At 32.0% G+C, this 144,179-nt stretch overlaps 1 protein-coding gene and 1 long non-coding RNA gene across 2 annotated transcripts; both read right to left on the bottom strand.

The window, feature by feature from the left end:
• Window positions 1-51,568: 51,568 nt before the first annotated feature.
• LOC127698612 (uncharacterized) lies at window positions 51,569-137,125 on the bottom strand. The gene is made up of 12 exons (XM_052202158.1): window positions 137,064-137,125; window positions 135,070-135,899; window positions 134,584-134,604; window positions 126,868-126,888; window positions 126,346-126,366; window positions 125,812-125,832; window positions 124,938-124,958; window positions 124,591-124,611; window positions 124,049-124,069; window positions 107,986-108,006; window positions 107,044-107,064; window positions 51,569-51,718 (listed from the first exon to the last, which is right to left on the bottom strand). The coding sequence occupies exons 2-12, from the start codon at window positions 135,889-135,891 to the stop codon at window positions 51,707-51,709; spliced, it is 1,023 nt and encodes a 340-aa protein (XP_052058118.1). The 5' UTR covers window positions 135,892-135,899; window positions 137,064-137,125; the 3' UTR covers window positions 51,569-51,706.
• On the bottom strand, window positions 85,786-88,216 carry LOC127698627 (uncharacterized). The gene is made up of 4 exons (XR_007980910.1): window positions 88,148-88,216; window positions 86,623-86,954; window positions 86,259-86,279; window positions 85,786-85,934 (listed from the first exon to the last, which is right to left on the bottom strand). It is a non-coding gene; the product is annotated as an uncharacterized LOC127698627 (long non-coding RNA).
• Window positions 137,126-144,179: the final 7,054 nt, after the last annotated feature.

The following is a 144,179-nucleotide window of genomic DNA, read 5'->3' as shown; positions in this document are numbered from 1 at the left end:
AGAAATCAATAGCTCCGTTTCATTAGTTAGTTTAATTTCCTGCTGAAGTTAAAAAGATCTATTAAATTATATTTACAGAGTGGAATAAAAACGTTCAACTTGATATGTTAAATTTACAGACATTAAAACAAAGAACAGAAGGAAGAGATCTTATTCAGACACAGGAATTCGATCAGTCATATGCCATTCCTATCATGCTAGACTATTGAGTTTCTTGGAACTAAAAGTTTGGTACATGTAAAGGAATAAGTAAAAAAATAAACGTGCATTTACCCGTGCTGCTACATTTTTGCAAAACTAGACGTATTTTACTCCCTTTGAAATAATTATATACAATGTAGTGATTTTCCAGAATTACCCAAATCGGGACATGGATAGGGGAAAAGGTGGAGGTTAAAACAACAAAATAGAAAAAAAATGGAGAAGAAAACAAGGCGTAGAAATAACAAGTCAAAGAAGACAGAAATATCATAACGAAAAGAATAACAGAGACGAAAAGATAAACAACAGTCCACAAAAGCCGGGCACATTGATTTAAAAATGAGGATGACGAATACCGCTAAAAACTCGGACTCTCAATGACACAAAGGTTGTTGCTTATAAATGTAAATGTCTGACAATGAGTCGTGTGAACAAGAAGATTGGGATTGCGACTTACACAAATGCGGTTGACTCTTTTAGTTGAGTTTAAAGATATTTGTTTAAATCAACGAAATGAATCAGCCATAAGTATATTGCACACGTATTCGTATATAAATCCCTTATCTAAACATATCATCTTATATAAATTATGAAAGGAGGAAAACAAGATCCGTGCAAAAATAACAGAAAAATTCAATCGTTCGAACATTTGGCTTACTCTATTGAAAAATGATTATGAGGATATAGCATATATATATATATATATATATATATATATATATATATATATCTACCTAGTGCGGAAATGACCTTCGTGATTTCATTATTGACATATTTGACCAAAAATGACCATTTTACCTGTAGTTTTTTGGTGAAATTTGATATAAGCAACAATCTTACCCCAAAAAGTTATTTCACTAACATAAAAATCTCAAAATGAAGCACTTTTAACAGTTTGTCGGTTGTCCTTAAGTGCACAAGGTTTGAAGGCAAAGAGTAAATAGGTTAGACAAATTTCAAGGATATGATTACTGAAATCTGGCAGAATAATATCATGAGAACATCTGAGGGAGGATAATTGATTTATTTAAAATAATTGGTCATTTTCAAATTCAAGGAGCAAAAGATGGACTTATCGAGCAGTTTCCTCCCGTACATTTATAAGATCTTACTGTTATTTTCGGATTTTGATTTCAGCACATTCAGCTTTCCTATCCGCTTCTGAAATAAATATTCACCTTTAAAATGCGCGCTCTAATTTTCAAATGCACTCCTCCATTAATTGTCAATTTCCTATGTTTAAGGAAGATAGTAAGATCAAGGTTATGTTGTAGGAAATAGTATTTTCAAAATTCATGAATGAATAATTTGACATGACCTGGTGACTCAATCGGAAATGTTGGCGGCTTTGACACTTCAACTTCACTAAAAAACAGACATCTCGTAACAATTAGAGATTATTAATATTGAATAGTTTTCTAAGGAAACAATGTTCCAGATTTGCATCGTTAGATAAATTTTGGAAAATTTGAGAATATCCGGGAAAAGATCAATCGGAAATCTGAAGAACAATAGAAAAACAATAGTCCGTACATGTATCTAAATGACACAAATTCTATGTTTTAGTGTTTCTTTTGGTCCTTTTATATCCAATGAAATTGTCGCATTTTTCTCTTTAACCGACTTATTAATATGTTAATATGTCATATTTCTTAAATGTCCCAGAAAAATGATCACCGCGGATTTGTATAGAAGAATAAAAGTGCAAATACTTCATTCAACTTGATGTTTTTATTTTGAAGGGTTATTACAGATGTTTCAATTGATTAATAACAAAGCCTCCCTATTCCAATTTTTGCAATTACTTAACCTACCTTTACATAAGCCTTCTAACTAAGATGCTGTTTTTATTTAAATGTGATGGATAGAGCTAATCGGAGATATTTTTGACATATGAAACTGGTTATGTATATATGATGTCTTTTTCAGGGACGCAATACACTTTGAATTGAAAGATGATTAAATGACTCTTTATAAGCTCATAACTTTAAAATACCGAACTACTGCTAGAACGCTTTACACATGGTCACATCCCGTTTCTTTTCTTTACAGTGATTTGTTTTCTGAACAATACATTAAATTTACTAATCATTTTAAGCAATATTTTTCTCTTTTATTCGTCAGCGTTGCACCTGATGGCACCTGTAAGGTTTTTCAGCATTTGTCTATAACAACCAAATATGACAAAGCCTGTATTATCTCCTTTCTAAAGAGGTTGGAATCTAGTCCTACAGAAAGTGTTAAATTAGTTCATTTAAGTAGGGTTAGTCCTAATGAAATTTAATTAAGATTTTATATTCAGTAAATTGCTAAATAAACACGAATTAATATTTTGATAAAGAAATGTATCCTTCCATTGAAATTTCTTAAAAGAGATTCCATGATTTTTGTAAAGCCGCAAGATCGATCACATTTTTTTCCTCTGTAGATCGGAAGCGTTGCTCTTGGACAGCTTTTAGTTTTATTATATTAGTGGTAAATACTGAATGATGCACGGCGTCAGGCTATGCATTCAGTTTAAAGGAATGATTGAAGTACAATTGATTCTTATTTGTAGTCTTTCTTTTAATGTCATTCATTTTTTTGTTAGCCATCCCAAACAATTAAGATTTCTTCTGTTACAAAAGTAAATCATCAATACATTGTTCAAATGTTTTAGATTCTCTTTTTTTTCTTCTTCTTTCCAATATGTGACGAATGATTTTTTTTAAATATTCATTTAAGCAATTTCTTAGGACAAACAATCTTGAAGTCATTTTTTATAACCCCTTCCCACCACCAATTTAAAATTGCGCAATTAAAATTCGATTCAAGTAACACATTATACAGTAAAATAGGGGTGTTGGTTGGGAAATCGTGTTAAAGCTCGATACAGTTTGACTATATGTAGGTTTCCTCTGCCTTCGGAATAGATATTCAAATACCGGACGGGGACCAGATTAAATGTGTCCTAAAATAAACAGTTATAGAATTGACTTAAATATGTGTGCATTTCTCAAACTGAACATAAATGATCCAATTATCTCTCTTTATTTGTAGGTTTTGTTTGCTTATTCTCTTTAATCACTTTTTTCAATAGATTTATGAAGAATGTTTTATTGAGTCTTTAGGTATTTATCTTAGAAAAAAATTGTAAGGTGCATAAAATGTCCGAAAAAACACATAAAGCATAAAATTTTATTTTATTAAATTTGTGCTCCCCCCGAAAAGATATATTTACGGTAACCTTATATCTAATATATATGGGTATGAATGTATTTCTAGGGATGTATTTCATATTGGGAGGACATGCCTTACAAGCCATGGCTAACGTCCGGTTAACGAAAGCCTCTAAGATAAGATATGTCATAAACTTTTGGTAAGTGTAGCTGCACAAGTTTGTTAAGATGGTTACATAGTACAGTCCTAAAATATTAGATGTCATAAGTTGGCATAAACACAGAGTATATGTATAAGATGACGAATATAAAAAAATGCCGAAATAGAGTGTTTATGGGGCAGAGTTAATCTAGTAGATTATTTGACGATGCTGATATTATACGTAGTTAGACTTTCTAGACAAATGTGATTTTAAACTAAGGTTAAATCGTTTATACAAATCTATTTCATCCCAATTGCTACCTCTAATATCTTCTCTATAGTTTCAGTTTATTATATAAAATCATTTTTGTTATTTGTTAATATCATCAAGAGTAATCTTTTATAATATTGTTATTCTTGTAACAGTTTATTTATTTATTTGTTAGAATAGAAATAATCCGATATCCCCTTTTAACACGTATACTTAAAACTTTTTTTTTTTAAATTTCGTATATTAATATACTAGCATATTTTGGTAGACCATCCTGAATAATGTCTTATATGTATCCTAAGATACTTTCAATAACACTGCCCTTGCTCTTTTTTTTTTAATCTATGAGCTCAGACTTTACAAACTTATCTATAATGGTTTACTTTTATAAATTTTGACTTGGATGGAGAGTTGTCTCATTGGCACTCATACCACATCTTTTTATATCTATTATCTGTTCTTTTTTTTAATTTCTACATCTTTTTTACATTTATGATTGACTTGATAATGTTTTTTTTTAAAACATGATCCCATTTCTAATCATATTGCCTTATTCTAGAAAATACTAAATGTCACTATAAATTCTAGAAAAAAAGCGACTTTTTGAAAATGTAGATCATACAATTTTCGTTTCATGCATCTCCAGATGGACATCTATAGGCCTAGTCCTCAATAAAGTAATAATGCATTTAGATTGTTTTCCCTAATATCATATATACTTTAAAACATTTCTTACTGTCTTAATTTAATAAGCGAGATATCATTAGCTTCGATTTTTAATAGCTTAAACCAATTTTTTTTAATTTATTTTTCGGACAGAGACTGTATTTTCTATCTAAACCTTAGGTCCCTGAAACTGATAAATTTATAACATTGATAATTCTACACGTATATTTCTAAACCAAGATGAAACCAGAAAATAAAACACCAAGTAAAGCAAGCAATATGTTATTTCTACCGAGAGTTTTAGAATTATTCTAATTTTCTGTCAAGGTTCTTGGCATATAATCTTTGAATAAAAACTATTGTCCTACACCATTAGTCTAAGACAAACATTAGAATTCTGTCCTAAGTACTGAAGATGTCAAGATAATAAATTGTCTTTGTCTTGTTAAACTCAGTCGATATACTCCATTATATTGTTTGTTTATCTAACTATTGGACTGATGAAGACATTGTACACTGTGTTTCTTTATAGAATCATCCGAATCTGTTTTCAAACAAGCTTAACTAACTTTGTCAACAAAAGTCACTTTTCCATTAAAGAAATCGTTAAATGCTTTCAGATATGTTTGAGAATTGCTTCGGCATATTTAGCTAAACAGTCGTAGATTACTGAAGAAAAATATTTACCATTTCTAGAAAATTGTATCTATACCGATATTGGGACTTTATAATGGACAAAGAACCAATAAATCAATTCAAGTAATTAAGCATCTTCTTAATGGTTTTTAAGTTTACGTTCGTGCAATATTTGCCGCCGCCGGTTTTTAGAATACAACTTAAAGTGCCCTTAAACGCCTACATACATTCTTTGATCTTCACTTAATTTTACAAAGTGTAATAATAGTCTACGAGGGCATCAATGTTTAAAGAAAGGGTTTATAATTTTCAAATAAAAAAAAATATAATTCGACAGTACGAAAATCTAGGAATAGTGGTTATCTGCATCTACATTTTTTGTTTTAGCCAATTAAGGTAGAGATATGTTTTACAGCGGAAAATTTGTCCATAGGAATATCATCCAAATCTCTTTTTTTCACCTCCAAATTTTTTGTATTTATATTCTAATTCGACAAGCGAAAACGAATAATATTCATTAATTAAATAAAACAACACATGTATAGGATAAGTGTGCCTAGTGTTGTAGCAGACTTTGTATATATTTTAATACAAACAATATATATTCTCAATTCACTTGACTCAGGCATGCACTGCAAATCCAGTGGCCTATTCATCGAATCAGTCTTGGAACTAGGACGCGTCAAAAGTCAATCTAAGTGCATACATTGTCCTTAGTTGGTTTATCAAACATATCGCATGTCCTAGGAATTGTCTTAAGTAAAGGACACCAATTAATGTGTCTTATTATGGACATAAAATAAGGATGTATTTTATGATGCTTAATTTGTATCCCAATTCCTCTTTTTAGTACTATTGGTTGCAACATTGGAAAGGTTACTGTGAAAAAATATTTATGCTTTCCCACTTCACCCAGGAGAGTCTGACAGCAGTTCGGCATCTGTAAAGGAAGGATTCATTCTTTTAATCATTATTATTATTACTATATGTTATATAAATATTTACCCACATAAACGATTATCAACCAAATAGGGTTGGGCGGTAGGGAAACACAATTTCGATCTGCTGCGTGTATTGGCATGCATGAAATAGTTGCCACTGTACGTTAAACAAGCACCAATCAATCAACAAGTTTTTTAAATAATACTAAATCATGCTAATCACGATTTTCATGAGCGACACATTAAGCGGGAAAATGACATCCAATCATAAATGATATAAACTCAAACACGTGTTTATAGTAAACAAACATTAGACCGATACTACATCATGTGACCAATACTATTATAAATATATTAATTTTCACTCTACTTATCCTTTATTTTTTGTTTCCGTACACAACTCCTACACTAAAGATTCACAACAAAAATTAAAAAAAACACAGATTATACGATTCAGATTTCCGTTCTTTTTCATTCTGATAACATATCGGTTGGTGACGTAAGTGTGGGTATTAGTTGGAGTGACTTTGCGTTGGCTAAATGATTCTTATATGTTTTGAATTTAAATCATATAAAAATAATGTACATTATTTCAAAATATATTTATACCACTTTTGGCAGAAAGATTTTTGAAATTTCCGAAAAAAATCAGTGAAAATTTATAACAGTCTAGTGATATTTAACTGCGTCTGAGTTTATTTTGAATAAACAGTGAAACAAAGTGTATCATTAAAGTCATTTGAAACGAGCTTCTCTTAATCAGAATGTTACGGAAATAATTGAACAAATGAATGCATGTATAAGGTAGCTAATTAAACAAGACCTCTTTTTGATAAAGATTAATTTATTTCGTCCAAAATTTAAAAAAACGCTACCATGAGTTATCGACCGTTGCGAAATATGTGTGTCAAAGATAGATGAGTTACCAGGATTACTGCACAGCCTATATTCAGATGAAAATAAACACTAGTAATGTTCTTCTTCTTTAAAGGGAAGAATCAGAGATAAGAGTGATCGATTCGAAATCAAGATGCTGTAACCAAGTTAGGATGCTGCTACTTTGATCTGGCACAAATACAATAAAATAAAGCTCAGCGTATTGTAAAATGAACGGCTCATATCATACTAACGGGTATTGTACTAATATTGAGGAATAATGTCCCTAGCAGTACATCTTTGCACGAGCTCGAGTGCAATCTGATTAACTGCCAGCAGTTCAAAAAAATATAATTGCAATAACTGGTTTATAATATAGTACCAAATATATCAGCAACAATGGTGACCCTTCGGCTAATTCCTGCAGCTTTGTTGCCTACATTAAGAATGCATTTGCCATTTCCGCCATCATGTTTATTTTTCGTCTGCTTGCGTTAAAATATCGTTTTACTCGTAACCTCCCTAGTGCGTACCAAACTGTAAGGAGAAAGTATTGTAATATCGATCAAGATGTAATATTTGACTCAACAGACGTGCTCTTCTATTTAGTTTTAAGGAAATCTGAAAATATTGTAATTTTATTTTACATAAAAATCTATACATTAAATATTATTTTGATATCATATTATAATACTTAATACTCACTCTCTGTCTGCGAAAAAATTTACGAGAAGAATAATGATACATAGTTGATACTTTGATCTATTGGCTATACGAAGTAATATTTCATGGGTTCGTTGTTTCATTTAAAACCATCCAATATCCTTTCTTTTCCAAAGGGTTTACAAGTTTACTTATCTAGCAAGAATCATGAACTACAGTTGTAAATAATGATGATGATGATGATAATTTACACACTGTCAATTTCTTCTACCAATGACATTTCTCAAACATAGACTTACACAAAACTAGGAAGAGATTTCTCACATTGTTTGCTATTATTCAGGGTTAAAGAGAATTTACATTTGTTTGATTCTAAATAATTCATACGAATGTCTTCAGTCACAAAACTGATTGAATTTGATAAAACGACACTAGCAGTTTATTTAATTAAAAAGCTTTTATACATTTTTTTTCACTGCAGCAGATTGAAAGGGTGTGCTTAATTAATCAACTAGATACCAATACATTCAGTCTTTTAAAGTGGAAAAACGTATGACATTAGATTATCTCCCTTCCAAAAAGAACTCTCTATTTAGCAAGGACCCTAGTGGTTGCAAGTACACAAGAAAACGTACTAGTTAATAATAAAAATATATAAAAAAAATAAATAAAAATGAAAACTCATACGTTGTTTTTATTTTACTCTAAGTACAATAAAGTGATTAGGTAGGTTAGAGAAGTTCAGCATACTAAAAGCGATTTTAGTTAGTACATTTTAAAGCTTACTATATGGAATAGGTTTTGCTCATAATTGAAGGCCGTAATTGTAAGTGATCACATCTTTGTCCTTTGGTATTTTGTACTGATATCCATCAAACGTTAAAGTGTTTAACATAGCTTCTAATGCATTTTTCTCGATACATATGAAAATGTGACAATGTGTTTTCGCTCATATGACGACGTCGCTTGATATATAATTAAAAAATAATGGTGTTTTCAAAACACTATTCAATCAGTAAATAGTTACTGAGGTAAACAAACTAGTGTCCTTTCTTACGATAATCGCAAGAAAAGTGGTCGAAATGCCACTGATCCAACTGTTTAGTCATTTTAAAACTTATATGTCCAGGATTTTACATTAGCACATGTCCTGTAAGGGTGTTACCATAGCAGCTGTTATGGGCAACAAAGATAAGTATGTCTTCTGTTCTGTTGGGGTTTTATTTTGGCAGTGTCATTAACGTAAATAACGAACTGGTGTGATTTTAAACCTTTGCGATAGAGATGGGGAAGATAACAAATGGATAGTCAATATAAAAAAAAGGAGATGTGGTATGATTGCCAATGAGACAACTCTCCACAAGAGACCAACTGACACAGACATTAACAACTATAGGTCACCGTACGGCCTTCAACAATAATTAAAACCCATACCGAATAGTCAGCTATAAAAGGCCCAGAAATAACAAATGTAAAACAATTCACTCGGCAAACGAGAAAACTAACGGACTGATTTATGTACAAAATAATGATGAAAAACAAATATGATATATAGCAACAACAAACGACAACCACTGAATGACAGGCTCTTGACTTGGGACAGGTTTATACCGAATGTGGCGGGGTTAAACTAGTTTGTTGACGCCAAACCCTTCCCCTAACCTGCGACAGTGGCGCAACGGCACAATACAAGAACAAACTATACAAAACAATAAACGAAAAACAAATTTGAGAAACAGCAATAAATGACAACCACTCAATTACAGGCTCCTGACTTGGGACAGGCACATATAGAATGTGGTGGGGTTAAAATAGTTTGAAGGCAACTCATAAATCGGAAACGAACTGACAATTCTATGGCAAAAACCACTTGACTCTTCAAGTTTACGGCCGCAAGATGATTTTTTCACAGTGAAAGATAAGTTACAAGATTTTGAAAATGTTAATAAATATAAAGAAAATTAATTATATATTCGCTTGCAATATTAATATTCTGAAATCATAATTTACGAAAATTGGTACCATTCAAAATACAAGAATAGTAAATTTTGTTAGTAGATTTTGTTTATGAAAATGATAGAATAAGTTTCGAGTTGAGCGTAAAGAATAATCTAAACTAATTGCCTATAGTCTTCTCCTTATGTTTAATTGTTCCTCTTGTTCCCTTACTCTGTTGCATGTTGAAATAATTTACATTAAAATGTCGAATTATCATAATTTTACAAAATCTGCAGTATGATTTTGATGTTTAGAGTCAATTTGATTTTATTGTAACGATCTCTTTGATTTCAAGAGTTGCGTGTTCTTTTCGGTAAAATAATTACGAACCCCACTCCACACAGAAAAAAAAGGAAACGAATGTTTTTGATTAAAAATCATACATAAAGTGTAAATTCTTTTTTTACCATATGAACTTTATCTTAAGTGAAGGAGACTGAATGCCATAATATTTCATTTTGCTCTGAGTAAATAGTTATTACTTGTAAAAAATGCACCATAGCTCGATAAAACAATTTAGTCTAAAGTAACCATGCTATCCTAACGCCCTATTCTAATTTATCAATTATATTGAATTTAAGAAGGTATAAAGTCAGGTTTTCACAGGTGGATGTCCAATTAAATTTGAAATTATGGCTAACAAATGGCCTATTTATTGTATTCTTCAATGACAGAATAAACTAAAGAACTCCAGGAAAAGCATTCTACCAGGAAACATTAGAGAAAAGCAAATGTCTTTTGTTGGCAAGTACCAACTATTAAGTCTGATATTAAACAGTGGAATATCTGGTTATTATGCTGTCTTAAGGTGGACAGGAAATTAAAATAGCTAATAAAATACGCTAGAAATATGGCAATCGTCAAACTAATGTGCAGTAAACAATAACGAAGATGTGCATTGACTTTCTAAAAGACTGTTTTCACATTAAATATGGCGACACGGATTTTTACGTTTCCTTAACGGAGAAGGTGACGATAAATGCAATGTTAAAAAAATAGCAATGATCTGCGTGATAGTTAAAGCAGGGTAAAAGGTATTTACTCAAATTAAAAAGTATCAGTAGAAAAACACGAATACATTTTCAAACCGCATTCTTTCGATGCATTTTAATCCAAGCAATAATTATTCTAGAGTTACTAAAACGAAAAGAAGATGCGATTGTCCAGGAAATAGGAGACTTAAAGTTAATTTAATAGCACACGAAATGTTCCAAGGACATAAGTATATCTATTTGAATAAATATATACAAGTCTAAATTGAAAACAACGTTCAAACCTATAAATAGATATACTTGTGTCATATACGACGTAAATTTTCCATCTGATAATTTGTTACCGCAAAGCAGACCCAGGATTGTTGGGTCTGAATTTGAGAAGAGGTATGTTATTTGTGGTGTTAGTCCTGTATAGCCATTGATTATCGGATGGAGAGTGTCAGTCGTAGAGTTGTCATATGTTATGACGTTTTCCTTTTCGCTCCCACTTCTTGTGAAATAGAGTCATTGAAATATTTGGTTAGCATATTAAATGAACTGGAAAAATTTAGAACACTTAGTTTCGTTTGGTTTTAGTGTTCTATTCACTTTGTGTACCGGCAATATTTGACTAATGCTTTCGCTGGTAATATTTTATTTCTCTGTCAATGTAATATATCGGGTCAACGAATTAATGCTGCGTTCACACGTAATTCGAATTCGATTCGCATTAAATAATTCGAATTAGTGTAATTCGCATTCGAATCGTTTTACGTCCAAACGTTAATTCTAATTCGAATTGCAATACGCGTCAAATTTGCTTTACTGTCCGAACGACGTTAACTTTTAATTCGTATCAACAAAAACGGATTTCTAATGCGAATTGGTTAATGCGAATTAGCCAATTCGAATCAATTCGAATTAAAAAGGAAGAGTGTGTGAACGCGATTAGCGAATTCGATTCGCATTCGATTCGAATTCAATTCGAATTAAATGTACGTGTGAACTAGGCACAAAAAGCTTAAGTATACATAAATAAAAAGTGCAGGTATTCCGTCAGGTGCAGAAAAGGGACATCGATTAGACAAGACAAGAAATGGACGTCGATTTGAAAGTGAAAGAGAACTTCAAACAAAGAACTTCATTATGACGAAATATTGGACTTCGATTTGAGAAAAAGACGTCGATCTGATTTCAACATATATATGATATTTGTGTATATGTTTTAGTGCAAATGTTTCATCAAGAGCAACACATATTGGTTGAGTAACAATTTTGTTTATGTATCATACACAGGTAATAGTTATCACAAGCAGAGTCAGATAAATCTTACAACTGTTTTATGTACTAGTAATACCTTCTAATGTATGGTACTGAAGAATATTACAATTAGACCTAGCAAATACATCTTCCTTTCTTCAAACATTACATCAAATATAACAGATCTAATGAAAGGCATTTGTAAATGAACTATGGGTTCTGTTCTTCAATTCTTGTAACGGTTTCTGATTTCTCCACCAATATTTTTCCAATTTCCATTAATAATTTCTCTTTTAATCAGAAGATTGTGTTTCTACTAATATTGTTATTTGTACAACCATTTCTAATGAATCTTATATGGTCCTTATCATCATGGAAATCTAAGATCCATTTTGTAATCAAATTAAAATGTGTAATTGTTTCCATTATTGACTCGTTTGTCAACAAATATGTTTCTTGCAATATCAGAAACGATCAGATTAAATGCTAATTTTAAAATTTAATTTACGTCTCGAGAACAGCACGCTAGAACACCACAAAATCTTTATTTCTACTCAATTGAGTTCCTGGTCATGCTTATATAAGTAGAACATATCCTCCATTCATAATTAAAATGTTTTCTTTGGGGGACGTTGTACTTTTCAACATTGTATGCCTTGTAACGATGCCCAGTACCATTTACATGTTAAGGGATTTTGACCACATTTGACAGCATTTGTCACATGCTATGATTACATGGATCCGACAGTAGATGTGTAGATTTAACATTTTCCTAGACCAAAAAATAAAAATATGGAGATGTACCAGATATTATTTTACCGGAGACCTTCACATCTGTAGGTCACTGTATTGTATTTGCCCGCTGGCATAGACCAGGTAATATTTCAAAGACTCAAGTATATCAAAATGAAAAATCCAAAAGCGACAGAAACAATATAATTTTAAGAGTCATAATAACAAATAAGGAAAAAAACTATTACAGAACGACACCGACTTTCAGAAGGCAAGCATGCTTCAATCAATTAAATTGGACTTCATTCATCAGATTGGTATAAACAAAGATATATAGAATAAACAAAGACGAGAGGTACCGACCTGAGTGTAATCACAGTTACTGAAAACTACTTCAAAGTCTAGTTGCAGCTGATACATTGTAAATTGATCATATTTTCCTAGATTAGTAGATTAATATGTACAGCTCCGAACATATTTAGTGGAAAACTAAATTATGAGTGAAAGTAAATAATGGCCTTGAGAAATGCTTAATTTTAAGCATCGACAGGATGTAGTACCACAAGTTTAGGAAAGGGACATACTGCTCGACTATCAACAATAAACAATTACATTACATGTATATTTCACGAGAATCCGTTAGTTTGATTGGCTAACAACAGTCGCGCGTCTTACATTCGTGATGACACGTGCTTCCACAAAAAAGGTGCACAGGTAAATACAAGAAAAACTTGATAAAAACTTTTTTTTTCAAAGTCTTATTAGCATAAAAATGTAATTATAAGAAATGAATGCTTCTTTTTGTAATTTTTTTGGAGGTGTAAAAGTGTTGATCGTACACACATTTTTAGAATAAAGCGCTTCTGCGCTTCATACAAAATGTGCTTCGTTCAACACTTTTACACCCCAATAAAATTATAAAAAGGAGCATTCATTTCTTAAATAAATGTCCGGCGTAGCAAGTTATAAGCTTTGTATCTTTGTTGAGTTTTACGGTATGAAACAAAGTTGTGACAGTTTACTTTGATGTCAAACGATGCCAGTTCCAGATATTGGTGGACCCCTATAATTAAAAATTGTATAGCTTTAATATTCATCTTATTCTAAACATAAAAAAAACTGTACTGTAAAATTCTATAAAATTTGCAAATAACATGTATATAGACTGGTTAAACAAATTCAAGACAATAATGATATCACGTATTCCATTATTTCATGACATTTTTGTCTATTCACTCACGAAATCTTACGATATGTATTTTACCGTGTCATATTCAATATTTTAGCAACACTGTTTTCAATAACTATGTGTAAAGACAAACAACTTTTTGATTTTATGGATACTTGTAGAATTGTAGAAAAAAAGCTATATTTTTCGGACGTTTTTTAAAAGTTCCTTTTAAATTTTGTAAACTTTGCGATTTTGATTCTTTGAAATACAATAACTACAGCAGTTTTATAGTTATACTTCTTTGCCTGTGCTGCGTTTTTATACATTTTTGAAAATTAAAAGCATCACAACCGTTGCCTTTGTTAAACGATTGAATGTTTTGTAGAAGACAAAAAATTGTAAAACGGTATGAATATTGTAAATGGTCATTTTCCCTTTACATGCATGTTTTAGTCCATTAACATTTCAGTGACATTAGGTTGTTATGATGGACCTTTTTCATATGGAGGCGAAGAATTTTTATTCATCTTTAATGTTTTTTATGCATTAGTAGAATCACAAATTAGAAAAGCAAGCAATACTATAATCATACCGCTGATATATATCGATGAACTAAAGTCTTCCGCATTTATAATGAAACAATCTTTATGTAAAAACACCCTGCAAATCTTATCGCTTGAGCATGAATTTTCACGGCAAGATGCTACTTGCATTAGCAGCAGATAAATTAGTAGATTGCATCGGTTGGCCCTTCCAGGTGAATCACATTTAGAATTTATGGTTATTGGAAATAGAAACGTTATCCTAACATAGTTTTATTACTTTATTAGAAAGTAAATTTCTTGTAATGAAATAAAGATACATACCGACAAAGATATTTAGACATCCTATATATGTAGTTTGTGAGCTTATCAAAAGTTTTCTAGAGTAAACAATAATGAAACTTACTCTTACTAAATTAACAGTTAATAGTGATCATAGTCAGGTAAAGTTGACTTTAGATGCATTAGGTTATTTTTTATGTCATTTTGATCAAAAAGCTCCTAACGTGTTTTACATATATATCCTTGGCTTTCATCTGTTAAGATTTAAGCGGTCCTGATGAAGGTTAATGCAGAAGACCGCTTCGGATGCACGCAGTGCTATTTTCATTGTCCTTTTTGAACCTTTGTATTAGAATTTATGACTTTTACAATTGTTAATTTTCCGTGCAAGTTTTTAAATATCTCACTTTAGTTCGATATGGACGTGCTTTCCAATGACGTCTAAGTCTTAAAAGAGCTCACTATAGGAGTTATTGATAAATTCTGATTTGAATGAAGGAATCTCATAAAAAAATGATCATCATCATCATCATCATCATCATCATCATCATCATCATCATCATCATCATCATCATCATCATCATCATCATCATCATCATCATCATCATCATCATCATCATCATCATCATCATCATCATCATCATCATCATCATCATCATCATCATCATCATCATCATCATCATCATCATCATCATCATCATCATCATCATCATCATCATCATCATCATCATCATCATCATCATCATCATCATCATCATCATCATCATCATCATCATTCATCATCATCATCATCATCATCATCATCATCATCTTCTTCTTCTTCTTCTTCTTCCTCTTCTTCTTCTTCTTCTTCTTCTTGTCACTTTTAGTTTGTAAATACCTTTCTACTTTTTTAAATCAGATACGGACAGTATACAAAGAATAACAGATTAACACTGCTGATTAATTAATACAATCCCAAAGATTGACTTGGGTCCAACATGCTTATTCATTAGAGCAATCCCAGCGGTTGACTATGCTATAGACATATGGTCACCTAGCACTGCAGCAAGACCCATCCATTGAGCCTGGAAGTAGGCCTGACTACAATTAAAGACCCATATTTTTTTATTATAGTTCCCTTTTATCATAGTGTATTTTTTCTTAGTTTGTTTTTTTCCTTTGCTCGTTAATTTCTAAGTTTTTATGGGTGAATAGACCAGGTGCAGAAATGTTATATTTACAGTTTTCGGAGCATCTCTTGACTTGTCCATACCAGTAGGAATGTGTATTGGCTTTATGTCATTTTGGATATATTTTTGGACTGGTACTGAACAATTCACACACCAAAGATTTTACAGAAACTGCTGGTGGGATTTTATAATGTGACAAAACGTTATAAAGAACAAATATAAAGGGGAAATCAATTGTGGTCTATGACCAGTAAGACCCGGTCATCTAGTCTAGCAGTTAGACACATGCTGAAAAGAGTTTGGGGTCGTCTGTGTGTGCAGGATGATTAAATACGTAGCTATGTCCTGTCATAACCAGAATTAAGTCATCAATGTGAGAAAAAGTCCACTTCATTGATACTATCATGCTGCTTATAAGTAAACACAGCAGTTTGGTAAAATTTCTGACCAGTTAAACAATAAGATGTAATTTGGTTAGAATTTTCAATGAACTACATATGGTGTAGAGGAACACTCATAATGAAATCACAGTGTAGTAGCTTTTATAGATAAAGAGGTAAATTTCCAATACTTGAAAAGAATACTTTTAAGTCAAATCTATTCCACGCCGTCATTTTACATGTATTTATGACGTTGAATTACGAAAGTTTCAAAGAAGTACAGTGGACAAAAACTGGATTTTATAACAGAAAAAGTAATTCAAAATATATAAAACAGAAAACAGAAAAAAAGTCAAATTACTAAAAAAGTACCAATATTTTTTTTTCCATCTCACATACTCATTTCAATATATTTCTTGTGATACTTATTAAAAACTTCTCTTATAAGTTTTTTTTTTTTTGTCAGCAAGTTTTTTTTCACCAAATCAGAAGCAGCGTAATTTAGTGGTTGTCGTTGGTTGCTGTCTGTCATATTGGTTTTTCGTTTATTGTTTTATCATAAATCAGGTTGATGGTTTTCTTGTTTGAATTGTTTCACATTTTGTTATGTCGGTGCTTTTTATAAATGACTATACGGTATGGATTTTGCTCAGTGTTAAAAGACCTATAGTTTATTACATCCGAGTCATCTGACTCTTATGGAGAGTTGGCTCATTGGCAATCATACCAAATCGTCTATTATTATACTGGTTTGAACTAGCATTCAGGAACTGCGAGTACTCTTAGATCGGAACTCTGTCACTTTTGTCTTTATGTAAGTTGTTTTTGTGCTTCGTGCCAATCTGATGAATCAAGATATTTCCAACTGAGATTTACTGTTTGTTCTTACGTTGTGCTGTTACAATACTGTCACCGGATAGGAAAGGGTTGAATGCTCACAGTCATGTTTAACCTGTATCATTCTGCATGTGTCGTATCCAAGTACCGAGCCTGTAATTCAGTGGTTGTCGTTGGTTGCTGTCTCTCATATTTGTTTATTTTTTGATAATTGTTTTGTAGTAAATCAGGCCTTTGGTTTTCTTGTTTGAATTGTTTAAAATTTTGGCATGTCTGTTCCTATTTTGTGTGATAATACGCTATATGTGTTTGCTACTTAATCATAGTGAAGGTCAAACGGTAACCTATTGTTGCATACATCCACGTCATTTGGTGGATAATTGTCTCATCGGCAATCATATCACACCTTATTCTTATAATATTAGAAAGCAAGTTTTCATAATAATGACTTAGAACTTTGAGCTTGTTTAAACAACTGCGAGCATTCCCTGATTCGGTTTTATATAGCATTGTTTTTATTTCGTTGTGTTTTATATGCTGTCATACTGAAATGATTGAATGAGGTACTACTTATGGTTTTCATTAAATGTACATACTTAATTGCATCTTGAATTCTTCTATTGATTATTTTTGTTTTTTGTCTTTTTTTTTTGCGCGAACCCCTCAGGCTGAGGGGTTCACGCTTATATATTGGCGAGTTTTGGAAGTGTCTATGAGCCACTCGATATCCTCGGAATCAAGATTTTCGGAACGTCTCGAAAATTTTCGATCATTTATACAGATATCTATTTATGTCTTTGATACGGTCCCTCTATGGATATGCTACCACGTGACATGGTATATTTCAACAATCAAAGTTCATTTGTAGATTGGAAGGTAAAACAATAAAGACTAGGTTGCAGTCAAAAAACCATTTATACGTTACAACCTATTTGCTTTTTAATAAATTGTGAATGTTTATTAAATGTCAAGTAAAATGATAACGCAATTATATAATTCATGCTTTGAGACGGCCCCTGAACGCGTTGTGTGTGTGTAGTATTTAATACAGCGTGCTGTTGTGCATCACGACAAATCTGGGAATAGTTTATTAATATATAATGACCCAGAATTAACTGATTATTTCTGAACGTTTATCATTTGATATTATGTATTTCAATCATAGCACGGGAAAATAGCGGAAAGCATGAAGAAAATTAAGAAAACGAAATTTATCTTAGGTCGGAAACACAGTGGTCGTAAAGCAGAAAGATAAGCATACAAAAGGACTTTTGTGTCAAAAATATCAAATTTCATTTATAGATACTTCAAGACTATAAGAGAATATTCATTATTAAGTTTAAACTGAGACTGAATTTATTCTTATAATAGAATAGTATATAAATAACACATAGCTGAGAGGGTGATAGAGCAGATTGTTACCCCGAGAAAACATTGTCAACTGAGGCGAAGCCAAGGTTGACAATGTCTTTTCGAGGGGTAACAATCTGCTCTATCACCCTCTAAGATATGTGTTATTTAATTTATTATACTGAATGTTCTGTTATAACTGTCGATTAAATTTCAAATTCTAAGTAATAAACTATGGCGTCTTGTACATAAAAAACCATCCGTATTTAATAAAGCGCACACTTGATCAAGCGTCTCCGTGAAGGGTAATAGAGTATTTGCCATAGGATAGAGTCGTATTTAATAAAGCGCACACTTGATCAAGCGTCTCCGTGAAGGATAATAGAGTATTTGCCATAGGTTAGAGTCGTATTTAATAAAGCGCACACTTGATCAAGCGTCTCCATGAAGGGTAATAGAGTAAATTAACACCCTCGTATTAGCCAATCAAAATCTGGCATTTTGACATGAAGTATAATAATTAAAATTGTCATATATACGTGCATTATGTCTCACAGGTTTTAACAGTCATTACATTTATGAAAATAAGCACCAATGAGCAGGGATGCGTACCCAAAATTAGCTAAGTATCTAAATTTTAAACGGTCGCGAATTAAAAAATACTTGCATGGTTTCAATTCACAAGGACATTAAATCCTTGCATGTCACAAAAACGTAATTAATATTTTTCAATAATCATGACAAAATTTAATTGCTATCATAGTGTTAATTATTTTATACTGTTTGAAAATGGATTTATAAGTCTGTTTATATTTTGTATAGCAATATATTCATGTAGTGGAATGTTAGACTTTAAAAACAGATTGATTTGATAAATAAAATGCCCATCCGTAAATACTTGACGTTTGTGTTTATTGATATTATAAAATAATATTCTAGATTTTCGGAAAAAAATTCACTAACAGGTATGTAATTCTATTTTTGTTTGTTTGTTTTAAAAGTTCAACCTTATCGCATCTAAATATGTGTACTATGGTACAAATGCGTATTCTTATCCAAAGTATCAGTGCGTATGATGTCTGTTTACTATTTCTTGCGCAAAAATACCACGTGCATGCATAAATATTAATTTCACTCGTAAATGCGAATTTTCGCTTTTCTAATCTAGAATTCAGGACACGGCAGTAAGAGCTTGACATGTGATTTTTAAGCACGGTTATCATTACTTATGGTATTCTGACCTCTAGCTGTTTCTCTTTTTTTGAGTCCCTGTCCTATTATAAACTTTGACATTTTCGAAAAGCTAAGGATTTTCTACCTAAGGAATGGATTACTTAACTTCGTACTTTATTTGTCCTTTTTAACTTTTTTTTAATTCGAGCGTCACTGTTGATTCTTTGTAGACTTAACTCGCGTCTGGCGTACAACATTGTAATCCTGGTATCTTTGTATATCTACATATCTTTTTATATAAATTGGTTCTTTTGAGAGTATGTTCAGGTATTCATAAAACTTCTGAAAATTAGATATTTTTCAAAACCAAGTTTTCCTGTAGAATATTTGGATTGATTTAAGTAAAATCAGGAAGTCCTTAGATTTTGAGATGTTTTATGAGACCAAAATAAGTCTCTATATAAGAGGTCACAATGAGCTGGTGTGTTACTCTGAAGAAAAATATACGAAACCTTCTTGTATAAGTTGCATGCCACAAGGTTTCACTTCACATTGAAATTGGACTTTAAATGTATCTATACAACATCTACCATGAGTACAGACAGCTTCAATAACGAGTTGAAAATAATAGAAGGCATCCATGCCGGAAACAAAATATGAAGATATGATAGATGAAATAAATGCATCCAGAATATTAAGCAAACTGAGTGCTTAAATCTATATTGCGATTGGTTTGTGCAATTTGAATTAGACATCCGGTTTGTAAAAACTGGGATTTCAAAAGGGTTACGAAAAAACGATGTACATTCTCAAGTAATAAATAAAATAGTCGAGCTTTAAAATGTATATTCAAATAGAAGCTGTATATATACTTTTCAATTCATAACTATCCAACATTGATTTCAACTGACTTGTGCAAGAATCTACACACAATTGCATATTTTTAATAAAGGTGTTTTAACATCATCATTATCTTATTCTATTCACAGTCAATTATTTCAATTCAAAAACAAACAAAAATTTAGCAACAATTTTTTGGTGACCAGTTAGCGGTCTTGGGTTCACGTATTGCTTTTCTTTTTTTAAAGAAAGCAACTAGTTTTAAGAGTCGAGTAAACATTGAGTACTCACAAGATTAGTTGAATTTTGCCACATGTTCATGTACTTTCAAAAATTAGGAATCTCGTAAATGTAAATGGATGAAAACCATTTCTTCATGTTTATGTTAATTAAAAACTTAGTATTGGTCTTATGTCTGGGTCGTCCTTTTCGAATTTCGTCACACCTTGTCTAGACATTTGACGGTTAGAGGTTACCATACAGCGTTGGGCTTTCTACACATATTTTTGTAGGGACTTCTAGATATCCAATGTCTGTTTTGGTTAATATGATTTTTATTGCTGTCTCGTTGACGAAATCTCCATTAATTCATAATAAATCACCCGATACAACTCAAAACTGAATAACTTACACACAGTCCCAAATCGCATTATTTTGATTGGTCAAGAAATATCTGTTTATTTTCAGACAATTGAGAGTTGTTGCAGACATGATAGGTATACTAGATTCATGATTACTTGATTTCTCTCATGGAACATATTAATACATCTTGGTATAGAATCAATAACGAATATAAAGACGTTGACATGTGTAATTATTAATCTATCACATCCTATCATACCACGTAGTCCTGAGAAATAATAACTGTCTCCAAAGCTGAAAAGACACATCGTTTCCACTATCAGTTTACTATCATAATTGAATAATTCTACCCCTTAGAGAGCGTAAAAGAATAAATCTATTAGGTTAGCAATCAAACTAAAAGCATCTTTCATAATTAATAGGGTAAGATATCAAAACAGTAATAGGAATTACGGGTTTGTCTAAAATGGGTATCCAATAATGTTTTGTTGGATTGCTTTTGTATTATAAATAATATTACTTGTTATAAACGAGGATTGTCAGACAAAATCATAAAGTACGAAGAGTAAATTAATTTTCTTATTTATAATATATAAATTGACCATCATGTTGTCATTATAATCGCACTGTTTTCACTCCGGAAGGTAGAATATTGTTTCTGAGAACAAATCAATTTCTCAATCTTTAAATTAACAGACGATAGCATATTGTTATACTATAGCATTAATTGAATTTAATAATTAAGATGGATGAACATTATGTTGTATATACATTTAACAATAAAAGTTACAGGGAATCCGATGAAATTTGAAATTATTTTTTCAAATATTAAAAGCATGGTATAGAAATCAAATATAATTCAGATATGATCATTTTGATTGGAAAGATAAGATATTAAAGTAACACTGCATTGATATAATGTAAATGAAAAATAGCAACATTTGTTAAAGGAAACTAAACTCTCATACTAAGTTTGAAACACCAATGGGTACATGTACATGTATCAAACCCAAAAGATTGACTGGGGTATAGAAATATGGTCACCCCTTGTACTTTTCCCGTTTCGGCAATAAAATCCTCTCTAAATTTCGACAACAGTGGTTTACTAATGCCAGTTATAATTTTATAAATCTATAAAGAAGATACAAATCAAGGTAGCAAACAAAAAACAGAGGGAATCGCATGGACTCTAAAAGAAGCAGGACCGGATGTGTCTGTTTGGCTATACGGGATGTATCAATACGCAGCCACGTCTGGTCGGAACGGGGGCGTTAAATCTGATGCCTCGTGTAGAAAGGGTGCCACGCTCTTTGCATGTGAAAAAACCTTGCAACTACTCAACGCGGTTTCCTTAGGTGGCCTGCTGCAAGGCAAAATTTATGTCCTTATCCAACATACCCTCATGTTCCATTTGCAGTCCCGCCAAACATAACGATCGACCCCTAACTTGCAGATCCTACCTATTGTATTCTTTGTTAATTTGTTCTCGCCCTGAACATGCATGAACTATTTGCAACTGGATGTAAAGTAAACAACAGTCAACCAATCATACATTTATTTGATTCTGTCCAGGCATTTTACTTGCGTTTCAGCGTTCAAATCAAAATTATGCAAATATGTGGAGATTATAAATATTATAACTAAATATAATTTTATACCGATGATAGCATTTTAGCAAGATTCTATTATAGTTCTCTAAATCAAACTTCAGAAGGGTTATAGTGTGAAACGAAACCTTTACGTTGTCACACAGAATTCGAACCAGTATTTAGTGAAAATATAATTTTTCAAAAATGGATATTTGTGTTATCAAAATGAATACAGATTTTAACAACAAGGAGAGGACAGCAAGGAGGCAAATAAAAACTAAATATGTCGAAAAAAACCAAATACCATGACTCCCCCAAAAAAGGAAAAAGATGAAACCTTCATGTAACAATTTACCTTCAGATGAAATACTTGAATATCATACATCATCGCTTATCTATTTTCAAAAATAACCTTCATCTCATAGACAAAATTTCGATAGGAAAGCCAATAAAATTTGAAAATAGTTCCAAATATTTGTTTTTAAAAATGACTGAACAGTAAAGTCAGAACAAATCTGGAGGAAAATGAGAAAATCTAGCATATACCATGGATATTTTAATGATAATTGACAATGAATAATAAAAAAAAAAGCCGTGTACAGCTTTGAAAAAAATCAAACTTTCGCTTGTAAAAGACCATCTCACATTCTGCATAATATAAAGCAGTGGTAAAAAATAAATTAAGTTGTTCTAAAATCTAAGAGAAAAATGAAAATTCACAATCTGTCAATGATGCTTTTTTACAATTAACTCATGAAGACGTTTTAGTATGTCATTACGTGAACCTGAATGTATGACAATTTAATACAGATAGTCATAAACGATTTTAAATAAAAATGTATTTTTGCCTTAAAGATATTAACATCCGATATGATAGAACTGAGCCATTAAGTCCACCATAGAATCAAAATCATAGCAGTGGGAGTCGTGTGGCTTCATTTATGTCTTAGATTTCCTAGCTATACCATGACAGCTTTATTAAAATCAAAGCTTTAAAATCAACAATTTAAAGGACGAAAACTGATATCTTAAAAAGTTTTAAAGGGGAACGATTTCCCACGAGATGATAAGATTGCATTTATAAAGTGTTTTAAACACTTATAGTCGCAAAATTGCACAAGACCAGCATGAGTCTTGAAAGAAATCGCTTCTAAAGTAACAAAAAGAAGCATGAGATGATAATGACATATATTGATTCTTGGACTATTATAGTTAGTATGGTCACATATTATATTCAGTCTGATTACATTACTTCTATTTAAGTTTTAGATGTATGACAGTTATACATATTAAATTAATTTACTAGGAAGTGCTAGTACTGATAAACTACATAAGGTACTCTCATTGATATACGTGTTGAGGGAAAATTGAAACATGAGGAACGAAAATATTTCTTCTCACGAACAATTCGACACATATAAAGTGTGTAGCATACGATTTTGTCATACAATAAAATGAAAATATTTCCAAAGATATCTCAACTTTCGATAATAAATATGAATGATAGTAACCAGGTTTGAGTATATAGACACGAAGATTTAAACTTTGGAGCCATCTGTTTTTAACTTTTTCATGCTCTTTGTTTTATACGCATTTATCATGGTTTGAAATTTGATATAAGAGTATGAATCGTGTGCACTAAAGTAAGTTTCGGAAAACTTGATCAATATTGAAAATCGAAGTTATGGAAATGCGACTTATAGACAGTACCGAAAATCGTTCTTACTTACAAATTGCCACAAATGAGCCGGTCCAATGTTGACAACTGTATGGCTACGGATCTGTTTTGGTTAACTTGTGTTGGTTTTCGACTATTTCATTTTTTTATGGTATTGTCTATATATTAAGATACTTTATATTGAAAAGTTTCCACCATGGCATATAATTAATTATGATAGAAGGTTAAGTTTAAATTTGACTCTTGTCTATATATAGCAATTATAATGTTGCCTTTTGACTTTCAAGAACTAATACAGTTTCGTGATTTCACATATTTTCTTAATTGAAAAATGATCCATGCGTGTTTGTTGTAGAAAGGAGATAAAATTTTAAAAAATAACAAACGTTTATGTTGTCCTTTGATTTAGGTATCCGGATAACTGTTTAAATCCATTCTGTATTCTTATAGAATATAATTCTTATAGAGTATAATTGTTGAATAAGAGGACTTAAATATAGAGTTGGTGGAAACTTTACATAACTAAATAACATTTTTCTTATCATAGTTATGAAATTATTTTACGTTCTTTCAATTTCCTCAACATCAATCATAAAGTACATTTATTGTTATATTTCGTTGCCATTCTGAGATGTTTCAGAAATTTGTGAAATCTGTTCATTAATTATACAAGTGACAATTTACTTGCAAAGATTCTGAATTGAACGGTGTTTCTAAAGATGGATATTGCCTTTACCTGGGACTAACGACATTTTAATAGCCGTGATACCAGAAAAAGGTATGGTAAACTTAATATGAATAAGTTATAAATCTTTTCCCAGGAAAACAACAAAGGAATTCTAATATCTTTTAGAAAGCTAATTAAGCACAATTTAGGGACTTGTGATATTCAAATGTTTCTTCTTAAACTGAACAGGATATTGAAATGATTAGTAAAAATCGATTTATTGACAAAACCATAGAAATTTATCATGGTTATTTTCTCTCTTCTTGTATTTCTCCGGGTACGTTTAGTGTCAATTTTATAATTGAAATATGTAACTAGACAAGAAATCTCATACTTTTTGCAGAAAGAATACAATTACAAATAAACTCTTCATAGATACCAAGCTTAAAATTTTGTACGACAGACGAGCGTTGGGAAAAGGTCCTTAACAACAATATCATTTACCGTTCAAACGAACAACTGAAATCTACAATTTTTATTACGTCTGTTTTACTCGAGATCTGTTCTCTGCATCTCAAAATCATATTCTTTCAACCTTGTTTTAAAACAATAAGCATTTCGTGGCACACTGGAATAAGCAAATGATGACCTAAACGTTTCCCAGAGTTCATTATAAAGCATATTCCGATGTTTTAATCACTGTTACTGTTATTGGACTAACTCTTTTTTCACTTGGTTTCCCTATTTGCAATCACTGTGAGCTAGCACAAAGACGGATTGCTTTCAAATAACAAGCATATTTTAACGGACCTAAATGTATAAAAACTGATTTACACTTCAAACATATTATTACACAGTCAGATACAAAGCCTACCCATCAGTACTTCAAAATGGTAAACGTTCAAAAGCATACAATTTACCTTCTTATTATAATAACCAACTCCTAACAAAACCTATTATAAAAAAAAAATGACTAGCTGATTGCAACATAACTGATGGGCAAACATATAAGTATTGCATATACTTCTCTTCTTTGAAATATTTACTGTCCCTTTCTTATCTTTCAATTATTTGTAGAAAACAACAATTTGTAGAATGAAGCGCTCATATACACAATGGTATGATTGGTAGTTAAAATAACTGTAACAAAGTATCTCTTATTTGCTTCAGTTAAAAAATATAAAATGCAGCGTACGAAATACACAAAAAACATTCAAATTTACAATTATTCTTTTTAAATACAAAAGTTGGGAATGTGACCATGAGGCAACATCCAAATAAACAACATCTTTTCCATTTAAGCAATCGAAGTTTCCCTAGTCCGTATATTAGTTTACTCGTACACTTTTAACGAGCAATTCATGAATATTTGTAAGCAGATAATCTTGACTTACGGACATTATTAGTCTTTTTGTTCGACAAACTGATGGGAAACCTTACACATCAGGTTGTCTTTTTTATTATTTTAATTTTGACACTTGTCATTAGGCCTGCTTTTAATTATACTCGTTTCTTACATAAAGTAGTCATTCATGCAAGTTTTAGTAGATTAATGGCACTTGATTGAATTCATTTCTACTGAAACACCTGTATAACATACCTTTATTATCCAACAGACACCACAAAATCCCTTTCAAAACAGTTTTATTCAATCTCTCTATGAACGAGAAAGAACATAAAGATTAATTAATTCCAGGACACGCCTATGTAATTAACAACATTAGTTCGCATGGTGAAAATCATTAGAAGATTAAGGTAACTGTTAAATTTATTATACAAACTTAGTATTTACTGTGATCAAAAATAATCCTTCACATGTAACACATTGTAAGATAAAATACGTCAATTTAAGTTTTGGTTTTTGTCTCCTGATAATCATTTCATTTCTTAAATTAGTTAATGTAAAAAACATGAAGATTTTTTTGTTGACTAAAGAAACTGACAAGTTTTGACAGAAAACGTTATATTTTTGTTCTCACATTCAAAAGATTCTAACGGCTTTTCAAATTTAAGAAATTATAAATAAAGGAAGCAAATTTAAGAAAAACAAATTAAATTTTTGGCTATTTCCTAGAGATCACATACACGTTCATGATAAGTCTACTATTATTATGTAAGTAATAATTCTATCTTGGAAGTAAACCGCGCAAGATCATACTTAATACAAAAATGCTTTTGTATTTTTTTTATATTTATTTTTAACTGGCCATTTTGGAGTTTCCTTTGATTGGTTTTGACTTCATCTTCTGACTTTGAAGCTATGAATTAAGTGTGGACAATGCTCGATCGTGAATAAACCTTTTCAAGTAGTGTTTCAGAAGTAATTTTTTGATGAAGCAATTCCATCTGTCTTGCTATTTTTTTTTATGAAATAGGTCCTCTGAAATAATACTCCATACCGTATGGTTTAGACGCATGAAATTTATATCTTGTTGTTTTCCTTTTTTTAGCATTTGCTAATATAAATGCGCAATGGGACAGAGGAGATGAAGATGAGCCTGCTTCACTCACCTAACGGTCAGTTAACGTCGTTCTGTCAGATGATATAGTCGAACGCTTGCTTTTGTCAGGTTTTGTAAGCGTCCGTCATTTTGAATTTACCTTGGAGTTATAATCTAAGTTTAGTAAATATGCATATCTGTAACAAACATAAACTTTTAGCTACCGCTTTACATGCAGAATCAAATACAATGAAAGTCCCAACTATGTATTGGCTTCCGAAGCTACACAAAACACCTTACAAATATAGATTTATTTCGTCTTCAAGCTATTGTTCCACTACTAAATTGTCTATTCTTCTTACCAGTACACTTGGTACAATCAAAAACCTGATAATAAATTGTTCAAATAAGGCCTTCGAAAATAGTGGAATTAATTACTTTTGGAGTGTCAAGAACTCGTTGGAAGTACTTGATAAATTACATGCATATATTGGTGATTTTGAATCTGTTCAAAGTTTTGATTTTTCTACCCTATATACCACATTGCCTCACATTTTCATTAAGAAAAAATTCACACACCTAATTAAATGGGCATTTAAAAAGTCAGAATGTGAATATATATGTTCAAACTCTTTTAGGTCATTTTTTAGTAGCAATAAACAAAAAAACTATGTCAATTGGACATGCTTTGATACTATATATGCCCTTGAATTTTTACTAGATAACATTTTTGTTCGCTTTGGAGATTCCGTATATCGTCAGGTTATCGGAATTCCAATGGGGACTAACTGTGCACCACTTATTGCGGACCTTTTTTTGTATTGCTATGAGTTACAATTTATGACAAAAATCAGCAAAGACCCATCGAAACAACATCTGATACACAAATTTAATAATACTTTTAGATATTTGGATGATATTTTGGCTCTCAATAATGACGACTTCAGTATGTATACTAAAGAAATTTATCCTGTTGAACTTACTTTAAATAAAGCTAATACTAACAATGACCACTGCCCTTTCCTCGATCTTGATATCTATATCATTAATGGAAAGCTTAATACTAGAATATATGATAAAAGAGATGATTTTTCATTTCCTATCGTTAATTATTCATTTTTTGATGGTGACGTTCCCTTGTCACCATCTTACGCTGTTTATATATCTCAACTTGTACGATTCGCTCGTGTATGTAACAATGTTTTAGATTTTATCGAGAGAAATTTATGTATTACTGAAAAATTATTACATCAGGGTTTTCGATATCACAAACTAGTCAAAACATTTACTAAATTTTATCATCGGTATAAGGACATCATTCGTAAATATAGCTCAACATGCAGACTTCTTATACGTTCAGGTATTTCACATCCAATTTTTTATGGAAATATTCTTTATAAAGCACAAAAATGTCAGTATTCACCTCTGAAGCTAACAAAACCTTTAAAAAGACTTATTAAGAAGGGATATAGTTACGATACTGTTGTCAGGTCATTAAAGATTGCATATTTTGGCGTTAATATTGATTCACTTATAGGGTCTTTGCATCGGCACTAAACACAATTATTTAAAAACCAGTTGTTGGCATGACACGGGTTATGTTCTTCTCATATATGTTATGATGGTATGATACTAAACCCCTAACGGGAAGGATTGTGCCTGATATTCATATGATGAAGACATAATCTTTCAATCAGTTTAATTGAAGTCTGGAGCTGGCATGTCAGTTAACTGCTAGTAGTCTGTTGTTATTTATGTATTATTGTCATTTTGTTTATTTTCTTTGGTTACATCTTCTGACATCAGACTCGGACTTCTCTTGAACTGAATTTTAATGTGCGTATTGTTATGCGTTTACTTTTCTACATTGGTTAGAGGTATAGGGGGAGGGTTGAGATCTTATAAACATGTTTAACCCCGCCGCATTTTTGCGCCTGTCCCAAGTCAGGAGCCTCTAGCCTTTGTTAGTCTTGTATTATTTTTAATTTTAGTTTCTTGTGTACAATTTGAAGTTTAGTATGGCGTTCATTATCACTGAACTAGTATATATTTGTTTAGGGGCCAGCTGAAGGACGCCTCCGGGTGCGGGAATTTCTCGCTGCATTGAAGACCTGTTGGTGACCTTCTGCTGTTGTCTGTTTTATGGTCGGGTTGTTATCTCTTTGACACATTCCCCATTTCCATTCTCAATTTTATAGACTTTTGTCCCCATATATCAGTTAAAAAGTTCTTTACTAGTTCTAATATTGCATGGTTGACAGACAGGCGTTATATAACAACTGTTGGTAACATTCATTTGGATATAATTACTCCCTTCTGTTACATATGAAATCATCCCCGATTTTTGAGGGGGAAGGGGGGTCGTGTTGATCTGTCCTTAGTTTTCTGTGTAGGGTTTTGTTGATTACTGTTTGTCTGTTCGTCTATTTTATTTTGTTTGTAGTGTTGTAAGTTATTTTTTTACTTCTAAGGGTTGTTGTTATTGTCCCCTTGTTATCTTCTCCCCTTTAGGAACAATTTTGAAAAAAAAAAAACATTTTCTAAATGTTTCCAAAAATTTTCATTTTTAAACAGTTATAAATAAAAATATTTTACTGATATGTCACAAAAGTAACGAAATTTCCATTGATGTACAAGAAAATGATTTGATATATATTTCTAAAAGCAATGTAAAACTAAATCTCCAGATTGTTCTCATATGATTGACCGATCTATCAATTTTCCATCGGTACCATAAAAAAGAAGTTTTTTTTGGATTTGGTTTGAACTCGATTTTCTATATTTTTTTTTCCAATGAGAGCAATCTAAAATGAACCTTCTACCGTTAACCATATTTGTAAATTAATTTACTGATTGTTGCTTAGAGTTTGACACGAAATGTTTACTTTAAATTTAAGATTGAAACAATTAAAAGAGAGGCGAAAGATAGCAAAAGGACATTCAAACCCATAAGTCGAAAATAAACCGACAACGCAATGGCAAAAAATAAAACCAAAAGACAAACAGCAGTACACAAAACACAACATAGAAAACTTAAGTCTGAGAAACACGAACAACACCAAGAACCTGGGGGTGATCTCAGGTGCTCCAGAAGGGTAAGCAGATAAGCAGTAAAATATATATATTTGTAAGACCTTAAAAGTTGAAGGACGGGAAGATAAGGCAATGATTTTGATTGCCTCTAAATACAAAGGCTTTTTTTGTAACATAAGAATTGCAGCCTTTCAACAAATCACCTACCGGTCCCTTCGAACGGTAGTTATATGGTCCATTTAATTGTGACATTCTTCCAATATAGGACGCACTCATTACGGACGCAACCACATATTTATGCATCTTGCACGCAAAACGGACTGCTCAAAAGTATTGGCTTTACTTCAGATCGGAAAAATTCAATTCAAGTAGCTAAATCCAAATAAGCATTGGAAATCATGGTCATAAAGGTGTAATTCTTGTCACCAAAGTAGTAGTAGCAAGGCTACTTGAATACGTCACATGGAACATTTATGCTTTATTTGCTGTCAACCTCAAGAACACGTTTATTTCAAAAATATTTCCGACAGAATTACTTTATAAAAGTTTTACACTGGGATGACCGGGTTGAAGTAAATAACCTCATTCATACAATACACCTTTTTGCAATATTTGATTTAAGTTGGTTGAAGGGTTTTCAAGAAGAGGACTGTATTTCTAGTGTGGTGCAATGTGAAATAAAGTCCAGTGGAGAAGGACAAATTGGTTGATATAGCGAGGCCATTTTCATTCGATAGATTCAATCTGTAATAATTTTTAAATAGAATGTGAATTTCCCAGAAATTTTCCCCATGTATTCCTGTTAAATGCAATGTAAAATTAATTTTTTTTCGTACTTTGGTAAATTGGTAGCCAAAATGTTAACACAGAAAACGTTAATGCCATATTTAATTGTGATAGACTAAAGGTTACAAATGAGAAGATTAAAATGTCAAAAATTGTACGAACGACACCGAGTGATAACCATAGCTGACACGACCTTTGACCACTTAAGCTGAAACTTGTAGAATACCACAAAGAAAATAGAATTACAATTTCTCAAAAATCGATAAATGTAAAGATGAAAAGTTTCAGTTTCAATGAAATTTGACATGTTTCACAATTGAAAAATATCGAAAGATCTGACTTTGAAGAAAGAGATAATATACAAAGTTCGTTTGTGCTATTATTTGGTTGAAAGTTCACCCAAGGAAAATAAACTCATCATAGAAACCAGGAATAGAACGTTGTACGCCAGACGCGCGTTTCGTCTGTAAAAGACTGTCTACCAGTGACGGTGGAATCAAAAAAGTTAAAAAGGCCAAATAAAGTACAAGGTTAAAGAGCATCGAGGAACCGAAATTCTGAAAGCTTTTGTCAAATACAGCTAAGGTAATCTATTCCTGGGGTAGAAAATCGTTAGTATTTCGAAAAATTCAAAGTTTTGTAAACAGTTAATTTATGATTATGACCATATCAATGATAATTTATGTCAAGAAGAAAGTGCTGACTACTATGCTGGTGATACACTTTGTGCTTATTAGAATGACGACTTTCTATCTAAATACTTACTATTGACAGAAAAAAAGTATTTGTGAATAACACATTAGGTATACTTGTTGCAAGAATAAATGTTTCAAAATCAACGAGTGTTTTAAACAAGAGCTGGTTATCTGAATTCTAACAGAAAGTATCGAAAAATCACTCTTTTCACTTTTATTAACATACAATCTCAAGCTAGACCTTAATATTTCATGTTAAACGCAAGAGTATAACATGCGTTTGTAAAAGAAATATATTTTAGAATTGGGGAAAACATTGTGATATTCAATAACCAAAAGCCATAGAAAAATAAAATAAGAAAGATACAGTCAAAAACCGTAAGCCGAAAAAGTACCAAACATCATTGCAAAAAACAAAATTACGAAAATACAAACATCAGTTAACAAAAAAATTACACGGAAAATTAAAGATTAAACAAACGTACCAATCAAAATTGAAACTGAACTTAGGTGCTCAGGAAGTGAAGCAATTACTGCAACAAAAGCCAGGCACCCATCGTGTTGTTCATTACAAGTTAACTGCAGTTCACACTTGGTGAAATCATAAACGAGGAAAATTGGACGGAGTTATGGCTATAACTTAATAAACATACAGTTGGGATCAGTTTTAATCTTTCTTCAGAACTGTCAGAAAATCGCACATAATAGATATAAAAAGATGTGGTATGAGTGCCAATGAGACAACTCTCCATCCAAGTCAAAATTTATAAAAGTAAACCATTATAGGTCAAAGTACGGTCTTCAACACTGTTTTAAATTTGAATAGAATAATTCTACCCTAGTAACGTTGCCGAAGAAAATTCTACAGTAGAACAGCCAGGATCATGTCTAGGGAAGAAACTCATTAAAGATACCAGATATATACTGGTAATTGTTACGTCAGCCGCGCGTTTCGTCTAATAAGACTCATCAGGGGCACTCGAATCAAAAGTTCATCATCAAACACGAAGATGAAGAGCATTGCAATTCGAAAATCCCAAGAAGAACTGTCTAAATCAGTTCTAGGATAGAACTGCAAGAATCTGTTATACTTTGTTTTTTTTTATTACAGGTAAAAAAATTGGTTTACACATTGACCATATCAATTTTTTGGGGAATGTTTTTATACCCGAGTTTACCCGATTCAACAAAATGTTTTTTTTTTTAATTCAATCTTATTTAATATTATAATATATATATATATATATGTTAGTTTGGTATTGTTATGTAAAGTTTCTTAATTTAGTTAACGCTCTTTACAATAGTTCATAAAACTACTTTGAATAGACAATTATGAATAATCCTTAAAAGTAACAACGCTATCCGTGAATAGTTTGATTGAATTAATACAAATTGAAAATCAAGAAATTAAGATGAATAAATCAATAAATCAGAATATCAATAAATAATATAAAGAAAGGAAATGAATACATAAATAAATAAATAAATAAATAAATACATAAATTGATAGAAATGTCCAAAACCGTTCTAGGGCACACAAGAGAGGAGAAGGATACCAAAGGGATATTCAAACTCATAAGTCGAAAACAAACTGACAACGCCATGGCAAAAAACGACAAATGATCAAAAGACAAACAACAGTATTCAACACACAACATAGAAAACTAAAGACTGAGCAACACGACCCCATCTGTAGTGATCTCAGGTACTCCGGAAGGGTAAGCAGTTCATGTTCCACATGTGACACCCGTTGTATTGCTCACAACTGTCAGAATCTTTAGTGTAGAAATGTCCAACACTGTTCTAGGGAAGAATACCTTCTGTCAGAAACTGTTCTAAGGGTGCTAGGAGAACAGTTCTAGAGACTGCTCTAAGTTGTCCTGACAGTTCCTGGCAGATTGTAAGACAAGTTAAGACTGATACCAACTGTATCCGTGGTCATCTGTGAAACAGATATTCCGTAATGGTCAACTAGATCATGATGACGTCTGTTAAACTTTCGACAGTTTTACCATTAAACAACTTTGGCCCTATACCTTCCGTGTAAGCAGGAACACTCTATCAAGGACACCATCATAGGAAACCTGAGCTCTGGAATATCATGTTAACTTGGAGATAAACACACATATTGAAGCTCTGCTAAATATGGAGAAAGACCTCTGCTATTGAATATCCCGAGCCTGTCATCAAAAAGATCATAATTTTCAAGTTTTGGTATCTTTCGCCTCTCTTTTTTAACTGGAGAGAATCATTTGACATTTATGATAATATTTTATTTCATTGACAAATTGTACAGGTTAAAACAAAAGTGACTACAACAATACACCTACATGATACGTCTCTAATATAGGTTCCACAATAAGCAATCGGCAGAATAATAGGTCTAAGGAAAGACAACCTTCATGTCAGACAACATTCACAATTTGTATGGAAATAATGGTGTCTATCCTAATGAGCATCGGAGGAATTCTGTTAGTGTTTATTCGACCTTTTATACTTCAAGTCATTGGATGACAATATTCTCAAAATTAAATTGTGACATAAAAATATTGCAGAAGTATAAAGTACAAACTGATAATTTCGCGTCACTCTGGAGGCACCAGTAGGGACCAATTTTCAGGATAATTATGCCCTAGACATCCTTTTATCATACACGTCTTTATGAAGTCATATTTGTTTGCATTGAAGATTCTACAAGTTTTTTTTCCTGCTTCCTGATTATACCTTGATGAAACTTTTTTTTTCTAATTAAAACTGTTTTCTGGCATTAATAAAAGATGAAGTAAATACAATCTTCACGGTGACATTTATTATACTTAATGTCTCAATATTAATAGCCAGAGAAGCAGTTTTGTTGACACAAGAATCGTTAATATAACAATTTATATTTAATCTAATTGGATCACAAATGCATGAAATCACAACTGAAAGCCGTAATGAAATTTTCAATCTCTGATAGTTTCTCAACCTTTCCTTATTGTTTACACAGAAATTCATGAATACACTTTAAGTTATTAAACTAGAGATAGTAATGGAATAGACTTAGGTTTCTGTTTGTGAAATTCTACAATTAAATTCCTTGTGCTATACCCAGGGGACTTTTCATAGAATTTATTACATTATATTATTGTGTTTTCATTTTATCATATCGTGTTGTCTTGAGTGAAGATCAGGACTGTAAGCTGTAAGGATTGTCTCCACTTTGTTCACGATTTTATAAATCCTCAAGATACGAAGGGGTAGTGAAAGTCGTACCAATATGTTAATACCGGAATAAATTGATCACAACTGAAATATTTTGAGGCCCACACATGCATTAAAATGTGTGCGTATTAAAAAAAAAAGGTAATTAAGAACAGCATGCTTTGGTTCGAGTTTCGGCAGATCAGATAGATACTGCATGGAAAAGCAATTGAAAATCAAAACTAGGACCTAGCAAAACGATGTGAGATAACTTCAGTTGAATATATGATATTTCATATGTATTTTATTTCGTGTACATGGCACGTGTTTTTGTTTGGACTAAAACAATTCCCAAAAATGAGATTACAATAATCGAAGGAGAACATCTGAACAATCAACCCTTTTAAATACCTAAACATTTGAAGCATAATAGTTTTAGTTTTTTTCTACAAAAAATAATTCGTAAATAAACTATGAATTAATACCATTAGCATCTGTACCAATTCATATTGAAGGCGATTACCTCAAAACATTTTGCAGTCTTATTCTATTATAATTTCATAATTCTATGCTATTCTCATCTACCAAGTCGCATGTTGATTTCGACCTTAGGATATTCATTCTTCTATTTATCTCTGTGATTTGTACCAATTTGCCTATAAAGTCTATAAAATTAAGGAGACATGATACAACTAACGACACCAAAGGACGATGATGTAAACCACTATAAGGCACTATACTGCCTTCAACCATAAGCAAAACCCATAGTAAACTATAAAAGACACCTGCATGGCAAAATGTGAAACAATTTAAAAAACGGAAACCAATGGCCTGATTTATGCTACAACAAACTAAAAGCACTAAATTACAGGCTCATAATTTGGGACAAGCACTTAAAGAATGTTGTGGACTTAAACGTGTTTCTAATTCCTTTTTTTCTTTTTAATACATTAGTTTAATGTATTGTGTTATTACTACTTTTGGGAAACTTATGATAATAACCATGAATACAATAACTTGAAGTGTCAAAATGGAGAATATCACAAAATAAACTCAGGATCCTGTTCAGTGGTTGTCGTCTATTGATGTGGTTCATAAGTGTTTCTCGTTTTTAAATAGATTAGACCGTTGGTTTTACTTTTTGAATTGTTTTACACTAGTCATTTTGGGGCCCTTTACAGCTTGCTGTTCGGTGTGAGCCAAGGCTCCGTTTTGAAGGCCGTATTTTGACCTATAATTGTTTACTTTTTACACATTGTGACTTGGATGGAGAGTTGTCTCATTGGCACTCATACCACATCTTATTTCTATCATCATAGATACCAAGATTAAAAAAGCGATTGCATGTAGCATGAACTCGTGTCGTATTTGACGACATGCGGCGTAGACTCTAATATTATTATGTTCCTATCCGAAATTAAATCCTAGTCGTCTGATACATCTTTCCAAATTCTGTAAATTTTCGGATTAACACTGCAATGAATTACTGATCCCGTCCGAAAATTAATTCAGGCTCATCTTTTGAAACTTTCTAAATTGTGACCAACTTCACATCATACGTATAAATTGCAGGTTAGTATGTTGATGATTGAAAGAATTTTTCATTTATTATAGATTTTCGAACAAAATGTAAATACATGAATTTTAAAAATACTTCGACCACTCTTGGAGATGGGTATACCTGATTGGTGTTTTGATAGAGACAAGTTACATAAATGTGTTACACGAGGAATAATCGTATTATACGTTAACAATAAAATGACGAATGACCATGCAGTAACACGTTTAAACTTATATCAATCAAATAAATAATATATCTTTAAAAAAGATATCAAATTTTGTTGAAGGGGCATTCACTGTCAAATCCATGATCGCCAATTTGACTTAAATTCTCAAATTTGATTCGTAACATACTTAAACGAAAATACAAATTACAAAATGTCAAAAAAAAAAAAACAACAATTCAAAATGCATGGATTCGTTATAATGTATGAGCATTTTAAGCGTATTTTAAACTAGACGCCATCTAGTTTACCATCGAGATTTCCTCCGAAGACTGTTGATACTTATTCGACCCGATATGAAGATAACTATAAATATGAAAAGACTGAGAAGCACGTGGAGTTGTGTAATTACGAATTTTTCCAGGGGTGTTTGATATCATGTCATTGATTTAAGGAATGTAAATCATGTTTTTTTCCCCTTGATATGAATGATAACTATTGGACCGAATCGGCCAAAAAAATGTTTTTTTTAATGTGTCTCCCTTGTTTCACTTTTCAATGTTGACATTCTTTCCTTTTTTACTGAACACGCTTAGGGCATGCGTAACTCGGTGTCTTCTGGCTATTCCTACTTTTTGTATTTTACTATTCTGGCTATTTCTACATGGGAGATTATGGGAAGAATAATAGATGTTGCTATTGCAAAATATGTTGTTTAAGTTTAATATTAGTGTCTAATTAGGTCACAAGTAAAGTCACCTGTGGAAATTCAATAAAAATAATTATTTAATTGAAATTTAAGTAAAAAAATGTTTTTTTTTGTTTGAAAACATGTATCAAGAGTGTTATAATTAAGTGTTTCTAATATGGAATTTCTTGAAAATAAAATTGTCTAAAAGAAAAGGTATTAAAAGCATTTAGTAGTCTGGAAAATAAAATGATTTAAAAAAAAAGAGTAGTAAAAGCATTTAAAAGTCGGAAAAACAAAACTATTTTAAAGAAAAGGTAGTTAAAGCATTTAATAGTATAACCAACACTTTCAACTTTAGCCTCAAAGAATTCAACATACTTCTACAACCAGCCATGAATTTCCTCGACTACAAAATAGCCATCAGAAGCACAGCCACTTCAATCTTCCCAGGAATCAACATTAAAAGGTGCTTTTTTCAATACACTCAGTGTATCTGGAGAAATGCACAGAAGCATGGTTTGCAGACTGCATACAATGAAAAAGGCGACATTCACCAACTTGTTCGCAGAGCTGCAGTTCTGCCACTTTTACCACCCAATACAGTCGAAGATACTGATACACCAACTCTTAACTTCAGAGACTATGTAACAAGTTAGTAGATAGAAAACACCCAAAGCCTACGGAATCACAGAAGGCCCTAGATCAACAAATCATTTAGAAGGTTGGCATAGTAAACTGAAGAAGTTAGTCAAGCCACATCACCCAAACATCATGCTCAAGTTGTTGAGACAAGAAGAAGCCTTCCATTCTCTCACACTTATCCAATCCTGAGCCGGTGGGAAACTTGTTCCAAGAAAGAGAAAGAGGGAAAAAGATGTCAGACTTCAATTGTTGAAGGCAGTACGGTGACATATAGTTGTTAATTACACTGTCATTTGGTCTCTTGTGGAGAGTCATCTCATTGGCAATCATTCCACATCTTCTTTTTATATTCAAACACTGAAAACAAGGTTACAGAATGATGAACTTACGCCATTCCAGTATGGAGATGCTGCTTCTTATCTCCTGCACATTGATTAAGACTTTGTATTCTCTTGTGTGTTCAATTTAGTGCAATATCTTACTGTGTAAGTGCTCTGTTTTAATGTCAGTTTAGTGTACTTTTCGGGGCTTTGTTTCAATGAATATGTAGTGTAACTGAAAATTTAGTGCTTTGTTTCAAAGAATAATTACTACAATTTTAATATATTTATATTTCAATTGATATTATTTACTTGTATATATTAATGCTTTCGCCTAAATAATATCAATTGCTTGTGAATAACATTGTGCCTATAAATTCATATTCTGCTTTTGAATATTATTTACACAAAATGTGCTATGAAATTATTAAATACAATATTGTAATATAAACTATTCCTTTTCTTTATTTTCCACAAGATTTACTTGGATTTACCTTGGTTCTTTAGTTAGGTATTGTTACAACATAATCCCATTGTTTTACATAAAAATTCTGGGAACTCCAACATAAAATTTTACTATTTTACCTCTTAAATTCAAAATGTAGGAATAGCCAGAATAAACCGCGTAGCTCATCGTTAGCTAAAGGTAAAGTTAGGACTACATGAATACTGGCTCAACTGAGTTTGAATTATTGACTTGCAAGTAAATAATACCTTGGCGATGTTTTCGATCTTTCTTTGACCAAATTGCACCAAACTGACTGCTAATAGCGAAATATTATTTCATTATTCCGCGTTTATAACTGTTTGAACCAAAAAAAAAATCGTATTTTAATTTTTTGTCTAAATGGCAGCTTATGCCCCTTTAATGAATATTGAAAGTCGTTTATATACTTTACATTACAAACAGACAATAACCTTCCATTTTATTGTAAAATGGATTGTTAAAACAGCAGGTAAGTATATTTTTTTTCTAGTTAACTGACACACAAACACAAATTAAATTATTTCCCATAGATTCAGAAACTAAACTCATTCACGTGAATTAAACATCGCAGCTAAAGGAATCAGTAATAACGTTTCAAAGCTATATGATAATAATTTTAAATATAAATCACATTGTTAATTCAAATTATAATTGTATTCCACTAATTGCAAACTAAGATTGTTATGTCTTAAGCTTTTAAAAGATGGTTAAGATAAATGCACTTCTTCCTTCCTCATGATTATTGCGTGTGATCAAGATGTATTCAAATGTTACAGACAAAACATACATAATACACTATATAAAAAATACCTTATCACTATCCATTATTATTGAATCTTTGAATTAAACAGTTATTTTTTTCTAAATTGTATGCTTATGTAAACGTCATGCCTTGTCCAAATTAGCTTATTAAAAACATGTGAATACAGAATAAACAAAAAAGGTGTGGCATTGACACACAATTTTCCAAATGTACCCATGAATAGAGACATACATTAAATAAACATGTAAATAAGAGAATAATTTACACAGTGTGAATTTTCATTTTAGTGGGCATTTGTTCCTCCTCTTTTATTTAAAATATTCAATAAAAAACAAAAAGAACTAATAAATAAAAGTAAGTACGTAAAAAATTATATTTCGGATGGACAACCGAAACAAAACTACATGAAAATGCTAAATATTAACACTCTATATATAAATTGTGCTTGCTATTCTAAGAAGGATAACTCGTCTTTCAAATATTCAAGTATTTTCTCAAAGAATCGACAAATTATTGATGCCTGTTCCATTTGATTATTTGTTCACGTAATTTTTATTTAGATCAGATCTTTTTTTTAATTATATTTCATAACAAGAGATTTTTATATTTATTAAAATAGTCTTTAAAGTTTCAAATACTTGTCTAAACACGGTAGAGGTTTTTTTCCATAAACTATTTTCTCACAAAAATATATTTTTTTTGAAATATAAGTTCATAAGTGAATTCCTTAGGCATTTTTTAAAATCAGTCCCATTTAGTAAGACGACTCAAAACTACATTTGTAGTAAATTATGCAATTACTTTCTCTCAGAAGAATAGTTAATAGAACAATGATTTAATATTATATAAGTTCATTAGTGAATAAAAACTCAATTTCATCTGAAGAAGTTCCTTTAAGTCTGACGACTGCATTTATTATAAAATTGAGAATGGAAATGGGGAATGTGTCAAAGAGACAACAACCCGACCATAGAGCAGACAACAGCCGAAGGCCACCAATGGGTTTTCAATGCAGCGAGAAACTCCCGCACCCTGAGGCGTCCTTCAGCTGGCCTCTAAACAAATATGTATACTAGTTATTATATACAATTATAAAGACGATATCCTATTTACGCATTTCTAAGACGAACTTCTCATCAGGTAATCTCGGAATCAAATTTTTGACTCCGAAAGTATAAAATGTGATGACCATAAACTCAAAGTAACACCAACAAGAAATGAAAAAAAAACTCAACAAAAATATCAGTTTAGTACTCAAGACGTAAATTTTATCTACATAAGACTGATCAGTAGCACTCGAATCAAACCATTTTGAAGGCCTCATAAACTATGATAGTGACGAGAAGAGAATCCAAAAATTCAAAAGACTTCTGCAAAATCTGGCAAGTGACCAAATGTGCATGAGGAAAGAAAAATCTTAGTAATTCGAATAGTAACAGTAAATTAACATGAAATTCTCGCATTAATTATATTTCATGTCAGCAAAGGAGTCCTTAATACATGGCTGGTGATACGTTTAAGAAACAATACGTCCACCAGCAGCACATTTGGTCAAGACGTTGTAAAAAGTCTTTAAAGATACCCGACATATAATTTATCATACCAGACTCCAATTATCAGATGACCACTTTTGCATCTAAAGTATTAACTCACAATCAAACAAATGGTACACCTGTGGTCACTGGAGATTTTTTTAAAGAACGAGCATGTCAGTAAATTTATGTATTTAATGGTTTTCGGGATAGTTATATACCTATGACCTTGTTGCTCAATAGCAGAGGCATCGACCAGTGGAAGTTATCTCAAATAAAAAGTTCAAGAAGCACATTTGATGCGACAAGCAATAATTTCAAACACCTTGGAAAAATTTCAAAGGATGTATACCAACGTTAGTTTCAATATAAGGTCAGGAACAACCACACAAATGTAGTCTTATGTACAACACAATAAACGAAAAACAAATATGATATTCAACAACAATCAACAACTATTGAATTAGAGGCTCCTGACTTGAAATAGGCTCATATAGAGCGTAGCGGGATTAAGCATGTTTGCGTGCGCCTAAATAAAGGCAACAGTAGAATACCGCTGTTCGAAACTCATAAATAGATAGAGATAAAAACAAATCCGGGTTACAAACTAAAACTGAGGGAAACGCATCAAATATAAGAGGAGAACAACGACACAACAAAAACACAACATTAAAAATGTAACACACACAGAAACGAACTATAATATAACAATGGCCATTTTCCAAACTTGGTACTGGACATTTTAAGAAAAAAATGGTGGGTTGAACCTGGTTTTGTGGCATGCCAAACCTCCCGCTTTAATGGCAACGTCAAACACAACACCAAAACGACAACATCACATGACAGGACCACAATAGAAATCTCCCCTTACCTGGGACAGTTGTGTAACATCACTCCATCACTCCATAAGAACAAACTATAAAAATCAGTTGAAAAGGGATTAACTCATCAGATCGATACATAACACAAAACCAACCATGTAAAAGCAATCATTTATTTGTCTTTGTTGGATAGTTATCTCATTAGCAATCATACGACAACTTTATTTTTAAATAAAATATAGCGGTTGAAATTGGACAAAGCAATATGACCAGATGCGTTCACTAAATAAGCACCTCCTGGTAATTCATGCATCTCTTGGCATACAGTTTCATTATCAAAGACAGGAACATAACAAAACCGGTCGTAACTGCAGATGGACAATAGTGGGAATGTGGAACATATGACAGAGTTAAAATTTCTTTAGTAAATTGAACACTGAGATGGTGGTCTTGAAGCAATATATTCAATGGTTCTTTTTTATTGCCTTGCATGATAAGATTTTGTATTAAGAGTTTATTCCAATGGTATGAATATGTGGATTATTCAAAAATATAAAGAGCTACACCATAATCTTCAAATACAATCATTAATATTTGGCAACATCAACAACAATATTCATTTTGTCCTATTGAAGGATCTACATAGTGATTCATCTACAAAAAGGAGAATCATAGTTACAAATCTACGAACAGTTGTACTTGTAGAGAACCGAATTATATAACGAATATGCCAAAAATTAAACCACCTAAATGCATGAATTTTGAGAAATTCAACAAACACTCGTTGTTCCAGTGATCCCTAATTGTGCAACTTTACAAAAGAGTGTAAGAAAAAACAACTTATTCTTTAGTTCCACGTTCAGGTATATTGATGTCATCGCATAACCCACAATTCAACGAGTGTTGCATCTCACTATCCATAACATTAAGGATATAACCTACAAGTAGAAGATTTGTTTCATCACCAAAAAAAACCTCCTTCAGTAGGGAATTAGTTGACCGATACGATATGTTTGCGTCTAAACTCACGAAAAACATGATTTCGCGATTTAAATTATTAGATCTTATGACACTAGAATAGTGGTCTGATTTACCGATTTTGTTCTACTGCCTATCAAGACATCACATGCACTTGTCTCCAATTTTTTCCCCCTATATACCTTGATATAAAACACGGTACTTGACTCGCTTTTTTTTAGAAATTACAATCGGTCGCAAACTTTCGTTATATTTCGATTCCTCGGTTGTCTACCCCACTAAAACTTGTTATGCCGTAAATCTACACTGATTTATCTACACAATGGTGTATGACCCGCCTACCTTTGTTGTCGGAATCATTCGTAGCAGGCTTCCCAAGTATGCCAACCGTAATTATTTCATCTTCTCACAGCCCTTTGGAAATATTAATCTCGAAGTAAATGGTTAATTATAATTGTCCATTTGGTATCTTTCCCTTCTCTTATACATATCTTTGTTTCCGATTGGTCAAATCTTATTGCTGAAATTAAATGTGTTTTGGAGGTATCTCAATTTTATATGCAAAGTCCAGAGAGTCTGAATGACATTGATGGAATGGGAAAATTTGAGTCTAAAAATAGAAACTCGTAATCTCAAATAACACTTATTAGATTTTTTTTCACGGAATCTTTTACAAATTTAATATATGGATGATAAGTTCTATTCAGAGAAAAACTAACAGGTTTTGGGGAAATATTTTTTATCATTAATCATTCACCGCGAGATTAATATTTCCAAAGGGCTGTGAAAAGACGAAATAATTACGGTTGGCATACTTGGAAGAAAAAATTCAGAGATAAGTGCCTGTGCAAGACATGAATAGCATGAGACGCTTATCCTTGAGTGTCGACGCACCTGGTTTCACTTCGATTAGAATCCATGCGATTCCCTCGGGTTTTCAAGCTACTGCTGGTTATTATTTCATAATTAAAAGAGTTCTAAAAATCGGGAAGATACTACTGGGTCGATCCCACTGCTGCTGGCTCTCTCACTGGTCTGGCCAGGTCCCCGGTAATGGTTGGTCTTACATATACAAACAAAACTAGTCTATAATTCAACAGTCAAGTAACAAGGTTGTCACTTATTTAGCATCTTTCTATTATCTCAATTTAAGGATATTACACCCTACTACATTATAGAAGACAACAACTTAGTATAACAAATTAAATGACATATTAATCATGTCGGAACCGCCAACAGAACACTTAATGTGCACCTTCAATATCACTTCAATAGCACTGTCACCGGCACAGTCACCGTCACCGTCACCGGTACCGACAACCGTATTTAACACCGTCACCGTCACCCACAACCGTATTTAGCACCGTCACCGGCACCGACAATCTTAATTTAAAACAAAGTTAACTTTCAACGCCTGTCTGTATTTCTCAGACATATTCCAGCTTCTATTAAAGTTTGTCACTTCCCATTCTTTGTCAAACCAACACTCCGTCGGTTCTGTTGTTGCTTTTGCTTTTATACTTCCGACTGACCAATGGCAGAGCTTGTTACATATTGTTTACCAATCGGCAACCATGGATCACACAAGGGAAATTCCCGTAATGTTGATATTGTTTGTAAACATGGATTGATCTTCATCAATAAAGATGGGTTTTGACTTTAAATTTATTAGTAGATCATTAGAAGAGTTTTATTTGAGTTTATAGTCTAACAAGGTAATTACCGCGAAAATATGGAATCAGTGAAATAAAACTTCCTAACATACACAAATCTGTCGTATCCTTGAAACAACAGCCAAAATAACAAATTACAGGTCTTATATTATTTTCAACATTGGACATCTCACTAACATCTATCGTTTATCCTCAATAATTTTCAGAAACTATACAGACACAGATTTACTATAAAAAGTGGGGAAGGCCGGCATTACATTGCCCCCACCTTTAAGGATTTGGTCCCCAAATACATTCGTCTGTAAGGTTTAATTCAACTAGAACCAATTCATTATTGTTTTTTTAAGCTGACGAACATACAAAAAGAAATACACGAATATGATCATTCATGTTAACCACCTACACTTACAGAACTTTTGTACTTTGATTTTTGTCAACTGTGGTTTCATGTTTTTCCTTTCATTCTGATATTCAGGCTTGCAAACATTTTGAAATGCTTCTCTTGCAAACTCGTTTTATCATTCTTTGCTCCATAAACACTGACCAGTAGTTAGGTCACTCATGTGTCTATCTCTATTGAGCAAATTTGTCGTTCCTATCTATTCTTAAATAATTATTATTTTTTTTTCTTCTCTTAGTTTTTTTTACAGCCCTATCTTGTATCACATAATTATTTCACTCATTATATTCATATTCTGGCTTGCAAATATTGTGAAATATTTCTTAAGCAAACCCGCTTTTGCTAAGCTTTACTCCATAAAAATCGACCAATGATCTGGTCAATCTCGTGTTTATCTCTATTGAGCAATTTTCTCTTTCTATCAACTTATTATTCTTTATTATTTATTCTTCCAGTTTTGACAACATTATTTGACATTGCCTAGTTTTTATCCCACTTTTATACTCATATCCGGGCTTGCAAACATTGTGAAACGTTTCTCTAGCAAATCCGTTCTTGTCATGCTTTGCTCCATAGACACTGACCAGAAATTAGATCAAACATGTGTCTATCTCTTTTGAGCAATCAACAACATTCAGTTACTATCCGATCTGGGGAATATTTCATGTACACGCAGCCTTTTTCGGAAGGTGCCTCGTTGTGTACCTCTCGTTATTTACTGATCAATATCTACTATATTCTTACTGATCAACTCTCAAGAATCATACCTTCAAGGTATATATTTGACTGGCCAGTCCAAAATATCTACATTTCAGTATTAAACTGAGACATTCTTGTCATTTATTGAGCTTTCATCATCTAGCTCAACTCTACATCATATACGCTTCTATTATCATTTTTTTTATATTTTACTCTATTTACGAGTTTTGAGAACAATTCTCTTGATAGGGCATCCGACTAAGAGCGTAATCATCTATTACCATCCTGCTAGTGTGCTGAACAATTGTATATATATATAGCACTACCTATAACCAGAGTTTCTAACCATATTATCAGTTGACCTTCTATATATTTTTTTTTAATTTCTTAACCAGAAGTGACCAATACAGATCAGTATATTCACCAAAAGTGTTCATAAGTTTTAAACAAATTGCAACAAAATAGTATTTAGCGCCACTGCAGGCCTTGCCTTTATTAATCATTTATATCTAGAGTGGAACTTCTACAATCTCTGCTACAGATATTTTACAGCAAGAGGCATTACCTCTGATTTTGAGACAAGGGATAACCTCATCTTTAATTATTAAACAATCCTTAGTGAAAGGAAATCAACATGATATTTATACATATAAGATCTGTTTCGGTATAATAATTGTCCAAAACAAATCTGTCTTCAAAATAAACACTAGCTTCAACTAAAACGAGTGTAGGAACTTTTAATTACATATAATATATAAATCTATAGTAGCCAAAACAAAACAACCGTTTTGCTGGCACGACATAATATCAAAATAATAGTATTTATAGTGTCGAGAATTCATTCTCGCTCCCGACATCATGGACATTTGTCCGTTTTCCTAATCACGAAATGCCCCTCTATTGTTAAAGTTTCTATTGAAATTATTCTGATTTCTTCTGTAATTATTATCTTCTCTGAATTGCTGACCATTTTGATTTTTGATAATAATTACTTCATTCGTCAAAGAATCAATGCCTTGTCTGATTTCATTTTTTTCCCGTTTCAGCTCATGCTCTTGAACGGTTTCAGTATCGACAATGCGAACATTTCGACCTTTCTGTATATCGGCAACTCGTAATGCTTCGAGTCTAACGGCAATATTCTCTGCCTCATTAATTGATTTTGGTCCAACCTCCCTTAACCTGAGTCGTACTTCTGTCTCAGGAATGGCATCAATAACATAATCTAGAGCTAATGTGTCCCTAACCAATGGAGAGGTACCAGGATAAGCCCTGCGTGTCAGTTTCTTAATAGCTTGAGCTAATTCAGGCAGACTTTCGTTTTTAAATCGTACTCGTGTTTGCAACTCTGCTCTAAACACTTCAGCTCTATTGACTGAACCAAACCGATTCTTAAGAGACGTGACCAAACTGTCAAAATCGTGCTATCGACTTACGTGATTACGTGACTTGAGTTATCATTGATATGTTCATAATTATAAATTAACTGTTAACAAAACTTTGAATTTTTGAAAAACTAAGGCTTTTCTAACTCAGGAATAGATTACCTTAGCTGTATTTGGCAAAACTTTTAGGAATTTTTGGTCCTCAATGCTCTTCAACTTCGTACTCTATTTGGCCTTTTTAATATTTTTTTATTCGAGCGTCACTGATGAGTCTTTTGTAGACGAAACGCGCGTCTGGCGTAAATATAAAATTTCAATCCTGGTATCTGTGATGAGTTTATTTACAACCACTGGGTCGATGCCACTGCTGGTGGAGATTTATTTCCCCGAGGGTATCACCAGCCCAGTAGTCAACACTTTTGTGTTGACTTGAGTTATCATTGATATGTTCATAATTATAAATTAACTGTTAACAAAACTTTGAATTTTTGAAATGCTAAGGCTTTTCTACCTCGGGAATAGATTACCTTAGCTGTATTTGGCAAAACTTTTAGAAATTTTTGGTCCTCAATGCTCTTCAACTTCGTACTTTATTTGGCCTTTTTAATATTTTTTTATTCGAGCGTCACTGATGAGTCTTTTGTAGACGAAACGCGCGTCTGGCGTAAATATAAAATTTCAATCCTGGTATCTGTGATGAGTTTATTTACAACCACTGGGTCGATGCCACTGCTGGTGGAGATTTATTTCCCCGAGGGTATCACCAGCCCAGTAGTCAACACTTCTGTGTTGACTTGAGTTATCATTGATATGTTCATAATTATAAATTAACTGTTAACAAAACTTTGAATTTTTGAAATACTAAGGCTTTTCTACCTCAGGAATAGATTACCTTAGCTGTATTTGGCAAAACTTTTAGGAATTTTTGGTCCTCAATGCTCTTCAACTTCGTACTTTATTTGGCCTTTTTAATATTTTTTGGTTCGAGCGTCGCTGATGAGTCTTTTGTAGACGAAACGCGTGTCTGGCGTAAATATAAAATTTCAATCCTGGTATCTGTGATGAGTTTATTCATTAAGAATTGCCCATGCTCCGCCAGACAAACTACTAGCCAATAACAAAGATTTTGTTTTTGAGTTCCAATTGTGCAATTCTGCTAACAAATTAAATTGATTTAAATACTCTTCTAAATCATCATTACTGTCATAAACTTGGGGTTTAATTTTACAACTCAATTCATATTTGCCATTTGACCTATTGATATCAACTAAATTACTGTTATTATTATATCATCCCTTTCTCTAGAAAGCGTTAGGGAACTTACTACGTCCCTACTACTATTTTCGGAAGGTTTACATGAGATTGTAGTAAGTCTTGTTTCAAAATTTGAGAATATTTCTTGCATTCTTTTAGTGAAATCTGACATACATTGGTCCAAAAACCTTCTCATTTCCAGTCTAGCCTTTGCAATCATTCTATTCGTTGCTCCTTCACTTCTAGACATTCTAACAGGGGAACTTTCAAAATTATTTTCAGGTAGCGTTTCTTCATCGTCTTCCCTATTGTCTAGATGGGGCTTGAACGAAATAACATTCGAATCGTCCATATTTTAAAAAATAACAGCCTGATATAAACAAGCTGTATCAATTCCAACTTTCAACACGACTCTAGTATTAAATCCCACCGCTGCCACCAAATTGAAACGCTGCCTCCCTGGTGCTAGAGTCGGCCATCAGAGAACACAGGGTCACAAAGAAAAGGAGAGTAAAATGATCTATAAAGTGTAAGGTTCGACGTCCACTGTTTACCGTCGGACCAAAACACGTTACAGAAAGGGAAATCGCATACTTGTGTTTATATATATATTCTCAGTTGTGAGATAAAATATCTGAATAAAATAAAGTTTCATATTTTATTTATTTCAAAAATAATCCTCGACGGAGAGAATGGGTCTTGCCGGCTCTCTCACTGGTCTGGCCAGGTCCCCGGTAATGGTTGGTCTTACATATACAAACAAAACTAGTCTTTAATTCAACAGTCAAGTAACAAGGTTGTCACTTATTTAGCATCTTTCTATAATCTCAATTTAAGGATATTACACCCTACTACATTATAGAAGACAACAACTTAGTATAACAAATTAAATGACATATTAATCATGTCGGAACCGCCAACAGAACACTTAATGTGCACCTTCAATATCACTTCAATAGTACTGTCACCGGCACAGTCACCGTCACCGTCACCGGTACCGACAACCGTATTTAGCACCGTCACCGTCACCCAAAACCGTATTTAGCACCGTCACCGTCACCGTCACCCACAAACGTATTTAGCACCGTCACCGGCACCGACAATCTTAAATTAAAACAAAGTTAACTTTCAACGCCTGTCTGTATTTCTCAGACATATTCCAGCTTCTATTAAAGTTTGTCACTTCCCATTGTTTGTCAAACCAACACTCCGTCGGTTCTGTGGTTGCTTTTGCTTTTATACTTCCGACTGACCAATTGCAGAGCTTGTTACATATTGTTTACCAATCGGCAACCATGGATCACACAAGGGAAATTCCCGTAATGTTGATATTGTATGTAAACATGGATTGATCTTCATCAATAAAGATGGGTTTTGACTTTAAATTTATTAGTAGATCATTAGAAGAGTTTTATTTGAGTTTATAGTCTAACAAGGTAATTACCGCGAAAATATGGAATCAGTACGTGAAATAAAACCTCCTAACATACACAAATCTGTCGTATCCTTGAAACAACAGCCAAAATAACAAATTACAGGTCATATTATTTTCAACATTGGACATCTCACTCACATCTATCGTTTATCCTCAATAATTTCCAGAAACTATACAGACACAGATTTACTATAAAAAGGGGAGAAGGCCGGCATTACAATATGTTCATTTTCTGTAAATTTGCTATATATAAAATGTTGAAATATTCTAAACACTATGTTTTTCTACCCCCAGGTATAGCTTGCCCTTGAAGTATTTGGCTATTTGAACTTTTCAGATATTAATGCGCTTGAACTTCGTATTTGATTTGACTTTCGAACCGTTTTGATTTGAGTGCCAGTTATGAGTCTTATGTAGACGTACCAAATTATATGCCTAGTATCTTTGATGAGTTTTTACTGTTACCTAATAATGAAAACAAGTTCTAGAAAATTGTATCAACTGAGTTAAACCATTTCTTGAAGTCGGCCTATTCAATGACCGTTGTTTATTTTCTAGATTCAATGCTTCTTAGATTGGGAGTCAACAAATTGTCTTAATTATTCACTATGTAAGCTTGATATAATCAAGTTTTAATTGTCAAAGTAATTGATTTTTGTTCACAAATGGAATTTGTTTAAAATTTTACCTTTGACTTAATATACCGTCAATTGAGCTAAATAAATAAAATAGAATAGATAAATGATGACCAAGTTATCTGCTATAAGTTGGTAGCGGCTAGATGAATCCAAATTGCAGAGATAAATTTGGGAATAAAGATTTGTAGATATGAGTTATATTCTTCGTTTTTTTCATTATTTCATTCGTTTTTCGTTCTTTATGTGTTATTGTTTGCACTGATAATAGTTCATTATTTTTGTTGTTTGATGATTATCGAATATGTCTTTTGTTTCAAAAGTAAAACTATTCTATAAACATAATAGTGAATGTGGGATATTGTTGATTTTTTTTATGGAAACTCATCTGTTTCAATTCATATCTTTCCAAATGCACATTCGTTAAATGTAAATGGAAAATTCGATCACATTATGTTCTTCTTAGACAATCAGTACCTTGATATCTATAATCGAAAATTAATTTGAATTTTGTAAACTTGTTTCATGTGATAACAGCATTTATAATTGATCATATCTATAAACTTGTAACAATACCAACATTTTCTGTACATCCTCCCCTTAATTATATGAATTTCTTAATTTACATTTGTGGTGAAAGATATGGTCATAATTATAGATACACTGTTTACAAAACTTTGAATTTTTGGAAATACTAAGGATCTTCTACCCCAGGAAGGGATTACTTTAGTTGTATTTGGCAAAATCTATCTGAATTTCGGGTCCTCAATGCTCTTCAACTTCGAACTTCATGTGGAATTTTTAAACTTTTTTTATTCGAGCGTCACTGATGAGTTTATATACATAATATTGCAAGGACGAGCATGTTTGCGAGTGCTCCACTCTTCCCTAACCGGAACTGTTATGTAACAACACTACATACCATAAGAACAAACTGTAAAAATCATTTGAAAAAGGCTTGACTCATCAGATTGACACAAATCACAATAAAACTTTTAACCAAGACTAAAGTTCACAAAGTACCGAACTAAGAGTACTCGAAGATAGTTACAGTTAGTTCAAAGCCAATTACAACTAATAAATAAATCATGTTTCCCACACTAAAATATCAATCAGTACACATCCAATGGATTAAGTATAAAGACGTCATAAACTGACTGAGAAAATACATATCCTTGTACAATGTCGAACTATAAGTATCGACATCAAGTTCAAATAACACATGTATTTAGAATATATTATATAATAAAACATTTTTTTTACAAAATTATATTTAAAAGATACAAATGTATAATGTCAATATAAACACACATGAGCCGTCCAAATTTTGGTTGCATCTGGTAGATCCTTAGTAACCACCCTGAAACAGTAAAAAGTATGTAACATCATAAAGTTAATTTAGAAGATGAGACAGATAAAGTGTACAATATGTTGTGTGTCTACTCGTTTCTAAACATTAACACAATTATATATTTAAGCAAAACTATTAAATATAAAAAAGTAGTAAAAAAAATACCGGACTCCGGTAAATTCAAAATGGAGGAAATTCATAACACCTGACAAAATCAAAGACTTGACTACAATACCCAACTAAACGAATGTAAAACAACTGTCATATTCCAGACTTGGTATAGGAATATAAACGGTGCCTAGCTAGCTTTCTCCTCACCATTGATTCGTTTTCTTATATATTCATTGACCGTTCATGTTAAAAGTTCAAAAAAAAAAAAAATATTTTAGTCATAAATAAACGTTTTCCGGAAAGTGATAAAAATAGCGAAAAAAGAAAAATGCTAACAAAATTAGAAACGTTTGTCGTTTGATTAATAATCTGATAGATTTATACTTACTCTGCGTCCGTATGACTAAAAGGAAATAAAAACAATCATTTAATATTAATCTGGAGACTGATGTCAAATTATGCCAAATTAATTCTTAAATTAGAAAATTCGCAATAAATTAACTTATTATAATATGAAACAAATTCCTATACTGTGTCGAAAGAAATACACTAGATGTATAATAACAATAGAATTGTGTTGTATACTTTTCTCCTTACTTCACAATTGAACTATATCTTTTTACGTGATGACATGAATATACGATCAAAGCCCTATTAATTTTGCACTTAAAAAGACCAAAGTCTCTTTTTGAGATCGTATAAAAAAATGATGAAATCTCGGGTGTTGTCAGTAAGAACTTACTCGTTTTCCATATGATTTTCTGCCATTGTTACCATTGTAGCCATTTCCATTATTACCATTTTGGTAATCATTCTGATAATCGCGACCTCCGCCACCATTATTGGCGCCATTATATCCATTACTACCACTATTGAATCCATTACCACCACTATATCCATTTAGGCCATTGTATCCGTTTAGGCCATTGTATCCATTTCCGCCATTATATCCATTTAGGCCATTGTATCCATTTCCACCACCATTATTGCCATTTCTACCGCCATTGTATCCATTTCCGCCATTATATCCGCTACCACCAGTATATCCATTTAGGCCATTGTATCCATTACCGCCATTGTATCCATTTCCACCATTGTATCCATTACCGCCATTGTATCCATTTCCACCATTGTATCCATTTCCGCCATTGTTTCCATTACGGCCATTGTTTCCCATTCTACGACCATTATATCCGTTGTACCCATTTCTCTTATATTTTCCAGCATGTACTAATACGAGTGCGCAAATGCACATACAAAAATAACCAATCGATTGCATTTTCGACCCTAAAAATTATTGTACTAGTTCATTATAATTATTTTCTGATATATCATTAAAGGGTATATATTAAATAATGACAAACAACAAGAGTACAAGTCTGTAATATTTTAAATATTCGGGTGTCAAAACTTTTTTTAATTCTTTTCCGCAATTAAATTAGTGATAACGGTTTGAGCAAGTAGTTTTCGCAGATTTCTGTAATTGAAGTTCACAAGTATTCGTTATAATAACAGATTTCTTTAATTCGTTATCAAGGATAAAAGGCGTAATCACGGATTGAATTCGTGATAACGAATCCGTTGACTTACTTATCACATAATTTTAACATTAATTAAACCCGTAATCACAGATTTTTGGATCAAATTCGTGGTCACGCATTTTAAAAATTGTGAATTTTATCCGTTATCACGAATTATTAAAATATGCGATAATTAATTTAATCCGCGATCACGAATTACAAAAATGTGTAATCAATGATAATCCACAGATTCGAAATAACGAATTTAATCCTTGGAAATGAATTAACCAAATCATGATAACGATTTTAATTCATGATCATATTCTTAAAACCTTTTCATCAATTTATCTTAAATTCATGAAACATAAATTCCTTCAGCGCGCGCTATAAATTGCTCAAGAAGACATTGTTGATAAAATATCTCATTTTACAAAATAAAAAAGCATCTTGCAAAGTTCTTTAATTTCACTTTCAGATATATTGAGGATTTCACTCAATAACCCACATTTCAATGAGTGGTTCATATATCCAAGATAATTTGATATTAAAGTTACTACCGAAAGTAGAAGGTCTGCTTCATATCTTGATCTTTTCTTCGATATCGAAACAGATGAACGACTTCAAACTAAAATCTATGACAAAGATGATGATTTCAATTTTCTAATTGTCAACTTCCCATTTCTCAGCATTAACATACTCTGTGCTCCATCGTATGGCGTTTACATATCTCAGTTAATACGTTACACTCGTGCATGTTCACACTATACGGGCTTCGTGAGGAAGAACGACTGAAATCAACACTATATACTAGTAAGTTTTACGATCATCAATAATTAGTTGACCGATACGATGTGCCCTTGTCTCAATTCACTAGCGACTTGTTTTGTCGGACTTTGGTCTTTAGATACTAGTGAAGTCGTCTGATCTCTATTTAACCGATTTAGAAAATTTGTGTTATGCTAAGAACTATATGAAACACTCTGAAAATTGGTGCATGGAAAGAGATTTCCATGTTAAATGTTCATGATGTTTTCAATTTTTGTTTTATCAATATGCAACAAAGATTAACATTTTATTTAAAGATCAGTGTACAATCGCCTAAGGCAATTCTCTCGATAGATAATGAAAATAAGACAATATGCATTTGCATGGATATTCCTAATTCCTAATAGATAATGAGTATTTTTCTTTTATTCTTAATTCGCTAGTTTTTAACACTGAATGTGTATTCAAAAGATATATTGGTTTCGTTTATTGTTAGTATTACTAAAATGAAACTGTAGAGTGCTCTTTTGTTTAAATAAATGTGTATATATGAAAAAGCATCGTGTAACGTCTTCTTCTCATCTGAATCATTAACTATAGTAAAGAATGAGACAATAATTATCTTACCTTCAACTTGGTAACAGGACTACAATGAATAAGGCACGATGCTGGAATCCTGTAAACACCTCCCTTTATATACCATAGTTTAAACTAATTATAATATTATATGCAGTCAACACCAGGAAAAACAAATCAATTATTGAATTAATCATTTTATGTTTTTGAAGTTTAATAAGTTTTATGTGAAAAAGTCATCAATCTTAATTTATTATCAAATTTAAAAGTGAATAAGCAAAAGCTCCCAATAGTATTACTTTTAAAATTTTGATCAAAACAAAATTGAAATAAATTATTTTCCTTACAGTTCGGCTGACCTTATAGTTTCCCGAGCAACATCTTTATTTGCTGATTTCCGTTAGGAACGACAAAAAGTATCCAACTAATGGGATATTTCTTGCCAAAATTGTCGGAAAGAAGATGAACAATTCGATTTTGTGATAAATATTCGCTATGTTAATTAACGAGATAGCCAGGAATCAAAGAATACTGAAATTTTCATGAATAAGTCTATGCGTTTTTACTTTTTTTTCCATGATCAGCAAATTTCGACTTAATAATCGTTTTTTATTGTAAGGGAGTTATTTGTGAGTGTTTTGAAAGCTTTATATGCTATTTTGGAACATCTGATGAATCGACTTGATAATATCGCTGTTCACATAATTTGCCACTTTTGCATTTCAAAATTAATTCCATTTGATTACAAAAACTCAAGTGTAAAAAAGTATATGAAGGAAGGCCGAAGATACTAAAAAACGACAAGAGAAAAACAACAATACACAGAACACAATATAGAAAACTAAAGACTGAGTATTACAAACTTAAACATTCCCAAAGAAAAATAACAAAACACATACACAAATAGTCATACTTACACATTTTTATTTTCTTTAATGCAGTATATTATAAATCTGTTCTTTTTGTCAAATACTAGTAAGATAAATAGTTTTTTGAGATTATTACGCTAGTTACAATTAATGAATAAAAATTGCAAATTTCCTGGATTTATACGAACACTCGAGAATAATTGTTTGTAACACCAAAAGATATTAATGCATATGAATTCATGTACTTATAATGTAAATTAGATGCTTTCAATTCCTGGTAAAATAATTTACTTTAAAATTAGTTTACTTTCTATAATTTCGTGAATAGTAATATAAACTTATGTGTGATTTTAGTCTCTGGTGCATGATTTTTTATTATTAATTGTTTTTGGATTTTAACTAGCTGTCAATAACTGCGAGTACTTTAAAATCGTACTTTCTTGTTAATTTGACCTGTTGATACTATTTGTAATGCGTTTTTGTTATTTAATGTTTACTTATTCAGGGTTATGTCTCGTATATATATCAGCTTTAATAAGTGTTTGGTATGACTATAAATTTTCACTTCCTCGTACTATGAAAAAAAATTTCCGTTCTCCATTTAAACTGTATACCTTACAACAAAATTATTTTCATTTACCTGTGTATATTATTGTATTTGGCGGCTTTTTGTTCAAGGCTGTTGTTGTTTTTTTTTAAATTGTTTAACATCTCACAGCGGAATACTACTGTTGCCTTTATTTATTCACCCCTTATTTTATTGATTATGTATTTACATTGTATCATAGATCAAATTTATTCGTTCAGTGTATGTTCACTTGTGTTAATATGTCTTTTGATTGAGTTAAGCCGTTTCAATTGATATTTTATAGTGTTTCTTTCTATGTTGTGATGTTACACTATTGTTTCAGATAAGGGTGAAGGTTGGTACCTATTAATACGTTTAAACCCGCTGCATTTGTTTGCACTTGTCCTAAGTCAGGAATCTGATGTTCAGTAGTTGTCGTTTGTTGATGTGGTTAATAAGTGTTTCTCGTTTCTTTTTTTTTATATAGATTAGACCGTTGGTTTTCCCGTTTGAATGGTTTTACATTAGTCATTTTTGGGGCCCTTTATAGCTTGCTGTTCGGTGTGAGCCAAGGCTCCTTGTTGAAGACCGTACTTTGACCTATAATGGTTTACTTTTACAAATTGTGACTTGGATGGAGAGATGTACAATATTTCAAGAGGTTTTTACATCGTCTCCATTTTTGGTTATTCAGTTTCTGCAATCAAGTTCAGTATCTAGATTTGTCAACATAAATGTCATTGTGGCTCGGTCCAGGGCCCTCGGTCATAAAACTTTACTCGGTACTCGGAGTACACAATTTGAAACACCACATCCAGTATTTTGATTGGTTGGTTTCTGAGTCTGAGTACGATAATCATGCTCGAAAGTTTTATGACCGCAAGGCCTGGTTATCGTAGATATCTTAGGACTGAGACAAGTTCTTATATAAAAATAAGGAGATGTGGTTTGGTTGCCAATAAGACACTAGAGATTAAAGCACAAGGCTGTATACAACTATAGGTGCAACAATGAGCCCAAAGATATACCAAATGGTAAGCTTTAACAGGCCCCGACACGAGAAAATATCAAGCAATTCAAATGAGAGAGCCTGGGTTTTGATACAATTTTTTTTTACAAAACTCAATGAGGAAAACAGCAAGAAACGACAACAAATGAATAACAGGCTTTTGACATTGGACAAGCACATTCAGAATATGGCCTGGTTAAACATGTTAATGAGCGCCCAACTCTGCTCCTTACATTGGACAGTAGTTTAACAGCACAACCGAAGACAAAAATAGCTGCAAATTCATTTGAAAAGAAAAGGGCTCCTCTTGATTTTGAAATTATATCAGAAATTTGGAATCCTCTGGTTTTATCCATGTAGTGCCATGAAAAAAATGCCCTCTAACCTCTACTTTTCTTTTAATAATTTTATTGCATATAGTTTAAAAAGCCATATTTGAAAATCTTATAAAATCATTGTTATTTTTTCATAGGTTTTGAAAGGAAAAAGGTGTCAATGCTTACTGTCTGATAATTCTAGAGAGAATCATTTCCCGCCAAATTTTCAATGGCTTATATCTCGAAAACAAGGATACGATCCTTCATTTTTTCCTGCCATTTCAGTTCCACTATTGGAATACTAGCAATTTATTACAGTCTTCTAAAAAGCTTGCTATTTTGAAACAGAGTAGCGAACTTCCTTAACTCAACCCATCAAGGTTTCTACATGTTCAGCCAAACATCTAAACAAATCTTTGTATCTATGAAAGAGTTGAAGGTTTTAATTGATTTTCCATAAGAAGGGAAGATGGAACATCTTTGTCCAAAAAGGCAATAGGGAAAAACAATCTTCTCTTTAATCGTTAATTTATTTTATGAAACTGTGTGAAATTGAATTATTCACAATCTAAAAAAGGACAATTATTCCTGTTTGAACGAAATTGATAGTTTTATTGTCGTATATTAGGCTTATTTAAAGTCTATTTATAAGTTTATTTGTATAGATTTACAATTAGAGAATTCTTGAATATTTAAAGCAAAAGTATCATCAAAGTAACGGTAAGTGTCATTATTTTTTTTCTATCAAATGGAATTTAATCGGATCTTTAACGAGTTCATTTATATAAACTATGATGCAATACAAGACTGGAAAAAGTCTGTTATTGAAGGGGCGCGATTGGTGTCCACAGAAATACCTTAAACCTGGGGATACACTTGATTGCCGAAGCGTGTACATATGTTGTCAATGGGGAAATAACAGCTTTATTTAGTCATCACTGCAAGTGCAAGTAGCATATTTACCCTTCTTTTTATATCAGAAGAAGGCTTCTATATATGTTTTTGAGAGTGCCCTGAACAAAGATATACCCTAAGATTATTCGCTAACTGATCACACATCAAGACATGTATTAGGATGATCTTATGATTATCATAAAATTTAAAAGTTAGACGGAGTACCGATATCGACAGTTTTTGTACAACGTACGGACAAGATACTTTTTGCTTTGGTGCCCGATGAGTGATTGGCACCAAAGCAGACAATAGATTACCCAAGCTTTTCCATTGAAACTGGAATAGTAGTTTCGCATCCATATATTTGCGTATATTTGCAGTGGTTATAATTTCTAGATAAAACTGACAAATCTGGCTATACGGAATTACATAAGAAGATTGAAAAACTGTCACATGAAGATCGGTGTCCTTTACAGCACTAATCTTGAAACAAAATGTCACTTACGCTTCCTTCTTTGTGCTTTTTGTGGCAGTATTTAGCCCTTTATAGCTTGCTGTTAGGTGTGAGCCAATGCTCCGTGTTGAAGGCCGTACCTTGACCTATAATGGTTTACTTTTATAAATTGTAACTTGGATGGAGAGTTGTCTCATTGGCACTCATACCACATCTTCCTATATCTATATACTGAAAAGAAAAATTTTATTTTTCTCTACTTCGTCCATAAAAAATAGAATCTCCTTCATTATAAATAAGAGGCATAAATAATATGTACGTCTTGTACTAAAATTCAGTGATCACGGTGCGCTGTACAATTTTGTTTTGTTTTGCTAATAGTGAGGTTCTCATTAGTGGTTTCTGAATCATGAATTATAACGTAACTATCCATTTTGAATTTGGATCGAAGAAGAAAGTCAAACCACAATAAAACTAAACTTTAAACCAAAAACCATCCCTCTCAGTTAATTGATATTGGTTGTAAATACAATTCGAATAAGATACAGCTATAAAAAAGATTATCCCAAATTTCCGTGCTTTTATTGTATAAATGGAAAAAAAAACACTTCCGTTCGACGCGGAATTCTGGATTTACCATCATTAGGAACGCTCAAATCAAAGCATTTAAAAAAAGGATGTATACGACAAAAAAACATAAAGAGCTATATTACCAAAAGGGACAAAGAAATAGCCAAATTCATCGAAGGTGAGGAGGAATCTGAAACCTTGATAATGATTTTAATTCATCAACGGAGAAATTGCGAAAAGTTTGCGAATATTATGTAAGAAACGAAGTTCTGACTACTTTGTTTGTGATATCTAAAGGACTGAAAGAGAGGCAAAAGATAACAAAGGGATATTCAGACTCATAAGAGGAAAAAAACTGACAATGCCATGGTAAATCCACAAAAAACAAACAACAGTACACAAAAACACAACATAGAAAACTAAAGACTCCCGTCATGTTGCTCATGTAAGACGTACAAACCCAGTTATTGTCTAATGTGGTTGGTCACGTTCGATGAAAAGAGGACGGGATTGTGTTTACAACAATTGGAACATATCCGTCATCTGCATGTGAAACAGATATTCCATAACTGTCAAGCAACTCGTGTTGGCGTCCGTAAACTTTTCGAATGGATGATTTCAGCTTCACCACTTGGAACTCTTGGTTCAAAAGCATCCTTGTAAGCAACAACCCTCTATCAAGTAAATCATGAGAGGAACGCAAGCTCTGGAATATCGTATCAACTAGGAGATATATACTCCATATGCAGGAATGTTGCTACATAGAAATGGAAAATTCGCAATTGGGAAGCTGAAATCATCTCTTTTGTCGTAAAGTTTTGTTCTCAACCGACCTTCAGTGTCAATTGCTAGATGTAAGTCAAGATATGGGGCAGACTTAACTTTATTTGATGTATCCTTTATTTCAAGTTCGATGGGATAGAAGCGTTCAACAGTCACCAAACTTTGAACTATTTAGTGAGAAGACATCATCTTTATAGCGGAACGTGAAGTTAAAGGATAATTCTAGCTTCTTTTCATCCTTACTATGAAATTCCTACATGAAGTAAGCCTCATATGAATAAAGGAACAAGTCGGCAAAAAGAGGATCACAATTGGCTCCCAATGGAATTCCGATTGTTGAAAAACAAGTCCTCCAAACGTAACAAATATGTTGTCAATCGAGAAATGAAGCATCTTGATAATGTCAATTTCAGAGAATTTTTTATTTGAATCAGAGTGATTGTTTGCAAAGTACGATTTAACCCTCCGTAAGACAAGATACTTGTATCTACGTTGGCTATTCGTTTTTATGAAACAAAGCAGGACCAATGCTTTGAATTTGTGTTTTAGTATCGAATGGGGAATACTTGAGTAAAGGGTAGAAAGTCAAATGTTTTAATACTATTGCAAGAGGAATGAGACTTAGATTGTATGTACTCTAAGAGATCTTTGGAATTTTTTAGTATCTACATCTCGTTCACTCTGCCAAATGAGTAATTAGTAGGTAGACAGACTAACAGTTCGGCAACAATGTTATCAACCCAGTGCTAGGAATTGAAAATAACTCGTGTGCCCGAAACCCTTTTCTTGATTAAACTTCTACAGGACCGCTCAAAACAAAACAATTGAAAGTTGAGGATGTATAAAAAGACCAAAACACACGACATGCTATGTGAACAAAAAGTACATAAATATAACCAAATGACTTGACTCATTAGGTTGGCTTGAAGTACAGAAACAACAAACATAAAGACAAGACACAAAGTATCCTTCTTAGAGTACTTTCAGTTACTGAAATCTTGTTCAAATCTAATAACAACTACCATATCTTCTTAATTTTATAATGCATAAACCATGCGCTCCTAGAATAACATATCAATCAGTAAGCATTGTAAAGACGTCATAAACAGAATTGAGAACAGCATGATCTTGTTCAATGTACATAATATCGACAGGCTGTATAGGACCATAAGTTTTCATCAGTGTATAGGAAAACATATCTATTCGCGTTTTAATTTATCAAAAATAAAAGAAAAATTAGTATCGATAAAAAATATTATTAAAAGATATTAAAATTGAGAATGGAAATTGGGAATGTGTCAAAGAGACAACAACCCGACCATAGAGCAGACAACAGCTGAAGGCCACCAATGGGTCTTCAATTCAGCGAGAAACCCCCGCACCCGGAGGCGTCCTTCAGCTGGCCCCTAAACAAATATGTATACTAGTTCAGTGATAATGGACGTCATACTTAACTCCAAATTATACACAAGAAACTAAAATTAAAAATGATACAAGACTAACAAAGGCCAGAGGCTCCTGACTTTGGACAGGCGCAAAAATGCGGCGGGGTTAATAGATATAAGAAGATGTGGTATGAGTGCCAATGAGACAACTCTCCATCCAAGTCAAAATTTATAAAAGTAAACCATTATAGGTCACAGTACGGTCTTCAACACGGGGCCTTGGCTCACACCGAACAGTAAGCTATAAAGGGCCCCAAAAAAATACTAGTGTAAAACCATTCAAACGGAAAAACCAACGGTCTAATCTATATAAAAAACGAGAAACGAGAAACACTTATGAACCACATCAACAAACGACAACTACTGAACATCAGATTCCTGACTTAGGACAGGTGCAAACAAATGCAGCGGGTTTAAACGTTTTAATGGTACCAAACCTTCACCCTTTTTCTGAAACAATAGTGTAACATCACAACATAGAAAGACACACTATAAAATATCAACTGAAATAGCTTAACTCAATCAAAGGACATATTAACACCATTGAACATACACTGAACAAATAATTTGACCTATGACACAATGTAAATACAAAATAAATAAACTAAGGGAAGAATAATAAAAGTAACATATTATATCGGTAAGAAATGTTAAACAATTAAAGAAAAACAATATGCTCGAACAAAAATACCATCCATTTGCAATAACTTTAAACACAGGTAAATGAAAATAATTTTGTTGTTAGGTATACGTGTACAGTACCAATAGAGAAAGGAAATATTTTTACAAAATAAATAATTTAGAATACAAAATAAATAAACTAAGGGAAGAATAATAAAAGTAACATGTTATATAGGTAAGAAATGTTAAACAATAAAAGAAAAACAGTATGCTCGAACAAAAATACAAAAATACATGTTTTTGAGATCTCAACCCTCCCCCTATACCTCTAGCCAATGTAGAAAAAACAAACGCACAACAGTACGCACAGTAAAACTCAGTTCAAGAGAAGTCCGAGTCTGATGTCAGAATAGGAAACAAAAGAAAATAAACAAAATGACAATAATACATAAATTACAACAGACTACTAGCAGTTACTGACATGCCAGCTCCAGACCTCAATTAAACTGATTGACAGATTATGTCTTCATCATATGAATATCAGGCATAATCCTTCCTGTTAGGGGTTTAGTATTATACCACCATAAAATATATGAGAAGAACATAACCCGTGTCATGCCAACAACTGGTTTTAGAATAAATATGTTTTATTACTATGGTTATAATTATTTATGTTAATTGATATCCTTTCATGATTTCCTTGATAGAGGATTGCTGCTCACAAGGAAGCTATTTAACCAAGAGTTCCAAATGGTGAAGTTGAAATCATCCCTTCGAAAATCTTACGGACGCCATCACGAGTTGGTTGACCGTTATGGAATAACCGTTTCACAGATGATATCGGATATTTTCCTTATGTCGTAACTACAATACCCTTCCCTTTTCACGAATGTGACCTACAGAATTAGACTATTTACCGGATTTGTAATAAAATAAGCAACACGACGGGTGCCACATGCGGAGCAGGATCTGCTTACCCTTCCGGAGCACCTGAGACCACCCCCAGTTTTTGGTGGGGTTCGTGTTGCTTAGTCTTTAGATTTCTATGTTGTGTCATCTGTACTTTTATTTTTCTGTTTGTCTTTTTATTTTTGGCCATGGCGTTGTCAGTTTGTTTTCGATCTATGCGTTTGACTGTCCCTCTGATATCTTTCGTCCCTTTTTTAGAACAAGTTATTAAGAAAGAGAGGCGAAAGATACCAATTTGATTAAAATACAGATCATGTGTCCACGATTTGCTTACAAGGATCTGACAATACTCAGTATACTTTCTGTTCTGTTAATTACAACATCCAGTTCTACTTTCTGTTCTGGTAATAATTACATGTGCCAATGATTTCTGCCTTCAACATTTTTAAGGTGTGGATCATTAAGACACAACCAGAGGATCCCGAAAGGACTATAAAATAGAATAGTAGAATTGTGCACTTCCAGATCCTTGTAAGCGAAGCGTAGATACAAGATCTGTATCTCAATCAGATTGGGAAGATACCAAAGAATATTGAAACTCACAAGTCGATGACAAACTGACAATGACATGGCCAATCGAAAATCGACCAAAACAGAAACAACAGTATACATACAATACACAACAGAAAAAACTTAAGACTGAGCAACACGGACACTCCAAACCTTGGTTGCTATCTTATGTGCTCCGAAAGGGTAAACAGAGCCTGTTCTACATATGGCGCCTGTCGTGTTTTGCTCATGTAAGTACAGACTGGGCGATAGTATAAAAATAAGAAGATGTGGTATGATTGCCAATGAGACAACTCTCCACAAGAGACAATATAAGTCTAGTTAGGTGATATGACATACAAGGAAAAGAGGACATGGTTGTTGCTACAAATTTTGGAACATATCCCTTGCATCTGTGATACAGATATTCAAAGGATCAACGAATTTACTTCAGTTGCATATTAATTTATTGGCTCTATAAACAAAATCACCGCAAAGAATGAGGACGTGATATCCTGTTTTGATAAGAATTCTATAGATACAGCAAAACTTCAAAACCAGAATTTTGTATCTATGAAATAATTTTTAAGTTTTAAGTAATGTATGGTCACGAAATCCCTGTCTTACGAATTTTCCAGTCAAATATTATCATTGGAATAAATCTCAAACGTCATTACAGACTCGAGCATAGAGAACAAGTTAAAAAGACTTAAGTAAACATACTGCAAGAAGGGGACAAAGGAACATCACCTTCCAAATAGAGACCGAAAATTCGTCTATTTTGTCATATTTGTTTTTTTTTTTTATTTTTTAAAGTTATTGTTATTGTGATTATTCATAATTATCATCATACCAACATTTTCTGGCACAGGATCGATGTCGCTACTGATGTTGCGTTTGGTACTTGATGGTATGATAAGCTCAGTAGGTTGTGCATTGTTACTTACATGATTTATAGTTCAATTCTTAATTTTGTCTTGTTGATAAATTTGAAAATTACTAAAAATCTAAGTTGGTTAGGAAATTTGTCTGTACCTGTAGAGTTCTGATCAAACACGGGATATCACAACCTTATTTTTAAGGTGATGTTGTTTTAAAAGCTCGTAAATGCAGATACGACTCATGTAAACTAATATTGCTATATATTTAGAGTTATGAGAACTCATTATTCTACATTCTGTAGATACTGTTTACTTATATTTGGCATTGAAAATGGTCATGCCTTTCTCAGACTGTTTATGACGTTTTTATAGTAAATCCGTTGGATGTGTACTGATTGACACTTTAGTCTGGGAGAACATGATTTATTTGCTCGTTGTAATTGGCTTTGAACTAGCTTTCAGTATCTGCAAGTACTCTTATGTCGGTGCTTCATGTCTACTGTTTTTTTGTTAGTTGATTTGTGCCTCCTACCGATATTTGAGTTGAACCAATTGCTAGTGATATTTAAAGTTTGTTCTTATGTTGTACTGTTACACCACTGTACTAGGTAAGGGCAGGGTTGAGAGCTTACAAACATGTTTAACCCCGCCACATTCTTTATGTGCCGGTTACAAGTCAGGAGCCTATTCACATAGGCGGATCCAGGGGGCCTGGGGGGCCCGGGATCCCCCTTTTGTGGGAAAAATTTGGTTAAAAATTGAGGGAATATTTGTAGCATGACTGAAGTGCCCCCCCCCCCCCCCCTTATAAAAAGTTCTGGATCCGCCACTGGTTCAGGGGTTTTCGTTAGTTCATGTCTGTTATATTTTTTTTTCGTAAAGTATTTTGTTATAAATTAGAGAGTAAATTTTCTCGTTTGAATTGTTTCACATTTTTCATTTCGAGGCCTTTTATAGCCGACAATACTGTATGGGTTGTTGAAGGCCGTACGGTTGACCATAATTACTAACATCCACTGCATTTGAACTCTGGTGAATAGTTCTCTCACTGGTAATCATACCACATCTCCTTATTTTCATAAGGTTCAAACTTTCTTAGGAAAATTAGGTTTGAAAATTTGGCTTTTTTTTTTTTGTGTCTCTTTGGTTTATGGGTTCCTGGTAAAGTTGAATTCAGAAAAGTGTTTCGGACGTGCCAATTTTCAAGATGTTAAATCTATCATTTGTCATTTAAATTTGAGATAAAGATAAAGTCGTAAGAACATCTAAGGTATGACTATCTAACGGCAGCCTTGATTGAAAGTCTAAGATTATGTCATCAGATGATCCTGCGATTGTCTTGAAGTTTTTGCAAAGATATATCTTAAGATATAAAGGAGCTGTGGGGTGATTATCAAGATTTGAGCCTAAAATTTAAATCTTGCAACATTTTAAAAAGCCCTTTTATCTAATGTATCATGTAAAAGACTTGCAAGATATACCCTTGCCATACTAGGGATTATAATTAGAAACCACGAAAATCAAAGGACGATAACTGTGTCCCCGGACCTAGTAGGACAGAAAGACTGAAGCCAGCAACCTAACGACAGAAACAAACAAAATCGTACTGAGTTTGATAAGAAGACTTAGAGATAATAATGCATATCTGATTATTGTCATGGTAGTCTGATAGTCTACCTTTATATAGAACGCTCAAACCCCAAAAATAAAAGCCAAGGATGTATAAAAGCAAAATGCCCCCCCCCCCCCCCCACCAAAAAAAGAGCAATAAATAAACTAAAAAAAACATTGGAGATCCTAATCATAATCCTAAACAACAAAAATTATCTGAGATCAACTTTGTCCCAAGAAAGTTTCAAATATGCTTATTGTATCAGACTTAACGAGACAAAAAAAAATTTAGTCGTACCAAACCTAGACAATAAATACTACAGAGACAAAATACACAAATGACAATTACTCAATAGAAGAAATGAGAGTAAAACAATTGTTTACACTGATGTTCAAATCTCATAAATGCATTAACGAGATATAACTCAAGATAAAAAAAAACTTCGAAATCGCTTGAAATCCAAACGGAACGAAGCAGGATGCGTCTACAGGGTAAGTGTCTCCTGCTTTCATGCATCACCCGACATGTGCATCGACACTTAGTCAAATGACATAATCCGGAATAGGACGTAATCAGTTGATCTACAGATAAGACGATTATTGACTACATGAAAGATACAACGAAAAGCATTTACAAAAAAAAAAACATTAATTCGTAATATTTCGAATAGTAAAATATAAAAAAGTATGCCTGAAAACATAGTCAAAATCTGTTAAAAGAACTTAATATTTTGATATCGGCATAAGAGAAGCATGTAAAATATAAAATTAGATACTAACCATCTTATCATTTCATCCTTAATTGTTTTTGTTGTTAATGTCTCATTAAGCAGCAGTATTTTATCTAATTCAAAAACGTAAACATAAAAGTAGAGCTTTATTCCATAATAATGATTCCATTTAGGACCCATAGTGTTTTATTTTATTGATGTTTTGCTAAGCAAGAGTTTTCAATTTCAATTCCGTATATGTATATCTATATGTCATGGTAGTTTAGGGAGATAAAAAGAGATAAATAGGTCACTAACAAACCCTAAACAACAAAAATTATCTGAGATCAATATTGTCTCAAGAAAGTTTCAAATATGCTAATTGTATCAGACTTAACGAGACAAAAAAAAATTTAGTCGTGCCAAACCTAGACAATAAATGCTACAGAGACAAATGACACAAATGACAATTACTCAATAGAACAATTGAGAGTAAAACAATAGTTTACATCGATGTTCAAATCTCATAAATGCATGAACAAGATATTTCTCAAAATAAAAAAAAACCCATCGAAATCGCATGAAATCCAAACGGAACGAAACAGGATGCATCTACAGGGTAAGTGTCTCCTGCTTTTCATGCATCACCCGACATGTGCATCGACACTTAGTCAAATGACATAATCCGGAAAAGAACAGAATCAGTTGATCTACAGATAAGACGATTATTAACTACATGAAAGATACAACGAAAAGCATTTACAAAAATAAAAAACATTAATTTGTAATATTTCGAATAGTAAAATATAAAAAAGTATGCCTAAAAACATAGTCAAAATCAGTTAAAAGAACTTATTAAATAATATTTTGATATCAGCATAAAAGAAGCATGTAAAATATAAAATTAGATACTAACCATCTTATCATTTCATCCTTAATTGTTTTTGTTGTTAATGTCTCATTAAGCAGCAGTATTTTATCTAATTCAAAAACGTAAACATAAAAGTAGAGCTTTATTCCATAATAATGATTCCATTTAGGACCCATAGTGTTTTATTTTATTGATGTTTTGCTAAGCAAGAGTTTTCAATTTCAATTCCGTATATGTATATCTATATGTCATGGTAGTTTAGGGAGATAAAAAGAGATAAATAGGTCACTAACAAACCCTAAACAACAAAAATTATCTGAGATCAACTTTGTCCCAAGAAAGTTTCAAATATGCTAATTGTATCAGACTTAACGAGACAATAAAAAATTTAGTCGTACCAAACCTAGACAATAAATGCTACAGAGACAAATGACACAAATGCCAATTACTCAATAGAAGAAATGAGAGTAAAACAATAGTTTACACCGATGTTCAAATCTCATAAATGCAATAACGAGATATAACTCAAGATAAAAAAAAACTTCGAAATCGCTTGAAATCCAAACGGAACGAAACAGGATGCGTCTACAGGGTAAGTGTCTCCTGCTTTTCATGCATCACCCGACATGTGCATCGACACTTAGTCAAATGACATAATCCGGAATAGGACGTACTCAGTTGATCTACAGATAAGACGATTATTAACTACATGAAAGATACAACGAAAAGCATTTACAAAAAAAAAACCATTAATTCGTAATATTTCGAATAGTCAAATATAAAAAAAAGTATGCCTGAAAACATAGTCAAAATCTGTTAAAAGAACTTAATATTTTGATACGGCATAAAAGAAGCATGTAAAATATAAAATTAGATACTAACCATCTTATCATTTCATCCTTAATTGTTTTTGTTGTTAATGTCTCATTAAGCAGCAGTATTTTATCTAATTCAAAAACGTAAACATAAAAGTAGAGCTTTATTCCATAATAATGATTCCATTTAGGACCCATAGTGTTTTATTTTATTGATGTTTTGCTAAGCAAGAGTTTTCAATTTCAATTCCGTATATGTATATATATATATGTCATGGTAGTTTAGGGAGATAAAAAGAGATAAATAGGTCACTAACAAACCCTAAACAACAAAAAATATCTGAGATCAACTTTGTCCCAAGAAAGTTTCAAATATGCTAATTGTATCAGACTTAACGAGACAAAAAAAAATTTAGTCGAGCGAAACCTAGACAATAAATGCTACAGAGACAAATGACACAAATGACAATTACTCAATAGAAGAAATGAGAGTAAAACAATAGTTTACACCGATGTTCAAATCTCATAAATGCATTAACGAGATATAACTCAAGATAAAAAAAAACTTCGAAATCGCATGAAATCCAAACGGAACGAAACAGGATGCGTCTACAGGGTAAGTGTCTCCTGCTTTTCATGCATCACCCGACATGTGCATCGACACTTAGTCAAATGACATAATCCGGAATAGGACGTTATCAGTTGATCTACAGATAAGACGATTATTAACTACATGAAAGATACAACGAAAAGCATTTACAATAAAACATTAATTCGTAATATTTCGAATAGTACTAGATTTCACTTTTGAAGGTCGGTCAAAGCGAAGTGGCGACCGGGAAAGCGACTTTGTCGCCCCAGTAGCATGGTAACGTGAGCCCTGCACAATGCTAGCTTATTACTTTGAAACACAGTCCTGTAATATTTTTTTTTCTACTTTGAATATTGCCTGCTTATTTCAGCAACTATTCTTACAAAACAATCCTCTATTTATCCTAGGTGTTGCACTCAGTATTGTTGATTATATTTATATGTATATGTAGTAAAGTGAATGCAACCCCCTTTTTGAAGGTAAGTAACAGTTAACAAACTTTATCACTTATCAGTAGTTTAGAATGGTTTAAAAAAAGATCTAATAGATGTTACATGCATTATGACTTCCTCTCAAAAAGTTTGCATGTGTTTTAAAGTGGTTATTTAGCAATGTAATTTTTTCCCTCAGTATTAACATTAATTTGGAAGTAAGTTAAAGGATTTCAGTTAACCAAAATTATTTCACGCCTAATTTATATAAACAAATCCCACGTCGATATATAACATGTACAACAATCAAACATCAACCCACACCAAATTGGATGTTATTGAAAGACATCTAGAGGTCAATATACAGTCTCGAACAAAAGACAAAATAAGGAAAAATATAGCGAATTTTTGAGAATTATTATTATTGCATGTATATTTGCAATATTTAAAATGCATAGTTTAAAATCTTTTGAGTTTTAGGTTCCACCTACCATTTTAGAAAACTGGGATTTCATTGCAGCTAGTCTATTAGATACATGTAACATTTTATAGTTTTGAATGTTTCTTCATCAGTTAACTAAAATTAGGTGGAGGTATGTTCTTATTTCTGACAGAGTGGTACTCAACCTATATCAATTTGTGCATGAAGCGATTGATAGTTGCTAGATACTGAATGATTTTACCACAAATTTGTTAAAGTTTTAACCGGTGTATATACTTAAAATATGTTAATAAAGTTCATGTCTTTTTCAGGACTTCTGATCCAACCATGTAGTATGGCATGTTTGTGAGATATGGTTTTGGCCAGTAGGATGTTCATGAAGGACCTGTAGTACAAAGTATATCACTGGATTGAGCTCATTGTCTAAGTGTATTATTAAAGTGCTTTGCTTTGAGCTCAGTTCATTGTTATGCAATTCATTCTTTGTGAAATAAAGATTTGACAGACAACTCTCATGTACAAGGAATTGTCAAAGTAGTATCCATTCTATGTACAATGTAAGTAATAGGGAGATGAAAGCATTTTATTTAGATTTGAACCAAACATTTTTTGTCCATTTGTCAAACTAAAAAAAAAAAAGCACAAATTCACCAAACAATGCTACTGGCGCTACTAGCAATATGATGCTAGGTTCTTTTATTACAGTTTATTTTTTTACATCTGTACTGCCTACTGGCGACTCAGTCCTGAGTGTAAATGGTCATTCAGTATGTTAAGAAAAAGACCAAAATTTATAAGGCCTATCTGGCCTAATTGATTTCTAAAATATATTCCATTGTACATGTTCAACATTTATCATTCATTTGTTTATTTCTTAATTTGTGTGAATTAACAGTAAATGTTAATTACTACACTTTCATACCATAACAAAACTGCCTTACTGTATTGGTATCACTTATATTTGTATCCATATAACAAAAAAAACTGAAAAGAGAATACTTTTGCAATAGCTTTTTCATATTGAATACTAAAACTTTTTAGATATTTAGACATATTAAGTAGATGTTCATAATATCCACTTGACATTTTATCATATGACTTCTGTAGTTAGTTATGAGTCTTTGAAGCATGCTCACAAAGATTCTTTTGTTGATATCATTTTCATACTGGTCAAAACTTTTTTATGCTTTGACCAGCTTTGGAGGAGATATTTTCAAAGAATTAATAAAAAATAACACAGAAATTCACTTTCTAGCTCATCTAGCCCCAATCATCATGTCAGGCATTGTCATTACTAAAAAACATTAAATGTCTTCTAAACTGAGAAACAATTTCCACATTTAACCGAAATCTTTTACTTATGATACTGACAATCCCCCACAAAGTAATATAAATAGAACCATACAAATAGTAAGCAAATACATATTCTCAGATACCATCTCCCATATAAAAAAATCACATTAAGAAAAAATTTAACCTATTATGTGTTCCTCTCCTAGCTACAAAATGTATCCAAAATCAAAGATGTGGAACATATATATTCTATCATAATCATTTGGTAATTAATGCAATTAGTATCTCTTCCATGCCCGTGTTGAACATAAAAAACTAAATATTACATAAACAACACCCCTAATGCTCATGTTGGTTGTCATTGTGCAACACAGTTAATACATAGAAAACATAAAACATAGAACTCCTTTTGTCATATAAAACACTGTCAAACATCCAATCATACTATCCACACTGATCTGTGTCCACACTTGTTCGAATAGTAAAATATAAAAAAAGTATGCCTGAAAACATAGTCAAAATCTGTTAAAAGAACTTAATATTTTGATACCGCATAAAAGAAGCATGTAAAATATAAAATTAGATACTAACCATCTTATCATTTCATCCTTAATTGTTTTTGTTGTTAATGTCTCATTAAGCAGCAGTATTTTATCTAATTCAAAAACGTAAACATAAAAGTAGAGCTTTATTCCATAATAATGATTCCCTTTAGGACCCATAGTGTTTTATTTTATTGATGTTTTGCTAAGCAAGAGTTTTCAATTTCAATTCCGTATATGTATATCTATATGTCATGTGGTAGTTTAGGGAGATAAAGAGATAAATAGGTCACTAACAAATAACAAAGTACTTACGATGCAAAATTTATTATAATATATACATAAAATTCCGAATAAACTTAAATTATTCGTTGAGGATCTGGTTGCATATTGTTGACATGTTCCTTAGTAACCACCCTAAAACGACAAAAAAAAATTATATAACGGGAAAAGGAATGATTACATTATTTGTATTGTGTAACCACTCTCGTCTCTATCGCAATAAAATAATCAAAAGAAATGAAAAGAAACTTATATTAACATGTTAATTTTCTATTGGCGCTTTTTGTTGTTGGTTTGATTCTCTAGTGACGTATACCCTACGTAGCAACATTCCAGCAGCGCCTGCATACGGAGTATATATCTCCCAATTGATACGATATTCCCGGGCTTGTATTTCCTATCATGATTTCCTTGATAGAGGATTGCTGCTCACAAGGAAGCTATTAAACCAAGAGTTCCAAATGGTAAAGTTGAAATCATCTCTTCGAAAATTTTACGGACGCCATCACGAGTTGGTTGACCGTTATGGAATAACCGTTTCACAGATGATATCGGATATGTTCCTTATGTCGTAACTACAATACCCTTCCCTTTTCACGAATGTGACCTACCGAATTAGACTATTTACCGGATTTGTAATAACATAAGCAACACGACGGGTGCCACATGTGGAGCAGGATCTGCTTACCCTTCCGGAGCACCTGAGATCACCCCCAGTTTTTGGTGGGGTTCGTGTTGCTTAGTCTTTTTCTATGTTGTGTCATCTGTACTATTATTTGTCTGTTTGTCTTTTATTTTTGGCCATGGCGTTGTCAGTTTGTTTTCGATCTATGAGTTTGACTGTCCCTCTGGTATCTTTCGTCCCTCTTCTACATCACCCTTTCTCATATAACATGGTATTTTTTTCAGTTTGTCTTTTATATTTTTTTTGTTATTTTGTATTTGGTTTCTAGTCAAGAGTGTCAAGCACAGATACAAAACTTCAGCCATAGGTCATAGAATAAAAACTTAAAAAAGAAAATTTATACTTACTTTTCGGTATTTTCCGTACGACTGAAAACAAATAAAAAACATATCTGTGATAACAGTTAATTTCGTATAATTACTTCTTTACTACTTGGAAAAACAAACACTCAAACCAATTAAAAACTATCATACATTAGTGTGTCAACAAGTTCAATCAAAGTACTGAAGTACTGAACATCGGATGACCACAAGTTCCTGAACTATTATATTGTAGTGATACAAATCAGTATACACTGATTTGTTGTTATATATTATATTAAAATAACAGTTACATATATATATGATTTGCATCCATTTGTATATCATTCTATTCTACTATTCTAATAAAAGTGCAATGCAAGTGCATGGTGGACACTTTTCTGTAAAAATTCGATTTTTCTAAGATTGGATACGAGAAGGCATTCATATTTTCCCGCAAAAACAATTACAGAGTTACCGGTCCTTGCCGGTATTGTCGCAAAACGTTCTTTGAGATATTCTACCGCATGCTTTAACACAATTTTTCGGTACGTGTTCATTGATATTATCAATGATTTTTTACTTATATATATATATATATCCAACTACAAAACATTTTCATATTATTAATTTATGTTGTAAACAAAAATATTTTTATCAGTATTCATTGAAGAGATGTATTTATATCAAACGATAAGGAATGTTATTTTGCACTCGTTTATGTGCGCATATTTATCATGTTTATAGATCGGTTACAAACCCAAAACTAATTTACATAATGGAAATCTAAGCGATAGCAATACATCGGAATGACCTCAAGGTCATCGCGATGTAAAAACTATATGTCACAGGTTATAGATTTTTTTATGAAACATTAATCAACATGTATGAAGTAAAATGCTGAAAATTACTAAAACTTTGAATTGTTCGAAAAACTAAGGATTGTATACCCCAGGAATAGGTTACCTTAGCTGTATTTGGCAAAACCTTTTCGGAATTGTTGGTCCTTAATGCTCTTCAAACTTTGTACTTTATTTGGCCTCATATTTTTTTTTATTCGAGCGTCACTGATGAGTCTATTGTCGACGAAATGCGCGTCTGGCTTACAGAATTATAAGCTTGGTACTTTTGATGAGTTTCTTTTTACTACATTCATGTCCGCTCTATGGGATAAAACCTCTTCTGTCTTAAGATACCTTATGTTAAACATCTAGAATAACATAACAAATTTTAAGAATGCATCGAGATATATGATTAAAGAAAAAAAATGATGATCTGGTGCGGCAAAATTGGTAACGTTAATGTTATTCGAACCATTCTATTATCTCTTAGATAAATGTCTCTGATCAAGGTAAAATAATGACTTACTTTTCTGCCATATGATTTTCCATTCCCATTGTAACCATTTCCTCCGTTGCCATTGTAACCATTTCCTTCGTTGCCATTGTAACCATTTCCTCCGTTTCCACGGTTACCATTTCCTCCGTTTCCACTGTAACCATTTCCTCCAACTTGATAGTCAATTGGAGCAAGGTCAAGATATTCGCAGCCTCTACCATTACCTCCATTACCCCCATTATATCCATTGCCACCAGTGTATCCGTTGCCGCCATTATAGCCATTACCGCCATTGTATCCATTGCCACCATTATTTCCATTGTATCCATTTCCACCGTTGTAGCCATTACCACCATTGTATCCATTTCCACCGTTGTTTCCGCCATTATTTCCATTGTATCCATTTCCACCGTTGTAGCCGTTACCAACACTGTATCCATTACCGCCATTGTAACCGTTTCCGCCATTATTCCCATTATATCCTACGTTACCATTATATCCAGTGTAGCCAGTATATCCATTTTTCCTCTTGTAGTTGGGTCTTCTAGCCGCCTGTACTAATACTAGTGCGCAGCTACACAAAAGAACAAAACCATTCGACCACATTTTCGATACTGAAAAAGAAAGGAAAATTGAAAATTATTTTCGTAATTTTCGATTTATGAATATATGAATATGGTTCACAATACTAAAAAAGTAAAGCATCAGGATTGATTTAATGAGTCACTTATTGCATTTTTTTTTACTATCATTACATATTTTTAAACGGTGTAAGATAAATCTCATTTGGTATATAATGATTTATGTGGATATTCTTACGCCTTTTATTAGTTTATGTTGGTTTGCTCTTTGATGTATACGCCTTTCAATGTTCAAACGTTTTGCCATTCGATTAGGGACTTTCCGTTTTGAATTTTCCTCGGAGTTCAGTATTTTTGTGATTTAACTTTTTTGATAAACCTATTGAAGGAAATTCTAGAAATACCCGTTATATGCATCGAATGGGAATATTGTTTGTTTTATGTATATTTGATAAGCATCTTTAAATGGACTTAAGATGGTAAGATACAAAGTAAGCAGAAAGATAATTTGAAATTACGATGTTAACAAAATACTGTTACATAAGGGATTTGTTTCAACACATTACCTTTTTTTCTAAATTTGTTAACCGTATGATAACGACATGCCACCGTATAACGGCAAATATTTAAAACAGTTCAAAAAATTTGTTGAACAGTTGTTCTTTAAAAGAAGACTTCCCCCAAAAAAGTCTTTTGTTTTTGTTTTGTTTGAAACCCATTTAAATTAATTAATAATTTAGGATAAATATTTTTTTTATAAAATATTGATAATAAAAATCTCCAAAATCTTCGTCACATAATACAATAACCGAACAAGCGATTTTAAATTATGTATCTTACCTTTACTATATGGCGGTTGGACAGCAATGAAAAAAACCCAATACTTACTAAAAAAAATGCATTCCTTTTTATACCACAAATCGTTCTTATTGTATATCATAAACATTCAACACCACGTAAAAGATATCGATCAAGAAATTTAATTACTGCATGTTTCTGAAATTTAATAAGTTAAGGGGGCAACATAAATATAAATCATAATATGCAAATATATTTTTAAAGTCAAAAGGTGAATTATAAAAAATCTTTCTGTATGTGCATTATCAAAACAAATACATAATAATGAAAATTGTTGACTGAAATGATAGTAAGAATTGTACAGGTCTCTGGTATGTTGGATTGACCAGTTAACTTAATTGGAATCTTCAGGTGCATTGTTGGAAAATTGTATGGAATAATACGTAACGTTTAATTTGGTGGATTCATTTTTTGTTGTTGTATAAAACAGATGTACGATCGCACAATATTTTGTATGAATGCATTAAATACGTTTTTATCTATAAACTGCAAGATTGATTTGAAATAATTCGAAACGTTTTTAAAACAACAATTTTCGGTTCTATACTGTGGATCGATGTTATCAAATTATTCAAGTTTAATAAATACTGCTAATAACATTATAAGGTAGGTGCACACTTAAAAGTCATATAATACTTCAAATTTAACACCCAAAAAAGGATATTTAATATATACAAAACATGTACATAAACTAGTTCACATTTTTATTTAGGGGCCAGCTGAAGCCCGCCTCCGGGTGCGGGATTTTTCTCGCTGTGTTAAAGACCCATTAGTGGCCTTCGGCTGTTTTCTGCTCTTTGGTCGGGTTGTTGTCTCTTTGACACATTCCCCATTTTCATTCTCATTTTTACATAAACGTTCTTATAAAAGAAAAACCTTTATCTTATCAAAATCTTAAGAAAGGAATTATTGTCTTAACGTACTCTTATTCCTTATGCAGTGACCTTAAACACGGGACATCTCATTAGAACTCCTCAACCGCACAGCTCAAGTTCGAGGGAAAACCCGTGATTTAAGAAAAGGTAAACGCAGGTGGAGTTTCGATAGTGTTAATTCATTCCGAAAGAATAAAAATTAATACATGAAATAATTTAACAACTGTTATGACAAAGTTTGATTAACAAGTAGAAACGCATGGAAAATGTAAAAAAATATAAATATATAGCTTTATTGCATGTCTAACAATAAACTTATTTTTCACGAGCTCCATGATTCTGTGATGATTATTTATTAAAGTCACGTTCGTTATAATTCGTCAATAAAAGAGGCGAAAGTTACCAAAAGGACATTCAAACTCATAAATCGAACATAGACTGACAACACCATGGCTAAAAGAGAAAAAGACCAACAAACAAACAACAGTACACAAGACACAACCTAGAAAACTAAAAAAAATGAGCAACACGGAACCCCACCAAAAACTGGAGGTGCTCCGAAAGGGTAAGCAGATCCTGCTCCACATGTGGCACTCGTCGTGTTGCTCATGTAAGTATAAACAATTAGAACATATCCGTTGTCATCTGTGAAACACAAAAGTTTCTAAGCAAGCAAATTTTCACTGACTAAAATATTTTTTGTCGATTATATGTTATTGATCCGTGAAAAATTTTAAAATCGTGCATATAGGACTTAGTTCAGTATATACACATGCATTAGTTCAATAATTAACTTAACATTATAATTTCAAGAAACTCGTATCATATGACTTTGAAGGACACAGATCACCGTACCACTCCATTATCTTATACTCGGTGTTTTAACGTGTTTGTAGTCCACTTATTGTAACTACATTAAATTATACCTGAAAATGAAAACAACACCTAATACAGTTGGTGCGTTCGAAATATCTTTCTGGATTTTCCTTCACCAGGAACGATCAAACCATAAATAGTTAAAAGGCGAAATGTATTTATTAATCTCTTGAATATGTGATGTGCTTTATAAATGAGACCGTTAGTTTTCTCGTATGAATTGTTTTACATTTGTCATTTCGGGGCCTTTTATAGCTGACTATGCGGTATGGGCTTTGCTCATTGTTGAAGGCCGTACGGTGACCTTTAGTTGTTAATTTTTGTATCATTTGGTCTCTTGTGGAGAGTTGTCTCATTGCCAATCATATCACATCTTCTTATTTTTATATTTATAACCAAAAGGGACATGTAAATTATAATATTAACGGCACAAATTTTTCTGCACAAGATGCACACTTCGACAATAAATGTCTATTCAGTGATGCCAGTGATGCTTGAGGCAAAACACTTTGAAAACACGAAACCTAATAAAAATGTTAAAAGAGCTGATAAAAAGGAAACTAAGGTATAGACAAATCAGGACAAGGAATCAGAGCTTTGCATGAGGGAGATATATTCCTTAATTTAGAATATTTCCAAATTTTTATATCAGCAAATTTTAATCTAACAATATCCGTATTTTCATGCCAATAACAAAAAATTGGCTACTGGGCTGGTGATACCTTCGGGGACTAACAGTCCACCAGCAGAGGTATCGACCCAGTGGTAGTAGAAATAACATTAACGGAACCAATTTTTATGCACCAGATGCGCATTTCGACAGTTAATGTATCTTCAGTGATGCTCTAGTCCGAAATATTTGAAAATTCGAAACCTAAAAAAAAAATCGTTGGAAGAGCTAATCAAAACAAAAAGGACCTAAATTATAACCAAATCCGGACAAGGAATGTGAGCTTCGCATGTGGGAGATATATTCCCCAATTTAAAATGTTTTCAAAAATTTATTAATAGCAAATTTCAATCTACAATATCCGTATTTTCATGTCAGTAACACAGTACTGGCTACTGGGCTGGTGATACCTTCGGGACTAACAGTTCACCAGCTATAAGTTACCGGAAAGCCTTCAAGAATGAACAAAATCCCATACCGTATGGTCAGCTTAAGCAGTTCTGATAACCATTTCGCCATACCTATATTTATTTGGTCCTAATGTGAAGTTTGATTTTTTCCCCCCACCAAATGATCAACAGGATATTTTTTTCTCATCTCGGCTGAATCTAGCAGTTTACATCTTTATTCGTTTTTTTAAAATGATTTGGCAAAATATGCTTTTGAATAGAATATCATAATGTTATTTGTCAAAGGACTTTTATGTAAAAATATCTGAAAGATGCAAATCAACAAGCTCTGACGCATTGTAATATGATATCACTATACAGTCATAATGTGCACTTTTGAAAAGAAAATCATAATATCGACTGATTGTTTTACTGTTTTTTGTTATTTTTAAGCTTCAAACGACATGGACCACATAAATGGACCACCATAGTTTTTTGTACGAATGTGTATCTGACCAATAAACATCTGTTATAACAATTTAATTCTGGTCGAAGGTTTTGGTCAATGTTTTTCAAAAGAAAAAGACCTTACAAATGCATAATATCTTGTAAAAAAGCATACTTTTGTAGCTGTCAACATTTATAAAACGAAAAGCAGACAGAAAAGCGGTCTAGTTTATCTCAATTTGAATATTTAAGATCAAATATATATTTTTTTTCCATATGATGTTACAAAGTGTTTCATTTAAAGTACCAAGGTAAGGACTTCGGGGCCCTTCTCGTTTATATGCAAACGTATTTTTCCAATGCTTATCAACTTCGTACTTTATTTTGCCTTTTTAACTTTTTTGATTCGAACGTCAATGATGAGTCTTTTGTACACGAAACGCGCGTCTGTTGTATAAATTTGAATCCTGGTATCTATGATGAGTTTATCATTCTTGGTGATTTTTAATAAGAAGACTGTTCGCGAATAATTACATAAAATGCTTAAATTCTTACATTAGAGTTGATACGTATCATACCAATTAACTAAAATATATATTTTGTGAATAATATGACTAGAAATTTTCTAAGTGAATTAAATGTTTTTTTGATAATCCGGGTTCAACTATATATATATCTGTTCAGTCGTTACAATTTTCATTTTAGTTGAAAAAAAACTCATTCATTTGACTTACAACAAACGATTAAAGATATAAGTTTTTCTTGATAATATGTATATTTTTGATTTGTAGATATATACTGTGGATTCATTATTATTCGTGGGATACCAATTTTCGTGGATTTCGTGGTTACAGGGGAACCACGAATTTAAATGTTCAACGAATTACAAATTTTCTATAGGATTGTATGCAGACTTTGGCAAAACCACGAAATCAAATATCCACGAAACTGCATGTTTTCCTCATTCCACGAAAATTGGTACCCACGAAAATAAATGAATCCACAGTAGTTTATTCTGTTTCTTTAGTGTTATGAATTTCTTTTTCTGTCCAAAATTCATCAAGATCATACATAACGATAATTAATGAATGTACATGCTGCTATTACGATGATATATTCCCACTCAATAATCTAGATTTTTCCAACTGTATACCAATGAATTTATCAAGTTACTCATAATTCTTTAAACGTAAAAAAATTATCGTGGTCCTCTTTTTGACCTTGATATTTGAACATCTCATGGTTATGTTCATATCATCAGCTCAGTAGTCAGTACTTCGCCAGTTCGGTACTAACATGATTTAACAAACCTTTCTAAAACTGTCCGTTTATAAAGTTTGAAATTATTAAGAAACTAAGGTTTCAACTCCCTCAGGCAAATTTGACTTTAGATGAATTTGGCTATTTATTTTATGTATTTTTTTGTCATATAGCTCTTTAACGGTTTCGGTACTTGTACATCCTCGGATTTCAAATGTTTGGCTGTGAGCGTTCCTGATGAAGGTAAATCCAGAAAAGCGCTTCGGACGCATGAAATTATTAAACGTGTTGTTTTCAATTTTTTTCATATCAAAGTTTATGACTTTGCTTTTCCAATGTTGGTTTTGCTGAAGTTGATAATGAAGTTTCGTTCAATCCATCTTAAAATTGTTCATATTTCTTGGTTTAATTTTATTATGTTTGTAGATTGTAATGAACACATCATCAGCTCAGTAGTCATTTCTTCGGTACTGACATGATTTAACAAACCTTTCTAAAATTGTCCGTTTATAAATTTTGAAATTATAAAGAAACTAAGGTTTCAACTCCCTCAGGCAAATTTGACTTTAGATGAATTTGGCTATTTATTTTATGTATTTTTTTGTCATATAGCTCTTCAACGGTTTCGGTACTTGTACATCCTCGGATTTCAAATGTTTGGCTGTGAGCGTTCCTGATGAAGGTAAATCCAGAAAAGCGCTTCGGACGCATGAAATTATTAAACGTGTTGTTTTCAATTTTTTTCATATCAAAGTTTATGACTTTGCTTTTCCAATGTTGGTTTTGCTGGAGTTGATAATGAAGTCTCGTTCAATCCATCTTACATTGTTCATATTTCTTGGTTTAATTTTCTTATGTTTGCAGATTGTAATGAACATAAAATTTAACAATAAAAAATTGTACACAAAGGATACAGATATCATAAACTGTTGAAGACGTTTATTAAAAAAGTATAACAAAAATACCGAACTCAAAGGTAAATTCAAAAAGGGGGAATCCATAAAAACTGACAAAATCAAACGTTAGACGTGTTCAATCAACGTAATGAATATGAATATAATACAACGGTCAGACTCCTGACTTAGTATAGGTATTTTCCGAAGAAAAATTTAAAATGGTGGGTTAAACCTTTTTTTTTTGGCTAGCTAAACCTCCTACTTGTATGGCTGTAGTTTATAGTTCCGTTATATTGAAAACTGGGTAAGCAACCCATACAGACATCCTAAATTTTACGGTGATGTTGTTTACCGAGCCCGGAAATTCAGATACGATCCGGGTAGACTTATCAATCCTCTAAATAAACTTATTTTAAAAGGTTACCAATTCAACACTGTAACTAGATCTTTGAATATTGTTTTTATTGGTATAAATATTGCTTTTGTTACCAGTAAATGAAAATCATACTAATAGTTTTGTTATTTTTGGCATTTTGGCATTGCACAAGGTCATGTTTTTCTCTGACTGTTAATGACGTCATTACACTAAATTCATTGGATGTTGGGTGTGTAATGATTGATAATTTAGTCTTAGATACATGATTTTTTTTATTAGTTGTTATTGGCTTTGAACTAGCTGTCAGTAACTGCGAGTACTCTCAGGTCTGTACTTAGTGTCCTTTTTGTTGTTAGGGATGAGGGATGGATAAATACCCTACCACGTCCGGTCTGTGTTTATGTTTGATGTTTTTCTGCTTTATATCAATCTGACTGACGAGTTAAGCCTTTTTCAACTGATTTTTATAGTTTGTTCTTATGAAGTGCTGTTACACCACTGTCCCAGGTTAAGGGAAGGGTTGAGCACTCACAAACATGTTTAACCCCGACACATTCTCTATGTGCCTGTCCCAAGTCAGGAGCCTGTAGTTCAGTGGTTGTCGTTGGTTCATGTCTGTCATATTTGTTTTTCGTTAATTGTTTTGTTATAAATTAGGCCATTAGTTTTCTCAGTTAAATTGAGTTGTCTCATTGGCATTCATACCTCATCTCCTTATTTCTATACAATAAGTTAATGTGACAATAATTGGGATCCAGCAGCAAAAACTGTTTAAACATACATAACAGATATACAACATAACTGACTAAAAAATTCAAACAAACATACAAATAAATCTAACAAAGCCGCAAACAAAAAACGTTTTTTATAGTTGATAGTTAATTTGACAAAGACGCCAACAAAAAAGTGTTTTTAGTTGATAGTACATACAGTATATAGTATACACCGTCTCGATAAAGTACAAATTAAGTAAAATATAAATACAAGGGTAAACAAAATGGAAACGACACTCGAAAAACGTCTTGAGTCCGAATTGCACTTCTGGACCAACCTGCATCAGGAACGCCCAAAACCAAAAACCCGATAGCTGGATGCATAAATACCAAGTCACGTCAAAAGTTAAGACCAAAGGGAACATAATAGCACAAAGACAAATAAAGGAAAAAATTGGAAAGGAATTAAAATGATACACAACTTCAGTACCTATAATCTTCGACTCAAGACCATCTTGTATTGTTTGTGAAGTAGACACTGAATATTTGTATATGAAGTTGGAGGAACTTTGGAGAAAAAGGAGAGAAGCAATTTGACAAAACCCTGGCTTATCAATCTTTTGCCCAGACACCATCATAAAAGTCTGAGTAGCAACTGCAGGCTTTTGAATATCGTACGAGTTGAGAAATATATAATCCAAACGCGGGTTAAGTTGGTAGATTACTGCTTAGGTGAGGAAAATTTATAATTTCAAAATTAAAATCGTCTCGTTTGTCATAGAGTATGGTACTGAGATGACCGCGGTAGTCAAATTTGAGATATATGTTTAGAAATGAGATGAAGCTGTATCTATGGTTTCTTTAATCTATAGTTCAGAAGGATAAATGGGATCAAATCAAAAACGTTTGAATTGTTAATTGGAAAGCACATCATCAATAGATATAGCTGTATGTGAAATTGAATAATCCAGTTTCTTTGATCTTTTTGTTTTTATAAGTGTCTGAAGAGAATAAGAAAGGACGGCCTGGAGAGGTTAACTGTTGGTTCCCATAGAAATGACGACAATATGCTGGAAAATTCTACCGTACAGTCACTGACGTCTAGATGTCGCTAAAGAAACTAAGGTTTCAACTCCGGCGGACGAAGTTGACCTTAGATGGTTTTGGCTAATTTTTTAGGTCATTTTTTCTCATATAGCTTTTTTCGGTTCTTGTACATCTATGACCGGACAATGTGGACTGTGCAATGAAATTAGTTTTTAAACAACATTTTATGAATTCAATTGTTTTAATGTATATTCTTGTTTTGCATTTATTTTATTATTCTGAACTTTGTCGTAAATTTAGGCATAAGTGTTTTACACGGATTATATGTCATAATCTTGGACAAAGGACTTAAATTCATTTACTCTATTCATTTAATTATGTTTTCTCTGTACAGTAACAGTTTAGACAATAATTTACTTATACGTGTCGGACATTAATTACTCTTCTAATCTATTGTTATTTCTATTTGGCATATGTTAATCTTCTTAATCCTTTAATTGCTTGTGCTTATATATATATTGTTATTGTTTGTATGTTACATTACATTTGGTTTGGAGTTTGTTGTTCGGTCTTGCCGGACTGTTAAAATAAAAGTTTAAGGAGCGAAATATTCCTTCTTGATTTCCATTTAGCCGGAACGCCATTTTACCCGGCTATATCTGGTGTAAGAACATCCGGGCAACGCATATTTCGGATACCTTACTCTACCTGTGAAGCTGACCCCCCCCCCCCCCCCCCAGCAAACAGAAAAATGGATACGCGGAGAGCCAGAAATTTTGGCCGAGACTGGAGATACCAGATGTCTGATCATGGAACTACCTTTCAGACAAGAAATTTTCAACATATGGACAACTACCTATGTAAGTTTTGTGGAAAGACTGTGAACAATCAATTTCATTTTAGACAATGTATAGCAAAAACGTCATTTTGCTATAAGTGCAGAAGTTTTGGACATTACGCCAGAATGTGTAATTTTCACAGACAACCGGACGTGAAAGTTGTTAAGGTTAAATCGAAATCCAAGTTACGTCGTGACGCAGAAAGAATGAGAAAATTCAAAGAACAGAAAGCTATGTCAATTTTTCCTTGTGCGGAACTCAATACTATTGAACTGATGGACTTCTTTCCAACCTTAGATTATAATAGGGAATTTATAGATAACGTTAGACTCAGGCACGACCGAGTGAATTCAGAGAGAGTAAAATTTAAAATCAAAAGTGTACACTATGAGAAGAAGTTTAAAGAGTTAAATCAAAAGCATACCAGTGTTGTTAGCAATCTAGAAAAACTTCAAAAACAAGGTGCAGATGATAAAAAAGATATGGAAAAATTACGGGAACGCATTACTGATCTTGAAGAAGCTAATTTTCGGATTTACGATCAAAGATGTGAAGCAATCGACCAGCAATACCAATTACAACGCGACAAAGAACATATGCGGGATCGAATCACTAAACTAGAAGACGAATTGGACAATTTTCGAAATAATACAAGAGAAGATAATCATCCAAACCAAAACTATCGTTACATAGGACGCCACAACCACAGAAGAAACTTTCGGAACCATAATTTCAGATGAACATTAAGACCCGGGTCGTGTCTTCAGGGGCCACGGGAATATATGACCGGACAATTTGGACTGTGCAATGAAATTAGTTTTTAAACAACATTTTATGAATTCAATTGTTTTAATGTATATTCTTGTTTTGCATTTATTTTATTATTCTGAACTTTGTCGTAAATTTAGGCATAAGTGTTTTACACGGATTATGTGTCATTATCTTGGACAAAGGACTTAAATTCATTTACTCTATTCATTTAATTATGTTTTCTCTGTAACAGTTTAGACAATAATTTACTTATACGTGTCGGACATTAATTACTCTTCTAATCTATTGTTATTTCTATTTGGCATATGTTAATCTTCTTAATCCTATAATTGCTTGTGCTTATATATATATTGTTATTGTTTGTATGTTACATTACATTTGGTTTGGAGTTTGTTGTTCGGTCTTGCCGGACTGCTTAAATAAATTAAAGTTTAAGGAGCGAAATATTCCTTCTTGATTTCCATTTAGCCGGAACGCCATTTTACCCGGCTATACATCCTTGGCTTTAAAATATTCAGTTTTGAGAGCGTTCATGATAAGGATTAAACCCGAAAAGCGTTTCGTACGCATCAATTTTAAGTGTTGTTTACATTTTTTTCTATGGGTTGTAATCTCGTTGACGTGCATTTACAACCTACATTGAAATTTAGATAATTTGAACTATCAAATTTCAGGAGCTTCGTATATGAAAAAATATGTTCAGCAAAAAAAAACATAAAAGATTCATTAAGAAGAATATAATTTATTTGTTTTTGAATATTTTACAAAATAAGATCAGATAAATACAAATGTTAAAATCAATATAAACACACACATGTCGATTGGGCTGTCAGAATTCTGGTTGCATCTTGTTGGTATGATCCTTAGTAGCCACCCTAAAAGAATTTAAAAAAAAACAGAATCACACCACAAAACTAACGATGGGAAAGATGTATTACACATATGATTTGTGTCTCATCGTTTCTCATTATTAACACATTTAACTATTTAATAAAAACTGTTAGATATAAATATTGATTAGTTAATTGTTCGGTATTGTTTCGTAAATTTCTACTTTACATTCTTTCTCTGTATATTATTAAAATTAATCAAACTTTGAAAATTAGCAATTTGCACAAATTGAAAGAGGGAAAGTGCAAGAAAATTAACACTAAAAAATGTGAAATTTAATTGATAAACTAAGATAAATATATACTCACTTTTCGCTCTTTGCCGTATGACTAAAAGGAAATAAAGAGAATTATTTAATTCAAATCTTGTTACTGTTGTAAAATAATGCAAAAGTCATTCTTAACTTAAATCATTCAAAGTAGACTAAATGTGAAACAAATTCTTTCACTTTGTCGAAAGAAATATACTAGATATTTCTCATAATAATATAATTCTGTTTATTAAAACAAAACAAACACATAATTCTTCCATATTACACAACGAAATTCAGTACTCAGTTTGTACATGATAAATTTAATTCGTAGATCCGACATCTACTGATTTTCCGCCCTTAAAGACCAGAGTCTTTTTTTTAAGTGACATACAAACTTGATTGTTTTATTAGGAACTTACGCTTTTCCCGTAAGATTTTCTTGCACCGTATCCATTTCCTTCATAACCATTTCCGTTACCTCCGTTTCCATTATAACCATTTTGGTTTTCACTCGGAGCAAAGTCAACATAATCGCCACCGTTATATCCATTACTACCGCCATTATATCCAGTTAGAGCATCATATTCATTTCCGCCATTGTATCCATTACCGCCACCATATCTATTACCACCTCCGTATCCAACTCTACGGCCATATCCACTGTATCCTTTCTTCTTGTACTGTACAGCTTGTACTAATACGAACGCGCAGATGCAAAGACAAAAATAACCAATCGACTGCATTTTTAACACTGAAAGTTAAGATATCTTATTCATTATATTTTTCTTCTGAATTATCAAAACATGAAAGATATATAACTGTAAAATGTTCGTCTACTGTATAATAGCCTGTCAATACTAAGGTTGTGAGTTCGAACCCCGCACGTGGCTGGTGTGTTCGACTCCAATCTTAATTGAGTATGGTTGAAGGTTTTCTGCCAGAAGACAGTTGTTCTCTCCGGGTAGTCTGGCCACCACAATATAGCCAATAGTACTAAAAGTGGCGTTAAATACCTAAATCAATCACTAAAACGTTAAATACTGTCCACCGTGAATAAAAATGTACCATAATTTGTCTTTATTTTTGTTTCAGAATCGCAAACAAAAAAAGTACAGTTTCTTATGACAATTTAAACATTTGGGCTGTGGAAAAGTATTTGCACTTGCAAGATTATGCAATTTAATAATATACTAGGAACAATATTCACCAATAAACGTTTAAACAAACATAACCTTTGATAAATTTCGTTCGTCCAAAGCGCCTTTTTTTGTATATAACTTTTAAATCGTTATATTCACACAAAAACAATAGTTTTGTGATCATGAACAGACCGGCGTGCTTCAAAACTGAGTTGTTAAAAATACTTGGACTTCGCAAAAATGTACCTTCATAAGGACCATGAAAATGTGTGTATGGAAACGGATTTAGATTTTAAATGTACATGATTTCTCTATGTGTAGCAAAGATTAACAGTTTTTTTTAATATCAGTGTAACAATCTTATAATGCAATTATCGCGATAAATAATGAAAATTAAAAAAATAATATTTTAACAGATGATTTTAAAATGTGAACGATTGTGTAGTCAAAATAAATTTCAATCAGCATTGTTACCGAAGTAAACAAACTACTGATTTTGTTATCTTCACAATAAGAAGATTTACTTTTTCATTGTTCTTGCTTCACCAGTTTTTACACTAAAGATGTATTCAAAAGTGTCGTTGGCCTATTCCATATCATAATTACTAAGAAAAAAAAAAATAAAATCCTGCAAAAAGTGTATCATTGAAAATTGTAGAGTTTTATTGTGTTTAAACAAATATTTCAATTCCAGATATGTTTATAAAAAAGCATCTGTATGAAAATACTTATACCTTGAGACGTCTTCTTCTTATCTGAAAGATTATCCATAAGATATTTTAGAATATGAAAATATATATCTTACCTTCAACTTAGTAATATGACTACAATGAATAAGTGACGATATTGGAACCCTAGAAGCGCCGTCCCTATATATACAATAAGTTACACTTATCATAATAGCACCAGGAAATACATATCAATCTTTGAATTAATTATTGTACGGTTTTAGGTTTAATTAGTTCGATGTGAAAAAGTAATTAGTTTTAAATTATTACAAATTAAAAAGTGAAAAAGCAAAACCCACCAATCGTTTTACTTCTTAATACTTAATCAAAATCAAAATTAAAATGAATTATTTTACTAACAGTTCAGCTGACCTAATAGTTTTCCGAGTAAAATTTTTTGTTGCTGATTATCACTAAGAAGACAAAAAGTTTACAACAACTGCGGTCTTACTTGACGAAACTGTCGGAAAGAAGGCACACGAATTTGCTTTAGTGATTTAGGGGATAGCGTGGAATCATAAACTACTGAATGTATCATGGATATGTCTATGTGTGTTGTTTTTTTTTTACGATAAACACATTTCGACATTATAATCATTTCTTATTGTTTGGGTTGCTTTAAAGAAAAATGTGGAAGAGATAAAATGTGTCTGTGTGTGTGTGTGAAATTTGTGGGATGTAATTGCTTTCCGTATCCAGCTTAGTACGTTCGTATGTAATATGGGAAATTTATTTTTCTTTTCGTTGTACACAGAATTGTACCAGAATTACAATTCAATCCTTTGTAAGTAATATATACAAAATATACACAATTCAATATTTATGATTATAATTTTAAAAATCCACACACACAGAGAAACAAACACATTTGTTACTTCTTTTCTAAAGCAGTTTTAGAAACTCAATTTTACGACTTAAGCTAATTTAGTTTTAAGAATATTACGATGTTTTCAGCTGATAAATCAAACATGCCAAATTTTCTGCATTTATACATTTTTCTTATTAAACGTTATCAGAAACGCAAGAAAAACCCAGAAATATATTAACTCATTTGAATTAGTGAACATATAATTTATTAAAGTCTGGTATTTTAATATAATATAAAATTTGAATATTTGAATATCCCGTTTTAATTAATTTACCTCAAAATTTAAATGTTGTGTTAAGTAATATACTATTTACTTTTTAAGTGATGTAATGAATATTTATAGGGTTGTACATGGTCTCCAATTTTAGAAGGAAAATATGCGATCAAGTGCATTTTTTTCATTGTTTGTTCGCGACAATGTTAGTTTAATATGTGTGTTATGTCTGATTTTGATAGTAATCTAAGGATAAAGACATGTCATAAGACGGTCTCAGGTCATGTTTTAATCTGAAAATATCTTTTCGAAAGGGTCTATAACAAAGAATTGTTTAACAATTCCAGGTTTTTTTTTATTATATATAGTATCAGGATAATCATTACAAAAGTACAATATTTTTTAGTACCCGTTAGTATCATCAGCCTAGTAGTCAATGTTTTGGTACTGACATTATTTATATTAAACATATCTTAAATTATCTGTTCACAAATTTAGTAATTACTAAACAAACTTAAACGTACGGTCAACAGTGACCGGGAGAGCTTTTTCGCTCTCCTTTTCCTGTGACATTACCTGAAAAACTCAAAACCTTATATATGTGGTAACTTGAACCCAACCTAAGTGTGGTATTCAATATGTGGGACAGACGGGACGAGCGTATTACAAAAGAAATCAAGAACACCTTTACCGCTTTCGTAGACCTAAAAAATTCAAAAGTTTGATATATCAACAAAATATTAGGACAGGGGAACATAACTAAAACTTCAATCGATGTCATTAATATTGTCGATAAACGACTTAGAAATAAAAGGGCTCATGGCAAACGCAAAAACCGTAATCAACGTATTAAACATCGTATAAATTAAACACTTGCTGATCTGTTATCTATAATAAAAAATAATGGCAGACATCAAGTATTATGCAAACTGGGTCAGATACCAATAAGTAAATTATATGCTATTTTTCTGGAGTGTGATACAATTTCTTTTTTTAGCCCAATGTATGAATACACCCGTATTATTACAGCCTTTTGTCATCATAGGCTATTTCCTAGTATCGATAAACCTGAAAATCATAAACAGCATTTTCTTAAATTAAAATATATAAATAGAGGTATTGATTTTATTAACTTATCTAGTATATTCAATGACGCTACCATCCAAAGCCAAATACCTCCATATTTTGATAATATAGAACCACCTATTATTTCGTATTCTTATAAAAAACCCAGCAGAAGTTTGATTTTTAATTATACGTCAGTTACATCAGACGTCAATATAGAAAATAATGTTCCTTCCACTTGAGATTGTGAAACATCTAGTTTTAGATATGTTCCCTATGAGCATGTCCTTACAACATCGTCGAAGACCGTGAGGTCATAACTTTTCTTAAGAAAGGACCGAAATATCGTCCTCCATCTAAAATAGATTGGAAACAGTGTCGTCAGATCATTAAAGACGCTCTGTCTGTCTACTGTAAAAATTGGTGTAAACGTGAAAAATCTGATAAAAAATCTCTAGACAGTTATTTGAATAAAATTATGAATACTGTTAATATTCGTATATCTCATTTTGAAAACAATTCTGAAATTAGTAATAGGGTCCATGATATTCCCATTTCCAGAATAAAAAATAAACTCCAAGTAATCGCAAAGCGGTTTGTGTTCGTACCGGCAGACAAAGCAGCAAATAATGTAGTGGTGGTGTGACGCATATACTACACGGAAGTTTTCCAAAACGAAATTACAAATTCATCTACATTCAAGTCCGTACGCTCCACAGAGAGTCAAATTGTAAACAAGCATATCACTGCCACTACCCAGCTTAAGGCCTCTTCTAAACATCTGAAAGTCCCTACTATGTACTGGTTACCTAAATTGCACAAAAAAACATTTAAATTCCGTTTCATCTCCGCATCTAGTAAGTGTTCTACCACTAATCTATCAGTGCTTCTAACTACCTCCCTTACTACTATCAAAGAACTTGTTATTAACTTTTGTAATAAAGCTTATGAAAATAATGGTATTAATTATTTTTGGAGTGTTAAAAATTCTTTAGAGGTTTTAGATAAAATACATGCTTTTGATGGTCCTTTTAATTCTGTTGACAGTTATGATTTTTCTACTCTCTATACTACACTTTCACACAATCTTATCAAGAAAAAGTTTTCATATTTAATTAAATGGTCTTTTGAAAAATCTCATTACAAATTTATTTGCTGTAACTCGTTTAAAGCCTTTTTCTGTAACGAAAAAGGAAAGTATGCTAGATACACTTACTGGAAATGTGAAGATATGATTGAAGCTTTAAATTTTCTCCTGGACAACATATATGTACGTTTCGGCGATAGAGTGTATCGACAAGTAGTAGGTATTCCTATGGGCACTAACTGCGCCCCTTTAATAGCAGATTTGTTCCTGTATTGCTATGAATCTCAGTTTATGACCAAACTCAGTAAAGACACGTCATTGTTACATTTGGTTGATACATTCAACAATACCTTCCGTTATCTAAATGATAGTTCTCTAAATATACTACCAAAATTTACCCAATAGAACTTACTTTAACTAAATCTAACATAAACAGCAGTAGTTGTCCTTTTCTGGATTTGGACATTTCAATCTCTAAAGGAAAACTCCATACGAAAATTTACGACAAAAGAGACGATTTTTCATTCCCTATTGTTAATTTTCCTTTTTTAGACGGCGATGTTCCTTTGGCTCCATCATACGGTGTATATATATCCCAACTCGTTCGTTATGCCCGTGTGTGTAGTGATGTCATAGATTTTAACGAACGTAATCAATGCATCACTGGTAAATTATTAAACCAAGGATTTCGTTACCATAAATTACGTAAAACTTTTGCTAAGTTCGTTCATAGATACAAAGATTTGATTAGTAAATTTGGCTGTACTTGTAGAAAACTAATTAAAAACGTTATTTCACATCCTAAATTTTACGGTAATATTGTACTTAAAGCGCGGAAATCACTATGTGATCCGTGTAAACTCATCGAACCTTTAAACAAACTTATTAGTAAAGGTTATCTTACCAATGTTGTAATTAGATCTTTGAATATAGTTTACATTGGCACTAATATCGGTTTTGTCATCAGCAAATTAAAACATAACTAAATTTGTATTTTTTTCAAGTGGGATATATAAAGACACACCCACGTTCGTTTAGATCTATAAAGAGGTTAAACTCCTAACTATCCTACTGTCTGTCGATACATTTATTTTTGGCATTGTACTAGTCATGTCTTCTTTGACTGTCCATGACGTTAAAATACTAAATCCCTGGGATGTGTTTTAGTTGATTTTAGTCTCTGATGCATGATTTTTTATTATTAATTGTTTTGGGTTTTAACTAGCTGTCAGTAACTGCGAGTACTCTCAAATCGTACTTTCTTGTTTATTTGACCTGTTGATACTAATTGTATTGCTTTTTTGTTATTTAATGTTATTCAGGGTTATATCTGGTCTATATACCAGCTTTGATAAGTGTTTGGTATAACTATAAATTTTCACTTCGTACTATGAACATCAAAATTATTTATTTTGTAAAAATATTTCCTTTCTCTATTGGTACTGTACACGTATTCCTAACAACAAAATTATTTTCATTTACCTGTGTTTAAAGTTATTGCAAATGGCTGATATTTTTGTTCGAGCATATTGTTTTTCTTTAATTGTTTAACATTTCTTATCGATATAACATGTTACTTTTATTATTCTTCCCTTAGTTTATTTATTTTGTATTTACATTGTGTCATAGGTCAAATTTATTTGTTCAGTGTATGTTCAATGGTGTTAATATGTCCTTTGATTGAGTTAAGCTATTTCAGTTGATATTTTATAGTGTGTCTTTCTATGTTGTGATGTTACACTATTGTTTCAGAAAAAGGGTGAAGGTTTGGTACCATTAAAACGTTTAAGCCCGCTGCATTTGTTTGCATCTGTCCTAAGTCAGGAATCTGATGTTCAATAGTTGTCGTTTGTTGATGTGGTTCATAAGTGTTTCTCGTTTCTCGTTTTTTATATAGATTAGACCGTTGGTTTTCCCGTTTGAATGGTTTTACACTAGTAATTTTTTGGGGCCCTTTATAGCTTACTGTTCGGTGTGAGCCAAGGCTCCGTGTTGAAGACCGTACTGTGACCTATAATGGTTTACTTTTATAAATTTTGACTTGGATGGAGAGTTGTCTCATTGGCACTCATACCACATCTTCTTATATCTATTAACCCTGCCGCATTTTTGCGCCAGTACAGGAACCTCTGACCATTGTTAGTTTTGTATGTTTTTAGTAATTTCGGTTCATTTATATGTTTCGGAGTTTAGTGTGACGTCCATTTTCTATGAACTAGTACACATTTTTGTTTAGGGGCCAGCTGAAGTCCACCTCCGGGTGCAGGATTTTCTCGGTGTGTTGAAGACCCATTGGTGGCCTTTGGCTGTTTTCTGCTCTTTAGTTGGATTGTTGTCTCTTTGACACATTCCTCGTTTCCTTTCTCATTTTTATAAGGTTTCTAATTTCTAAAGTAAAGTTGACCTTAGATGATTTTTTTAGGTGCTTTTTAGTCGTATAGCTCCTCACATATTTAGGTATTAGTGCATCCCTGACTTTCAAATGGTGGGGGTTGAACATTCACGATGAAGGTTAATCCAGAAAGGCACTTCGGACTTCAATTTTTAAATTGTTATTTTCATTTAAGAACTATATTAGGAAACACATTCGAAAAACCTTGTCCCCAATTTTCCAGAGCAATATGTCTAGTCTCATTTGTAAAATAATCTTCTTCCTTGACGCCCGATCAAAGAATTGTTTTATTTATTCCTTGTCAAATAGCATGTCTGCATGAATTTTCCGATAGAATGACATTAAAGTACTTTTATATTGATAATAGGCGGTGTTTCTGTTTTTATTAAAGTAAACGGTTCTTACCGAATATAGTGTGCACGTCATGAGTTTCTTGAAAAAATAACGTTATTAAGAAAAAGACCAAAAGACAAACAACAGTTACACAAAACACAACATAGAAAATTAAAAACCGACCAACATGATCCCCATTAAAAACCAGGGATGATTTCAGGTGCTCCGGAAGGGAAGATCCTGCTCCACATGTGGCACCCGTCGTGTAAGTACAAACCCCCCAGTACAAAACCGCTAAAATCTCTAAGGTTCACTTTGACTCGGGGAGCTAAATACATTTTCTCGATTTATAGATTGAATATTTACAAACATGGAGCTGAAAAGAGAGTCTATTTCATTAATTGTTGAAACAATGATAAAGAACATGCAACAAACTCGAAATGATTTCATAATACATATAATATTGATGTCATATTTCTTATAAATCAGGGTTTCATTAAGTAGTGATATTTTATATAGAAAGTCTTAATATGAAATGCACAAAATTATCTAAAGCCATGTACATTGTTTAAATAATAATAAAAAACAGGTCAAAATATCACAGAAAAACTATCTTCAATCTTAGATATAAATGATATTTTATATCTGCAATAAAATGAATAGGCTATCATTTTAGAAAACTAAAAGTAAGATATAAATGACAGTGGTTCCAATACAGGATCACTCACAGAATATAAGTGACATTAGTACAGGACAATACATTTACTTTCTGTTTGGACTTTATAAAAACAGGAGAAAACATATCCTGGACTTGTTCCAAAGTATCTGAGGCATGTGAAGAACTAAATAGATAGACACAAACAAAACTTTTGTAATAGAACTGCCACTGTGCTTAGGAATAGTTTTATTTAGGGACCTTACAAAAACTTTTTAAAAAATGCATACGAAACTTTATCATATTGTTTACAAAATGCTATATATAGAGAACAATAATGCAAAGCGGACAAGCATATATTGTAGCATAAAAACGTATTTTAAAAGTATTTTAATTGAAAAAAATCATATATTACAAAAAGATACAAAGCATCACAAAGAGCGTATTCCTACTAGAACCACTGGCTCCAACGAATAAAGTATGTAAAAACAAATATACTTAAGGTTATATAGATATGCTCCCTATCTGGACTACCTACGTTTGAGAAAATTATTTCAAGAGTTTGTTTCATGTACAGAAAATAAAAATAAAACAATATGTACTTGTCTTGTCTTTCCGGATGTTACTGAGCACTAATCCCTTAAACTTTGTATATGATATTGGTGAATGTATGTTTGCCAATAAACACATTACAAATAATTTTGAAAAGTTAATTTACACAACAAAAAGATTTAAAGGACAATGTCGGAACTTGTTTGCTTTATAGATGATACTATCATAACAATTGAATGGTCATGTTTTACTTAATTCCTGCAAACCTAATCATTTGCCCATCTGTAATAAAGTGCAAATATTAACGGTCAGCATCATAATTTGGTTGACTGTTACGGAATATCTGTGTCACCAATGACCCCGAATAATTATTCAAAAGACCTACGAGTTGCCTTTTTCTTTATTTTCAGACTTGTATTGTGTGTTGTATTATTTTTTTGTTGTTGCTATGTATCAGAGAATTGTTTATACCCTTAACCTAAAAGATAAGAAGTGTTTACCAATTCGCTATTGTCTGATGCTGTTTCACTGGTTTTGACTCATTAACATATTTCAATTCGAGTATCTCGACAGATGTCAATATTGGAAGAGGAACTGCTGATACTCCCAAAACACCTGAGTTTATCTCCAGTTTTCTGTTGGTTTGGTTTAAATAAATCTTGATCGTTCTGTAAATGCTTCGGTACTGACACGATTTTACTTTTTTTTAACACAAATTAATCAATTTTATTGCACCTTTGCTGATAGCAATTTATTTAATCTACAGCTACGATTTTCATTAAAATTATTTTTTCTAATCTATATGCCGGATTTTGTACAAAAGGTTTATTTAGAATGAATAAAGCCATCACTGTTTACTTTCCAATTAGCATTTAGAAGCTTTTTAACGTTTTACACCTGAATTTAGTTTTTGTCTATAGACAAAAATTCGATGTTAACCCAACCCTTATTCATATGACCTATGTTGACCTTAACTCCGCAGTTCCCAATGCGCAATCGCAAATTGTCCCCCGAAGGGAAAATGTCGAACAGAGGAATGTAATAGCGGAAATGGAACGTGTGTTTACAGTTTCTTTGAGAAAAAAGAAACAGTAAAGAGGTGCAGACAAGTTATTGTAAATTGAAAATAAATAACGGCGATGAGATCGGTCATTAGAATCATTTACAAACACCCGACACGCAGATAAAGTCATTATATAAGCAGTCGACATTACGACGGTTTGCGAAATGTAAAAAACATTTCTGAACTTTTCGAATCCAGATCACATGAAAATAAATCGCGACGTGTTCAAATCATTATTGTCCAAAATATCTTTATAAATTTAAGAGCAGTGATCTCACAACTTAGAAGACATTACTGCATTTGTTTGCACCTGTCCTAAGTCAGGAATCTGATGTTCAGTAGTTGTCGTTTGCTGATGTGGTTCATAAGTGTTTCTCGTTTCTCGTTTTTTATATAGATTAGACCGTTGGTTTTCCCGTTTGAATGGTTTTACACTAGTAATTTTTTGGGGCCCTTTATAGCTTAATGTTCGGTGTGAGCCTAGGCTCCGTGTTGAAGACCGTACTGTGACCTTTAATGGTTTACTTTTATAAATTTTGACTTGGATGGAGAGTTGTCTCATTGGCACTCATACCACATCTTCTTATATCTATTAAAAGTCAACTTCTAACAATTTTATTTATTCTTCCGGTGTACCCTGCATGAACGCCCAAATTCAATTCACAAACACGTGTATACGTTATCGGCATTGTTTTGTCATACAAATATAAAACAAGTGTATAATATCGCCATTGTTGGAGAACCTTGGGTTCGAATAATATGCAGGCATTTGGTATATTTTGTTGTTTACATAATTTGATAAATGGTTTTAGATATGTACGTTTAATCTAAAGAAATTGTCAAATACGTAAGAAAATAAAAGCACATGTTCATATTTATTTATATCTTGGTAATCTCACTCGCTGTGTCGGCAAAGTTCGGGGGTTCATTCTGGCTATTCCTACATTTTGAATTTTATAGGTAAAATAGTAAAATTTTATGTAGGAGTTCCCAGAATTTTTATGTAAACAATGGGATTATGTAGGATAATGTTGTAACAACACTAAACTAATGAATCAAGGTAAATCCAGGTAATGATTGTGGAAAATAAAGAAGTTTATATTACAATATTTTATTTAATAATTTCATAGCACATTTTGTGTAAATAATATTCAAAAACACAATATAAATTTATAGGCATAATAGAAATAGAAATATGTAAAATTTTAATAATTATTCTTTGAATCAAAGCACTAAATTGACATTGAACATAGCACTCACACAGTAATACATTGCACTTAATTGAACATACAAGGGAATACAAAGTCTTAATCAATGTGCAGGAGATAAGAAGCAGCATCTCCATACTCGACTGGAGTAAGCTCATCATTCTGTAACCTTGTTTTCAGTGTTTGCAGTCTGTCATCTATTTCCCGGTATTTTCTCTTTCTTGGAATACGTTTCCCGCCGGCTCTGTATTGGATAAGTGTGAGAGCATGGAAGGCTTCTTCTTGTCTCAACAACTTGATCATGCTGAAGATGTTTGGGTGAGGTGCCTTTACTAACTTCTTTAGTTTACTATGCCAACTTTCTAAATGATTTGTTGTTCTAGGACCTTCTGTTGAGTAGTGGTTCCATAGGCTTTGGTTGTTTTCTACCCAGTAGCTGGTTACATAGTCTGTAAAGTTAAGGGTTGGTGTGTTAGTATCTGCATAATCGATGTCCTCCAGTGCGTTAAACCAAACATCTTCAACTGTATTGGGTGGTAAAAGTGGCAGAACTGCAGCTCTTCGAACAAGTTGGTGAATGTCGCCTTTTTCGCTGTATTCAGTCTACAAACCATGCTTCTGTGCATTTCGCCAGATACACTGAGTGTAGTGGAAAAAGCACCCTTTATTGTTGATTCCTGGGAAGATTGAAGTTGCTGCGTTTCTGATGGCTATTTCGTAGTCGAGGAACATCGTGGCTGGTTGTAGTAGTATGTTGAATTGGTTACATAGATCTTGAAGAATAGTTAGTAGCCTTGTGTATATCTGCTGATCTTAACCGGTTAGGAGACTGTAAAAAAGTGGAAACATAGTACCATCAACTTTGGCGTGGAAAGTGTACAGCTGGTAGAACATAGTTGGACAAACATAGAATGTTCCATCACAGTAGATGGTGTCTGCTGCTGCTAGATGTATGAGGTTCTCTTGGGTACTGAATACAAGCATTCGACCATTGGTGTTATCATCTGCAAGTAGGAAAGGTTGTCCAGTAGTAGTTTCAGCCCATTCACCATCTACTGTGATATCTGGAACTGATGTTGGTAGTGCTGGTAATAGCTTGTGTCTCTCGTTGTAAAGCTGGTCTTTGCATGAGTAGAAGGTTGGTATGTGTTCAACTAGTTGGTGTGTGTCATCATTCCATTCCCGGTCACGTAGTTTTACCAATTCTTCTTCATAAATAGTTGGAATTGCAGTGAGTTCATCTTTACAACGAGATTTCATACGTTCTAGTACATCGTCTGCTCTGAGTTGCATTCTGTCTGAGTGATGATTGTGATTAGCATCCACTTTGGTTGGTATGTTGTTGCGTGTGTTGATAGTGGCAGGGCAGTTACGGGTAGAGCATTTCCAATAACATCTGTCTCCACGTCTTGACTTTATCTGGAACTTGTAGGAATTGTGTACCAAGTTCTGGTTGCCTAATCTATTTGTTGTAAATCTGATATCTAATTGTGCATTAGCCATGATGAACTGAGAATGAACATCACAGGAAAAATCTGGCTATTTATAATAATGCTTACTTGTTTGGTATAGCTTGTGGTGTTCAGTTAAGACACTGAGCATAAGTTAATAGTGTTCAAAGCTAATCAGAGTTCAATGTTTCTTGGCTTGGCTTAATCTGTTTTTGTTTAAAAATTCATAATTTATTCAAATAATGAAATTGATTAAATCTTTGAAGCTAAAATTGAAACTGTAGGTTACTATTAAATGCTTTAACTACCTTTTCTTTTAAATACGTTTTTTCCAGACTTTCAAATGCTTTTACTACTTTTTCTTTTAAATAATTTTATTTTCCAGACTACTAAATGCTTTTACTTCCTTTTCTTTTAAATAATTTTATTTTCTAGAAATTCCATAATATTAGAAACACTTAATTTTAATACTTAATGCATGTTTTCAAACAAAAAAAAACCCTATTTTTTACATATAAATAATAATTTTTATTTAATTTCCACAGGTAAAATTACCTTTGACCCAATTAGACACTAATGACTAAAACAACATATCTTGCAATAACAACATCTATTGTTCTTCCACTAATCTCCCATGTAGGAATAGCCAGAATAGCAAAATACAAAATGTAGGAATAGCCAGAAGACACCAGTTCGGGAAGTAAACCCGATGCATAATTAATGAGATGAAACGGGACGCTACACGATATTAATTATCAATTATTAACACTTCTGTACTTTATATAAACATTCCACCGATCTTATTGTTAATTTAAAGTACAGATCTTTGATTTTAGCAGCTTTAAAACTTGGTCATAATTTTGTCAAAATCGTAGCTACTATCCCTTTAAGCATCCCTGTATATTAGTTATTGATTATCTAGGGAAAATATTCAATATCTTAGATCTATAAAGTTAGATATATATATATATATATACATTAGAACAGTTTTTCATAATCAAATGTTTACCGGAATACGGTACGTTTCTTCACCTATATTGTATATGATTTTATTAAAGCTTCACTGAACCGCGAAACTGATGATAATCTTTGTAGCATGACTCTTCATCAGTTGATTTTTGCCGACGATAGCTAATTTTGAACTTTTTTTGTTTTGTTTACACGACTAAAGTGTAAAAGAAGTCTTAATTGATGAGGTAATAATGTTTTGTTTTCACATATTATGTATACCACTTTATTATTGTTAATTAGTAATGCTAATTTCTATGATCAAGGATCGAAAATACACATGGTCTTCAATACATGTATGCAGTAACGTTGCATCATGTTGTGGAAACTACTTGATCACCTAATAAGTTTGCATCGTGAACAGGAATAAACATATTGAATACAATACTGATTCTGTGTAGCTGTAATAATTGTAAAAGAGGCCACAATAAAATTGCGGATTTCAGATAATACACACGAAACTGACCAATGCTGACTGGACACATGTGCATTCGTGTATAAACGAAGTCACTGTTAGTACATGTATACATACATGTACTGTATCTAATAACTATCACTTAATTACACTAAAGAAATTCGAAATATTCACATGTTTTAAGTATTATTCTCTTGTTTTTTTGCTTTTAATTTTATTTATGTTACTAATGTCCCAGATTTCATTTTGAAGATTTTTAAGATATCAATGACCTTCTCTTTCTTGTCAGACATATAATATGATTTTATGATATATTATTAATGAAATCCAGGGTGACTCTATGGTAAGCATCATTATATTCGACATTAGTAATTTACGTTTAAATTAAATCATATTATATCATTATCAACCATGCAATAATATCAGATTATTACATTGCATTTTTCAAATCAGATGTATTATCAGCCCAAGGTCCAATATTAGCTCAAGAGCCGAAGGCTCGAGGGCAGATATTGACCGAGGGCTGATAATACATCTGATATGAAAAATGACGTTATGATATTTTTATCATATGCTTCAACAATGGAGAAAAATAACACTTTAATATATTGATCCTTTTAAGTGGTTCTGAAGTAGAAGTTCAAAAAGTGAAAAGTTTACGGACGTCAGAAGCCATACATCCGATATAAAATATTTATATCATATGCCTCAACAGAGGAGACAAACAACAGTATGATATATTTTTATATTAAGGATAAACAAAAAATCAACACAACACAATAAACATTGTTTGGAAAAGGTAACATTTGTAAAGTAACTTTCTAAATTATGATAGAAACTTTGAAAAATGCATTTGTTGTATCATTGTTTTTTTTTTTTGCATTTTACATAATATATTTTCCTGTTTCTTAATAATTGTTTTGTACCCTACTTTGTTATGTTTTTCACTGAAAACGTACCATTGAGGTGTATTTTCCGGATAACGTTACGGAAAGGCATGTGATAGCTGGAGGCATGTGATAAATTTTTCATATCAGCTCGTTAAACACCATTTCGGAAAATATGGAATTCACGTAAATTTAATGCTATTATCATATGTAAAAAATACATAAGTTATTTACTCTAAGTATATGAAAAACAAATATGTATAGATTATTTCATGGCATTTTTCATATCAGACCCTTTATTTGGTCCTAGGTCGTGATATCAGCCCAAGAGCCGCAGGCTCGAGGGCTGAATTCATGAACGAGGGCCGATAAAGGGTCTAATATGAAAAATGACATGTAATGATCTTTTTATCATATACTTCAGCAGAAGAAATACAGACGAGAACTATTAAAATTTTGTCTTTCTTTGAACTTTTAGATAATAATTAACAGACAACCAAATACAAATTTCTTAACTTTAATTGTTTTTATTGATATTAAAAGCATTTTATTTATCTTGTCACAACAATTATCATGTTCTTAGTTTGAAAAAATTATTGTCACCTTTCCTGTGATGGTTGCCCCCGAAAACATGTGCATAGTTTTTCCTTTAAATTGTCATGGACAATTTCTGGCATCTCATTTATGTCTTTCAAAACATGTTTAATCTTAATTCATTTTAACTCCTCAACCATTTTGTGAAAAGTCTTAAATCACTTGCGGTTTTCCTCGCTGTGTTGTCGTTTTCTAACAAATTTCCGGAAATGCACGAAGTTGCATGTGATAAACGTCACGGACATTAACGGAAAGGCATGTGATAACATTCCGGAAGCAGTCAATAAAGGTTCGTTTATCAGCCCGCTGAGGAAATTCTTGGGAATCTGGTCAATAAACATAGTAATCCTTTCATAGCCTTTTAATATTTTTAAATGTTATTGAACTGTGAAATTTAAATAATATTTTATACAAGTATATGATAAATATATATATATATAATACTCATTTATCGATATGTATAATCTAGTATGTTTAGTAAAAATTGTTTCCGAAGATAGTTCTTACTTTCCATTATCAATTTACTAGTATCGTTCATATAGCTCCGAACGTTTCAGCGTATTCAGCATCCGCCGCCTCTAAATAGAATAGTAAATGGAAATGGGGAATCTGTCAGAGACAACTACCCGACCAAAAAGCAGAAACAGCCCAAGGCCACCAATGGGTCTAAATGTTTAGATTTGAGCGTTCCCTACGAAGATAAATTCAGAAACGCTCTTCGGACGCGAGAAATTTATACAGTGTACTTTTCATTTATTAGTACGGGATCGACACCGCTGATGGTGGACTGTAAGTCAACAGCTTGGTACTGATATAATTTATAACATATAGTTATGTAAAATTCCCTGCTCATTGATTAAGAAGTTATTCAAACACTCAAATTCCAACTCGCTAAGGCAACACTGACCTTAAATGAAATTTGCTATTCTGTTTTGGTCCTTTTTAAACATATAGCTCCTCAAATTTCAGCGTATTTATGCATCCCTTGTTTTCAAATGTTTAGATTTGAGCATTCTTGATGAAGATAAATCCAGAAAAGAGCGTCAGACGCCAATATTTATAGAGTGTTTATCTCATTTCTGTAAAGGATTTTGAGAACTGTTGTTTGTCTCTTCGTTTCTCTTTATCATGGTTTTGTCTGTCTTTCTTCAACTTGTGGGTTTTTATTGTCTTCAACTTGTGGGTGTTGATTGTTTTCAACTTGTGGCTTTTTATTGTCTTTAACTTGTGGGTTTTTATTGTAAACATTGTTTTTTTTTCTCTAAAAGAAAGTCGCATTTCTGTTTTGTTTGTTACATTATAGTTACATGTAGAGTACCAGTTAGAATAAGTTAACAAAAAGCTCGAGTCTACATTTTTAAACATTATACAAAATTTTTTATTAAAGACATTATAGACCAATAAGGTTTGAAGCTCACAAATGTTTCTTGGCTTGGCTTCACAAAATTTGGTCTCGAGTGTATCTTGTGACACTTATTGTGCGCATCAAATTCTGTATCATATGTTTTAATTACTGCTAGGTTGTTCCTGTTACTGCTGGACTGTAAGTCTCTCAGGGTATCGTCCACCCAGTAGCTACTTATTTGGTATTGGTTCGATTTAATGAAACATTTTGAGTACATTTTAAGTGACAAATTAGGTTATTTTATTATCCCTTGAGCATAAAACAAATGGTCAAAAGAAAACATCCAAAACCTTCTAGGATCAACTTTGTACAAAGACGTTGCTTTAAAAGTTGTCTTGATAGTAACATTATCAATTTCATAATGGCAGTTGACATTATATTTTGCATATCTTACTGTGAAATAAAATATAATCTGACCATTATGTATACAAATATTTACCAGCTTCAAAGTATAAATACGCAGCAATGACCAATCGGAATGAGGACGTTAACTCTTATGCCTTGTGTAGGGAGAGTGCAACGCTCTATGACGTTAAAGACCCCGATGCAACTATTTTTGAGAGGTCTGTAGGTAGCATGCTGAAAAAAAACTCAACATACCCAACATACACTTATATAGTTGCAGTCAACATTTCCAACCCTTCATCCCAATCGACCTCATTTGCAAGCCATACCTAATAGATGATTGATAATTTGTTCTCGTCCTGAATTTACACGAAATTGTTATTGTATTAGAGTGGTTAGTTTCTAACAATATAGAGGCAGCTGCAACAACAGACCAAATTTTTCAAAGGTAAATTTCATACGATCACCAGACGATTGATCATTTTAGTAAATAAAAACCATAACATAATTTTTCTCATTGTATTTTGTAATGCAATGATCAAAAATAAGGCGAAGAATTAAACTTCCTTTGAAAAATGCATACCCTTCATACATCTAAACAATTCAGAAATATACCAAGGGTATATAATTCGCCCACTTTAAGAATAAGAAACACACTTCAAGTACTCACAAAATGGGTTGTCTTCGTACCGGTCGACAAAGCTGCCAACAATGTGGTGGTGGTATGCCGGACATACTACACGGACGTTCTTACAGATGAGTTTATAGATATCTACATACAGGTCCGTGCGCCTCACAAAGAGTCAAATATAAAACAATGATTAAATTACTGCAACTGAACCTTTAAAGGTCACTACTGTATATGGTTACTCATAATCAACCACATCTCCTTATTTTTTCATAAACAACACAAAAACCCGTTAAATATCATTTCATTTCGACCTCATGTTTGATATTATTTTATTGAAATAATAACCTTTGTTTAATCATTAAGTTTTTTTAAGGGGAAACATATGAGATCAAAATATACATGCCTTCTTACTAACTTTTTTTTTCTATCGTTAATGCATCATTCAGAATCATTATTATAGTGTTACTATTAAATATAGGGAACAGTAGTTTACTGATGTTGTTATCTTATAAATCGATTAAGAAGACTAATCAACAAAACACACAAAAACTAAGTAAGGAGTTATCTGGGTGTGTTGACAGGGTAATCGTCTTATGCTAAGCATGCATCACCCGCAATCCGAATCCTTACATAGTCAAAATGTCAACATCAGGAACAAGACACAATCGGTACGATAACAGATAGACGCCTATTCTAAGGATCTAAGACTTCATAAACGTTTTGTTAGTGTTTTGAGACACGTAAATCGTATCTGTCTACCGAATCGTGATAATAACCGCAAAACTTGTATAGTGTCGATTTCAGTCGTTCTTCCTCATACCTTTGTTAGTGTAGCTTTTGTGTAAGGAGCATGCTTTTGTTAATTAAGTGTGCATAGCATGAACATGTACAAGCAAGCGTAACGTATCAATTGAGATTTGTAAACGCCATATAATAGAGCAGACAGTATTCCTCTAATGGGAAAAGGTAAGTTCACAATTGGAAAGTTGAAAGCATCACGTTTGTTTTAGAATCTAGTTTGCAGTCGACCATCTGTGTCAAAACGAGGAAAAGATCACCTGAAATGTGGGTTCTTGAGTGGCAGGGTATCAACAATATATCTGTAGTTAAATTAAAGACCTTTGCAAAGAGGTTTTTTTGTCTTTGAGAAGTTTTGTATAAATTCTGCTTCATATGAGTACAAAAAAGGTCGACCAGTAGGGTGCACAATTAGTACACGCTGTTGAAATATCGATCCACCAAACTCAACAAATGATTATGTTGTCGATCAAAATGCACAACGTTTGCAAATACTATCATCGGTGTATTTGTTTTTCGGAACATTTGCGCTACTTCACAAAGTAAGATTTTTTGTGAACGCAATAGAAGAAATAAGTACCTACGATTTACTCATGTCGTCATCTGTGAAACAGATATTAAATAACGATCAACGGTGATTGCGTCCGTCAAATTTTCGAAGAGATGACCACACCTGTACAACCCTTGTTTCCAATCATCAACCCTCTACCAAGGAAATCATGATAGCAAGTACAAGCTGTGGGATACAGTTTCAACAGAAAGATATATACTTCATATGCAGACGTTGCTAGAATGTTGCTGCATAGAAACGGACGGATTTGTGATTTTCTAAAAATCTCTTCTATCGTAAAAGATGTAGGAATATATGTTGGATTTCGATATTGCTGTAAATTCCGAGTTCTTAAGTTAACCTTCCGTATAATCATTTTTTCAAATAAAATATTATTTGCGACTTTTTAAGCTCGAACAATAACATATTTATCGGGAGGAGAGGAAAATATTTACATCATAGAGCTTTTTGGAAGAACTTGAAACCCGTGTGCTCATTGTACGTCGTAGATTTTTAATGCGCTTTTGAATACATCACCGAATAACTTTGATCAACAAGCCAAAGTGTCCGGTTTGTGTTCAACTGGCTTGCGCTTTACTCGTTTTCTTGCATAGTCCTTAACTGCATCCGTTAGTTCTTCTCCAAGCTGATAGTTGGGGAATTCGATATTTCGGACCTTTGGCTAACAACTCTCTAAGTTTTCAGTGTTACGATCAAGGTCTTCAGTAATAACATTACCAGCGGGACTATATTTGTATAGGGACAATAAGTAACAGTTATTGGGAGGTTTGGATATACCCTTGAGGGTAAAATTCTCTATTGCCCTCTTGTGGTTGAAAATCTTGGATGCAATAGGATTGATATAGGTTTATGAAATGTTAGGTGTAGTTTTATCTTTAAGGTAATCAGATATTGTTTAACTGTCATTTGATTGTTGAAGGAAAATGGATATTAACATGTTAAAAACATATAAAATAGTATCTACCAATGCAAAATTTAATATAATTATAAACAAAAATTTTCAAAATAACCATAAATTAGTCGTTAACCATCTGGTTGTATGTTGTTGACAGGTTCCTTAGTAACCACCCTAAAATAATACAGAAAAATAGTTACATCATGGGAAGGAATTATAAACATTGTTTGTTTTGTTTCTAATCACTGTTACGATTAAAGTCATAAAATAACTAAAAGAAATGAAAAATACAAACTTAGATAAACAAGTATTGTTTCTTATGGTTTTTGTATCAATGTGTTGCTGTTTCGGTGATGTATCTTTCATGATTCATATAAAATGGTACTTGTGTAAGGTTTTTCATTACTATTATTTTTTGGTGGAAGCATTTATCATGAATTTCCAAACAAATGTCTTCATTCATGAAATAAAATAAAATATGTGAAAGAACATGAAAAAAAAAAGCACAACACGAATTATACATCAATCATACTTACTTTTGGGGCTTTGGCGTATACCTAAAACGGAAAAAGAAAGAAAATATTTTTTAATTACTTGTTGTTTTCCTATAGTATTATAAAATGTACTACTGGAGAAACGTTCAAACATATTGAAAATTAAAAAAATAAGTAATCGTTTAAGTTTTTCCTAATTTATCATTTTTCGCTAAAACATGAGAATTTAATCATATCATTCTACAGCATTTATTTTATTTAACAAGAGATTATTTTATGATTTCATTCTCTTCTTGAATGATTTTTCAGAATTTTAAACGGCAAGTATACTTAAATTTTACCAACATGTATATTTTTGGGATTACATTTTGTTTTCAAATTTGATTACTTGAGATAACTGTTAACAAAACATGTATCTTCGTGAACAAAATATAACAATAATTGCATATGCAGTTTTATAAATCTGTTAAGTGGAGATGTACGATAACCTTCTAAATTTCTTAAATAGCTATTGCAAATAGAGCAAGAACTTTAAGGAGGATTATCTTTAGTTTTACACTTCGGGCTTTTCTCAAATAAAATTATGAATATGAATGATATATACATCATTAAGACATCAAGCAAACGATTCAGAAAACAAAAGCTCATATTTTAACTAGTGCATTGAATTGAAAGAAATTTGCATTGCATATGCAATGTTGATGGTAACCAAATGCAAATAGTGTCATTTGTAGGCCATAACTACTTTACTCTTTTGAACTAATTTAAAAATAGATATTGAAAATTGATATGAAGCTGATGGAATACTTTATTAATAGATGTATTTGAAAAAATCTTGACGTCCGCCATTAAATTCCACACTGCAAAATATAAAATGTAAGTCCTTTATTTTAAAGAATCTCGAAGCTAGTCACAAATATGAAATAAAAATATGTCAAAGAACATGGAAAACCACAACATGTTGTGGACAATAATCATACTTACTTTTCTGGCTTTGGCGTATGGCTATATTAACAGAAAAATAAAAATAAATTTTTATCACTTGGTGTTTTAGTATTTTATCATAAAATAACATCACTACTTGAGAGACGTTATAACAAATTGAAAATTATAAGAATAAGATATCATTTAAGTTTGTCATCAAGATGATAAAGTATTTATAATTAAAAAAAAGAGATTTAGGGTTGATTTACGAGTAACAAAGTCCAAAATGTAGTAAGTAAAAATATGATTATATTGAAACCTACTACTTTGGTGTCTGTATTGTTGGTAACAACTTTGTCTTTTATGCAGCATTGTCTGTTTTTACGGTAAAATAAACTAATTAATCATTGATTAATATCATGCTGTTTCCCTTAAGATTAATGTCTCTTATTAAAGGAAAGCAACGATTTGAAGTATAAATAAAGGAATGATTTGAATTAGGATATAAGAATGACTTGCGGTTTGAGTTTACGAAAGACTGGAAGTTTAGAAATAAGACATACCTTTTTCCCATATGAGTATCCTCTTTTTCCGTTGTATCCAGTTCCTCTATATCCGTTGTATCCATTTCCGTTATACCCATTCCCTCTATTACCATTATACCCAGTATCTACAGTTTCGTCATCGACTGGAGCTATAGTAAGATCCATGACATCTTCATCATTATCGTCGCCATTACCACCGTTATATCCACCAACACCATTGTAACCATTACCACCGTTGTATCCGGCACCGCCATTGTATCCTGCACCGCCATTGTATCCTGCACCGCCAATGTATCCTGCACCGCCATTGTATCCTGCACCGCCATTGTATCCTGCACCACCATTGTATCCTGCACCGCCATTGTATCCTGCACCGCCATTGTATCCTGCACCGCCATTGGATCCTGCACCGCCATTGTATCCTACACCACCTGTGTATCCGGCACCGCCTATGTATCCTGCACCGCCATTGTATCCTGCACCACCATTGTTACCTGCACCACCATTGTATCCTGCACCGCCATTGTATCCTGCACCGCCATTGTATCCTGCACCGCCATTGTATCCTGCACCGCCATTGTATCCTGTACCACCGTTGTAACCTGCAGCGCCATTGTAGCCATTACCACCATTGTATCCGTTGTAACCTACATAACCGTTATATCCATTGTATCTGTTGTAGTTCGGTTTTCCAGCCGCCTGTACTAATACTAATGTGCAGGAACACAAAAGAACAAAACCAGTAGACCACATTTCCGATACTGAAAAGATTTCAATGATTGACAATTATTTTCTCAATTAAATACAAAAAAATATATAAAATGAAATGCTTTTTATAATAAAATACAGATATTAGCAGATCATTAATCAGTACTTTGGCAATAACTTGATTTTTTTTATTCTTTTAGTTTAATTTGATAATTCGAAACTTGATAGAAATACATATAAACAATAAGATATAATCTCTTTTGTGTAGTAATACTTTTGTAGTTGCTGTTATGAAAAGGCATTTGATAGTTTTAGTTTATTTCGTGTCTCCTATAATTTGTGTACATTTTTCTTTTCAATCTTTTGTCATCCCTTGGGAAATTTATTAAAAAAACACGTGTGATTACAGAATTTAGTATCGGTATATGTTTTTTGGTTTTGAATGTATTTTATTACTAAATTTTAAAAATGCCTAAGATAAAAAAAGTACCAACAGGGATTCTTTACAATTGGATGTGGAAATATAGTTTTAAAGAAACGAATTCGTGAAAACAATCTAATGTATACGTTTTTATGTTTTATCATTAGGTACGTAAAGAGAAAATGATACCAATTTATATTGTATTTGAAATGCAGTTCACACAAAAGGGAATTCTTCAAATAGAAAATACATTCTTTATGTGTGGTATTTAGAAGCCTTTATTAAAAACAAATCAAGTCAGTGATTCTTTAAATTAATATCCATAATTATATTGAGAACATTAGTAAATGCTTTCTTTTTGTCTATTCGCCTAAACTATGATAGTTTTATACCAGAAGTTTTGAAAATATATATCTTACCTTAGTATGACAGTAGGACTACAATGGATATATCACAATGCTGGAACCCTGTATAAACTACAAAGCTGCTTTCCTTTATATACCATAATTTGTTCTTATTACAATATCATAAACATTCAACACCACGAATAACATATCGATCATGAAATTTAATTATTGCATGTTTTTGAAGTTTAATAAGTTTGAGGTCAAAAGCAGTTATTAATCTTCACGTGTAAATTTCCATTAAAAGTAAAAGGTGAATAAGCAAAGATCACAGTTTCTTTTTTTTTCTGTTTATTTTAGATAAACACAAATATTATGTATTTGGAAAAAGTGAAGAGTTTTACATGGTACCAACACTCATAGAGATTTTTAGATCCAGTGTGAGGAAATACAATTAAGATAAAAGAACATCGTTCCAATGTCCCGCTGATGGCAATATTTTATCTAACAAAGGACAAAAACTCGAAAATGTATATATTTTTTGTTGTTTTTTTAAGAGGGGGTATTTTTGATTTGTTTAAAGATAACTTACAAAAAAAGTGGATTATTGATTTCGTCGAAATCCTTACTGATATAAGACTGTGGTATATATTTCATCAAAATTCGACATAAATATTGGCCTGACAATTCATGCAGTGCAATTTTCAATATTTATTTTTTATTTCTTTTTCAAAATGACATAGTTTTTCCTGAAATAGTTGATCGGCACTGATTTTATTAACTCGTGTATGACAAAAATACTTGAATGGCGCTGGTTATTGCATCCAAGGGAGTGGAGATGATGTGGAAATACAGTTCATGCAAGCTATGGGTGCTTTGAAGTATTTTACAGTCACCAAACACAGATACGGTAACAGAAAAAGGAAAGTAAGTACAAATTCGAATTGTAGGTGGATGATTATTCAGTTGAAATTAGGGGGCAGGCAGGCAGGCAGGAGGACTATGACTATGACTATTCAATAAAGTTACTCTGTGCAACTTAGAGGATTTTTTTTCACGAGAAAAATGCAACTGAACTAAATAAGAAAATGAAACACTTAAGGCAAACCTAGTTTATAAGTACCTGACAAAATACAGGTATTTTGTATGGTGCATTTGACATCTTGAATAACATAATATCCAACTCGATTGGTGTGATCCGTCCCATTCTAACTTCAAACCAACGGGACAATTTCATTTTAAACCAAAAAGTTTCTATTTGACTATTTTTACACATTTCCTTTTTCTGTATTCTTTTTATTGAAGTGTGATTAATTGTCTTTCAATTATTTGTGTCGCTGGGATACTGTCTAATTGAAATATACCCGACATTTCCTTTATTGATATTCTGCCTCAATCAAGGTCTTGGTTACTTTCTGTAAAAAAATGTACAGTTCTTTCTACGACGACACTCATTAAAATTACGAGTCGCGATTTGTGATCACATAATAGACGTTAATTTTGCACCTAAAACGACCGGATTCGTATGATACTTGAATAATATTACCTGGAGTTTGATTTTATAAGCATGACATTTGAACTGACAAGTGATTCTAATCGTTGGATTCTTTAATTGGACTTCCGTTTTTTTTTTTTGTGAAAAAATTATTCAGGCTAATCAAGGTCCGGGGTATGATATGTTACCTTGGGGTGAAATTTTCCTTTTCTGTTTTTTTCTGATATTGTCATATTCTTTTTTTTTATTCATATTTACTGTTTTTGCTATCAATTTGACGCCCCACACAAGCCCTCAAAAAATGAAAAATGAAAAATAGAGAGGAAATCGTATATGTTTATCTTAGAAAAATGTTACCCGTATTTGATAGTAATACCGAACCATTTACCTTAACTTTATTTGTCTTCGGCTATCGGTAATTATTTTACGCAAACAATATATATATATTGTTGTGCTGATATTTAGAGTAATTATGAATATATATAAAAATATGGAAAAAATAAAACTGAAAATGCACTAAATATTTATATTCAATACGAATTGACATTAAGCAAGCCTTTTTTTTTCCTATCTTATGCACAGCGTGGAAAATTTTTATATGTTTGGTTTGGTATTGGGCAAGGTTGCGGGTTGTCCATTTTATGTGAATTTTTCAGAAAGAACCCGTCAGTTGTATTAAGAAAGGAAAATTTGTGAACTTCAGCATTTGAATGAAATCTTAAAAATTTTGTAGTTTTCGATTTTTTATGTTCAGTATGAAATGAAAGAAAAGAGGAAAACTTTCGCAAAAACTGATTATCCTATATGTTTATTTATGAAGAACAAGTATCGTTTCGCATTCTTTTAGGAAATATTATATTTTCATTTTTCATTTCAGAATTTGATATTAAGTTTCATCATACTATCAAATTGACATATGAAATATACAGGCCGGTATACAAATTAAAGAATGTAATTCTTTTCCCCACCTCTTCCAAAAAACATTCAATGAAAAATTGTATAGAGATCATATCTGCAGTTAAGGTATGTGGTTGTGAATTGTGAAGTAAAGTAGATCGATTTCACCCACTTACAAAATGTGTAAAATTTCGGTTAATGACTAGGAATAAAAGCTAGTGAAGCTGTCATTTCTCCTAGCTTATAAGAAAGATTTTTCTTTTGCACTTTTAATACATTCAGAATAGAATTGTGGCTTTTCAGATTGTGATTTTGGAATTTCGAATTACGAATAATGAATATCAGAATTCATACAGACATGAACCGAATTATATTTCTGAACTTACGTATTTAATAGATTGCGACTTTTAAGATATTATAAATCATAATTTAAAAAAAAAATTGGTCTATGAGGTTCACGTTTCTCCAACATTTGATAATAAGACTAAAACAACATTAAGGATTAGGGGTCCTCTTAAGGGTTTATTCTGACTATTCCTACATTGTGAATTTTATAGGTTAAGTAGTAAAATTTTATGTTGGAGTTCCCAGAATGTTTATGTAAACAATGGGATTATGTAGGATTATGTTGTAACAACACTAAACTAATGAACCAAGGTAAATCCAGGTAAATCTTGTGGAATATAAAGAAAAAGAATAGTTTCTATTACAATATTTTATTTTAATAATTTCATAGCACATTTTGTGTAAATAATATTCAAAGCACAATATGAATTTATAGGTACAAGGTTATTCACACGCAATTGAAATTGTTTAGGTGAAAATATTAATATATACAAGTAAATAATATCAATTGAAATATAAGTATATAAAATTTGTAGAAATTTTTCTTTGAAACAAAGCACTAAATTTTGAGTTACACTACCAATTCATTGAAACAAAGCACCGAAAAGTATACAAAATTGACATTAAAGCAGAACACTAACACAGTAATACATTGCACTAAGTTGAACACACAAGAGAATACAAAGTCTTAATCAATGTGCAGGAGATTAGGCAACATCTCCATACTGGACTGGCGTAAGTTCATCATTCTGTAACCTTGTTTTCAGTGTTTGCATTTGAAAATAAGAAGATGTGGTATGATTGCAAATGAGACAACTCTCCACAAGAGACCAAATGACACAGAAATTAACAACTATAGGTCGACGTACGACCTTCAACAATAAGCAAAGCCCACACCGCATAGTCAGCTATAAAAAACCCCGAAATGACAAATGTAAAACAATTCAAACGAAAAAACTAACGGCCTAATTTATGTACAAAATAATGAACAAAAAAACAAATATGTTACACAGCAACAAACGACAACCACTAAATTACAGGCTCCTGAGTTGGGACATGCACATACAGAATGTGGCGGGGTTAAACTCGTTTGAAGGCGCTAACCCTCCCCTTACCTGGGACAGTGGTGTAACAGTACAACATAAGAACAAACTATACAAATCAGTTGAAATAGGCTTTACTCATCAGACGGATACAAATATACAAGTACATCTAACAAAAACACAGAGTGGACATGGACGTGGACGGGTACTTATACATCCTCACAACAAAATGACACTAATTACTGATCTGAGAGTACTCGCAGTTACTAACAGATAGTTCAAAACCAATAACAACTAATAAAAAAAGCATGCATCTAAGACTAAAAAATCAATCATTACACATCCAACATCCAATGAATTTAGAGTAAAGACGTCATAAAGTCTGTCATCTATTTCTTTGTATTTTCTTTTTCTTGGAACACGTTTCCCACCGGCTCTGTATTGGATAAGTGTGGAACATGGAAGGCTCCTTCTTGTCTCAACAACTTGATCATGCTGAAGATGTTTGGGTGAGGTGCATTGACTAACGTCTTTAGTTTAATGTGCCAACCTTCTAAATGATATGTTGTTCTAGGACCTTCTGTTTTTGTTTAAAAATTCATAATTTATTCAAATAATGAAATTGATTAAATCTTTGAAGCTAATATTGAAACTGTAGGTTACTATTAAATGCTTTAACTACCTTTTCTTTTAAATATTTTTGTTTTCCAGACTTTTAAATGCTTTTACTACTTTTCTCTTTAATAATTTTATTTTCCATACTACTAAATGCTTTTACTACCTTTTTCTTTTAAATAATTTTATTTTCAAGGAACTCCATATTAGAAACACTTAATTATAACACTAAATTGATACCTGTTTTCTAACATAAAAAAAGACCATTTTTTTACATAAATTTCATATAAATGATTATTTTTATTTCATTTCTACAGGTGAAGTTACCTGTGACCTAATTAGACACTAATGACTAAAATAACATATTTTGCAATAACAACATCAATTGTTCTTCCCATATCCTTCCATGTAGGAATAGCCAGAATAGCAAAATACAAAATGTAGGAGTAGCCAGAAAACACCCTCTTAAGATCTGGAATCTTGGTATTTACCTGTATTCACCTGTATTAGTTAATTAAAATAATGTAAAAAGAGGTATTGTTCAAAAATCATATATATTAAAACATTAACAAAATATATTTATTTTTTTTTTACAATTATTGGTTTTTCATAAATTTTTTGTTGAATATAACCAGAAAATGTTACATAATTTTTTTTAATCCGTATTTGAATTATAAAATTAAAAGTTATTCAACAAAAAAAAAGATCAACAAATAAACAAGGAAAATTCAAACATTTCTCTTTCAACTGTGGACATTTCATAAAAAATTATCAAGAAATAATCTCAAAATGATTTTTTGAAAAAAAATGAATTTTTATTGAAACTAACATGAAAAATCGAAATGTTCACTGACTCTATCTCATTTTAGTGGTCTCGTGGTAGTGTGTTTGCCTCGAGTGCGGGAGGTCTTTGGTTCGAACCCCGGCAGGGTCAAACCATAGATTTTGAAATTAGTATTTGCTGCTTCTCCACTAAGCACGCGGCAGTAAGGAGTTAGAGCAAAGACTTGTCGGCTCGGAGTCAGAATAATGTGTCCGGGTAAGGTGATGTGTCTTTCTGCGGACTGTTACCTTGTTAACTAGGACGTTAAAAAACCGGTTCAGCGAGTCCGTCTAGTACAAAGCAGGGTTAATATTCATTTTACATTAACATGTTCTCGTCCTGAATATGCATATATAAAAATATATAGATATTGTTTGTATTTATTGATGTAAGCTCCATTTCGTTTTTTTTTTAATTACAGATTTTTCGTTTCCGAGTTATGGGATTTTATTCATTAACAGGGGAGATTTTCCAGTTTTCAGAAAATTACTCAAGAATGATTTGAGCGGTTTTTATAAAACTTTGTTGACTGGTTAATATCTATTCAAATAAGCTCCCTTTAGTTTATTTTATACATTTCTGATATGACATTGAGGAGTTATGGAACTGTATTAGATGAAAAAGCGACGGGCGTATCATGCGCTCATGGCGCAGCTCTTTATTGTATTTGTGTTACATGTAGATATGCAAATCTAAAACTATGCGCAATATCGAAGTTTTATATACGTATATAGTCATCGAAAGCTGTTGTCTTCTTGTGCAAAGAACCATATATCGTCTACCTGGTCGTTCTGTCTGTATATCATAAGAGCCGAAGTCAATTTTCTTGGCATTCTGTCTTAAGCAGATGGAAGATCGAGTCAGTCGTATGTCTGTTCCCCTTTTCCTAAAAAAGAGAAAATACAAATTGGGTACATCACGACTTGAACTGTAGGGTGTTTAACTGTGGAAACTGGCTTTTTGAATTGTGAGCTACAAGTATTCTCGATTTGTCACTTAAGCTTTGGACAATTAATGCAAGCTGTCCAAGAAATTTAAATATACTACATCTTTGATAATTAGCAACGTTTGATACTTTTATATGCAAGCTTAATAACTCGAGCTATTATAAATTCTTAAAAGCTCTTAGAATATAAAATGTAAATGTGTATTCAAGATCGCAACATTGTAATCATTAGAAAATAGAGAATAAATATGAAAACAAAGTTAAATTAAGATTTACATCACTTTGCTAGATTATATCGACTTTAATGTATTGGCAAATCTTTTTTTTTTAAATCTGAATACCAATTATTGTAAGAAAAAATATGTTTTGTTAATATTTTACAAAAAATACCCTTTTTAACAATATTTTAGTTAAGAACTGAAACAGGTGAATTACAGGTAAATATCAAGATGCCAGTCCTTAAGAGGACCCCCTAATCCTTAATGTTCTTTTCGTCTAATTATCAAATGTTGGAGAAACGTGAACACTACGTCTATAAACACCCATGCTACATCAATCTTTAGAGACCCAAATGTTGCAAAACACTTGTCTTACCTCCGTGACAAATATGTTGTTCTCCCCTCAGATAAAGTCACAAACAACATCGTTTTTGTGTGTAAATAACATTACATAAACTGCTTGATAAATTAATTAGGTATTGACAATTCACTTGGAAACTAAACATATACCCTTACGACACTTACCAAGGAGGAAATCCTGGATAATCATAGGTCTGTTCTATATTCTTTTGAATTTCGACCAAAGATGAAGAACTGGAACTTCCATCACTGTATTGAATACCTAAACTACACAAGTGTTATTACAAACAACGTTATATTTCAGGGTCTTCCAAATGCTCCACGAAACCTCTTTCTAAAGTATTTTCATCAATTTAATCAACAATCAAAGCCGGGCTTCAAAGTTATTGTGAAACTACCTTTTCTAGAGGTGGCGTGAATCAGATGTGGATACAAAAAAAATCCATAGATCTTTTAGAGTACATACAATCTAAGACCCTTTCATCTTGCAATAGTATTAAAACATTTGATTGTTTTCTACATTTTACACAAGTACTACAAACTAAAAAAAAAATTAAAAGAGTTGATTCTGCTTTGTTTCATAAAATATAATGGCCAACGTAGATACAAGTATCTTGTCTTAGGGAGGGATAAATCGTACTTTATAAAAAAATCACTCTGATTCAAACACAAAATTCATTAAACTGACATTATCAGGATGCTTGATTTCTTGATTGACAACATATTTGTTACGTTTGGAAGACATGTTTTTCAACAAACAATTGGCATTCCCATGAGTTCCAACTGTGCTCCTCTTCTTGCCGACTTGTTTCTTTATTCGTATGAGGCTGACTTCATACAGGTTCTTAGAAAGAAAGAAAAGAAGTTAGCAGTATCCTTTTACTTTACTTTCCGCTATAGGTGTAATACCACCAAATCATAGTACGTCACATCCGGTTACATACGAAAAAGGATTGAAAAAAATATTCCCTTGAATATTTGACATATGTAGGAAATTAATCCTACATTTCATTGTGGTAAAAAAATTCTGAGTCATAAACATATATCTTGCTTGTTTTAAAGCACCATTCTTTTTTTTATTTGGTGTTTCTATAAAATATTTTGGAAACTTGAGGTTACATGGTTACTACAGCTTGTAAACAGGAAAAAAGGGTGAACATTTGTTTGGTTAGCTTCCAGTGATGGTTATTGTCTTATATACAATGAAATGTTATGTGAAATTTTGTCTGTAGTACTGGACAGGATAAAACTTTACTCATGCCAAGTATTTTTTTTTTTGAAACAAAGATAAATTCTGCACAATTTTTTTAAAAGTGCAAATTTAACAGTAACTAATAGTGGAAAACAATGATGATATTACACCTATATACATGATGTTCTCTCACCAAACAATTCAAAATTTGGTGACTATGTTGAACGCATCTATACTATCGAAATTGAGATAAAGGAAAATGTATTGGCAGATTGATTTGTTTAAATAAGTGTGGTTATTGACTAATGATTCAACCTAAATCAAGATATCAATAATCACTATGCACTAAAACTAAAAATTTTACCAAATTTGTGGAATACATTTATAAACCCCCAATGGTGACTGGGGAATAGAAATATTGACACTCTTGGTCATCTACCGACCGGTAGTAAATAAAGACAACAGTGGTATACCGCTGTTCAATAGTCATAAATCGATTAAGCGAAAACAAATCCGGGTCACAACCCAAAACCGAGGGAAACACATCAACTATAAGAGGTAAACAACGGAACATTAGAAACGCTGAACTGCTACAAAACAAACGCCAACATACATAGAAACGGACTATTTGATAACAACTGCCATATTCCTGAATTGGTACAGGACCTTTTAAGAAAAATGGTGGGTTGAACCTGGTTTTACGGCCAGCCAAACATCCCGCTTATATGGCAATGATAAAAATACCGCTGAAATGACAACATTACGTGACAGGAATACAGTACAAATAAACGGAAGAACAATCAGGACAGAGAAATACATAAATAAATAATATACTAGTACATTACAACATGTAAACCACAGAATAACAACGGACATCTCACCACAATAGTATTGTGTGCGTCACACGAATATATCAACGCCACAAAAAGTGACGTCACTGGTAAATTTCTAAAAATAGAATATAAAATTGGGATTAAGTTTGTAATGGTGTTATTTTATGTATTTTCTAACCATTACAAGAATATTAATATAGAATTGTGTTAGTAATGGTGTAATTATTTGTTTTTTCTAACCATTTCGGTTTTCTTCTAAATCAAAACTGTGTAAAAACAAATAAATCATGTGCATATAGTTGCTTTTAATTAAAAATAATATAAATGAACTAGCTGATTAATTATCCTAACTTTTACATACATATAGAAAATAGAAAAAGAATTCAAACCACTAACGATAAGACATACCACAATATCGAACTAGACTTACAAAAGAAACATCATACCTAAATACATGAATGTTTGATGTATTAATACCGAGACACGTCTAATAGCAATGCGAATTTTTGTAATTGTAAAACCCTTGCCAAAGTTGGCCGTCCGTTTGGCTACCTATTATATTTTTATTGTTAATTTGTTATCGTCCTCAACATACATATTTGCTACTGAATGTTAAGCAAGCATTAATCAATTACTTGAAATCAATTTATGATTTTAATCAAATACAATATTGTACAAATCTGTCTGACATTAAGAAAGTAAAATATTCATTTCTAGCATCTGATTTCATAGTTTTTTTAATCTATTTTTCATCTGTTAGTTTTATGGGAAATAATTTACCTGAAAGAAAAAAACTATTTTCCTTCTGAGATTATCTGCAATATTGTCAAAACTTTTAATGTTTATGAAGATATCCGTAACGCATATTAATTTGGGTTGTTTTAAATATAAGCATCAGTTTTGTCTTTCAGATATACATATTTGATATAGAAAAAAAAAATGTCAAAAAGTAGTGTAGTGCAATATGTAGAAATTATAAGTTGAAGAAATAAATGAAATGTTCAGAAAATTATATATTGATACTTTGATTTTATTTCTTTATCCCGGAATTTGTTCACAATGTACCAAATGACGCTGCGTATAGGTAGCACGGTAGTATTTGCATTCCAGAATTTAGGTTGCTCTTTTGTGTACCCTACTTAGGTCAATGTATCTGAACAGTGTGATTGGACTAAAAATACAGTATCAACTGAACATACTTTCCCAAACTGAGGGATGAATCAGGTGTAGAAAAATATGAAATAATTTTACATACAGGTGAAAATGAATTTTTGAGAATTTTTTTAAATTTTGTATTCACTGCATGATAAAAGACCTAAAAGCACTAGTGGCCTTAGGTTTTTAAAAATAGCAAAAAAAGTAAACGGTCATGATACATATTCAAATTTATTTCTGATTAGTATAATGAAAGTACTTCAGTTAACTGTGTATGTAGAATTTTTCGCAGTGCTAGAAAGTGGTGAAAATCCTAAAAAGGCTATCATTATCCCTTATGGGCCAGGAAATACTACCGTACCACCTTAACTGGGATATATATGTTTACACAAAATCAATAAAGGTATTTTTTTTACCTATGCAATTTGTAAGTTTATCAATAAAAAGTTGATTAAGGTCAACTAGAATAAAAACAGCCCTTAAATTTCACCCCTGATAGTGAAAATTGCTGATTCAGCAAATTTTGCCTGATCTGTGGGTAATAATGTTAAAATTTACCTAGAAAGTAAAATTTCTTTATTTTTAAGTAACTTGCAATACATTTTTAATTATAAAGTTTCGTTTTAACTTTTCGCAGTGTCTGACACTTGCGCAACAACTGGAATTTGAGACGCGACATATTTTAGTTGCCTGTACGTCCTATAATTTTCACCGTAATAAATAAAGTGCATAATTTTTTATTTTTTTCCACACAAGTACAGCTATACTAGTTTTCTTCAGGTTTAATTTGTAGTTCTGTGGTAACATGACACCAGTTAAGAGTTTTTTGGAACTAGTAAGTGGTTAAGGGGTCCTTACTTATTCATTTAGCCCTCATATTTAGCTGAAATAGAGATAGCATTAGGGGTTTCTTTACATTGACAAGACAATTTTTTGGACAAAGAATGTGATTATGATTGTATATCAGCAAGATTAAATAGTTTATTCATTTTCCATGCAAATGTCATTAATTTATTTGATTTTCGGACCCTGAAAAGCACAATAAAGCTAAATTGATTATGTAAGGGGACATAATTTAACTGAATGCATTCATGAGAAATAGACAATGAGTCAACTTAAAGATATATTCTAGTACATGTATTGTCAAAAAGATCTTTGAATAATAGTAAACTGCCATCTAAAGAGTCTTGTTATATTGCCTTCATAATCTGGAAATGCTTAAAGGAATGTAAGGCATGCTGTAAAATGTGGAATGGACTTTACTATCATTTTTCATGATTTGGTGCTTAAACTGTTTCTTTCAGTCAGATTAACTATAAATAGAGTTGGCAATCCAATAATTCCTCCTGAATCACCATGGTTTACTTCTGTGTTGATTTGAAACAACATATATTTGGGTTTTGTTCACTCCTTAAGTAAAAATGTTCAGATGAAAAAAAAGTGAAAATCTGCCAGCTGGGGTAGGGGTATACTTTTAAATTTTTTTTTGGTAAGAAATAAGTGAAGACTAGTATTCTTTATTGTAATATTTTTCCTAGTAAGAAGTCTATGCATCAAAGGTGTCATGACTGATTTCAAGTTTGTAATGTCTTGGTTAAGGTAGCACGGTAGTATTTGCATTCCAGAATTTAGGTTGCTCTTTTGTGTACCTTACTTAGGTCAATGTATCTGAACAGTGTGATTGGACTAAAAATACAGTATCAACTGAACATACTTTCCCAAACTGAGGGATGAATCAGGTGTAGAAAAATATGAAATAATTTTACATACAGGTGAAAATGAATTTTTGAGAATTTTTTTAAATTTTGTATTCACTGCATGATAAAAGACCTAAAAGCACTAGTGGCCTTATGTTTTTAAAAATAGCAAAAAAAGTAAACGGTCATGATACATATTCAAATTTATTTCTGATTAGTATAATGAAAGTACTTCAGTTAACTGTGTATGTAGAATTTTTCGCAGTGCTAGAAAGTGGTGAAAATCCTAAAAAGGCTATCATTATCCCTTATGGGCCAGGAAATACTACCGTGCCACCTATACGCTTCGTTGTGATCACTCATATTTCTATTTATAGTTATTTTATCGCATTCTATAACAGGTATTGAAACCGTTATTAAAATTTTCATTCTGTAAACAATTTTTCCCTGCAAGAGGGCATTTTCTAAGTTTTCCCAATAAAAAGAAAATGTGCGCGGCTTAGTCAACGAGATATTAACTCAACGACACAAATAACCAAAAAGAAAACTTAATGTAAACACATGAGCGTCTACATTAGACAGCTATATAGACAAAATGTCAAGCTCCAAAGCGTCACAGGTGAAACATATCTATACTACTAAAATACCGAGGTCCAATTTGTTAGACGCCATGACATAAAAACGACGAATCAAAACATTCAATTTTATATATAACAAATATAGGATAAAGGTGTTGATTAGAATTACACCATTCCAGGCACTTGTTTTCCACATAATTAATATTACCAATAATAAACAAGTACCGGGTCGAATCCGATACCGATACCAATAGTATATGTATGAATGCATGTTTTGTGTCTTCCTCCTTTATTAGGAGCACCACCATGAGTTATTGCGTTAAGAAGGACACACTGTATCGGTACAGATTTGATGTTAGCATTTTCCTACCCAGTTTCCCAGCCTGGCCGTGACGGATCTTACTACCAGTCACATTTAGTTTCCGGATGTAGGTTCAAACAGATAGATTTTGAAATCAGAGAAACTGTGCACCTTATAATCAGCATGACTTCATCAGATGACAATACGAATACTAAAAATCCATGCAAAGTATAAGGTACTTCAATTCAGTCACGGACTCACGATGTCACGGGTGAGTTCTAGTTGTGATTAAAAGAACAGACTTTTTTATGCTTGAGTTGTCAAAACTAAAAAGAATACCAAAAAAGTAGCCAAATCCATCTAAGGTCAAGTTTGCCTGAAGTGATTAGCTATCGAATATCGTTTCAACTGTGAGATATATATTGTATTTGTGGACGCTGCTGGAATGTTGCTGCATAGAGAGGGACGTATTTATGATTTTCAAAAATCTCCTATTTCGTAAATGATATGGGGTTTTGTGGGATTCTCAGTATTGCTGTGAGTTCCGAGTATTTTAGTTAGACATTCGAAATAACGATTTTTACCAATAAAAACAATATCATTAGAGACGTTGCATGCTGGAACAACAACATATTTGTCGTGAAAAGAGACAATCATCCAAAATCTGGGGATTCTTGTGTGCACATTGTACGTCGTAGATTTTGAATTCGCTTTTGAATACATCGCCGAATAGCTTTGATCAATTCAGATAAAGTGTCTAGGTTGTGTTCATATTGCTTGTGAGTTACTCGTTTTTATAGCATAGTCCTTAACTACATCCATCGGTAACTTGAACATCTTCTTCCAGTTGATAGGCTGAGGAACTCGATATTTCAGGCATATGGCTAACAATTATCTTAATAATTCATTCTTTACGATGCAAAAGAATCCAGTAATAACATTACCAGCGGGACTGTATTTCTATTAGAACAATAAATAATAGTTATCGGGAGGTTTGGATTTAACATCCTTGAAGGTAAAGGTCCCTATGTCAGGTGTAGTCTAATCTTTGATGAAATCATGTATTGTTTACTGTCATTTGATTGTTAAAGAAAGAAATATTAACATGTTAAAAAATATGACAAACTATCTTTCAATGCAAATTTTAATAACAGTTTATAAAAAAGTTTTCTAAAAAACAGAAATTAGCCGTTGACAATCTGGTTGTATCTTGTTGATAGGTTCCTTAATAACCACCCTAAAATTATATAGAAAAAAAATAATATCATGGGAAGGAAATATTAACATTGTTTGTTTATGTGTTAAATCACTCTTACAATTAACGCCATGGAGAAGAAAACTTATATTATCACCAAAAATAACTTATGGTTTTTGGATCATTATATTGCTGTTTCAGTGATGTATCTCCCATGATTCATATAACATGGAACTTGCGTAACGTTTTTTATTAATGTTATTTTTTTGTGGAGTATTTCATTTCGTTTCTTTTTTTTTTCTTTATTTATCATGAATTTCCAAATAAATTTTTTTCATCCAAAAAATAAAATAAAAATATGTCAAAGAACATGAAAAAAGCACAACACGAATTAACCATTAATCATACTTACTTTTGGGGCTTTGGCGTATGGCTGAAACGGAAAAAGAAAGAACATATTTTTAATTACTTGCTGTTTTCCTATGCTATTATAAATCTTATTACTACTGGCGAAACGTTTAAACACATTGAAAGTTAAAAGAATAAGAAATCGTTCAAGTTTGTCATCACAAAGTATTAAATAAAAAAACATAAAAAATTAAGGGTTGATTTTACAAGTAACAATGTCAAAAAGGTAGTAAGCAAATATATATATATATATATATAAGTACGTCTGAACCAGTGACAACTCTACAACAGATTGACCCATCGGATCACCAGTAGTGATGGTGATACATGGCTTTGTACATTCTGTGTATACAACTCGTCTAAACATCAGTCCAACAATGTTAGATCTGTAAATTTGCGTTCGCAAATTTTTTGTTCTTCCCTCGCCGGGATTCGAACTCATGCTACTGAGATATCGTGACACCAAATCGCCTGCATTGTATCCGACGCGCTATTTATTATTTGAAGTATAGATATCAACACGAATTATACATTAATCATACTTACTTTTGGGAGTTTGACGTATAGCTAAAGCGGAAAAAAAAAAAATTTTGATTACTTGTTGTTTGAAATGAAAAAAAATCAACTTAATATAAACACGTATAGTTTCTTATGGGTTTTTTTTTATCATTGTGTTGCTATTTCAGTGATGGATCTTTCAGGATTCATATAACATGGTACTCTTGTAAGGTTTTTCATTATTATTCTTTTTGGTGGACTTTTTTCGTTCCGTTTCTTTTTTTTTTTCTTTAATTATCATGAATTTTAAAAAAAGTTCTTCGTCCAAAAATATCAAATAAAATGACCAAGAACATGAAAAAAGCATAACACGAATTAGCGTTAGTCATACTTACTTTTCTGGGTTTGCCGTATGGCTAAAACGGAAAAAGAAAAAAAACCTTATATTTATCACTTTTTTTTTGGTATGATTTTAAGAAATATCTTTACTACCCGAGAAAACGTTTAAACAAATTAAAAATTATAAAAATGAAACTTCATGTAGTAAGCAAAAATATATATATTCTGAAACCTATAACTTTGATATATGTATATTGGGTAACAATTTTGTCTGTTATACAGCATTGCCCGATTTTACGGTAAAATATCACATTTAACATGACCAAAAATATATTAAGAAATGTTAAATGTATTAGATTTAAGAAAAAAGCAGAAACAAATTGATTCAGTTTTTTCAATCATGCTGTTCCCTCTAAGATCAATGTCTCTTTTTAATAGAAAATACAGGCGAAGGATACCAAAGCGACATTCAGACTCATAAATAAAAAAACACACCATGGCTAAAAAAAAAAAAAGAAGAAGAACAAGCAAACAACAGTACACAAAACAACTTAGAAAACCAAAGACTGAGAAACACAAACCACATCGAAAACTGGGGGTGATCTCAGGTGCTCTTAAAGGATAAGCAGATCCTGCTCCACATGTGACACCCATCTTTCTGCTCATGTAAGTACAAACCCGGTGATATGTCTAATTCTGTAGGTTACATTCAGGGGAAAGGGGACGAAATTGTAGTTACGATAATTGGAACATATCCGTCGTCATCTGTGAAACAGATATTCAATAACGGTCAACCATCTCGTGATGGCGTTGGTAAAATTTACGAATGGATGAATTCAACTTCACCACTTGAAACGATTGGTTTAATAGCCTCCTTGTAACTATTTGAAGCATAGATATCAACACGAATTATACATTAATCATACTTACTTTTGGGGCTTTGGCGTATGGCTAAAAAAAAAACGGAAAAAGAAAGTTAAAATATTTTTAATTACTTGTTTTTTTCCTATGGTATTATAAAATGTTATTACTACTGGAGAAACGTTGAAAAATATTGATAATTAAAATAACAAGAAATTGATTAATTTTGCCATCAGAAAAAGTAAGTATTAGATAAACATAAAAAAAATCAAGGGTTGATTTTACAGGTAACAATGTCAAAAAGGTAGTAAGCAAAACTATATAAATTTTACCTATAAACCTATAACTTTAGTATCTGTATCTGTGGGTAACAACTTTGTTTGTTATACAGCATAGTCCGATTTTACAGTAAGATATTATAGTTAACATGACCAAAAATATATTAAAAAAATGTTGAATGTATTAAATTTAAGAAAAAGTAGAAACAAATTTATTCAGTTTTTTTAATCATACTGTTCCCTCTAAGATCAATGTCTCTTTTCAATAGAAAGCAGCTACTTGAAGCATAGGTATCAACACGAATAATACATTAATCATACTTACTTTTGGGGCTTTGGCGTATGGCTAAAACGGAAAAAGAAAGAAAATATTTTTAATTACTTATTTTTTCCTATGGTATTATATAATATCATTTTAACTGTAGAAATGTTTAAAAATATTGAAAATTAAATTAATAAAAATCGTTTAAGTTTGTTATCAGAAAAAAAAAGTATAAAATAAACATAAAAAATTGAGGGTTAATTTTACAAGTAATAATGTCAAAAAGGTAGTAAGCAAAAATATTGTGTATTCTGAAACCTATAACTTTGGTATATGTATTGTGGGTAACAACTGTTATTGTTATACAGCATTGTCCGATTTTACAGTAAGATATTATATTTAACATGACCAAAAATATATGAAAAAATGTTAAATAAATGTATTATATTTAAGAAAAAAAGAAGAGGCAAATTGATTCAGTTTTATCAATCATGCTGTTCCCTCTAAGATCAATGTCTCTTTTCAATAGAAACAAACTATTTGAAGCATAGATGTCAAAACGAACTATACATTAATCATACTTACTTTTGGGAGTTTGACGTATAGCTAAAACGGAAAAAGAAAGAAAAAAATTTTGATTACTGGTTGTTGAAATGAAAAAATAACCAACTTAATATAAACACGTACAGTTTCTTATGGCATTCGTATCATTGTGTTGCTGTTTCAGTGATGGATCTTTCAGGATTCATATAACATGGTACACTTGTAAAGTTTTTCATGATTATTATTTTTGGTGGACTTTTTTCGTTCCGTTTCTTATTTTCTTTATTTATCATGAATTTAAAAAAAAAAGATCAAAACTTATCAAAATAAATGACCAAGAACAAGAAAAAAGCATAATATGAATAAGCGTTAGTCATACTTACTTTTCTGGGTTTGCCGTATGACTAAAACGGAAAAAGAATAAAAAATATTATTTATCACTTGTTTTTTGTATGATTTTATGAAATATTTTTACTACCTGAGAAACAAATTAAAAATTATAAGAATGAGAAAGCATTTAAGTTCGTCATCCGGATGAAAAATATTAATAATTAAAACAAAAAAGATTAAGGGTTGATTTTACAACTAACAAACTCAAAAATGTAGAAAGTAAAAAAAAATATACTGAAACCTACTACTTTGGTGTCTGTATTGATGAAAACAACTTTGTCTCTCATACAGACTTGTCTGTTTTATGGTATTGTCTTTAGATTTAACATGATGAAAAACATATCAATTTTTTTGGAATGTATTAAATTTATGAAAAAGAAGAAACAAATAAATTCGTCAAATCATGCTGTTCCATCTAAGAATAATGTCTTTTTACGAAGGAAAGTAACGATTTGAAGTATCGATTTCAGAATGACTTAGAATATGGATATAACAATGACTTCATGTTTTGATATATAAGAATGACCTGAAATGTGGATATTTAAGTGACTTGAAGTATGGATATAAGAATGACTTGATGTTTTGATATATGAGAATCACTTGATATTTTGATATATACTTGATATTTTGATATATGAGAATGACTTGATTTTTTGATATATGAGAATGACTTTTAAAAAGTGTGGATATAAGAATGAATTGAAGTTTAGAAATAACACATACCTTTTTCCCATATGAGGTTCCTCGTTTTCCGTTGTATCCGTTTCCGTTGTATCCGTTTCCATTGTACCCCGTATCTACAGTTTCGTAATCGACTCGATCAATGGCAAAATCACCTACACCTTCCCCATTACCTCCACCATTACCACCATTATATCCACCAACGCCATTGTATCCATTACCTCCGCTGTATCCTGCACCGCCATTGTATCCTACACCACCGTTGTATCCTGCACGGCCATTGTATCCTTCACCGCCGTTGTATCCTGCACCGCCAATGTATCCTACACCGCCGTTATATCCTGCACCGCCTGTGTATCCTGCACCGCCAATGTATCCTGCACCGCCTGTGTATCCTGCACCGCCATTATATCCTGCACCACCATTGTATCCTTCACTGCCAGTGTATCCTGCACCGCCATTGTATCCTGCACCGCCTGTGTATCCTGCACCGCCATTGTATCCTGCACCGCCATTGTATCCTGCACCACCATTGTATCCTGCACCACCATTGTATCCTGCACCGCCTGTGTATCCTGCACCGCCATTGTATCCTGCACCGCCATTGTATCCTGCACCACCATTATATCCTGCACCGCCATTGTATCCTACACCACCATTGTATTCTGCACCACCATTGTATCCTGCACCTCCGTTGTAGCCATTACCTCCATTGTATCCTGCACCGCCATTGTAACCGTTTCCCCCTCTATATCCATTGTAACCTACATAACCGTTATATCCATTGTATCTCCTGTAGTTTGGTCTTCCAGCCGCCTGTACTAATGCTAATGTGCAGGAACACAAAAGAACAAAACCAGCAGACCACATTTTCGATCCTGAAAAGATTTCAATGATTGCCAATTATTTTCTCTATTTCAAAATACAAAATAAATTAAATCATACGCTTTCTATACTTAACGACAGACATCAACAGATTATTATTCAGAACTTTGGAAATAACTTGATTTCTAAGATTCTTTTACTATAATTTCGGAATTTCAAATTTCGTACAGTAACATAGAAACAATAAGGTAAATCTCATTTGTTGCTGTTATGTTAAGGATTTTTCATAGTTTTAGTTTTGTTCGTGGCTCCTATAATTTGCATGCATTTTTTATTTGAAACTTTTGGAATTCCTTGGGAAATTTATTTCAATAAAACGTGTGTGTGTGTGTGCACATAACTTAGTGTCGGTATATTTTTTTGATTTTAAACATATTTTATAAATAATTTTATTAATGTCTGAGATAAGAAAACAACAAACGTACCAAAAGGAGTACTTTTCAATGGACGTGGAAAATTTATTTTAAGAAATTGAATCTGTTTCAAAACAATAGCCTTACTTTTATATTTGTCAAAGGTTAAAAATGTACGTGAAGAAATCTGATGTATACGTTTAATATGTTATCATTAGGTACGTATGGAGACATTCGATACCAATTCATATCGTATTTGAAATGCTGTTCACACAAAAGGAAACTCTTTAAAGTTGAAGAATGCATTCCTTTTGTAAAGTATATTCAAGCCTAAACTTAAATCAAAACAAGACAGTGACTCATTCTGTACTTTTAGGCCTTTTCGTCATAGTTTTTTGATTCATTTCAAAATGTTGAAAAAAATTATATATTCTACTAATTTTTTATAATTTTAACAGTAAAAATTTTGAAAACATATATCTTACCTTAGTATGACTGAGGACTACAATGGATATATCACAATGTTGGAACCTTGTATTAACTACAAAGCTGCTTTCCTTTATATACCATGATTTGTTCTTATTACAATATCATAAACATTCAACACCACGAATGACATATCGATCATGAAATTTAATTATTGTATGTTTTTGAAGTTCGATAAGTTTGAGGTCAAAAGCAGTTATTAATCTTCACGTGCAAATTTCAATTAAAAGTAAAAGTTGAATGAGCAAAAACTTCAATTTCTTTTCTTTCTACATCGAAAAATGGAAATAGTTTGACAAGTCAATAATTGGTTTGGGTAAACCCCTTAGGCTTATTTGAGATTTTCAAATCCATTTTAGGCAATATAGTCAAGATAAAAAGAACATTGTTCCAACATTCCAACCAATACATTTATTTTATCTGTCAAAGGACAAAACTCCAATATATACATATTTTTGTTTTTATTTTGTTTTTTTTTTTTTTGTTGTTTTTTTTTTTTTTTGGGGGGGGGGGGGTCTTTTGAATTTGTTCATAGATGTCCAACAAGAAAAGCTGTTTATTAAACTTGTAGAAATCCTTGATGATATAAATCTTTCATACACGTATCATTAGAATCTCGACAAGAAATTGTCGGATTAATACACACCTTCTGATATTTAAAGGCTGAAATATCATTTGCTGATGTAATAAATTGCATAACCGAAAATCAAATTGGGTGTTTTGTCAGATTCTTATTAGCAAAGCTTGGACACGGGATCTGTATTTTAATCAGTTTGACAAGAATTATAGGTGTGAGAATGCATGAGGGGCATTTTTCAATATTAATTAAATTTTCAAAGTGACATATTTCCTACTGATATAATTGATCTGTACTAATTTTATTAGCTTAAGCAAGACAAAAATACTTGATCGGCGATGATAATTGCCTCCAAAATCGTTGCTTCATAAAAATCTGGCGGCTAGACACGAACGTGTCAGAACAATAGCAAGACCGGACGGAAAGATATTTTGTCTTGGATACATTTTTTTTCTATTAATTGTAATTGACTCTGAACTAGCTTGCAATACTCTCGAACAGACGAACAGTTATGTGTGTCTTGTTTTTTTGTTAATTGTTTGTGTGCTTTGTATCGATCTAATGAATAAAGTACATCTCATCTAATTTTTATAGTCTTTGCTTATGCTGTTTCACCACTGTCCTATTTCAGCGGGAAGAAGGTTAGGCGCCTGCAAACATTATCCCCGTCAAATTATGCCTGTGCATTTAAATTAGTTGTTGTGTGTTGCCATTTATTATACTGTGGATTCATTATTATTCGTTGGATACCAATTTTTGAGGATTACGTTGGTATAGGTAAACTACGAAATCAAATGCTCAACGAAGAACAAATTTTCTATTGGCATTTATACATACTTTGGCAAAACCACAAAATCAAATATCCACGAAAATTGATATCCACGAAAAAATCAAATGAATCCACAGATGTCATTTTTCGTTTATTGTTTGGTAAATTACCCAGGCCATTAGTTTTCTCGTTTGAATAGTATAACTTTTGTCATATGTTGGGGACTATTTGTTGCATGCTATGAAGTAAGGGTTTTGCTAATTGTTATATTCTTCAAACCAATTTCACTGTAGAAACGTGTCGGGTTTGGCCTCATTTTTAGAAGTTTCTGAACTGAATTTGGTTTCGTACTTTTTTTGTCTAGGTTAATAAGATTTAAAAGAAAATTGATATATTTTTACAATTGCTTTCATTATAGGTGGTTAAAGCACGTCTGACCAAAAATCGACAAGATATAATCAAAAAGTTATAAAATAAGAACCTTATCTTAATCACGGAAATGTTTGACAAATGAATGTTTTTGCATTATTTTCTAGATTATTAATATGTAGTAAATTGTGAATCTGAAATTTTTATAGATCATTCGGTTTAAATAAAGACCTTTCAATTAGTCATTAATTTCATTTTAAGTGGAAACAAATTATGATATCAAAATATTATCCTTTTTTTTCTAGTTTTAATGCACTATTCAGCGAAATTATGATAGTGTTTAAGAATAAGCACGAGAAACAGTAGTTTACTGATGGTTTTATCTCATAAATCAATTTAAAAGACTATTCAAGGTAACAAACACATATTAAGGATTCGAATTAACTCCAAAAGGACTTCGAAAACATGTCGTAAATAAGTTGAAACATAGACAAATTTTATATGTTTACCGAATCGTGAGGATAACCGTAAAAATTATGTAGTGTCGAGTTCAGTCGTTCTTCCTTCTACCTTCGTTAAATCAGTTTTAATGTACGGAGAATATTCCTGCTAATGAAGTCCGTAGGGCTTGAACATGCACAAGCATAACATATCAATTGAGATATGTAAACACCATACGATGGAGCAGACGTATGCTACTGCTGAGAAAAGAAAAGTTCGCTATTAAAAAGTTCAAATAATCACGTTTGTCATATATTCTAGTTTGCAATCGTCCATCTGTGTAAAAATCGAGGAAAATATATGAAGCATACCTACTAGTTTTTATAGTATCCATTGGGACATATGATATGCAAGCGCTGACTGAAATGAGGGTTATAGAATGAAAGTACAACAAAAATGTATCAGAAAGTGAAATTAAAGAACTTAGCGTGGTTTTTTTTCTTTTTGTTTCTTTGAGAAGATTTTGTATGAATTCTGCTATATATGAAAACAAAAATAATTTGGCTAGTAGGGATGCACTATAAGTACACATTGAAATACCGACTGTCTGTTGAAATATCGACCCACAAACTCAACAAATATGTTGACCATCTAAAGTCCAGCGTTTGATGATATCATCTTCGGTGTATTTGTTTTCGGAATTGGTGCGCTTCTTTACAAAGGAAGAGTTTTTGCGAACGTAAAACAAGAAATTTGTATCTACGAATTCCTATTTTTTTTTAGAAAAAAACTCAGTTTAATGCGACGATGCTTTCGATCTTTCAGTTGAACAGTGGGTATAGTAGTGTTAGTGTATACAAAAAATTAAATTCATGATATTACTGCAAAATTTTAAAGAATGTGATTGAAGATTGTGCAGTAGATCTTAAGGATTTTTGAGAAGATGCATCTGATTGAAAACAGCTGTGGAATATACATCATCGCAATATTTCTGAAGGTCATCTTTAGTGTTAAAAGAATGGGGTAAGAAATTTATCAAAGTGTTTAGTCGAATATCTTGACAAACCGGACAATGACGTTCTTAATTAAGGATTTTTGTAGGGTTTAGGTATCCAGTATATGGACAGCATAATTTTGATCGTTCTTTTTTATGTGAATTCAAAAGTGGAGAATAGAAGATTGAGATACAATAGGGATATTCAAACTCATAACTTGATTACAAACTAACAACGCCATAGCAAAAATCAAAAAACGACCAAAAGACGAAGAACAGTATAAAAAACATGAAAAAATAAAGAATGAACAACACGAACCCCACCAAAACCGTGGATATGTCAGGTTCTCTGAAAAGGTAACCAGATTCTGCTCCACATGTGGTTCCCTTCGTAAGTACAAACTCGGTGAGAAGTTTGATTCGGTGATGTCAGGTTATGACAATTGGAACATATCTGTCGTCACCTGTGAAAAATTATTATTCACTATAGTACTGTAGTTCCCTCGTGGACAAAACTTCATATCTCCCTCAGACACTGGAAATAAATGCAATTCAGCTCGTGATAGCCTCCGTAAAATTGTCGAAGTGATGACCACAACTTTACCGTATAGAACCTTTGGTTTAATATCTTCCTTGTTAGCAGCAACCCTCTATCAAGTAAATCATGATGGGAAATGTAAGCTATCGAAAATCGTTTCATCTGTGAGATATATACTTCATTTGCGGACGCTGCTGGAAAGTTGCTGCATAGAGAGGGATGGATTTTCGATTGCCGATCATTGTATGCTGGAACAACAACATATTTGTCGTGAAGAGAGACAAGTATCCAAAATCTCGAGCTTCTTGAAAAGGCTTAAAATCTGTGTGCACATTGTACGTCGTAGATTTTGAATGCGCTTTTGAATACATCGCCGAATAGCTTTGATCAATTCAGATAAAGTGTCTAGGTTGTGTTCATATTGCTTGTGAGTTACTCGTTTTTATAGCATAGTCCTTAACTACATCCATAGGTAACTTGAACATCTTCTTCCAGTTGATAGGCCGAGGAACTCAATATTTCAGGCATATGGCTAACAACTCTCTTAATTATTCATTCTTTACGATGCCAAAGAATCAAGTAATAACATTACCAGCGGGACTATATTTCTATTAGAACAATGAATAACAGTTATCGGGAGGTTTGGATTTTACATCCTTGAGGGTAAAGGTCTCTTTGTCAGGTGAAGTTTAATCTTTGATAAAATCATGTATTGTTTTACTGTCATTTGATTGTTAAAGAAAAGAGATATTAACATGTTAAAAACATTAACAAACTATCTTTCAATGCAAAATTTAATATAACTATATACAGAAATTTTCTAAAAATACAGAAATTGGCCGTTGACAATCTGGTTGTATCTTGTTGACAGGTTACTTAGTAACCACCCTAAAATGATACAGAAAAAATAATATCATGGGAAGAAAATATTAACATTGTTTGTTAAAGTGTTAAATCACTCTTACATATTAACGCCATAAAATAGCTGAAGTAAATAAATAGAAAACAGAACTTATATTATCACGGATCATAACTTATGGTTTTTGGATCATTGTGTTGCTGTTTCAGTGATGTATCTCCCGAGATTCATATAACATGGAACTAGCGTAAGTTTTTTTTTTAATGTTATTTTTGGTGGACTATTTCATTTCGTTTCTTATTTTTCTATATTCATCATGATTTTCAAAACAAATTTCTTCATCCAAAAAATGAAATAAAAATATATCAAGAACATGAAAAAAAGCACAACACAAATTGTACATTAAATATACTTACTTTTGGGGCTTTGGCGTATGACTAAAACGGAAAAAGAAAGAAAATATTTTTAATAACTTGTTGTTTTCCTATGGTATTATAAAATATCATTACTAATGGAGAAACGTTTAAACATATTGAAAATTAAAAGAATAAGAACTCGTTTAAGTTTTTCATCATAAAAACAAAGTATTAAATAAAGATAAAAAATTAAGGGTTCATTTTACAAAAAAAATGTCAAAAATGCATATAACTTTGGTATCTGTATTGTGGGTAACAACTTTGTATTAAATTTAATAAAAAAGAAGAAACAAATTGAATCAGTATTTTTTTAATCATGCTGTTCCCTCTAAGATCAATGTCTCTTTTCAATAGAAAGTAACTATTTGAAATAAATATATCAAAATGACTTAAAGTATGGATATATAATGACTTGATGTTTTGATAAATAAGAATGACTTTCAGTTAAGGTATAAGAATGACTGGAAATTTAGATATAAGACTTACTCTTTTCCCATATACAATTCTTTTTTTCCCGTAGTATCCACTTCCTCTGTTTCCGTTATATCCAATTCCTTCGTTTCCATTATACCCAGTATCTACAGTTTCGTAATCGACTGAAGCAATGGTAGAATCTTCCATTACCCCATTGTTTCCTGCACCGCCATTGTATCCTGCCCCACCATTGCTTCCTGCACCGCCATTGTATCCTGCCCCACCATTGTATCCTGCACCGCCATTGTATCCTGCACCGCCATTGTATCCTGCACCGCCATTGTATCCTGCACCGCCATTATATCCTGCACCGCCAATGTATCCTGCACCGCCATTGTATCCTGCACCGCCATTGTATCCTGCACCGCCATTGTATCCTGCACCGCCATTGTATCCTGCACCGCCATTGTATCCTGCACCGCCATTGTATCCTGCACCGCCATTATATCCTGCACCACCATTGTATCCTGCTCCGCCATTGTATCCTGCTCCGCCATTGTATCCTGCAACGCCATTGTATCCTGCACCGCCATTATATCCTGCACCACCATTGTTTCCTGCACCGCCTGTGTATCCTGCTCCGCCATTGTATCCTGCACCGCCATTGTATCCTGCACCACCATTGTATCCTGCACCACCATTGTATCCTGCACCGCCATTGTATCCTGCACCGCCATTGTATCCTGCACCCCCATTGTATCCTGCACCGCCATTGTATCCGTTGTAACCTACATAACCGTTATATCCATTGTATCTCCTGTAGATCGGTTTTCCAGCCGCCTGTACTAATACTAATGCACAGGAACACAAGAGAACAAAACCAGTAGACCACATTTTTGATACTAAAAAGGATTAAATAATTGACAATTATTATCTCAAGTTTTAAATACAATAAAATAAATAAAACCAAATGGTTTGTATAATAAACGGCAGATACCAACAGATTTTTTTTCAGGACTTTGGCAATAACTTGATTTCTCTGATTCTTTTACTATAATTATTTCAAATTTGATAACATTACATATTAACAAGAAGAATAATCTCCTTTGCGTAGTAATACTTTTGTTGTTATTTTTATGTTAAGGTCGTTTGTTTGTCTTAGTTTTGTTCGTGCCTCCTTAATGTATGCATTTTTCCTTTTAAATTTTGGTACCTCTTTGGAAAGTTATTTCAAAAACAACTGTGTGTGAATAATTTAGTGTCGGTATTTATTTTTTGATTTTAAGTATATTTTATAAGCAATTTCAGTAATGTCTGAGATAAGCAAACAACAAAATAACCTTAAGGGATACTTTGCAATTGGATGTGGAAAATTCAGCTTTAAGAAAACGAATCTGTTTCAGAACACTCCATATGTTTGTCAAAAGTTAAAAATGAACGTAAACACATCTGATGCATTCTTTTTCTTTTTATGGTATTGAAATTCTACTTTTGATGGTATTTGAAATGATGTTCACACAAAATGGGATTCTTTAAAATTGAAAAAAGTTAAATCACAAAAATTCTTGGTACAGGCATTTTCTTATGTAGAAAATGGTGGATTGAACCTGGTTTTATAGCGCTAAACCTCTCACTTGTATGACAGTCGCATCAAATTCCATTATATTGACAACGATAAATAAAGGCAACAGTAGTATACCGCTGTTCGAAACTCATAAATAGATAGAGATAAAAACAAATCCGGGTTACAAAATAAAACTGAGGGAAACGCATCAAATATAAGAGGATAACAACGACACAACAAAAACACAACATTAAAATGTAACACACACAGATATTTACAAGCCTGTACATAAAAGAAAACAAGCCAGAGACTCTTTAGAGTACAATTTATAATTATAAAGAGAACATCAGCGAATGCTTTTTTTTTATATTTAAAGGTCTTTTCTTCATATTTTTGTCATTCAAATTCAATAATTTATTTCAAATTGTCGAAAACAAAAAACATTATCAAATCGCCTAAACCATTTTAATTTTATAAGAAATTATGAAAATATATATTTTACCTTGGTACGACAGTAGGACTACAATGGATATATCACAATGCTGGAACCCTGTATTAACTAAAAAGCTGCTTTCCTTTATATACCACAATTTGTTCTTATTACAATATCATAAACATTCAACACCACGAAAAACATATCGATCATAAAATTAAATTATTGCATGTTTCTGAAGTAACATAAGTTTGAGGTCAAAAGCAGTTATTATTCATCACATGCAAATTCCATTAAAAGTAAAAGATGAATAAGCAAAGACCACAATTTCTATTCTTTCTTTTAATTCTTAATATAAACAAATATTATGTCCATTGAAAAATGGAAAGAGTTTTAAAAGTCAGCGATTGATTTTGGCTACCCTTTAAGCTTTATTGAGGTTTTCAGATCCATTGTGAGGATATATGATTAAGATAAAAGAATTGTTTTGTTTCGTTTTGTTTTGTTTTTTTGTTTTTTGTCAGGGACAAAATGGCGTTAAATAAAACAACGTACACAGGAAAATTTAAATATAAAAATTTTGTTGTTAGGAGTACGGAAGTAAACATTTTTTTACAAAATCAATAAATTTGTTGTTTCGAGTACGAGTACAGAAGTGAAAATCTATCGTCATACTAAATACTTATTAAAGGTGGAACATATTAAAAATAGTGAGACGAGATATAACACAAAATAAGTAAACATTGAATTACAGAAATGCATTACAAATTGTGTCAACAGGTCAAATTGACACGAAAGTACGATTTGAGAGTACTCGCAGTTACTGAAAGCTAGTTAAAAGCCAAAAACAATTAACAATGAAAAATCATGCATCAGAGTTAAATCAGTTAAAACACATCCCAGGGATTTAGTCATACATGTCAACCTCTGAAACTGAAAATGCAGGTCATGACCTGCAATGATGAAGAAAAAGTCAGGTCATAACGCGTACGAACTTTTTCGGTCCAATTTTAGTATTGAGAGTTTTTTTTTATATACGATAACATATACATGTACCACTGAGTTTCCTAAAAATAATCACTTTTGTATTTGTTAAGTATATAAATATTTATCATTAATTAAATATCTTTCTAAAACAATGCCCTTTTATTGTTTTATTCACACTAGTTTACTTCTTCTTATTAATGAATGTCATAAACCCAAGCTATACATGTAATTAGAAACCAATATTATAGCTGATGTGCTTCTATACACAGGAGGAAGATAAATAGAAAGAACTTAGTGTGTTTTCTTTCAGTGTAATATCTAGAGCATATGGATTTGATTTAAAGCTTTTACATTTAAGTGATAACAAAATAATTCTCTCCAGCAGAAATGTATTAAAAGGTTCAAATTGTTTTAAAAGGATTTCTACCATGTCTACAGGATATTTTATATTTGCAAACGACAAATCATTTAATCAGGACATAGAATTGTATGTCAAGCTTTACTGGCTTCAACTTTCTGTGGTACAATTAACAAGCAATCCTCGAATTGTTACTTTTCAATCAAATGTAAAGTTTTGATAGCTGCCATTCCTGCACGGTAAATAAGCAAATTATAATTTCAATTGTTTACCTTTTCAAAGGAAAAACGCCGAGCAATTCGAAAGTATATTTGACTCCTATATACCGGAAACAATACTGGTCAGAAATACGGGAGTGAAAACGGGTCATTTTCTAATATCCTGGGTTGTTGTAGCCACCCGGTGGGTATTTAAAAAAAAACCGGGTAAGGGGTGAATTCTCGGGTGTGACACGGAGGATACGGGTCAGTTAACAGGTATGGATTTAGTGTTTTAATGCCATAGAAGACATGACTTGTGCAATGCCAAAATAAAAGTATCGACAGACAGTAGGGTCGTTAGGATTTAACCTTATAATAAATTTGTATCATGTTATATATAAATAAAGCAATCTCTAAATAGAAAATTAACGTGGATGTGTATTTATACATCCCAATAACCATTCGAAAAGAATACAAATTTAGTTTATGTTTTAATTTGTTGATGACGAAATAGATGTTAGTGCCAATGTAAACAATATTCAAAGATCTTATTACAACATTAATAAGATAACCTTTACTAATAAGTTTGTCAAAAGGGTCGATGAGTTTACACGGATTACATAGTGATTTCCGCGCTTTTAGTACAATATTACCGTAAAATTTAGGATGTGGAATACCGTTTTCATAAATTTACAGCCAAATTTACTAATCAAATCTTTGTATCTATGAAAGAATTTAGTAAATGTTTTAAGTAATTTAAGGTAGCGAACTCCCTGACTTAATAATTTACGAGTGATGCATTGAGTACGTTCGTTAAAATCTATCACATCACTACACACACGGGCATATCGAACGAGTTGGGATATATTAACACCGTATGATGGAGCCAAAGGAACATCGTCGTCCAAAAAAGGAAAAGTAACAGTAGGGAATGAAAAATATTCTCTTTTGTAGTAATTTTTAGTATGGAGTTTCCCTTTAGAAATTGAAATGTCTAAATCTAGAAAAGGACAACTACTGCTGTTTATGTTAGATCTATTTAAAGTAAGTTCCTTTGAGTAATTTGGTACAGACATTTCCTTATGTAGAAAATGGAGGATTAAATCTGGTTTGATAGCTAGTTAAACCTCTCCCTTGTATGACAGTTATATAGAATGCAATGTTATAGGGGTTTTGTTGACACAACAACCTACAAAGTATCGTGTGTTTCTATATATGAACGTACATGGATATATAGTGAAACACAGATACGGTAACAAAAAAAAAAGAAAGAAAAATAAGTACAAATTAAGATTGTAAGGGGACGATCATTCAGTTAAAATTAGGGGCAGGAGGATAACGACTATAAACGTTTCAACTAATGTTAGCTTTTTTTTATTTGACTATTTTCAAATTTCCTTTTTCTGTATTTCTTATAGAATTATGATTAATTATCTTTTGGTTATTTGTAAATGTGTAATGCTGTCTCATTGACATACCCAGAATCTCCTTTATTGACATTCTACAGCATTCAAAACCTTAGTTACTTTTCTAAGCTGTACAGCTATTTCTACAACGAAACTCATTAAATTGACGAGTCACGATTTGTTATCACACAAAACCTAGACGTAAATTTGCTTCGAAACGACAGGATTTGTATGATTCTTGAATGATATTTCTTGGAGTTTAATTTCATTAGCATTATATTTGAATTTACAAGCTACTGTAATCGTTGGAGTGTTCAATGTACTTTATTTATATTTTTTTTCTGGTTTCCGTTTGTTTTATGATAAAATTTGTTTTACTTATTTTGATATTTGCTATTTTTTTTTTATTTCATATGTCCTGTTATCAATGTGAGGCCCACAAAAAAAAATAAAATAGAGAAAAAACCGTAATGTTTATCTTCGAATAATTTAATTTTGGATGTAACGCGTCTTCTGATTGGCTGACGTTTTTTTGTTTATCAGCTCACTCATCAACGTTTTTTCATGGTTTACTCCGGTTTAAAACAGAATTTAGAATTAAATTATAAGAAATGACTGTAATATTTTTTCTGTCTATTCGAAATAACATAAACAATGTTATTTCTTCATAGACAGAAAAAATATTACAGTCATTCCTTAAAAAACATAACCCGTATTTGTTATTAAAATACACCTGCGACGTCAATCTTTTGTTCAAGCTCTACATTATTTTTCAGGAATGGAGAGTTATTTTCTATTGTCCATCTTCACTCATCCGGGCGTTTTGCCCTTTGGATATTTCCATGGGCACTTTCTTTAAAGGACGAAACGCGATATTGCACGAAGATAAAAACTTACTCAAACGGCTGATATTCGTTTTTTTTAAATTTGGATCGTAGTAATACAATGAACACCAAATATCTCATTATTAATAAACAGCTTTTATTTGCGAGTCGTAGTTCTATCGTATAATATAATAGAATATAATATATAGTGTCGTATTCACTAAAATTCCACAACATTATCCACAATTTGTTTTTCCGAAGCAAATCTTGACTGAATTTCTGTGACGGGTAGTATCCGATCGGGTAAAAACGATCTTAAAACATAAATTTGGATGAACTTTATTCAAGATTTTTTATAGTAATTATTCTACTGTTCATAAATAGTTCGTTACGTGAGTAGATCGTCTGCTTGATCTCAAATTTACCCTGTAGATTATTGGGTACAACACGGGGAAAATGAAAAGAAAACCATTACAAAATGAAATTAAATTCTTTAAAATGTTAACATCTGAATATTTTTTTTTTAAATTTAAGGTATATTTTAAGTTAGCGAAAGTCCAAATAACTGTCCATTCCTGGGAAATAATGGGCATCCGCTCCATTATTTCCCAGGAATGGACAGTTATTTGGACTTTCTCTATAACATTATACCGATTAAATTACCTTTATATAATTAAGTCGTGTGTCATCGACTATCGATTAAGATTATTTTACGCAAACACATATATATTTGTTAATCAAAACATTACTAACATGCCATTTGTTAATCAAAACACAAGGTTTACGGCTGTGTTATTTTTTAATTTTTTTTTTTTAGTTATTTGTTTTAAGCAATGAGAAACATTTGGCAACCACATGCCTTTGAATATCCATTGTTAAAACAACGTAATACGTTGGCGCAACAGATGAACATTTCATTTTAGCCAGCCAATGAATGATCATACTAGGTCATTGGATGTCAAAACAGTTTTGTGTCTGATAATATTCATTTCAGCTATTGTTTGTTTCTTTTATTTGTTTGTTTCTTCGTTTGTTTGGTTATATTATTGTTCGTCTATTTGGTTTTTTATTATAAGCCGGGGTTGTTATTTGTATTAACAAAGGGAAAATGTGATACGTAAGAGAGAGATATCAAGGGATAGTCAAACTCAATTCAAAAGTCGAAAACGAACTGATTATACCATAGGACAAAACGAAAAAAGATCAAAAGACAAACAACAGTTTACAAATCACAACATATAAAACAAAGAATGGGCAACACCAACCCCACCAAATACCAGGGGTGATCTCAGGTGCTCCAGAAGGGTTATTAGATCCTATTCTACATGTGACACCCGTCATGTTACTCTTATACAATGCATTGTTAAGTTATATACATTAATCAAGTAAGCATTTGAAACAAATCTCAAAAATTGACTATTTGCGAGCTTTTTTCTCCTCATTGAAATTTAAAAATAGAACTTTCGTAAAAACTGTTTATCCTGTATGCTTATTTTCGGTGAACAATATCGTATGCATTCTACAAGGAAGATATTATATTTTCATTTCAGAATTTCATGTAGCTTGGAAGGTATTTTCCACAACTTTGTCATACTATTAAAACTACATCTGAAATATACGGGTTAGCATACAAATTAAATTATGTTATACTTTTTGTGTACCTCTACCGAATAAAGTGTTAGATGAAAGAATGTAGAGAGATAAATATCGACAGTTATGACATGTAATTGTGAATTTTTAAGTATAGTAGATCGATTTCTCCCCTTTACAAAAATTTAGCATGACGGTCAAAGAATAGAAATTAAGCTTCTGAAGCTGTCAGATCTTTTTATTTTATTTGAGATTTTCTATAGCTTATTAAACACTAAAGATTTCACTCGATTTCTTTTTATTATATTAGTTCAGAAGTCATTTGTCTCATTCGATATCAGTTCATTCAGCTTTAAACTGTGACTTAATAACGAATAATGAATCTCAAAATTCATATACATGTGTACTGAATGATAATTCTGAACTTTCGTATTTAAAAGATCCTACTTTTAAAATTCAAATCAGAACTAAAAGCTTTAAAACCAGGTTTAATCCACAATTTTCAACATAAGGAAATGCCTGTACCAAGTCAAAATTATGGCAGTTGTTTTCATTCGTTTGATGTGTTTCAGCTTTTGATTTTGCCATTTAATAAAGAACTTTCCGTTTTGAAATTTCCATGTAGTTCGATATTTCATTATTTTATATTTTCAGTAAAAATGTTTTATCAAAAAAGAAAATCTATTGACAGATTAATTGTGGTTATTGACTAGGTATTCAACCTAAATTTAATTATCAAAAATCATTATGCACTGTAACTGAAAATTGTACAAAAAATGAGGAATACATGTATAATGGTTATCAAAAAACGTAATATTGTGAATCACTCTGCCATTAAGAAAGAAAAAGTTTCACTTCTTGCATCTGAATTGATAGAATTGTTTATCTACTTTTCATTTCTTAGTTTTGTAGGAAATGATTTAAATGAAAAAAGACTATTTCTCTCAGTGACATTATCTGTATTATTGTCAACGCTCTTTATGTATATGTAGATATCCATAACCCACATATTAATTTGAATTGTTTTAAATCTAAACATCAATTTGGTTCTACAGATATATATAGATATAAGAAGATGTGGTATGAGTGCCAATGAGACAACTCTCCATCCAAGTCAAAATTTTATATATATGGATCAGAAAAGACCACCAAGGATTTATAAAATGTAATACAATATGTAGAAAGTTGAAGATATAAATGAGGTTTTCGGGAAATTATATACTAATATTTTTCTCTCCAGCGAATTTGTTCTCGATGTACCGAATGACAGCCGTGTATACGTTCCGTTGCCATCACGCACGTGTCTACCAATTGGTATTGAAGTGTAATAAAAATCATTGATCTGTAAACAAATTTCCACTGCAAGTGGGTATTTCAAAGTTCATCAAGATTATATAAGAATATGTGCTTAGTTAAGTTTATGAGGCAGCAACCCAACGAAACAAATAATCAATGACATCTATATACAACTATATAATGTGTCAAGTTCCAAATCGTCACAAGTCTAAAATATTGTAAATAAAAGAACAGAGACTTGCATTAAAATATCAGTTGTTTGAAAAAAATAAAAAAAAGCCCGTGTTGGAATCCGGTACATCTAGGGTCAATTTACCAAATATGATTGTTACATTGTTACATGGAGAATCCAAGCTTTTCTTGATGTATCCAGTAATATTCCACTGATTACCCCATGTTAGTAATCAGCTGTTGATATATATGTATATACACATTTATTGAAATACAATTTTACAAAAGTTTTATGCATTATGTTTTTATCTATTCAATTGTGTATACTTCTGTTTAGTGACTTCAATAATGCA

Source organism: Mytilus californianus, unplaced genomic scaffold, assembly GCF_021869535.1.
Source record: "Mytilus californianus isolate M0D057914Y unplaced genomic scaffold, xbMytCali1.0.p SCAF_4, whole genome shotgun sequence".
In the NCBI taxonomy this organism is placed as follows: Eukaryota; Metazoa; Mollusca; class Bivalvia; order Mytilida; family Mytilidae; genus Mytilus; species Mytilus californianus.
Note: the sequence above shows the minus strand (reverse complement) of the source record. Positions and strands in the feature narration are given on the sequence as shown.

Bases quoted from the DNA above. Each gene is read 5' to 3' on its own strand.
- LOC127698612 (XM_052202158.1), bottom strand. From the start codon at position 135,891: ATGTGGTCTACTGGTTTTGTTCTCTTGTGTTCCTGTGCATTAGTATTA. The intron at 125,833-126,345 runs GTAAGTATGATT...TTTTTTTTTTAG, and splicing joins CATACGCCAAAGCCCCAAAA to CCATACGCCAAAGCCCCAAA. The intron at 124,959-125,811 runs GTAAGTATGATT...TTTCCGTTTTAG, and splicing joins CATACGCCAAAGCCCCAAAA to CCATACGGCAAACCCAGAAA.